The sequence below is a fragment of the Tiliqua scincoides genome, chromosome 4 (assembly GCF_035046505.1).
Source record: "Tiliqua scincoides isolate rTilSci1 chromosome 4, rTilSci1.hap2, whole genome shotgun sequence".
Lineage (NCBI taxonomy): Eukaryota > Metazoa > Chordata > Lepidosauria > Squamata > Scincidae > Tiliqua > Tiliqua scincoides.
Window position 1 is genome coordinate 167,836,842 of NC_089824.1, and position 144,179 is coordinate 167,981,020.

At 44.8% G+C, this 144,179-nt stretch overlaps 5 protein-coding genes across 5 annotated transcripts in view; 2 read left to right on the forward strand and 3 right to left on the reverse strand.

Moving 5' to 3' along the window:
• Positions 1–5,458: 5,458 nt before the first annotated feature.
• On the forward strand, positions 5,459–7,739 carry AMIGO1 (adhesion molecule with Ig like domain 1). Its single transcript, XM_066626427.1, has one exon. It carries the CDS (start codon positions 5,580–5,582, stop codon positions 7,155–7,157), a length of 1,578 nt encoding a protein of 525 aa, XP_066482524.1. The 5' UTR covers positions 5,459–5,579; the 3' UTR covers positions 7,158–7,739.
• A 30,354-nt stretch (positions 7,740–38,093) lies between these two features.
• On the reverse strand, positions 38,094–52,538 carry CYB561D1 (cytochrome b561 family member D1). The gene is made up of 3 exons (XM_066626384.1): positions 52,454–52,538; positions 41,914–41,951; positions 38,094–38,597 (listed from the first exon to the last, which is right to left on the reverse strand). The coding sequence occupies exons 2-3, from the start codon at positions 41,923–41,925 to the stop codon at positions 38,094–38,096; spliced, it is 516 nt and encodes a 171-aa protein (XP_066482481.1). The 5' UTR covers positions 41,926–41,951; positions 52,454–52,538.
• Positions 52,539–57,302: 4,764 nt separating this feature from the next.
• ATXN7L2 (ataxin 7 like 2) lies at positions 57,303–81,893 on the reverse strand. The gene is made up of 11 exons (XM_066625550.1): positions 81,752–81,893; positions 77,266–77,334; positions 74,163–74,267; positions 71,696–71,900; positions 70,181–70,467; positions 69,021–69,103; positions 67,549–67,793; positions 66,758–66,950; positions 65,808–65,929; positions 61,690–62,560; positions 57,303–57,387 (listed from the first exon to the last, which is right to left on the reverse strand). Exons 1-11 carry the CDS (start codon positions 81,891–81,893, stop codon positions 57,373–57,375), a joined length of 2,337 nt encoding a protein of 778 aa, XP_066481647.1. The 3' UTR covers positions 57,303–57,372.
• Positions 81,894–90,269: 8,376 nt separating this feature from the next.
• On the reverse strand, positions 90,270–109,037 carry SYPL2 (synaptophysin like 2). Its single transcript, XM_066625355.1, has 6 exons — positions 108,902–109,037; positions 108,674–108,745; positions 102,686–102,810; positions 93,866–94,070; positions 92,944–93,135; positions 90,270–91,993 (listed from the first exon to the last, which is right to left on the reverse strand). Exons 1-6 carry the CDS (start codon positions 108,965–108,967, stop codon positions 91,865–91,867), a joined length of 789 nt encoding a protein of 262 aa, XP_066481452.1. The 5' UTR covers positions 108,968–109,037; the 3' UTR covers positions 90,270–91,864.
• A 19,955-nt stretch (positions 109,038–128,992) lies between these two features.
• PSMA5 (proteasome 20S subunit alpha 5) overlaps positions 128,993–144,179 on the forward strand; it is a 21,846-nt gene continuing 6,659 nt past the window's right edge. The window contains exons 1-7 of the mRNA XM_066624039.1: positions 128,993–129,177; positions 133,367–133,433; positions 136,269–136,395; positions 137,544–137,611; positions 139,017–139,124; positions 140,197–140,255; positions 143,203–143,305. Of these exons, the coding sequence (XP_066480136.1) occupies positions 129,149–129,177; positions 133,367–133,433; positions 136,269–136,395; positions 137,544–137,611; positions 139,017–139,124; positions 140,197–140,255; positions 143,203–143,305 (561 nt within the window). The 5' untranslated portion in view covers positions 128,993–129,148. The remainder of the gene's footprint in view (positions 129,178–133,366; positions 133,434–136,268; positions 136,396–137,543; positions 137,612–139,016; positions 139,125–140,196; positions 140,256–143,202; positions 143,306–144,179) is intronic.

The following is a 144,179-nucleotide window of genomic DNA, read 5'->3' on the forward strand; positions in this document are numbered from 1 at the left end:
AGGTGTGCCACAATCATGGCAGGTGATAAACCAGGTATTAGAAACATTGGGGAAATGTGAAACCATCCTTTCTGGATACCTGGCACCCAATGGAATCTGAGGTTCCACTAAGTTGATATTTGTGCCTTACCAGTAGGGGTCTCTGCACAACCAACTGTAGTATGAAGCTTACAGAAAAAGAAAAAAAAAACAAAAGCTGAGGCATCCCAGGAAGATTAACAATTGCAAGATTACACAGATTGACTAGAAACAGAGATAGTGGCACAGACACTTCTCAGTGATACATCTAAACATTATTAGACTTTACATTGTTGAGACAATACCTTATGGTTTCCACTACTATTTGTGGTTTGAATACTGAATACAAACGTACTGGCCATTTAATGAACAAAATTAAATTTCAGTAATATTTCATATTTGTTTTTCACATTTTTTTACTGCCCTTTCTCCAAGTTGTTCAGAGTGGTGAGTGAGTGGCCCCATATGTGGAAGAAGGACAAGCTAAGCAGGCCTGTTTGATTAGCTTCTTACTATGTTTGTCACATGGTACAGATGAAGCTTTCACATTCCTTATGATGTGGACATTTGTAGAGAAGTGCAGTCATACGAGACAGGACATCAGCTCTCTGCCTACAAGCATTTGTTCTAAATCCAACACAGATTGTGGCAGTAGAACCATGGCAGGGAAGCCATGCCACTCGCTGGCTAGAGTAGAAACTCCAAGACAAGAGAGAGACAAGACAGAGACCATTGTGCTGAATTTTTTAACACTTCCTGTGTGTGTAAATTAAATAAAAGAAGCATCCTTGACTACACTCCCCGTTAAAGCAGTTCCCTTCTTCTTTCTATACCTTGTTAATAATATTCAGACATGACACATTCCAGACAGCAACTCTTCAAAGTTATTTGTGAAAACTTCCTTCAAAAGGTCCTATATTCTCTTGCCTGATGTAAAATCTTGACACCTCACAACACATTTGCAAGGGATGCTAGGGCAGCAATTTTCAAGTCTTTTTTGTCTCATGGCAAACTGACAAGGCACTAAAATTGTCAAGGCACACCATCGGGTTATTGACAATCGACAAGGCACACCATGCTGCCAGTGGGGGGGGGGCTCCCATCCCCCATTGGCCCTACTAATAAATGACCTTCCTGCAATTTCCTGTGGCACACCTGTGGACCACTTGCAGCACACCAACGTGCCACAGCAAAGCGGTTGAAAATGGCTGTGTGAGGGGCTCTTTCACACATTACATGGCAGGACACTCACTTGGATTACTGTGTGCCTTCACTGTATGCCCCTAGAGGCAAGCGCAGGCTTTATGTGGTTGCATTTGAGTTTTGCCAAATTCCCATTCCAGATTTGGTCTAGAGAACCTCTGCTTAGAGAACTTAAGCTAATTAGTTACCCTCTTCACCCAAAAGAGCCCTAATCCTGCAGAAAGCACTGCAGGACCCCACCACTAGGGTAGCTGTTCAACCTGCAAAGTTCCTCCTTCCTCCACTTTCCCACCAACAGCTTTTCCAGCTGCAGCAGGAACACCTTGGTTCCCAGCACCTCCCAGGCGTGGCAGCCACACACCAGTTTCCAGCAGTCTGCAGTAGTCTCCGTTCATTCAGTCCATTTAGTCAGTCCACCCTCTTTTCTCCAAGCTCCTTCATTCCCGCTCTTTCCAACTTCCTTCAAGTTGGAAAGACTTCCAACTTCCTTCCTTCTACACCCACACCCTTTGCCTTCCTCCAGGTGCTGCTTTTATTCCTGTGGGCCTTTTTACCTCCAAGTGACTGCAGTTGCACAACACTCACTGCAATCTGAGGCCCTGGTGTTAAGCCCATGCTTGTCCATGCTTGACGGAGCAAGGGGCCACTGTTGACACCACACCCTATCTCCTGAGGGATCTTATGCATTTCCATTACAATTTGTTTCACACACATCCCATTTTGTTTACACGTATGTGTTCGCATTTTTAAGGTATATATTAGAAACACAGAATGAGAAGCTGCCCTTAGGATGCCTTTGAGTCTACTACCCAACATATTATGAAGTACTACTGGTTGAAAAGCACAGGTTGAGAATGTATCTAGCCTTTGTTCATTAAAACTAAAGAGCAGGGGACAACCCATTTATACTAAATTCAGGGCCCAATCCTATCCAATTCTCCAGTGCTGGTGCAGCCATGCCAATGGGGTGTGTGCTGAATCCTTTGGTGGGGAGGCAGTCACAGAGATCTCCTCAAGGTAAGGTCATGTTTGTTCCCTTACCTTGGGGTTGTATTGCACCTGCACCAGTGCTGAAAAGTTGGATAGGATTGGGCCCTCAGTTGAGAGAGAGAGAGAGAGAGAGAGAGAGAGAGAGAGAGAGAGTATGGTTCTTCACAAAATAAGGAAAAAAGACAAGGACCTGTCAGTCAAAGTCTGGCAGCAGAAACAAAACAGAGGGAACAGAGAGGCAAGGGATGGATGTGAATGGTCCGAGAGGTGTCAGAAAAAAAAGATGATCACTTCCAGTATCTTTCCAAGTGAGCGCTGCCCCATGGACCACTGAAGTGTCGGCTGTGGCTGTAGGTAGTCCATTGTCCTCTCTCTCTTGTGGTCCAGTGCTTGCTGATAAGAACATAAGAACAGCCCCACTGGACCAGGCCATAGGCCCATCTAGTCCAGCTTCCTGTATCCCACAGTGGCCCACCAAATGCCCCAGGGAGCACACCAGATAACAAGAGACCTCATCCTGGTGCCCTCCCTTGCATCTGACATAGCCCATTTCTAAAATCAGGAGGTTGCACATACACATCATGGCTTGTAACCCGTAATGGATTTTTCCTCCAGAAACTTGTCCAATCCCCTTTTAAAGGCGTCCAGGCCAGACGCCATCACCACATCCTGTGGCAAGGAGTTCCACATGCTGAGTAAAGAAATATTTTCTTTTGTCTGAGCTAACTCTCGTCAGTGAGATGCTTCCCCACGGACCACCAGAGACAGCAGAGAATGGACCCCTGCAACTGGCATTTCCAGTGTCTTGCTGAGCGCTCCCCCCCCCTGCAGTCTAGCAAACTGAATTGTATTAGGGGGTTGCATGTGGTCCACATCAATTCCAATGGTTGCCTCAGTGGTCCGCAGGCTCCTAAAGGTTGGAAACCACTGCTCTAGAGAGACACATTTTATTGTGACTGAGAATGGAGATATTCCAGCCAATGCAGATTTTATATTTGAATTGTAAATGTAAGAAATGCAAATCCAATTTAAGCATCACTTGTGAAAACAGCCTTAACCCTTCCTCTCACCTATTCCCTATGTGTGTCTGTTACCCAGTAACGAAACTCCAGATATGTTGCAAGTTTATTTTAAGTGATCTAGGATAAGTAGGTAAACAACCTTTCGGATGGGATTGCACTGTTCCTGAAAAATCAGGCTCATAGATTTGGGGTGCCCCTAATCATGCTCCTGGATAGCCAGTTGGCAGCTGTGGTTAGGAGTTTCTTTAATTAGCTTTGGCTGGCATGCCCGGCATGCTCTTTTTTGGAGAAAGCAGACCTGGCTTTCATGCTCCAGTCACTTCTGGGTTAGATTACAGTAATGTGCTCTACTCATTGGATCAAAATGTGATCACCACAGTCTTAACCTAATGGCTTGAGCGTACAGTATTTGTTTTGCCAGCCTGAATCAGGCACCACAGACAGAAAGGATCGACCTACAGAAGGTCACTCAGGAAGTCATATCCCATAGGAAGCCCGCGAAGGATTCTGTACAGACACCTTTAAGAGGAGATCAATAAGACAGTTTCAATTTCTGTTTCAACTCTGACACTTTTCCTGGCTGGCCCTTCTCCACATCCTGCATCTCACTCCTTTTTGGGCGAAATCTCCCATTGAGCGGAAAGATCTCCATGCAAAAGATCTCCCATGTTAACTACTAGGGCGGGGGGGCTGCACAGGATTTCCTATAGGTGAAGGAAGCAAGATCAGGGGACATGCCTGCGCTCTTGCATCCTCAGCTACAGCGGAGATGCCGGCAAGTCACAGGTTAAAAACACGCTACGTACACACTTCACTGGTCAGATGACTTCCCCCTCCCGACCCCATGAACTTGCACGTTACTGCCCCGCATCGGCACTCCCTCCTTGCGCACACCCCCCCCCCCAACCACAGCGTTTTCCCAAAACATTAACAAGAGATCGCTGGCTGCTCGCCTGCAGTCTGCGGGAGGAGAGCCGATCTGAGAGCCCAATCCTATCCACACTTACCTGGGAGTAAGACCTACTGACTATAATGGAACTTACTTCTGAGTAGACATGCATAGGATTGGGTTGTCACAGCCCGATCCTATGCATGTCTACTCAGAAGTAAGTTCCATTATAGTCAGTAGGTCTTACTCCCAGGTAAGTGTGGATAGGATTGCGCCTATGAGCCCGATCCTATGCATGTCTACTCAGAACTAAGTCCCATTTTGGTCAATGGAGCTTACTCCTAGGAAAGTGTGGATAGGATTGCATCCTCAGCCCAGCCCGCTCTGAGCGCTCTCCCGCACCATTAACACCTTGCCGGCCCAGCGTGGGCTGGTCTGGGCCATCGGGGCTTGCCTTGCCTGCCAACGCCAAGAGTGGCGCGGGGGGAGCCTCCTGTAGGGGTGCCAGGCGGGCGCCTTTCCAGCAACAGCCTCTCCCGCCCCAGCACCCCGAGTTGCTGCTCCTGGCTGCAAGTCCCCGTCGCCCTGGAGCTGCGTTTGCTCTGTTGCTGCAGCAGGCGCGGTCCGTAGAGACCGGAGGGCTGCAGCAGCAGCAGCTGGAAGCCCCGCAGCCCGCTCCACTGGCGGGCGCCCCAGACCAGCCTGCGCGCCTCCTGCCAGGCGGCGGGTGGGTGTGAGCGCGAGTGTGCCAGGAGCTGGTGTGCAGCAGGAGCCGCGCGCGCTCTCATTGGCCGCGCGCGCAGCCAGCCAGCCTTCCCTCCCTTCTTCCACTCCAGCAGCCTGGAGGAGCCCTTCCTGCTGCTGCTGCTGCACCCGCTTGACTGCCTTCGCCCGCTTTCCCTGCACCGGAAGCCGGTGAGCCTGTGCGAGCTCAGCCCGCGCAGGGGAAGCCCTTCCGATTCATCCCGGGCGGGCCTCGCTCCCTCCGCCCTTCCCGCCGCCTGGAGAACCCCGATCGCGGGACAGCCTCGCCAGCCCCGTCCCGCCTTCTCTGCTGGCCGCCCAGAAGCGACCTCCTGCTTCTCGACCCGCCGGGATGGGCTGAGCAGGAGACCCGGAGCGGGTGAGTGAGCGAGCGAGCGAGCGAGCGAGGGAGCTGCCGCGGGGGGCGGCTGTCGTTGGCGCAATGCAACACCGCGTGGCGGCAGCCCGCGGGGCTCGGCGGACCCGCTGCTGAGCGCCGGCCCCGGCAGGGAGGCGCCCTTTCCTTAGCCGGGCAGCGGCAGCAGGGCTCGGCCTCCGCCTCCCGCGGCAGGTGGATCAATGTGCGCAGCGGGCGAGCTGCCAGCCCCGGCCCGCGCCCTGCAAGCGCTCGGCCCCGCCGCCAGGAGTCCCCCCGCGCCCGCCTGCGCGCTCCTCTATGACAGGGACGTGACCTTCCCTGGCCCAGCCTGACCATGTGGTGGCGGGATGCCTCGGGGTCCCTTCGACGTCTCTGCAGGGCCTCCTGGCTCTTGGCCCCGCTCCTGCTGCTGAGTGTGGGCATTGCTGCCAAGGGGGGGCTGACGCCACATTGCCCCAAGACCTGCTTGTGCGCCAGCAACATCATCAGCTGCTCCAAAGCCAACCTGTCCGTCTTCCCCGCACACCTTCCCCAGTACGTCGCAGTCCTGGATTTCAGTCACAACACACTGACTCACCTGCGGGCGGAATGGACCCCTACCCGGCTCTCTCATCTCCACTCTCTGTTCCTCAACCAGAACGGCCTGGTCTTCATCTCCACCGAGGCCTTCTGCAATGTCCCTCACCTGAAGTATCTGGACCTGTCCTCCAACAAAATTGACTCCCTGGGGGAGAACCTCTTCAGCAGGCTGAAGGAACTCGAGGTGCTTCTCCTCTACAGCAACAAGATCGCTGACATTGATCGCACGGCTTTTGATGAGATGGCTAGCCTCCAGAAGTTATACCTGAGCCATAACGTGATCTCCCGCTTCCCCCTGGAGCTGGTGCAAAAGGAGGATCCCAAGCTTCCTGAGCTTGCCCTGCTGGACCTTTCCTCCAATAAAATCAAGAACCTGGATGTGAAAAAGGTGACGGGGCTCCCGGCCTGGGTGAAGAACGGCCTCTATGTCCACAGCAATCCCCTCAGTTGTAACTGCGACCTCTATGCCCTCTTTGCCCACTGGAAGAAACGGGACCTGAGCTCTGCTGTGGACTTTGAGGAGGAGCTCAGATGCCTTGTGGACTCAGGAAAGACCAAAAGCATAAAAATTTTGAGCCTCAGCAGTTCGGAGGGCATGAACTGCACTGAAATAAAGGAGCAGGTGCTGGAGGTCCACCGTGGGGAAAAAGTCATTATCAACTGTGACACCAGGCAACGCGGGCTGACAATCAGAGAATGGGTGACGCCCAGGGAAGAACGGGTCCCACAGGAGAATAGTAGCTCAGTCACAGTGCTGACCAATGGAAGCCTGAAGATAGAAAACATCAGTGTGGAAGACATGGGCCCATATACTTGTTATGCGGTAAGCCAGGTGTTCAATGAGACCCTCTATGTGCATGTCACAGTCCATAACTTCACCTTGCATGGGATCCCAGATACACTCAATACCGCCTACACCACATTAGTGGGCTGTATCCTGAGTGTCATCCTTGTGCTCATCTATCTTTACCTGACCCCGTGCCGGTGCTGGTGCCGCAACAGTGAGACACAGACCAACCAACAGGAGGACAGTATCAACTCCTCCATGCTTAGCACCACTCCCAATCACAATGCTGAGGTGGCTGGAGGCAAGGAAGGATTACATTGCCACATGGCCCCAAGCAATTCACAAAGCCAGAATGGTAAATGCAAGCCCAACTGCTCTCCCAAACAGGCAGCTAAAGGGGCCCAGAAGACCGAGAGGAAAATGTCAGATCCAGACTCTGTCAGCTCGGTGTTCTCTGATACTCCCATTGTGGGAACCTCCCAGAGCGAAGGAGGGCGCGGATGCAGCAGAGACAAGGCAGGGACTGAATTAGTGGGACTGTTGTGATCTTCTAACTATGGCAAAGAAGAGTGGGAAGAGGGCCACATCCTTAATGCACACGAGGCTTCTCTGGTACTGTTCTCCAATCTGTCACAGTAGGTCATAGAATTGCTATTTTATTCTCCTCTTGTCAAGCCCAGAGCCCAGCCCTAAAAACCTCGTGTTCCCATTTGTTTTTGAAGCACAGCCATTCCTGAGCCCTCCATTTTTGAAATGACCATATTTTTCAACTTGCAACTGCATTGGAACTTTGCAGCTGTCCCACTGAGAAAAGCAGAGGCGCAGGATTAACGGTTCACCCTTGATAGGACTTTGCTCCTAAGCATCAGTCTAGGTATGAATTCCCAAAAAGCAGCCTTTTGAGACTGTTGCAGCAGAGTTCTGCTTCATCTTAAAAGCTAACAGCATTCTTGTGGCAAAAGATTTCAGAGGCAGCAACTTACTTCATCAGAGGCATGAAGTGAGCCTAGGAACAATGTTTTCTAAGCCATCTCTCATGCAGATCTACCATATTCATCTATGCAGATCTACCATATTCACTATATCAGTTCCAGCCACAGCATTAGCCCCATTCAGCTCTACTTTAGATGCCACGATACTATTTATTAAAAAATTTTTAAAGCAACAGCTTAATTATTTTTTAAAGCTTTATTGCTTTAAATAATTAATACATTTTTTGTTTTGTTTTTACAAAAAATTATGACTCCCACCACACCAAGATTCTCAGGACAGACAGATACACACACGAACAACAAACACTGGGCATTTTCTGGCAAACAGTCCTTCCTATTTGAAAAAAACTCTGCCCTTTTCTAAGACTCTGAACGAAATTAAAATGGAAAGTTCAAAAGTGTGGCAGAGGAAGGGGATACTTAGGCAGACTCTCTCCATGGGTGAGCTCTATATACAAACCCAAAGATTGTACTGTAATTGTAATGGCAACAAACAGCAAGAAGGAACCCCAAATCTTGAGAACTGATCAACTGGAGTCCCACATCCCTCTTCCTGTTTGCAGCAGAGAGAAGAGCACGGCATGGCATGATCCAGTCAACTGCTTTCCACCCTTTGCTTGGCAGCTTCACACTCAGATTCCCATCACCACTTGCAGTCATTGTATCATACATCAGGGCAACAGCTCTGTTTCCAGTTCAGCTCTCTATCCTTGCAGGCCTTCAGTAAGTCTGGAGACTGTAGGAGGCTTAGGAGGTTTGGAAAATCCTGAAGCAGTTCAGCAGCCTCATCGTCTTCAACAATGTCTTCTTGCCAGGTCAATTGCTTTAAGAGACCAAGTGTTCTACAAATTCCAGATGCTTGGTAGGGAAAGGGAAGTTAACAACAGAGTCCAGTATGGCCACTTAAGTGAAGGAGCCATGCCAGTTGCCTTTTTGGAAGCCAATGTGCTTGGCTGGAATGTGTTTGCACTGGAATGTACTGCCTTTGGACCCCCTCCCAAGACATACATTCAGGATGAATTTGCCAGAAGTCATTCTCAAGCACATGCAGTGAGAAGGTCCCTTTGCAAGGCAAGTAGCTAGCATCTGTTGTCATCCTCAGGTCCCAACAAGGAAGGACTTTCTGCTGTGTCCAGCTCAGAATATACTATTCAATTTGGCTGGCTTTAAGAAGCTGTGGAGGGAGTCTTCTAAGAAAGAGGCCTTCTACACACTATGATACAACAGTTTCCACTTGATCTGTATTCAGGTGTTAATCCCAGCTGATTTATCTGCTGTTTTCAGAAACATGGGGAGGGGGAACAGGAATATGTAGGTGGTTGAGACATATTAAGCCATAGAAAGTATTGCACAAAGCTGTGAATGGGACCAAGCAGCTTTCATTGCTGAAGAGCAGAGCTCTATATACCACAGCCATACAAACTCTGTCTACAGCCCCAAAGTCTCCTTATCATCAGTGTGTTGGGGAAATGCCCGAGAACTGGTAGAGCCCAAAGTGAGTACAGTACTAAGCCAACTGTAAGAGGCAAATCCAACTGACCAGCCCTGACTAGCTCTGGAGTTTTCAACCAGTTTCTGGGGTGTGTTATTATGAAGCCTGAGTCCTCTAAGAGAAGCATGCAATTCAAGGGAACTATCTGAAAACCACATGAAGGAGATGGAAGTATTGAACCAACTACCACCAGATAAATGAACAGAATTGCACTGGGAATTGTGAAAGCAGGGAGAATGTAGCAAAAGTGGAATAGGATAGCTGATGAATGTGTGTGACTCCATGGTTGAACTCTGGTTCACAGAAAATGTGGGAGGTTGCCCTATTTGGAACCCTTTCCCTATATCCTTTAGTAAACACCCGAAGAGCTCAATCAGAACAATCATAAGTAAGAAAGGACAGATCCAAAGTTGTACTATGCACATTTACTGAATGGGAAATATACCAAGTACAAACAAATCTATGACCATGTATTTATAACAGTGGAGGCTACCAGTGTGTTCATGACAGAGCTTTAAATCAACTTGGTTTGCTGTGAAGCTGCTATTCTTTTCATAGGGGTTAGATAAGGGAGAATGGAAGTGAGGGAGCTCTCTTTACTGCCCCGTGGCTTCATTGCTGCTTACCTCTTTTGCTCTTCTGCAGTAAAGAGCCATGCTGCAGTACACAAAGATAGCACATGCTGCAGTTGTCACAGAAAGCTGTGGGGAGGAGTCATCCTCCCCCAGCCCAGTCTCTTCTATATGGGAAGAATGGAGAAATGTTTGCTACCTGAATGTTCAAAGACCTCAGTTAGCATGAGGTTGAAGTGGCACTCGTACAAAATGCAGCACAGTTACATCTCTGGGCAACCATCTTTGCCTGCACACATTTGCCTCAGATGCATCATTATCAACTCTCTCATGCTTGTGTTCAGTGTGTGGGACATAGGAAGTAGTAGCCTTATAGTGGGGTCGGACAGTTTGTCCACCTGTTAATCTGCTTTGGCTAGCAGCCTTTCTCCAAGGTCTCTGTCCCACTCCTGGTGACTGAGAGGTCCCTTAATTGGACCGATCAATCTTGGGACCTTGCACTCATCAAGCATGTACCCTCAAATAGCAGCTCACTACCACTGGCTACTTTGATGGAGCTCTGTGAGCAGAAAGCAGGCAGAGTTGAAGTGAAGACCTAAACAACCTGTAATTGTTTTGGTATGTGCATGTGCGCAAGAATGAATTTGCATGTGTGGATATCTACCTTTTAAACTCATGCTCAGTACATAGGGCCTCTCCTAGTGCTTAGGTTGTGCTAGTGAAAGGACTATCCTCTTTGATTTTTCTAGGAAAGTAACGTTGCAGTCCTAACCACACTTTCCTGAGAGTAAGTCCCACTGAACAAAATAGACTTACTTCTGAGTAGACCTGGTTAGGATTGTGCCCTAAGTGTGTGAACCAGGAACCTTTGCAAGAATAATTCATTACTTTGATTTAGCAAACCCTTAACATGTTTTAACTTCTCACTGAGTGAGGACTTGACATCATTTACCCTTTAACTAGCCATACTTGCTTATAATTACCATCTTGCTGCCTTCCCAAGGTTCCTCAGTTCACCAAAGAGACTGTGACTACTTATCTAGGAAGCAGGACTCTGGGATTTCCCAAATAACTACACTGAACATGACTCCCCACACGGAAATACCCCAGCAGTGTGAGAGAGCCTGTAACTTAGGCACTAGTATGCATAACACAAGCAGATTTAGCTAGGTCATTGACAAAGTGTCAATTAAACAACCTTGGAAATCTTTCACTCAGCTCACTTGGTGACCCTAGGAGAATGCTGGAAGGCCCACTTAAAGGCCCAAGTTGCTAGACCTGTAGTTCACTGGGACCACATCTGAATTCATTGACAGATGGAGACAAACATAAGAAAGAAAGCAGTTGGCTCATTTGTTTTTTGCCCATTTATAAACAGGTCATGGTGCATGCATGATGTTAGCTAACCCTGCCCCTGCCCATAACTGTAGTTTGGCATTTGTCTGCACCATTAATCCTGCACAGCCCTACTGTACCCAGCATTTGTAATCAGGATATAGTAAGGCATATTCCACCTTGTTCTCTCTCAACTGGGTATGCCAATATGTTGCATTTGCTATGCCAGAAGGGACAAATGTCTGCCGCTGACAAGTAGCTCACCCACACACCCACCCCATTATTAGACCCTTGTGGGACCAGGACATTATAAATTATAAACCCTAAGCATGAAGTTAACCCCATAAAAACCCATAGGATATACAGAGATCCCCCCTAGTTGGTGGAGAATCTGTTCCAGCCCCCAGTGGATATGGAAACCTTGGATACAAGGGACCCTATAAGTACAATGCTCCACTACCCCATGCCCATCACCTTCCGTTTTCTTCACTAACAAGCAGGCATGTTTCTTCCGTTCATGTTCTTACTGTTCCCCTCTAGCATGCAGGCAGGCTGCATGTTGCATTCCTCTCATAGCATTTGTAAAAGCAAGAAACATGCCTGCTTGTTAGTGAAGAAAATGGAAGGTGATGGGCACAGAGGGTGTGGAGAACCTCTGAAAACACAGATATTTGATCCATGGATACAGTAGACTGCCTGTACTTATATGAAAATATGTTTAGGATGGGAATGTTCATGTCAATTATACAATTATTTATCTTCCCCCCTCCCCAGTAATGAACTTTGTCGTTTGGTGCCCCCTCCCCACTACTAAGCTGACTCCCACTAAAATAGTTCTCTATTGCACAGATTTCCTAGTTGTACTATTCTCATGCTAAGCAGGGACTGGTTAGGAACCAAGGTCTTTTGAGTGGAGGAGCCTCATCTCACCATCTTCCCTGTTCTCCTAATCACCCTTTTATCCTTATCGGTCAAAGCAGTGGGCTGAAATAGCTCATGGAAAGATCTCGCTTTCCTTGTCTCTGTCCTGAAGATGGAAACTGTGCCTCATCAATAATTACTAAGGCGACCTTTCATTCTGTCTCAACTCACACAGTCAGAAGGGAAGCCACCCACACCGTTTCCCTGCTGTAAACTGTAGACCAGTGTCCTAAAGGAAGGATCTGCTGGCTCTCCACACAGGGCCAGAGAAACCCAGCTCTCAGAAAACCACCTGCTAGCACCTGCTGTCTGTGTACAGTGTACACAGGGACCCCACCGAGAATCTAAGTATCTTACTGGAAGCAGAAACCATATTAAACTACTAGGAAAGAACTCTCTTCTTTTCCATAGTGGGTACTGCACTCAAATGTATTCGATCAAAGTAAGAATATTCAATTGAGATAAGAATATGAAATACAGCTAGATTGAGGTAAGAGTATGGAATACAGCTAGATACATGGCTGAGGTTGCTCAGATCATTGGCTGGCATTGAGAGTAATGCTCCTGTCCATGCAAGTTCCCTCCAAGAATGGAAAGGACCTCAGGGTTAGCATACTCTGGATGTCACCCATGCCCTGGAAGTAGCCTTTACTTTTTGTTTAACATCAGCTAATGCTGCTGAAATTCCTGACCCCAGAGACTCTGCTTTCTAGGTTTAGGGAGAGAGAATACATGACTGAGCTTTTTCTAAATCCATAGCATTTCATGTGCTGCTGGAAGCAAGCAGGCAACTAATACACTTTGCCCATCAATAGTGACCTTCTGGCTTGCTCATAAATTATTGTTATTTGAAGACTTTGGGTGTAATCCTAACCAAATTTCCAACACTGACATAGTTTTGCCAATGTGCCGTGCACTGCATCCTGCAGTTATTACCTTGAGGCTGCACTGCAGCTGGGTCAGTGCTTGAAAGTTGGTTAGGATTGCGCCCTTTTAAACTCAATATGAACATGTGGTTGTTTAAGAGTGTCATCTACTGAAATGAAGACATGCAATCTAGCAATAAGTTCTATTTGACTCCTCCACAGGGGTGGGGCAACCTGCACATGAGTGTTGGATGAGGGATAAGTGGATGTCTCAAAAGATGGAGCACTCTGCATGCCAATTTGCACTGGTCCGTTGTGCACCTGCCTTGCGCCGTGCACCTGCCTTGAATCTGTCTGCCCTGTTGATGAGGTCAATTATACACACTGAGAGAGTGAAGTCAGGCTGCCTCACACAATTCCCGTTTGAAAAAAAAGGATATGCTCCCCATTCCTGTGCTTTAATCAAAGCATGAACATGATGGAGGCAAAGCAGTTGCAAACACGGCTTAGGGAAGAAAAAAGGAGTCTATAGCCCAGACAGAATTTGAAAGCAGATGGTTCCTTGAGAGATTATCAGAAATCCCCCAAAACTCAAGGGAGGGCAAATCAGGATTAGCATTCTGTGTGCGTGTGTGAGAGTGAGTGAGAGTGCAAAAGGCAGGCATCCTATTCCCATCATTTTACTTTACATCTGTGAGCCAGCCAGCCAGCAAAGCAAAGAGAGCTCCTCTGGCTCCACCAAAAAAAGGTAACCATATGCTTATAGTCCAGCATGGTCCCATGTCCCACTCCCTATTCTGTGGTTAGCAGGTCAGGCAAAATGTTACTCTAACCTGCTGAGGATACATAAACGCTTATCTATTTCAGGCAGAGACAACAATCCCAAAGAGCATCTGGCTGCATTTCTCTGTTGTGTAGTCTGTACTCTCCAGCATAGACATAGATGAAAAATAAATCATGTTTTAAGGATATGCATCTGCAGATCTGTCTGGCTTTTTATTTTCATTGACTCATAGCTCAAGTGTTTTCACAGTAGGTCCAAATTCCCCGCCAGATGTTGATGCAGGTCTTAGCTACACATCTTCACTGGCGTCTCACCAGATACAAGTAACGGTAGCTAAGGTAAGAGGTTTTGGGACATATTATGGGTCATCACAAAAAGTAATATGCAAAATATCCAGACCAGAGATTATCTCTTTTCTCAGCTGAGTCATCTTTTCCCTCCCAATTCATAGTGAAACAGCCTAGTGCAATCAAGACCACAGCCCTGTGGGATGAGGCAAATTTGGAGTTACCAGGTATTCAGCCAGATATGGTTCCTGTTCCCTTAAAAGCTCTGTTGTACCAAAAGACTGTGCAACTGTTGCATCTTCTGCCCACTCCTCTCACCTCCTTGCCTGCCTTTTGTGGACCAAAAGTAGAGTTTTTGCTGCAGAGGCTGCATACTCTTTCTGGGTGAGGATCTGACATCCTTGGAGCATGATAGCAGCCATCTTTACTATCTTCAAGCTTGCATGTAAATCTCACTGTAGTCTTACATATTCCATAAGCACACACACTTTTAACACCCACTGTGAACAACCCAGTAACAAATACCATCCAGAAATACAATTACTTGTGGACCACTTGCTCTATCTTAATAAGGTCATGGTTCAGTTCAGAGCATCCCTAATTAGAAGCCCCCTTAGAGTGAGACTTGGAAAGACCCCTGCATGTGACCCTTCCCAACTCAAAGTCAGTAGTCTTGACAAGAAAGGCCATTGGTAAACCAGCGCTTGTATTCTTGTTTAATGATCTTGTATGCTACAGATGAATCATACATATGAACATGATTGCATGGCAAATAGGTATTACCACCTATTTTTCTGGCCAAAGTTCTGTGCTTTCAACAGGTAGAATTTCAACAGCTGCTGTTTACCCAACATGGTATCCCCATACAGCAACTGTTGAATTTCTACCTGATGAGACACACAACAGTTGCCAACAAATAAAAGATGGCTGCACTATCCTAGAGAGGGGGGGATATGGCTTTGGAAGTGGATATAAGGTAATGTAGAATGTTTTCCTTCATTTGAAGCATGTAATCCTGAGGGAGCAAAAGGCCCATTTGATAAAACATACCTAGTCTAAATTGAGAGCAATGCTCACCCAAGGGGTACGTGCATTAGTTCAAGCATGAAAGCATGTATCACAGGAGAACTTGCCTGGACTTTCCATCACTAAGGTACGAGCAGCCACTAATGAAGTCCCTTCAGAAACAGGCAGTTCCTTTTCTCCGCTCAGCTGACAAAAGAGAATGATGTGAGTGGACAGGAACCCAGCTTGCTGAGTGGGAATTGCACTCATGAATGGAAATTGCCATAGGCTAAGGAGTCTGCACATTATAAGGTATGATTGTTTTCAGGCATTAATATCAAAGAAGGCAGGACAGTGGCAGACAATGTGTGTAGCATGAAAATAACTATATCTGCAGAAAACTAAGCACCACCATTAGAATTCCCTCTTGTAATCTCCCCATTTCCTACATTACACTGGGCTTGTTCTGCTTACCTGGGCATTTGTTGCCTCCTTGCCACCGTACCACTTGATGGCTGGCTGATTTGAAAATCAGAAGTAATGTCTGTTTACTTGTCAGCCTGCAAGTGGTTCTATGAAAATCTGTTTGATAAATACTCTTAATAATAATTAATAATAAATCCACACATTTCCCTTCCATCTCTAAAAGCTGTTTTTGCCAGCACTTCTCAGTTTATTGCCTTGTATAAATGTACCCCTTTAAGCACGATAAGCAATGTGTGCCACACAAGATGTGTGCAAAGCTTCTCTAAGTGTGGGAGAAAGCAACCTTGTTACTTAACACAGATTCTTCATTAGCATGTACCCAAATGATAATCTGAGTAAGGCTGCAATCCTATCCACAATTACCTGGGAGTAAGCCCTGTTGACTATAATGAGACTTCTGAGGAGACAGGCATCGGATTGGGTTCTGAGTGTATAAGAGAGAGAGTTACATAAGGCAGTTATGTTTTCCTTTTCTGATTATTTAGCTAACTTTTGATAGAATACAGATATTTCAACATGTTAATTGTTATCGATATTGATATTTGCTCTTGTTCTATCAATCTCAGCCTTCTAAAGGATATATGACGTTGAAAAAGCAGGGCTGTCCCTTGGGAAACAGTTTTGCAGTCAGGCATTACTCTGCTGTAACCATGGTTTGGTTGATGCTCACATGGGATTCTTCCAACATTCTGTGCAATTCCTCCTTGAGCTCTGTGCCCTTTTTCTGAGCTTTTCAATCTATCCTTTTCAATATATGCATTTGTTTCTTCAGATTACAACCCTAGTAATACCTGTGAAAATCAATGTAACATTTCACACTCAGACACAGTATTACTACTGAGTACCCTACAGAAATTGGCTGTTAATCCCTTAGCTTCTAGTTTGCCTTTGTATGACTTCTTTTGCAGCCATCATCAAGCTGGGAAAATGCAACATTTTCATTATGGCAGGCTAACCCTTAAAAGGAGTTCAACAATACAAGTCAAACTTCAAAACTACCTACATGTCTGTGGTTTGTATACACACACCCATACAAGTGTGTCATGTGTATTCACGGCCTTTGCGATGGAACCAGCAGCGTCCAGTGACATAATGAAAAGGCATCCAAATGAGTGGCAAGGTTATTCAATCAACACAGAAGAGGAGCATCAAGACTTCCTGCGTGTACTCTGATGGAAGACAGGTATTTGCACTCCATCTGAAAAGAATGTACAAAAATTCCCAGCAGGTGGCAAGACTTATGGATAAACAAAGATCTCAGTGGAAGCACAGTACTGCAAGATGTCCAGGAATATGATCCTATCAGTTGTAGGTCATTGCCAACAATTACACATATGTGCTGAATATTGTACTGAACATATTTGTCAAAAACTGGAGGGTATAAGAATTCATCTGTCTACTATGGGCAGCTGGCCTGGGGCAGAGGGGGCACCATGGGAAACTTAGTTTAATATCATACTGGCATTATGCTTTTTCAAGAGTGCAAAGCACTTCAGGTATATTGTCTTGAGATGATCCTTACAACACTGTCATGTAAGTATCATTATCCCTGTATTGCAGCTGGAGGGCTGAGACTAGTAGGGGGTAGCTTGCCTAAAGCCACCTTGTAAGTTCATGACCGAGGAAAGATTTGAACCAGTTCCGGGAATCCGGTTCCGGCTGCTCAGGAGAAAGACCTCATTTTCCTTCCTAGGACTCAGAGCCTGGTAGCAGCTGCTGCTCAGGCTACCAGGCCAATCTAAGGGCCAAGCCAGCTGTGTGTTCACTGCTTTAAAGGATTTGAGTTCCTGCCACAGAAATTCCCTGAGCATATAGGCAGGTATTAGAAAAGCTTTAGATCCATCTCCATATGAATGAGATAATAACATTCAGTTTAAGTATTAAGACCTAATTTATCTTTTCTGAGAGCTTAATGCTGCTGTGCCTGGACTCTAAGACCAGGCAGGTCATGCAGAGGTTCCCTTGTGAATTAGAAACAACATCGACTTCCCAGCCCTCAGCTTGTAAAGGGAAATCAGAAGTTGCCCTTTGGCAGTACATACTAAGAGAGAGAATTGTACCATAAATCAGCCTAGAAGATACAACTGGAGGAGAGACAGGACTGCTTAAGCAGCTGGCAGCTTAAAGACAAACTAAGGTGTCATAAGAATGTTGCCCTGGTGATGACCCCTATCTTTGGCAATACTTTCCAAGTCCCTGTAAAGAATTTTGAATCATATTGGTAGGTTACAAGGGCTATAAAACCAGAACAATCCCTGAAATATCAAGACATCGAGAGGGACGCTGATTTGTGCAATAGCAACGACAGGGACAGATTCCTACTTCATATCAGGTTGCAATTTCTGCTCTGTTCCATCTCTTCCTTTTTAGAAAAAACAATTTCAAAGATTCCAATTCTAAAGGCCTAGTTTATAGCTCACTTTTTCTGCAGAGCGCGGCACAAAATAGCTTACTGCACTAGCATCAAACCCAACCCTCCATGCCCCAGTAAATTGCAGGAACGAAACCATAGATGCAGATGAAGGTGGCAAAACTGGGAATTTCTTCAATTAGGAAATCTAGTTGCAGCTACTCGGTCCATTTCTCCCCTTCACTGGCCAACAATCTCATTTCCTAGAAATTACGGCAGAATCCCTTCTTGCTGCTCAGTTGCCCAACTGCCTCAGCAAGTAGTGCCCACATCTACCAAGGAAAGTGTAGCACTTCCCAGATGTCAGAAGAATGTTGATATCTGACGATGCTTGACACCTTCATTATTTCCAGGATTCCAGGTGTTCATTGTGGATGGAAAACATAAATGAGATACTGTACTGTCTGCATGTGAAACCATAAAATGTAATTCTGGGAGAATATATAGGAAGAAAGCCCTTCCTCGCTGGGCTACAGCACATGCTGCTGTTACCTTGGAAGAACCACCTTGCTGGGTAGACAATGGGATTGGGTGGGTAAGCAGAAAGCAACAACAGCATTTATTTCTATAGCACCATTAAGGCAGATTATGTTTTCCAGAGTAATAAAAAAAGATAGGTCCCTGATGAATGAGCTTAAAATCTAAAACCTGACACAGGATACTATAGTGTAAAAGGAGGAGGCTATAGGAGCCAGTAAATGCAGTATCTGTGTTCAGTTTAATTACATACAGTATGGGCAGGTTCAGCTGGAAATGAAAGCTAAGGGATTGTGCCAGCAGTTTGGGGGGATGGGACATTTTCCCTTTAGCTTTTATAGTTAAAGCTTGGCTTTAACGATTCTTCTTCCAGTGAGCTCAAGACAGTATGTTTGGCTCCCCCCCCCCCGCTTTTTTATCCTGGGAGTGATGTTAGACTGATAATGATAATCTCAAGGGCTTCGTGTGTGCACACTTCTGTCAGCAGAAAAGCCAAAAAGGCAATCATTGATATAAGCTGCTTCACAGGAGTACTTTAGTGCAGCATCAAGGCAAGCTAACTTTCCTGTGGGTGGCACTGCTGCTCCAAAATCCCCTACAGCAATGTATCTTGGTATTGCCAATTGACTGGCGATAAAATTGAGCGAGAAAGTTACCAAGTGGTCTGTCAAGAGAATCACATTTCTACAAAATAGAATAAAGCAAGGTGCAAACTCAGCAACAAGGTGAAGAGCCCACGTCAGCAAACAGACTTGCCTAAAGTTTTCACACTCTACTGAAGGAACAGTCCAAACCTGTCCACCTCCCCTTCCCCCAAACACACACACTGTTTAGGAAGCAGGCTGTCAATAAATGACTCAAACAGGAGTAGATTGCAGAGAGAAGAGCCCCAAACAGCCAAGCACATGTGAATCCTCTCAAGATGAAGCAGTGCAACTCACACCCTCCCAAACAGAAATCAGGGTGTGGGGGTCAACTGAAATTAGACAGATACTCCACAGGCATGGTCTGGAAGATGCAACACTGGGACCTTCAGGCTTCTGCCAATGTGATTGCAACCAATTCAGAGTTGACACAACAGTATGTGGCACTTAACCTGGGCAATTCATCTTGCTAAGGCCCTGTGTCCATTCTCCCATCTGAGACAAACCTACCCCTTATACTGTAATGCCCTTCATACTTGACACAAACCTTTCTGACAAATATCTAACATTTTACAAGCTCTAGTGATATGATTGTTCTGATAGATAGGAGGTAGGATTCTAGTTACTTCCCCCCATGTAAGTTTTCTAAATAAATAGAAGTGTATACTATGCATCCCTGCTGCCCAACAATTGTGCATCTCACAATAATTTGAGTATATGAAGATGTCTTACTGGGGGGGGGGGTCAGACCAATGAACATATAGCTTAGTATTGTCTACTCTGGCAGTGACCTTCAGTAGTCCCAGATCTGCTACCCAAGATTCCTTTTATTGGATACACTGGTGACTGAACCTGCAAAAGCTCATTCTGTAGCATGCAAAAGCATGTGCTCTACCAATGAGCTACAGCCCCTGCCACTAACACTAAATATTACAATATTTAAGTTATGTCCCACATACCTTCCAAGTTCAGAGTGGTGCACATTGTTTCCCCCTTTTATCATCTCAGCAATGTTGTGAGATTGATTAAGGCTGAAAGATAGTGAATGACCCCAGAGTCACCCAAGTGAGCTTCATAACTGGGAGAATTAGAACTTGGGGCTCCACAATCATACTCTGACTATCTAACCACCACACCTCAGTTGCTCTCCTGGTCTGTCCTGCTCATCTCAGAGGCAACTCTTGCCTTCCCTGCTCAACTGACTAATGTGCAACAATAACATACAAAGCTGCTTTGTAAAGACTGCAATCACCAAAGCAATGTGACAAGCATTTTGCCCCATAGGCATCAATGTGAGCAAGAGCTGAGTAATACAGCATCAGGATGGGGGCAATACTTCCCTGGATGCTCTTGTAACAAAAGCTATGGGGTGAGGAAAATGTCCACTTCTCTGATGGGAGGTAGGCATGCTGGCCCAGCCATGGCCCTTGTTGACTGCTGATTGCTTATTCCCCCCACATAATTCAATGAGAGCTGACCTCTTCCATAAGAGAAAGGAAATAGTGTCAGTTCCCCTGCCGCTGGTTTGGCAGTGTTTGCAGTATGCTGATCTGGCAGATGGAGAGGAATCCCTAGAGGAGAGGAGTGCACACATCAAAAGCCCAGTGTGAACACACTTCAGAAGCCAACAACTACAGTCTTAATATTATGTTTTTACCTTGGCCTTTGGGCATGATGGGCAGCCCAATCCTAAGCCTCCCAGCACCCATGGCTCAGTGATAAAATGGCAACCACCAGATCCTGTGGGCACCAGAATAATTCTGGTAGCCTCCTCAGGGGAAGGGAGTATTTGCTCCCTTACCTGGGTAGGCAACAGCTGGTGGCAATGGGTCTCCTCACCTCTGCGCCCATGTTTGAGCAGGTGCAGAGTCAAGACCTATGTTGAGTCACCTGGCTCAGGAGGGGGGTTAGGATGTGGTGGCAGAGGCTGCTGCTGTCTCTCCCCCCCCCCGCCTGATAATCTCCTTCCTCTACCCTCCCTCCCTCCACTCCCCACCTTCCCACAGCCCAAAAAATACTCAACGCTTGCCAGTGCTGGAAGAGCCCTTCCTCTCCAGGTGCCTTACGGCATGTTTGCTACACCCAGCGCCGGCGCTGGAGCTCAGCACTGGCACTAGGACCAGGTAGGATTGGGCCCTTAGATAGCTTCTTTACCCAAAGTTTCAGAATTCAGAATGCTTTTACTTCACTGTCACAACTACTCCTGTTCAGTATGGCACTGTTATTCCCCCCAACTTACAAACAGTAATATACTCAAAGCAACACAAACCCATGGCACATGTAGGATCTGAAGCTATGTGCCCTAAGTCTATACAGGCTAGCTCCCTGAATGAGATATACTATTCGGCTTCTTTTTTAAGATCACAAAAGCACAAGTGAGGGAGCATTAGGGAAAGTTTCCTAACTGAACTCTTTGGAAAGAGAGACATTGAGATAGTCTGGGGCAGAAATTATCTCATTAGGGCAGGGAGGACCTACCCACAGTCTGAAGCCAGGAAACAGTCGACCTGTGTCTAGAGCTCCACTGGAAAGGAGGGCAAAGCCAAGCCTGCAGCAAATGCTCTCCTAGCCTCCCCCCTAATCTGTGGAGGGATGAAAGCAACTCAAAGTTTCCCAGTGAAAGAGTAAATTCCTTCAAGTACCACTTAGGCCTCTATAGGGCTGATGAAAGCCAGCGCACACAAGAGGGAGTGAACGATCACAAACGCAGAGGCCTCCCAAGCCTCACAGCTTTAATTCAAAGTTAAATGGTTGAAAAGAAGCTAATGGGCAAGCACCAGTCACTTATGGGAAAGGCCCTGCTGAGCACCATTGTCTGGCCATCTGTCACTGCATCCACTCAGGGTAGCTTGTCAGCCTGCGCTCAGTTGAATTCCCATCTGACATCACGCTCTGCGAGGCAGCTGTAAGGCCGTCTGAGCTGCCTCACATGGATACTGCAAGGGGGAAGAGAGAGGCTCATTGTTAGTGGGGAGGACAGTAAAAAAGACAGATCCTTGTGAATGAGAGTGAAGAAATGATAATTTTGATATTTAAACATACTAGATTCTGTATAATGTTCACAAGTTTGAAGAACTGTCTGAAAACAAAACTTTACAGCTTTTCCAGAACACCCACTCACCTTCAGGATAAACTTCTCCCTCATAATTCACGAACCAAGGGGCCATGGAGTGATATTGACTGACAGGAGAGCAGAGGATGTACAGGAGAAAAAGAACTGCACAGCCCTTAGCATATGGAAGATATGTTATGGCGCATTAACATATGGAATTTGCTCCCATTTTGCTTATGGATGAAGTGACAGCCACTAGTTTAGATGGCTTTTAAAGAGAATAAGACACATTCATAGAAAAAGGGACTATCTGTGGCTTCCATGTGTGATGGCTATATGGATTTATATGTCCAGAGGGAGTATACCCCTGAATACCACTTGCAGGGTCCATAAGAGGGAGGTGCAGGGGGTAAATTATACGCAGGCCCAGGGTCAAAATGGGTACCCAGGAGCCAAAGAAGGGGTCCAAAAGTTTGCTGGGATCTTACATTTTCCTATCTTACAAGGTCCTATGAGAGGGGTACATCGTACCGGGGTCCAGGGTGAAAAAGAGTGCCTGGATGCTGAAGAAGGGGAGTTAGAAATTTTCTAGGATCTCTGAAATTGCTTGCATATATTATGTGAAGACTAGCATTCACATTTTGCGTAAGTCTACATGGTTTTATATATTGTAATTGGTAGAAATTCTGATCCAATTAATTCGGAAATTATGATCCCTTGGAGAAGTGAAGGGCCCAAAAGAAACTTTGTACCCCCTGGTAAAATTCCTCTCATTGACCCTGCACTTTCCCATCCCCAAGCAGGGCAGTCTTTTACAGGCTCTGTGGGGAAAGAGACCTGGAGACAAGTGGGAGGCCAGCAGCCTGCTCTGGGGTCACTGGCAACAAAGACCAATAGCATCTTTTTTTTTCTCCGCGTGCCAGGCAGGCAGTGAGTCACAGCAAAAGGACTTTGTTGCCAGCAGACTCCATCCGAGCAGGGCTGTGCTGGAGGACCCGCTCCAGGGAGGAAAACTCAAGAGGGGTGGACAGATGCACAAATAACACTGCTGCTCTCCCAGTGCTCAGGTGGCCAGTATATGGGATGGGGAGAGCCTTGCTCCTAGTCCACCCTCCTTGGCCTCTCATGAAAACCTCTGCCAAGATTTCTTATGGGGAAGACCAGGACTGACCAATAACTGTCTTTAATAGGACCTGAATGGGACCAGGACTGACCAATAACTGTCTTTAATAGGAACTTTCCAGCCATTCCTGAGAAATCCACTATAAATAGAGACGTAACTAGGAAAGAATTTTGTGCCTGGCAGCAAACTCCAAGATTCCCCTGCCAGAGGGGAAAAAAAGTGCTTTGAAACTTATGGTCTGAGCAAGGAGAATGACAATTTGTGTAGGAGAGAGGCATGTTAATGAGATTTGTGGGTCTGCTGGGCCTAGCAACTACATTTCCCAGCAGATCCTGCTGTGATCTGGAACGCTGGAACTCTCAAAAGGGGGAGGAGTCCTTGCTATAGGCCTAGAAAAAAGAGGGAATCAGAAAGCCTGAGCCCAGTGAAGAGGGGCAACCTGAGAGCAGGTGTGTGAAGGTCCAGCTAGGACTGGAAGTGGCAGGTTCTTGATTGCGGAGAGAAAGAAACAAAGCTGTGGCTCTGTGGTTGCACAGGCTCCACTAGGGAAGTGCAGAAAAGAATGGCCTCCTGGACTCTCCTGCACCTGTGAAGTCTGGACTCAGTTGGACTGGCAGCCACAGGCGCCTGGTTCAGGGCCTTATGCAGCTCCCTTTGGGTCCTTATTTACCCCACAGTGATTGCCAGCGCCCCTGACTCTCCTGACCCATTAAACCCCCTGTTCTCTTGAGTTAGATCAGCCATTTTCAACCACTGTGCCGTGGCACACTGGTGTGCCACAAATGGTCCACAGGTGTGCCACAGGAATTTGGGGGAAAGTCATTTATTAATAGGGCCAATGGGAGATGTGAGCCCCCACTGGCAGCATAGTTTGCCTTGTCAATTGCCAAAAACCTGGTGGTGTGCCTTGACCATTTCCATGCCTTGTCAGTGTGCCGTGAGATGGAAAAGGTTGACAATCACTGAGTTAGATATCAAGGTGATTGATGAACCCCCCCACCCCACCCCCAATGTCAGTGCAGGGTGGCAAAGCTCCTCTCCCAACCCTCCTCCCAGCCGAGACTATGGCTGCATTCATTGTTAGAAAATAGCCAGAAGTTAGGTCACTAGCATGCTTCTATTGCGATTCTATTTACAAATGACAAAATGGTGTCCAGTCGTTGACCTCAAATGCATGGAGACCACCTTTTTTTACCATAGTGCATGCTATTTTTACACCATTAGAACTCAAAGGCATGGAGGCTGCCATGTTTTCTAGCCTTGAACTTGAAAGAAAAATAGCTAGCTTGGCAAGCGTGCTAGAAGATGAAAAATGAATGCGACCCTAGCATGCTAGAAGGAGGGGGAAAAACAGCTCCCTGGTGCTTCTAGCGTTGAAAGTATCAAAATAAATGAAGCTACCTTCTTTAGAAGATGTTTAACTTCTAGTTCTATCAGAACTAATAGCCAGGGATGGGCAAATCCAGCATGGCTTGACTCCAGTCAAGTCACAAGTCTCAGCCCCCATGACTCAACTCAAAAACGAGTCCTAACAGGTGGACTTTACTAGTCACCCAGAGCATTTTTGCAACTTGAAAGACTCAAGTCACAAGTCTTTCCCTTTAAAAAGCCAGCTGCAGAAAAAAAATAGAGCTGCTGTCCGGGTGTGTTGGAGTTCTCCTTTAAGATTTCCCTGATGTCCCATCCCATCTGTAAACAAAGTGGGAGGGGGTGAGATGGACTGCATGAGAGTGGGGACAAAAGTGACAAGAGGAAGTGATGGAAGGTGGCAGGCAGGATGACCAGGGTGACATAGCATTTGAGTAAAAGCAAAAGCCACACTGCAGAAGTATAGAAAAACACAGAATAGAAGAGGCTGTTTGACTTCATTTAAAGGAAAAATTGTATTCTCACAGAGCTGCTTAGGCATAAACACCTTGGAATACAAACAGATAAAATTGCTAGGTAAAGAGCAGATAGGCCCCAACTTGGCAGTCTTAGCAAGGACAGTCTGCCTGTGTTCGTTTATAATTTTAAATTGTTATTCTTCCATGCTTTCAAAGAAAAGACACATATATGGTAAGTAAAATAGTCTTTGCCCTAAAGTGTAACCAACATATATGGGGACATAGTAGTCATTAGAAGTAAGTTTTAAGCAACCTTTGCTGCTTGACTTTAGAAAAGTCTTAAGAACAGACAAAAGCTTTAACATTGCAGGAAGGCTTCACAGGTGTTTCTATGTTGACATTAGCATAGGAGAAAGGCCTGCAGAGAGAGATAGTACCAGTCGAAGTACATTGTGTCATCTCTCTAATGAGGATGGTATGGAGACCTGTCAAGGAAGTCCCTAATTGGATTGATGGATGCGAGTAAGGGTCAGTACTGGGTCAGTACTGGATAAAATGATATTATAGCATCCCCTGCTGGTTCTTGAAAACTTTGTAATTCAATATGTTTAATTTCACCTTCTTTGGAAACCTGTAACTTGAAACTCACCTATGAGGTGTCTCTGAGATTATCTCTAGCCTATTAAGAGTTAGCTCCATCTATGATGTCAAATCTTCAGTGAATGAGAAGTCTAGAATTGAGGACAAAGGGCTGTAAGAGGTATAAAGGTTAAGGACCAGTTAAGGCCTCCATGCTTTGTGACGTGAGTCCCATGGGCCAGTTGTATACAATTCAAATAAAAGTCTGTGAACCTTCACCCTTGAGTACCTAGTCGTTCTGAGTTGCTTTCTTCAGCCTTGCAACAGAAGGTGGAGAGTCATGAGCAGCAGCTGGGAGGCTTACCAATATGACCCAATCTACAGCTCTACTCAGAAGTAGTCCCATTGCAACCAGTCATTCAATATGGCTTCCTCCTCCCCAGTAACAACGGAGCCCGCAGCAGCCAAGAAGTTGGAAAGGGTGATCACTATGAACCACTTCCCCCACCCCGCTTCCCTGCCTCCTTCTCCTCTTCCCTGGACTTGTCCAGTCAGTTCTAAGGCAAGAACCCCTTTGGGCTCCTCTTTCTGCCCTACCTGATTCAAAGAAAAAAATCAGACTGCCCATCCTTCATCCAATGATCATTGTTCCTGCAAAGAAGGAAAAAAGAGCCTGCTCCCGCCTCCCCCCTTTTGCTCAATGTAAAAGCAAAACATTAACCTTTCCCTGCCTCCTGGCTGGAACTTCCCTGCTGCTCACCCAGTATGAATGATGGCCCCACGAGGTTTTTCACACTGCAAAAACAGTAAGCAAACACAGAAGTCTGCATGTGTGGAGACCAACTGCCGAGACAGTGGCCTCAGACCTGAGTCAGGGCCTGAGACATCAACACGGGTGACTTGAGTGTACATGAGTCAGTAAAAAACATGTGTTTTGGCAACTTGGACTTGAGTCACCTGACTTGAGTTCCCATCCCTGCTAATAGCCTTGAAGTTCCTCTGTGAATCTGCTCCATCTCCCTCCGCAGCCATCACCTCAAATACCATAAAGAAATTCAAGCATTTACATGAAGCAGATATACAAGGTTAAAAAAACTCATATAGGTCTCCTTTCTCTTCCTGGCAGATAGTAGCGCAATGGAATCAAAGTAAACCAAACCCTCTTTGGGAACAGAAATGGCTGCCACTCATTTAGACCAGATAAGGGGGATTTGCATCTTGGGCTTCTCCTGTAACATTCCCAGCCATAGCCTTTTCGCCTCAGTCTGTAGTATACTTATTCCTACCTACTAACCTCCATGGTATTCTCCTTTCCTTCTCTAGGGTTCCTCTGGAAAGCCCAGCTTATGCCTTGTTACATGTGTTTTTAAAAAGCATTGCAGGTAACATAGTGCGGTGGCTGGAGAGGGCAGATACCCACCTGGACAAGCCTCCACTGCAGCAGAAAGTGGTGTCACATTTTTGAAAGTGGGAAAAGTGATGGGGAATGCAATGTATGAAAGCAGCTATACATTGCACAAGGATCTCAGTCCTGGGTATGCTTTCCTGAGAATAACCCCATTGGAAACACTGGGGCTCACTTCTGAGTTTGTGTGCATAGAATTGTGGTGTCAGTTTAGAAGCTGGAATGGAAGGAAAGGATCCTCTGAGCCTCCTTTCAGGAAATGTGGGAATCTTCATTGGAGCTGGAAGCTCCGGAGATGGCAATGCAAAGTTGAGAGGGAATGTGTGTGAGAATGTGTTTTCAAATTTCGCAGTGTTTTGTCCTTTCATGGAAACTGGAATACAGTTAAGAACATAAGAAAATATGAACAGCCCCACTGGATCAGGCCATAGGCCCATCTAGTCCAGCTTCCTGTATCTCACAGCGGCCCACCAAATGCCCCAAATACAGTTCTCTCTTTGGATTGCAGTCATGTCCTAGGCAGGTCCAATGTTGCCAATAGGACATTTCTCCTTTTTCTTTCAGGGTCCAGTTTCATTCAGGGAGATAGCCCTGTATTTCAGCAGTGAAGAATGGGCTCTGCTGAGTCTATGCCAAAGGCTCCTGTATGAAGCTATCATGAAGGAGAATTATGAAAATGTAATATTTGTAGGTAAGTAGGATCATTTGGCCCTGAATTGATAGAGGCCCCAGGGTAGGAACCTCTGCTCCACTGGCTGTTGCCAAGGGGAGTTGGTGGCCAGGCTGCATGACCTGGGCATGGCTGCTGCTATGTCTGATTGACTCCACATCCTCCTTTTCTGGGTATCTTGTTGAGGATAGGAGTCCCAACCTGGGGGCATGGTGCCATAAATGGCCTAACTGATAGAGTGGGGGCAGGTAAGTGATTCCTCTTACAATTAAATGTGTGGCCTTCCTCTAGGCCTCTGGGATCTGAAGTCTCCTGCCCTCAGTGTCCCTTAGGAAGGGACTTGGCTGCTCTTTGGTGCCCATAGGAAGTCCCTTGGCTGCTCTTTGGTAGAGGTGGGCATGTTTTGGAAGACACTTCCCCCAGTGTTTGGGCTGTGTGTCAGAGCCACCTGAGAAACAGCCTAAGTATTCCTGCATCAATAGTGAAGTAGCATTGAGAGCTCATATGGGACAGTAGCAGAGGACAGCTGTCTCTGGGTAATTTGGAATTTCCTCATGTAGAGTGTACAGGGATTGAAAATTTCTATCCTTAAGTGGGAGGTTGGATTATAGACCACAGAAAGAGGAAAGGGGATTGCAGACATGTCAGTGTACTGCTGTGATAGCTCATAGGATTCTAGGAATTGTAGTTTGTGGAAGTCTTTGAGAAGTATCTACAAGGGATGGTGGTTGATTCTTCAATTCAGTGTTGTCTAATGAAACTCAAGCCAGGAGCATGACTTTGACACTGGACTCTGGACATTGGACACTGAGGGCAGGAGACCTCAGATCCCAGAGGCCTAGAGGAAGGCCTCACGTTTAATTGTAAGAAGAATCACTTACCTGCCCCCACTCTATCAGTTAGGTCAGACATTTGGAGGAAACACATTTCATGCCTGACCACATCATGCTTACACAGCACATTTGACCCAGTGAACAAAAGCCACATCCTGGGAGCTTCCTAACTTGGACTGGAGACACGAAAGAACATTTGAAAAACATAAGTGGCCTCTCCAACTTTGTGGCCATATTCAAGCAAAGAGTCCATATTGATGAAGCAACTGGCCTCGAGAATTAGCTACTGCACCCTTGGTAAGATGTGAAACAATACAGTCAGTTCTCTTTATTTGCGAATTCGCTATCCATTAATTTGCTTATCTGCAAGGGACAGAATTGCCACCTATCATTATCTGCAACTCTGTTCTCATTGTCCATGAATATTGTGCCGGTGCCACATCTAATGGGCATTGGTATTGGCCCGTGAAGAATCATCGTACACCTATGTGTCCTCTTCCACTCTTGCCCCACCATTTTGGGCACCATCTTGGGGACTCCAGCTGAACCTTCATAACCCTGGTGATGATCAGAGTCCAATGATGAGGCTCTGGAAGGCTACCTGAGGGCTGGGGCAAGCCCAGGGAAGGAGCCAAGAGACAGAAGGGAGGATGGGTGACCCCTTCCCCACTGCTGAACTCTAAGGCCTTGTTGGGCCAACAACCTTTAATGCCTCGAGGGATATCTAGCACAGAGGAAGAAGCATCAGATTTTGGAGATGTTGATGAGCCCTCACTATTACCCAATCCCTTAGACTTCAATGTAAGATTCAGGTTTATAAAGTTCATAGAGTATATGGTAAAGAGCGTCTCCTGGAACTGAACCTCATTCTTCCCATAGGCTTAGTGATTCAGTACCTGCTAATTCAGTATCCACTAGGTTTTCCAGAAACCTAACCTTAGTAGACAACGAGAACTGACTGTACCAGAACTCATTTAGGGCTAAGGATGGGCCATCAAGCTACAAAACTAGGTTTCTTGATGAGCTAACTCCCTAAAAGTGATGGAGTACTATAAACCCTGGGTGGTTTGCTGAATACCCTGAATCAAACTTTGGATCCTTGTAAGGGCTCATAGGAAGCATGTCCTGTGTTAGCAGGAAAGCTTAGCCCGCCCCTCTCAGCACTGTCAAAGATAAGAGTGTTGGATGTCCCTGTGAAAGCAGGCTCTGTGGTTGGAGAATTGGCACTCGTGGCCCTTAGAAGGTATATAGTACATTCATCTGCCAAAAGCAGTCAGGTGCTAATTGTAGTTTTGCATTACCTCTCAATTGGGCATCCAGAATGTGTCTGATAGTGACCGTGGAATGAACTCCTTATGCAATAGGAGCTTGAAACCATTGGGGTGCATTTTTCAATTAAGTTTCAATCCTTTTCAAGCATGAATTATGGTACAGTTCTGGAGTAGAGATAAGGTAGGTCAAACAAATGATTTTCCACGGTTAGTGAAATTTTAATTGTTGGCTTTTCTGCAGACCTCATTTAGGCCTATGATAGGCTTTGATCCCCCCTTCTCAAGTAGCCCCTAAGGCCTTATAATAGGGGATACCCACTCCCAAGAAGGGGAATTTCTTCATTTTCCTAACTTCAACTTCTCCTCCTCTTGGAGACCCAGGACTCTGCTATACATGGCAACCCTGGAGCAGGAGTTTGGAAAATTTCTGCCTTTAGACTGAAGGGAGTGGAGGTTTGGAAAGACCCTCGAGGCTCCCTTGGTTCTGTCTCCTTAATTGACTCTGCTGAGCCAACTATGGGCTATGCAGGGGGAACTGAAGTGCTGAAGAATAGGAACTATAGTGCCTTATCTTGAACCACAAATTATAGTTATCCCTATCTCCACCCTCCACTGCGGACAGCAACAGATACCTAAAAACGTTCCTCCAGAGAAAGGAAATCTCCTACACCTTCAGGATCAGGAAACAACCCCTTCTTTCTGTCATCTTTCTTCAATATTTGTACTTACATCCCAGTAAGCCACCTGCCTAACAATAGGTTTCCTTGGAGACTCTTGGAGACAATGCTGACTCTTTTGCTGCCACAAGTCCACAGAGCCCTGGGGGCTGGTCTGGGCTAGGAAAGTGGGATAGGATCCTGGTGTGCCCTGCTGCTGCCAAGATTTGCCTTCTTCTGCTCCCTACCCTCCCTGCTCCCACCCCGATCCTCCCCCAAACTGCCTCTCCACCACCTTACCTGCTCCAATGGGGCCTCGGGAGCAGCTAATGTATGCACAGAGACTTTAGTTGTGCAGGCAGCACCATTGCACACAACATCACAGTGGCATTTATGGCAGTGGATCAGGAGATTCACCACTGTACATGCCTAATTGGTCTGGGCTGCATGACAAGTATTTTCCTGATTGCTCTGCTTCTTCTCCACTTCCCTCTTTTTCTTGGTCTGCTGTCTTGTCTTGGGATTCCCCAGCAGACTGTCAATCTTTTCTCTCCTCTCCCTTTGCCATAGCAACTCCAGACTCTTTAGTTAGATTAACCCTTTGTTTTCTTGTTTTTCCATAGGTATGTGTTCATGTGTATGATTAGATGATGATGTCATTTTATATGGACAGGAATAGTTTTATTTACCTAGATCAGTGGTTCCAAAACTGGTGGGGCGCGACCCACCAGCCAGGGAAGCACTCGTCTCTGCCCCTTAAGGGGTGGGGCAGGGGATGGAAATTTCCACCGGACCTTCGCAGGCCTCTCCAAGCCTCAGAATGAGTAAAAATTTGGAGGGCCTTGAGTGCCCTCAGGGTTACAAATCAAATAAACAAGCTAGTTACAAGCAAGTTACAAATCAAACAAATAAAAATAGTGGTTTTTGAATAGTCGTCAAAAACCAGAAGTGGGTCCTAATTGCTATTTTTACTCATTCTGAGACTTTGGGAGCCCTGTGGAGGCATCCAAGGGGCTTCCTGTACCCCATAGGTCGGTGCTGCCAGTAAAGCAAGTTCTAAAAACCCTTCTGTCCCTGGCAGCAATTCAGTCCTGGGCATCACACTGTTGCCACCCTCCTGCTCCAGCAAAGACTTAAGTGGTTCTGAGAAGATGTGTGGGCACCACTGACCTAGAAGGTTTTTGAATAATTGCATTGATACATATAAGCAATGGTTTGTAGTTATTAAGAGCTTTATCATTTTAATCATTTTAATATATGAATTGTATATTTTTCTCTGGGAACAGTGTTACCGCCCCTGTCCTTACACCTGCCAAGCTACCTAGGAAGCTCTGCTACCAGCACCACTACCTCTGTGTACAGGCATTAAGCCCCATGCCGGGACACATAGACAATCAAGTGGTATACTGCTAAAAACCAGTCACTAACCCCACAGGAAGCACTGGAAGCCCAAGTGGGTCATGAGACTCTCTCCCAAGGCCAGGATTCCTGGTTGCTCAGCTGATTAGGGAGATGTTTTATGAGCTAGAAAGGAGGCAGGGCAGCACCTGCCTAAGGGAGACCCTAGTATAAGGGGTATAGTCAGTGCCAGTAATGAGGAGGTAGTGGCAGAAAGCAAGGCTGAGGGCTCTGTCTTCATAGCCATCTGCTGCCTGTTCTGGATCCTTATCCCAGCAAAGAGGGGGATCTTAGGAGGGTGCAGCCACACTTCACAGATTCCCTTTAGACACTCTGCACCCGCCTGACTCAGGATATCACACTTCCCCCAGTTAGCTGCAGTTTCTTTCTTTGATCTCTTACTGTACTTCTTTTCTTATTTCAACAGTATTGGTTTGGGAGTGTGGAATGACCTTCAAGCAAAAAGGTAGTCTTATTAGGCACCAGAGAACTCACACAGGGGAGAAGCCCTATAAGTGCCAGGAGTGTGGAATGACCTTCAATCAAAGTGGTCAGCTTGTAAGCCATCATAGAACCCACACAGGGGAGAAACCCTATAAGTGCCTGGAGTGTGGAATGACCTTCAAGCACAGCGTTAGTCTTAATAGCCATCAGAGATCTCACATAGGAGAGAAACCCTATAAGGGCCAGGAGTGTGGAATGGCCTTTAGTCGGAGTGGTCAGATTGTAAGCCATCATAGAACCCACACAGGGGAGAAACCCTGTAAGTGCTAGGAGTGTGGAATGACCTTCAAGCACAGAGATAGTGTTATTAGGTACCAGAGAGCCCACTCAGGAGAGAAAACCTATACAGCCTAAGAGGGTTAAAACTGGATTTGTGCTTAGTCAGATAACAGGAGTCCTTTGTTTGCATCAAATAATCCTTGAAAAATTCCTGTTACAAGCTGAGCATACTTATCCACAGATTTTATATCATAGCTCTGGATCAGCGTGTGTCCCCTGGCCCCCCGTTGAGCCAGACTTGGCCCAACCTTAATTGTCCAAAGGCAACCGAAGCTGTACTGTTTGGGGGGGGGGGATCAGAATGCCATAAAAGACATTAAAAAAATCACTTCTGGTTTCCCGAGGGAAACTGGAAGTAGCTTTTTTTCTGCTGTAAGGACTATTCTGAAGCCCGCATTCTGTAGGCAGCCTCTGCAGGCTTCAGAAAGGCCCCCCCCCCACACACAAGTGACCAGAGCACAGCTTCAGTCACCTTCAGGGGGTTTAAAGGGGCCAAAACCACTGATTTCTTGGTTTTCAGTATCCATGGGGAGTCTGAAAACAGATTCCCTACAGATACCAAGGCCCCATCTGTATTTCTGCAATGTTTGTTTAAAATGTTGATGAAGTATCTTACTTGTTCCTGTTATTCAAAAATAAAATTTGTCAAAATTGCCCTGTTATTATTTGCTAGAGTCTATGGACTAAGCTTTGTTCATTCATTCATTGGCATCCTTCAGTCTCAGAAGACTATGTATTGTCTAAGTTAGGGTCCAGCACCAATCACTATGATACATTGAACTCTCAATTTAAAATACCTTGATTACCAGACTTCAGAAGTCGATTTCACTGAGTTCAGTAATGAACACTTTGTGCTCCATTGAAAATTAGTTATATACACTTTGCAGATGCACTTCTTCATTGACTTCAGTGCAGTTGGATTTAATGAACTTTCAGTATTGAGGGAATCCCTTCCTGTTATTTCCATTAAATTGAGGATTCATTATACTTATTTCCATCCTTACTGGAAAAAGTGATAACATCCTAATATTTCCCTAATAATTGCATGCCCACATTTTCACTTGGTTTTCACACTCAAAATAACATTAGTTATTTTGAGTGTGAAAACCAAGTGAAAATGTGGGCATGCAATTATTAGGGAAATGTAATGTTAAACTCTGTCGGAAGTTGAGTCATTTGACCCTTTCCTAAACTTACTCAAACACCACCCCTTGCAGGCCAGATTGTACCAGTCCTGTTAATGTCCTTCAAGAAGCACAACAGAAGACATTGACCACAAAGCACTGATGATGAACTGCAGGGCCCATGAGCGGGGGTAAAGGGGGTAACCTGTACCCAGGCGCAGTGTCAAAAAGGGGGCCCAAGAGCCAAGGAAGGGGACCCAAGAATTTCCAGGGATCTTATATTTTCCAGTCTCACCTGGACTCACTACCCACGTGGGATGCTAGGTGCACGGCTACTGCTACTACCGAATGCCGTATGTGCTGGGCCAAGGAATGCATACATGACACTCCTTAACAGCAATGTCAAATCTGGGAGGAAACTGGCCTGCTACTTTAGCTCTTTGGAATGTGGATCCATTTGCCATGAAGGAGTGTATAGGACCTCAGGGACATAGTTGCAGAAATAAATTCTCCAGTGGTTCCAGGCAGGGTCTGTGTGACACGTCTCGGAAGCTCCTCCCTCTCAGGCAGGAGTGTCAGAAGATGAAGATTATGCTGAGGGGGAGGGGCTCCCAGTTGCCCCAGTCTGACCTTGCCTCAATAGGCACTGGCAGATCTGAGTACTGTTCTCCAGCAACAACATGGAGTTCCCCTCACACTTTCATTAACCATTACAAAATAGATTTATTCACTGGGAGGGACAGCAGCCTTTGCCAGATGGGTCCTTCAAAGTGCTGTCCAGCGTGCCTCAGACTAATTCTACCCTTAAGTGGTTACTGCTCTGGTACGTCCCAGACATGCCACACTGACCCTGCCTGGAACTACTGGAAAATGGGAAAGTTTGAGCTTACCTGGGAATTCCCCTTCACACCTAATTATGTCTATAGTCTTGGGATTTTTTTGGATGCCTTAGATCTGGGACCTAGGTTAGTCTGGATCCTTCAGGGCGAGGTGGGGCTAGGGTGTCACCTTTTCCCAAAGTCTTTTTGTCTCTTCAACCAACGCTGACCAACTGCAACTCAGAAGAATGGACACAGGTGAGGGACTGCTGAGGCTTCAGACAGATTGGGGCAGCTGGAAACCCCTCCCCTCTCAGCATAGTCTTCAACATCTGACCTGCCTGCCTGAGAGGGAGGAGCTTCCCAGATCTGCTACACTGACTCTGCTTGGAACCACTGAGAAGGGGAATTCACAGGTCAGCTTAAACCTTTCCATTTTGGTGCAAACAGGTCACTTTTCATTCCAGTGTGAGGCTAAATACAATGATGCTAATTTTCTGCAATGATTTTCTATATTTTAAAGATTTTAGATAGACTTAGGAGTGTATTTGGTTTTCCATATTCTTGTATCTGGCTGCCAGTGCTGTATGGTAAACCTGGGCTCTGCATTGGTAGGCCCAGTAGACGGGCTCAAAAGACCTTTCCAGCTGTAGCCACCCACCCCAACATTGTTTCACTCCCTTCCCACCCCTGCTCTGTTTCATTAACTCCCCCTTCAGGAAGGGGCCCAAAGAAATTTTGTACCTCCTGATAAAATCCCTGCAGCAGCCCTGCAGAGCAGGGGAGTAAAAGCAGTGATGGCTGTTGCTCAGAGGCATCTGTTTGCTCAGTGTATGAAATCTTTGTCTAATTCAGTAGGGCTCTTCTTACACCTTCCTTCTTTAGGCTAAATTCCCAGCAAAAATTTGTCCCAAGTCCGCATAGAAAAATGTATAGTTTTCCAGGATCTCTGAGGGGAAAAATCCTAACTTCATTCCTGCATCTTCTTCTGCCAAACCATGGTAACTCTGAAAAAGGAAGCTTGGCAACATGAAGATTCTACACCAGTGTTTCCCAAACTGTGGGATTGGACCCACCAGTGAGTCACAAGCCAATTTTTGGTGGCTTAAGAAAAGTTTTTGAAACAAAAACTTTGTAAGCACCTGTGGCAGGGATGCTCATGCCACAACAGAGCCAAGCCCAGGTCCTGAAGAGCCCGGCCAACAAGAGAGAGGGTGGCCCTGGAATTGAGGAAATGCTGACCGGGGAAACAGTGAGAGTATCGACAGGTGGGTGAGTCCCACTGTCTTGGAGTCACAATGTGACCCTAGCTGCAAGCCCCTTGGTCAGGGCTACCGGTCCAGGGGTGGCAATGGGGTCGGAATTCTGCCACTCCTGGCTGCGGCCGGCTCCATCTGGGTTCCAGGAAGGTCCAAGATCCTGCGAGATCTTGGAGAGTGGAAGGGGCAGAGTTCCAGACCCTGGCCTCTGTGCTCATAAGGAGCCTGGCTGCCAGGGAGAGCAGTCACTCTTCCTGGGGCACAGGCTTCTTGAGGACAGCTAGGGAACATGCTTGTGGACCCCTTGCCTTCCATTTACCTGATCCTTGCCTTGGAGGGGTGGGAGTCGCCCTTCCCTCAAGGGAAGCAATGCCTCTCCCAGTGGTACTGAGTGGGCTCTCATGGTTGAAATGTGAGAATTAGTTTTGTTGCCAACTCATTTGTTTCAAAGATATCTTCCTTTAAGCAAAACACAAAACACTCACACTTGCAGGCTAAGAAAACAGACATATGAGCACATGATGGAACATCCTTTCCCTAGGAACAGCCAGACAGCCAAGTGAAAGTGTGAAGTGAGAACACCAAGGAAACCATCAGACAAAGACATGTGCAGACCAGAGAGCTATGAAAGAGCTCTTGTTCAGAAGAGCTCTTGTTCAGAAGTATCCTAAGTTCATGGAAAGTTTAATCTTTCTGCACTTGTTCAATTGTCTTCCTCACCAGATGCTAAAAAGGAACATAAAATTATGCTTTCTGCTCTCTTCAGACATCTGGAATCAAATGAGGTACTCCTTTTTCCATTTCCAAAGTTCCATTAGCCTACTACCACTGCACGTCAGAAACTTGCTGCTGATTCAGAAAGGTACAAGTGGAGCCTGTTTATCCGCAGATTTTACATCCACAGATCTGGCTCAATGTGGACCTACTGGACCTGCATTGAGTCAGACTTGGCTCCACCTGAAAAATCCTTGCACCTGAAATATCCTTGCACCAGATGTTCAACCTTAAGAATCTGAACCCTACAGAAGAAATTTATATTTATTGTTCAAGAGTTGATCACATGGTGATCAATATCGTAGCCTTTGGATGTATTGACTACTGTAAATAATTTTCTGCTCCTCCCCACCTCTCTGGCTGAGACTCTCTATTGCAGGTGCATAGGAAACCTGGAATCTGTGCCTGAACATTAGTTCTGAATGTCACCCAATAAATGCTTCTTACTCTTTTATGGTCCAAGGCATATGGGGGTGGAGAGAGAAGTTGAAATGATCCTGCTTTGCCTAGAGCAGGAAGTGCCTAAGCTCTCACATTCCTTACCAATATCCCTAGTTAGCGTCACATATGGTCAAAAGCACTCAAAGATTAAAATAATCCTGTTTAAGAATTGTATTCTGTAGATGCAGTGGCTGCTCTCTCTCAGTGGTTCTGTTTCATAGCTAAGGCCATTGTCCTATAAATCTGTAATTCTTTAACAATTTACAGGTAAACAGTCTCTGGTGAGGGAGTAGCAGGTGTGCAAACCCCAACCCAGCCCAGAGCCATTCAGTAGACCACAAAACCCTACAACTGTGCATGTGCAGGCTTCTCTATACACCTGTCAACTTGGTTTTTGCAGGGTTCTCCATCAGGCACATACAGAGTATGATATATTGCCATGCAGACATAAACACAAGCCCAGCTTGTTGGAACAATACTACTCTGGTTAGATCTGACTGCACATTGTAACAGGTGAAAAGGACACCGATTACCTCAGTTTGGAGATTAAGTTACATGGTAAGAGGGTGTGAGGGACATGGAGAACCAAGGGCAGGAGGACAAGGAACTAAGAAAGGGATAAAGCACCACAGGATGACAGAGAGGCCACAGAAGCTAGGCTAAGGCATCCCAAGCTGTCATGGGATATCCTCTCATGAATTTTCTAGAATGCAGTTGGGTGTAGGTCTACTCATTATAGATGGATATGGGTGATTCCAAGTCTGAAAAGCATTGCTTCAAGTCCTGCAATGCTTCCTTGTCACTCTTCCAGACACAGCAGCAGAGACAAGGTGCTATTGAAAAGACAGTCAGCAAATTGGCAGCCCTATTTTTTGCAGCAAGAAAGCCCAGTCAGTTCGAACAAGGAAACTAGCTCAGGATCTGTGTTTACCTGGTCAATGAACTGGAAAATGAAATCTGCATATTTCTAGAACATTGAAGTACATGAATTAACATGTCCTAGAAATCAAACCAAACAGGGAAATTCTGCTTTAAAAAATCGCTTAAGGAAGCAGACTATTTTACCAACTTGAGACACAGAATGCACACAGTAAAGAACAGAAATAAAGTGTATACAGGAGGTTAAACCTAAATATAATTCAGAGAAGACACAATGGGGAAGAGATCCTAATTCCCAAAGGGAAGGACAAGACCAAAGCTCAAACATGAGGTCTCTTCTTTGACAAGTGAGAGCTGAAAATCTGGGTTGTAATGACCATAGCTGGACAGAAGGGCAGTCCGAGGCAGAAATACCAAGCCACCCCTTTAATCTGGGCCTGAAACCAGTCAGAGCACATGGCCAGCACCACAGTGAAGGTGGCTAGTAGGTAAACCATCAGTCCACACATAGCATGATACAGTCGGAGCTGGCTGACAGGTGAAATCCTCAGCAGCTGTGGGAATTGTAGGCAAAGTCCACACAAGACCTGCCCACAAGTGGCCAGAAATGTTAGGAGGCCCAGTGCACTGTGCCAGGAGACAAAGTGTGGGAGTTCACTCCGATTCTTGCTGGAGACAATGAAAGCCAAGCCCAGTGTTGCAGTCACAAGTACCAGTGTTTGTGCAGTCCAATGCAGTTGAACTTTCACTCTGTGGGAACAGCAGCAGAAGAGAGAGCTGTCTGGTGAGAAAATCAGGATGGCTTCAGTCAGGCAGAGGCAGAACTGAGAACACAGAAAACACATTAGCAACAGGGCAACTGTTTCCTATCAAGCTTGCCTGTCAGATCCCCTTTAGTCCTGCTTCAGACAGTGCCCAAGACTTTGAGCCAGTTATATACTTGGCAGAATCAAATGGCCAAGCTTATTTGTTTGCAATAAGCAACCTTCAATTGACCCCAATTCTAGGGGTCAATTCAGATATTCAGCAGAATCCAGTGGCAAAGGTTTTCCTGCATTGTAACACTTCAAGCTGAAGTTGGGAGATGATCTATTTGAATGCTCTGACATCCAACATAGAACAGCCTGGTAGGAATAAGGAATTTTGAGAAGTTGGCTCCAAAGGTGTGCTCAGGCATGCCCAGTGGAATCTTTGGGCTTTTCCTTTTAACCGACTGATTCATAATCACAAACTGTAAAAGCATTCCACTGGGCAGGCCTGAGCAGATCTTTGGAGCCAAACCAATATAAATATTTATATGCCACTTTTCAACAAGTGTAGAAAAATGAAAAGACAGGTTCAGCCTACCTTCTCATTCACACGTCAGTACAGGGAGTTTTTTTGTGAAAGAGTTTGTAGCACATAACCCCAACTTGCAGGCTAAAATGCTACAGTCTAGTAGTTAAAACTTTACTACTTGATTCTGCTGAATGTTTAAACTGACACAGAGAGTTGAACTGATTGGTGTTGGTTTATGGCAAACACAGGCATTACTGAATCAAGAAGAGTGATGGGTCCAAAGTAGTTAGGACCCAACCTGAGGCTATGCCATTGCTCTGTGTAAGAAAACCACTTCACATGTTATAGGAAAAAAGATTCCATGATTGGCTGAGGCTCCAGGCACAAGTGAGATTGCTGATCAGACATTTTAAAAAAGTTAGTCAACCCAAGCTGGAAACACAAGGGCCAGTTTTTGCTACATGTAAAATGATCTGTAATGACATGAGGACTCTGTCCTCAGGCATAGAAAAAACGGTAGGGGATGAGGAACAGAAGTACATCTGCAATATACAGACTTTTTAATCTACTTTTGTGTCACATAGCTTCCTTGAAGCAACTCTGAGAAATATAGAGAATTTTGTAAGAGTGTGATGTGATCTTCTAAGTAGTTACATTTCTTATCCTTCCTCCAAGAAGCTCAGAGTAGTGCCCGGTCAGAGGAGTGCATACTCCTCTCCCCCCCCCCCCACCATTGTATCCTAAAAATCTTCCAACATAAGCTAGGTTGAGAATGGCTCAGTGAGCTTCATAGCCGAGTAAGGAAATTTTATTATGGCCATATGACTCTGCCTTTAGAGATCCCCCAGTTCCATCAAAGAGCTGTAATCCACTGGATTTATTAAAGATGGGCTCCCATCAGCCTGTGACTAGTCTACAGTTATTACCCTTATCTGTAATCCAAAGAAGTTATTTCTTCCCAGCTAAAATCAGATCATGCCTAGGACAGTTTTGATATAGTGCACTACTTTCTGTCAGTCTCGGCTACAAATAGACATCTTGAAGCCCACAGATATGCTATACCTGCTGAAGCATTTGAAGCAGAACGAAAGGGACCAACCTGAGAATACATCATTTTACAACAAAGGGAAGGTGCCATTTATTGCACAGGTGGGCAATAATCTAATTACTGAAGCTATGAGGTTCCAGTCTGAGGTTTGTTTAGTATTAATATGATTACAAAGACTATCTACTAGTGAGAAAACAGAGGTAATCTTAGCTTATGACAAGAATCCGGGGAATTTGGAGCGGCTTTCTCCTTTGCTTTAGAATGGCACTAAGCATGCCTTGATGTTCTTGCTTGCTACTTTTGTTGGGACATTCCCAAGATGTTGGGACATTCTAGTGCTAGTAAGGGAGACATTTTAAAAATCAAAAGCGGGTAACCTTGAAAGCTTTGCCGTTTTTTTTCTCCTCCTCCTACTTTAAGAAACTGGGTGAGTACCCATCTGCTACGGCAGATACTCATCCTTCACTTAAAAATCAAAACTTCACATATAGGCTAATGGATTCTGAGCTGTCTATGACAGATCAGGAGAGAGATCTTGGGGTGGTGGTGGACAAGTTGATGAAAGTGTCGACCCAATGTGCGGCGGCAGTAAAGAAGGCCAATTTTATGCTGGGGATCATTAGAAAAGGTATTGAGAACAAAATAGCTAATATTATAATGCTGTTGTACAAATCTATGGTAAGGCCACACCTGGAGTATTGTGTCCAGTTCTGGTCGCCACATCTCAAAAAGGACATAGTGGAAATGGAAAAGGTGCAAAAGAGAGCGACTAAGATTATTACTGGGCTAGGGCACCTTCCTTATGAGGAAAGGCTATGGCGTTTGGGCCTCTTCAGCCTAGAAAAGAGACGCCTGAGGGGGAACATGATTGAGACATACAAAATTATGCATGGGAAGGATAAAGTGGATAGAGAAATGCTCTTTACACTCTCACATAACACCAGAACCAGGGGGCATCCACTAAAATTGAGTGTTGGGAGAGTTAGGAAAGACAAAAGAAAATATTTCTTTACTCAGCGTGTGGTTGGTCTGTGGAACTCCTTGCTGCAGGATGTGGTGACAGCATCTAGCCTGGATGCCTTTAAAAGGGGATTAGACAAGTTTCTGAAGGAAAAATCCATTATGGGTTACAAGCCATGATGTGTATGTGCAACCTCCTGATTTTAGAAACGGGCTATGTCAGAATGCCAATGCAAGGGAGGGCACCAGGATGCCAGGTCTCTTGTTATCAGGTGTGCTCCCTGGGGCATTTGGTGGGCTGCTGTGAGATACAGGAAGCTGGACTAGATAGACCATGGCCTGATCCAGTGGGGCTGTTCTTATGTTCTTATACTGAACCAAAAAAGTGTTTTTAATCCTTAGTTTAAAGAAAAGATCTCACCAGGCATGAATGAATTGTAACTGTCATATGTTGGCCATTACCAATGGTGTCTCAAATGTTGCCCCAGAGGTACCTGACATTTTGAAATATGCACATCTGTGCTGCAAATCCAGACTGCTTTGGATTTCAACATGTACTTTCTGGCATACTACAAACAGATTTAACTGCAATAGGAGCATTACAGGAGAATAGTGCATACTGGGTCAGTTGCATTTCCATTTCTCAAGCTAACATTTGTTCTCAGCCTAGTCCTTATACCAGATCATTCTAGGTTTTGGAGCAGGAAAAGGGGGAAGAGATAAAACTGCAAGCTTGTTTGCTACAAAGCAGTGAACCAATAATATGAAACAAAAAGCAGAGTCCTTAAAAATCAAGAAATGCAGACAACATTAATTTCCTGGGATACACGTTACATAAGGAGAGAAAAACTTACAGCTATTGACATGAACAAAGGATGCCAGGAAAATAAACCTGGAAGAAAAAGAGAAAATGCTTAGCCAAGCTGAGCATTATTCAAATCTAAAAATAAGCATTATGGTATCAGTTACTTCAGTAACTGATTTTAGATTGTAGCCCATAAAGAACACTTATTTACAGCAAACCATGGCTACAGTCCAAGGCAGTTCTGTGATAGCAAAGAGAACTTTATTGTGCCCTGTGTATAGGTATGCACTGCTTGACAGGGATATGTACTCCAAAATATGCTGTTAAGCGATTCTCTCACTGTGTGACCTTTGGTGGTTGCAGCCGACAGGAAATGCCTCAGAATGTCTTGTGGCAGCTGGGAGGCATTCCAGAATGCCTGCTGAGACCCACCAAAAATCAGGTTGAAACAGTTTGGGAACAGCAGCTCCTTTTTGGCACCATATATACAGTCAATCGTTGACCTACACATCATTGCACAGCGCATACCTGTACTTTCATAGCATACAGTAGGAGCACCCTGAGTGTGCAGGGCTCTGGAAAATGGGCTGTGCATATGGATTCCCACTCTGATATATTTCCTAGAACAGAAGCTGACGCAATGAAGAATGCTATGGCTTACATATTACTGACAAATGACCTATAGTAAAAACCTTCCAAATGCTTTATAGATAATATACGTATCTGACAGATGCATATGTTTGATATGTGGTAGCGTTCCAATTACAGGAATCGGGGTTCGAGGCATTTGAGTAATTTGGCAAGGCTGAAAATAAGCTATGGAACAAACCAGGTGGTCTTCAAAAAAAGCAAGGCACAGTGCAGAGCTCTCACTTCATCCAACAAGAAATTCCCATTTACCTAAACTGCCTCATCTTTTTTTTTTAGACTTTTAGCAAACCTATATCCCCATGTTGTCAAGATTTTCCCCACAGATAAGATGTGAGAGCTAGCATCTTATTTTTAAAAATAGACAAATAGATGCATTTTCAGAGACCCAAATGCAACAGCGCTGTAAATCTACATTCCAAAATTTGTGGATGGATGTAGACTTGCAGAATTCTGATCTGTATGGTTATATACTTGGAAAGTCATGGAAGATTGTGCCTCTCTCCCATGTACAGAGGTTTCTGATGTAGCCAAGAATTCATAACCCAACACTCAAAGTCTTGAAACGGAATTCAAGAACATATTTCATTCTCTTTCCCGTTTCAGTGCAGTAGAGTAACTAATTTACCTGTGAATAAAACTAAACTACATCTTTGGAGCAACTGAAAAGACAAGGTACAATTTTACATTACTATGTTCCTTCAGTTCCCCTAACTATTCCCTGTAACATTCTCAACATGGGATCACCAAAGGCTAAGTATTCAATATCCACATGATCAATCTGCTTGAGGCCAGATATGTTTCTCTCCCACCTGTATCCAAGCATGCCACATGGAAAGAGGCAACTGAATCTTTGCCACTGCAAATACAAGTTGAATGGTGGGGTGCAAGTTACACCTGATGCTCCTTACCAACTAACTGGATAATGTGGCTGCCTAGCCATCTGTACACATTTAGTTCTGAAGTTCCTCAGTGAACAAGACTCATAAGAGTGAAAGAGCTTTTCTGAAAGACAATGAGCTCTCTACTACTATTTTTCTGACAGAAGCAGATAAAGGGAAGCATAGGTTGTATTCTAGGATGTAGTCAGGAACAAGCTACATTGAGCACCTCATTGGCCTTTGCATATCTGGATTTATTTTTTTTTCTCTTAAGTAGTAGCCATAGGGAGAGAGGCTACACAATGGAACCACAGGATGGAGGAGATGAACTTTAAGCCTTTGTCTCTGTAGAAGTCCCAATCTGGATTCTTAAATGGCTATTTAGAAGGAAAAAACTAAGATACAATTACATGCTTGATGTAATGTGAGGTTTGGGCTAGTTAAAGCCCAGCAGGTATAGCTTGCACCATGTTTCAAATGACTAAGAAGATCACTTGAACAAGAATTGTTTCAGACAAGGGCTAGGAAAAAAGATGGTGAAACACAAAAGTTTGGGAGAGGATTCTTCTTAATAAAGGTGTTTTTCCTTGGTGAAGTAACTAAATCAGCCTATTATTGGCCTATTACTGTGTAGACCACAACTACTTCTTTCTAGTTCTGAATAGCTCTGCATACAGGAAAAGCAGTCCTCATAAAAGAAACCATCAGCCTCTCAGAAGTTGAATTCTTGTGAATTTAAATAGCCTATTGTATTGTATTGGCAACCTTCAGTCTCGAAAGACTATGGTATCGCGCTCTGAAAGGTGGTTCTGGAACAGCGTCTAGTGTGGCTGAAAAGGCCAATCCGGGAGTGACAATCCCTTCCACACCGGGAGCAAGTGCAGTCTGTCCCTGGTCTGTCTCCCTGGCTATGCCTGGTCTGTCTTCCTTCTTTGCCTCTTAGCCTCAGACTGTTGGCAAAGTGTCTCTTCAAACTGGGAAAGGCCATGCTGCACAGCCTGTCTCCAAGCGGGCCGCTCAGAGGCCAGGGTTTCCCACTTGTTGAGGTCCATCCCTAAGGCCTTCAGATCCCTCTTGCAGATGTCCTTGTATCGCAGCTGTGGTCTACCTGTAGGGCGCTTTCCTTGCACGAGTTCTCCATAGAGGAGATCCTTTGGGATCCGGCCATCATCCATTCTCACGACATGACCAAGCCAACGCAGGCGTCCCTGTTTCAGCAGTGAATACATGCTAGGGATTCCAGCACGTTCCAGGACTGTGTTGTTTGGAACTTTGTCCTGCCAGGTGATGCCGAGGATGCGTCGGAGGCAGCGCATGTGGAAAGCGCTCAGTTTCCTCTCCTGTTGTGAGCGAAGAGTCCATGACTCGCTGCAGTACAGAAGTGTACTCAGGACACAAGCTCTGTAGACCTGGATCTTGGTATGTTCCGTCAGCTTCTTGTTGGACCAGACTCTCTTTGTGAGTCTGGAAAACGTGGTAGCTGCTTTACCGATGCGCTTGTTTAGCTCGGTATCGAGAGAAAGAGTGTCGGAGTTCGTTGAGCCAAGGTACACAAAGTCATGGACAACCTCCAGTTCATGCTCAGAGATTGTAATGCAGGGAGGTGAGTCCACATCCTGAACCATGACCTGTGTTTTCTTCAGGCTGATTGTCAGTCCAAAATCTTGGCAGGCCTTGCTAAAACGATCCATGAGCTGCTGGAGATCTTTGGCAGAGTGGGTAGTGACAGCTGCATCGTCGGCAAAGAGGAAGTCACGCAGACATTTCAGCTGGACTTTGGATTTTGCTCTCAGTCTGGAAAGGTTGAAGAGCTTTCCGTCTGATCTGGTCCGGAGATAGATGCCTTCTGTTGCAGTTCCAAAGGCCTGCTTCAGCAGGACAGCGAAGAAAATCCCAAACAAGGTTAGTGCAAGAACACAGCCCTGCTTCACTCCGCTTCGGATGTCAAAAGGGTCTGATGTGGAGCCATCGAAGACAACAGTGCCCTTCATGTCCTTTTGGAAAGATCTGATGATGCTGAGGAGCCTGGGTGGACATCCAATCTTGGGGAGAATCTTGAAGAGGCCGTCTCTGCTGACCAGGTCGAAAGCCTTTGCGAGATCTATGAAGGCTATAAAGAGTGGCTGTCGTTCCCTGCATTTCTCCTGCAGTTGTCTAAGGGAGAATACCATATCAGTGGTGGACCTGTTGGCTTGGAATCCACACTGCGATTCTGGATAGATGCTCTCTGCAAGTACCTGGAGCCTCTTTAGTACAACTCGGGCAAACAGCTTTCCTACAACGCTAAGGAGAGAGATGCCGCGGTAGTTGTTGCAGTCACCCCTGTCACCTTTGTTCTTGTACAGCGTGATGATGTTTGCATCCCTCATGTCTTGAGGTACTCCACCTTCTCTCCAGCAGAGACAGAGGATTTCATGCAGCTCAGTGACGATGATCTCTTTGCAGCATTTTAGGACTTCAGCAGGGATGCTGTCTTTTCCAGGTGCCTTGCCAAAGGCAAGGGAGTCCAGGGCCACGTGAAGTTCTTCTAGGGTTGGTTCACTGTCAAGCTCTTCCAGCACAGGCAGGCACTCAATGTTGTTCAGCGCTTCTTCGGTGACTACATTTTCTCTGGAATATAGCTCAGAGTAGTGCTGCACCCAGCGTTCCATCTGCTGCGCCCGATCCTGGATGACCTCGCCTGTGGCAGACTTCAGAGGGGCAATTTTCCTCTGTGTTGGACCTAGGGCCTGCTTGATACCATCATACATCCCCTTGATGTTGCCCGTGTCAGCTGCTATCTGTATCTCGGAACAGAGCTGGAGCCAGTAGTCGTTAGCACATCTCCTGGCAGTCTGTTGGACTTTGCTGCGAGCAGTTCGGAGGACCTGCAGGTTGCGCTCACTGGGACAGGCCTTGTATGCTGCTTGAGCTCTCCTCTTTTCCTCAATGACTGGTGTCAACTCCTCAGAGTGGGCTTCAAACCAGTCTGCCGCCTTGTTGGTCTTCTTGCCGAATATGGACAAGGCGGTGTTGTAAACGGTATTCTTGAAATGTTCCCATCTGTTGGATGCGTTTGCGTCGGCCGGGCCTGGAAGAGATTCCTCAAGCGCTTGTGCAAATTCCTCCACTTTTCTCTGATCCCGGGTCTTGCTGGTATCAATGCGAGGTCTTCCTTCCTTTTTCGTGTGATACAGTCGCTTTGTTTGCAGTTTCACTCTGCTGCACACCAGGGAGTGGTCAGTGCCGCAGGCAGCACCATGATAACTGCATGTGATCTTGATGCTGGGAAGGCTGGAGCGTCTGGTGAGGATCAGGTCGAGCTGGTGCCAGTGCTTTGATCTTGGATGTCTCCAAGAGACTCTATGTTGGGGCTTTGTGTTGAAGAACGTGTTGCTGACACAGAGACCGTGATGACAGCAAAACTCTAGCAGGCGTTGGCCATTTTCGTTCATCCTCCCAGTGCCAAACTGACCTAAGCAAGTGGGCCATGAACTGTTATCAGCACCAACTCTAGCATTGAAATCGCTGAGGATGAACAATGGCTCTTTTACAGGGATTTTCTTGACAGTGGTGGCCAGGTCATCATAGAATTTGTCTTTGGCTTCTGCTGGAGACGACAGAGTCGGTGCATAAGCACTGATGAGAGTGACAGGTCCTGCTGATGACTGGAGCTGCAGGGACAAAATTCTTTCACTTCCCACAGTAGGTGGGATGATGGATTTCAGCAGGGTATTTCTGACTGCAAAGCCAACGCCATGTTCCCTGGTTTCGTTTGGTGGTTTTCCCTGCCAGAAAAATGAGAAATTTCTCTCCTTGACAGATCCTGAATCTGGCAGCCTAGTCTCTTGAAGGGCGATGATGTCCATCTGCAGCCTGCTCAGCTCCATGTCGATGACAGCTGTTTTGCGTGCGTCGTCTATTTCTTGCAGGTCATCAGAGAAGCCAGGTGTCATTGTCCTAACATTCCAGGTGCCCAGCTTTAGGGCAGTAGTTTTCTGTTTTCTGTTGCATGGTGCAGAGTTGTCAATCCGCTTGTCGGTTTTCACCCTAAACCCCACGCACCCCATGAGGTTAACGGACCGTGGCGAGGCAACACCTTACTGGCTGGGGACTGCCCAGCTTAAGGCGGGCGGTAGCTGCCCAATGAGATGCAATGACCTCTCCCACCGTCGGAAGCAGCCCCTGGCGTCATGCTCTACGCCAATCGAGCAAAGACTTATAACCGGTAAACTGCTGCTTCCCGTGTTGTGCCGACGCCGTATGGCGAAGTTGGAGTGTCCTCTCCAGTGTGCGAAGCCTGGGTAAAGAAGGTATGGAGGATAGGCTGTTACCCATGCAGCAAATCCCCCCTCTCCACGTCACTGGAATGGTCTAATGGAAAGGCAGAAGCCAATACGGTTGGTTCCAGCGGCGTCGCAGGAGTTGCCAGAACGTGACTGTGTTCAGCCATGAACTGCCTAAGGGACTCCGGCTCCTGATTTTGCCTCGAGGTTGACTCCTGAAGCCTTTTCCACAACTGGATGTAGCCACAAGGCAGTGGAGGTTTGAGGTCAGAGTTTCCTTCTCTTAGATGAGCTGCCTTCCTAGGCTGACGAGTCCCATCTACCCGGTTTATCATTATCATTTATCATTTATCATAATGTTTATCATTATGGCCTTCTACTTATTGCCACAATATGCTCCTGGGATTGGTGCTGAAGGTAATGGGCAGGGACCAGAGGAACAGCAGTTCACTTCCCTGCATCTCTGAGGGGAGGGGTAATTCCTTAAAAGACCTTTGGGTAGCATCCCAGAGGCTAGCTCATGGGTTCTCTCACCTCCGACAGTCGGTATGAGGTTTAATCAATAGCCTATTAATTGAAAATCAAATACACAGAGCACATCCCAGCCATGGGTAAGCAAATGTTAAGCCCCATAGATTTCTATGAAACAGTTAAGCGCATGCTTAAATCCTCTCCCACTGAAAAATGCTCTGACTGAGACTGAATCACACCCTTTTTTAAAAAAGGCACAAAAAGCTGTGATACTAGAAGCACTGAAAAGCAGTACCAAACAATGCAATACATGCAGACACAATAGGATTGCCAGATCAAAATTTCAGAAGTAAGAGACTCTGCAAAGACTTGGTGTCTGCCCTATAAAGTTCATTGAAGCTGTTGGATTCTGAAATAAGGAACATCTATTATGTACTATAGAGCTGTCATGTTCTAAAATAAGACTTCCAGCAGCCGTAACGGAAGATAAAAAGCCATTCTAGACTTTGCTAGAAGACACACGCACAACACACCCCCACATTGGCTATTAATAAATTATAAGAGGCAAGTCTAGTGTTTAAATTATTGCAGAAAGCTAGGCAGAGAATGCTGTGTTAAAGTACATGGAAATAAATTTCAGTATTGCACAGTGCAAATGTGCTTAGCAGACCAGAACACTTGAAATTACCCTCCCCAATGTCTTAGTTTCTCATCCCCACTTGTTTCAATGGGAAGTTAACAGTACATTATGGGTTATTCCATGGCAAACCAACAACATATGTCACATGGAGGTTACATCAGTCATGATCTTGTTTACATTTAGCAGGAGGATTGCACATGTTGAAAGGTATCTGTAACAAAAATTAACACAAGTTATCACTAGAGACAGGGCTACAACCCTCCCAAATTTTGTTGGTCATCAAATTTCTCATAAAATATCTGCTTCGTTTTTTGCCATAAACTAAAATGTACACGGTATATAAATGTATAAATGTAAAGCAGTATATAAATACTGTTAATAATAATAATAATAATAATACACGACTGACAATGGTCACTGAGAGCTTGTTTTGAAGCTAAGGTTATCTTTCATTTCTTTCAAACATGTAAAGTTAGAAGAAATATGGCAGCAGTTGAGTATAGGAAATTTCCATGCTTATTTCCTGCATATAAGTAGGCTAGTGTGGTACCCATGCTTCACTACAGTATTAGGGGGGCCCCTGTATCCACGGATTCAGTTATCTGTGGATCAAGTCCACGACTGATAAAAATAGGGAAACTGCTCCCTTTGCCTCCGGAGGGTCTTCTGAGTCCAGCAGAGGTCACACACTTCCATCCACAGCCTCTGACAGCTCAGACTGTCTCCTCCTGTGAAGGGAGCTACACTGCACCACACAATTCTTGAACCCATGTCCCTCCTAACTCTCCTCTCACTGGAACACATGGATAAGCATAGCAAGGGTCGATGATAGCGCACGTTCTCAGGACAAAGGCTTGTCAAAATCTTGGGGTAGCAGAACTTTGCATTGAGCCAAAAACACACTTCATTTTACTGTTCAGAGTAAACACTAAAATGACTATTATTTTTCTGTTAATAACCGTTGCCATAAAAAGGGTTAAGTTAAAAGGGCTGGCCGGCTCTCAGTTGCCATGCAGGCCTCTCTCCGGCAGTAGCACAGGGGGAAAAGCTAGCCAGACTTAAGTAATAGGAAGGGTTCTATAATTCACCCCTGAATTTAGATGCAACCCTTTAGGGTTGATTAGGGCAAAATCCTGAATTATGTTTTTAAGCATTTGTATGGGTAACCTTTGTAAACAAAATCAAGCCTCACAAATCAAGCCTCAAAAATGTCTAATCGGGCCTAAGAGGTATTAAGGAATCTGTGAACACATTTTACCTCTTTTTATTCCCTTAGGGGTCGAATTTCTAAAAATCCCTTCTTAGAGAGAGATCTAGGAATGACTTATGTTCACTCTCCTACTAGTGATCAGCTCATCCAGCACAGGATGCTTTAGGCTGCCAAGTTTCTGAAAAATACAAATGTTTGCCACTTTTGCTCCTTCCAGTCAACATGGGTATGAGGTACTATAATGTTCAAGATGTGCATGTTTGCTAGTTTACAATGTACATGTACCATACTTAACAGCTTTAAGGAAAATTATCTTGACATTCCAGTTAATTGGGTTGTGTCTCAAGTCATAACAAATCCCATTGAAATTAATGTGACAAGGTAGCAATGACCAAATTCCATTAATGTCAACAGGATAAAGACATGATGCATTCTTCATCTGCCACTAGAGACACACCCAATATTATATACATTTTGGTAATGCTCCTTGAGTTCCTTTCCCCCATCGCTGATTCTGTGCGGCTTAACAGTTTCTCTGCGCCATCATTTGTCTCAGTGCAGCTCACCTGTCTGCGCTGTTATGTCAGATCTATTCTTTGCCCTGAAAGCAACTTTGGAATGACACATTTTGCATGTTCCAATGCTTAGTTTGGGTCCTACTATAATCTGGAGGGAGAGGCTCAAGCAATGCTTCACTGTACCTCAGCCAGGGCTGGCCTATGAAACTAACTGGAGTAGTCACCTCAGGCAGCAGATTAGTGCGAGGCATTCATCACCTAACTGCCACCACTGCTCCTCCTCCTCCTCCCACTTGGATTGGAAAAGGGACAAAGAAGAAGAGAGGTGATGCTGAGCTAGAACATTGAGAGAGGAGCAGAGGCTGGTACTAGGTAAGGGGGAGCAGCATTTCACATGTTGCAACAGAAGAGCTTTGGCTGGCCCCGTTTGACTAGATTACCCTTAGGTAATTTTCAGACAGGAGACATACTCAAAATCATTTAACACAGTGTAGTCACCATGTAACATCCTTGTGGTGTTAATTATTCCAGAAAAGCTGCCTACACTAGTCCTGTACCCAATAACTGAATAGGATTAGAATCCTTGCCACTCATATGTATATGTTGGACAGGTGGGAGAAATCCTTTGAGAAGAGAACAAAGAAGTGCTTAAACAGCATCCCAGATAATTAAGTGCCACATGAACTTGAGAATGTGCTATTCTTGCAGTCAGAGAGAAGTGAGAGTGTGCCAGAAGTGTGGAGTATCAGTTTTTTTTAACTGAGTTCCCCACCCAAGATCACATAGTACATGTATCTATGTAAATGGATATAGCCTTTCTAAATCAATATGGATACAAACACCTGTACATCAGCTCCAAGAATGCCTTCTTGCCATCCTTACATTATGGTTTGCTTATAGCATTTTAAAAAATGTCACTATCCAGATAAAGAGAGAAGCTGCCTTACAATCCCAGTGTGGGGGTAGGGTATGGTACACTGTTGCATAGAATTCTCTGTTCTTTGCAGCTATTTGCATGATCTACACTGTGCTACTATTCATTCAAACCTCATTTTGTCAAGAGTAAAGAGAGAAAAGGGAGGGGGAAAATATAATTAGAATCAAAGTCAAGGGACGAGGAATGAAACACAAAAGAAAAAATTACAGGGATGCCTACTTTTGGGGCCAAGCAACTGCAATTGGTTCTGCTTTGCAACAGAAAAAAATGCTCCCAGCTCTACTTTCTCCAGGATTTCATCTCCAGCCTGCTTCACATGCAACTACAGACAAACTTCTCCAATTGCCCTAGAGCAGAGGTTCTCAAACTTTTAGGACCAGGACCCATTTTTTAGAATGAGAATCTGTCAGGACACACCCAAAGTTATGTCATGACCAGAAGTGACATCATCAAACATGAAAATTTTTAACAATCCTAGGCTGCAATCCTACCCACATTTACCCAGGAGTAAGTCCCATTCACTATCATTGTTTAAAGCATTTACAGAGTAGCCTGTTAAAAATACAGATGTGTCACATACCATGGGAGCATCAAGTCCAATATATATTTTTTAAAACTAAAATGAACGGGGACCCACCTCAAATGGGCTCCCGACTCACCTAGTGGGTCCTGACTCACAGTTTGAGAAACACTGCCCTAGAGCTTTCCCGGTACCTTTGCTTGATAAGGCCAGGTACCAGGAGGGTGACGCTTTCCCTCCAGTGCAATAATAACGAGAGGCCCTTTCTTGGCTTCATCTAGCTCTGGTTTATGGCTGGCAGTGATGATAATGAGGACATGCAAGACAAGGGCAGCCTTGTTCAGGTAAGCTGCCCATAAACGCTGCACTGCCTGGCACACTCCACTTCCTGGGGTGCCCACAATGTGTATGGGCCCTGGGGCCACCCCCCTCCATCATGAGAGGGAGGAGCCCTCCCTCGGCACCCTCCTCCCTCCCCGAGGACAGGAGGGTCACTCACTGGTGCCAGGCCTGCAGAGCAGCAGCAGGAAGCCCGTCAAGCCCAGGCCCGCGAGGTGAGCCAGCACCTCACCGCCGCGGCGCAGCCAGCGGAGCTCCCGGGGCCGCGCTCCTTCCCGGAGGGCCGGCAGCGGCATAGTCAGCGCGCCCTTCCTCTGCGGCTCTAGACTGGGCGGGGCTCGAGCCGGCTGCCACCCGCACCTGTCGGGGAGGGCGGTGCCGGGGCGGGTCTCGCGCTGCGCGCTGCAGGAGGGCAGATCTTCCATGCGGCGCAGGTGGGCGCTTCTGCTCCGCCCGGGGGGCGGCTGCCGGACTGGCTTCAGTGGTGCTCAAGGGGGCTTCAGTCCCGGCCAGGCTCCGAGGCAGGATCAAGGTGTGCTTGTGCAGAGGGTCACCTGGCCGTGGGGCTGTCGAGGGAGGGATCACCGAGCAGGCTCGAAGCCCCCCCACCTCTCTTGGTCGAAGTGTAAGCAGGAGGGTGATGCTTCCACAGATGCCCCCCTAGGGAGGCCAAGGGACACATCCGGCACTTGCAATTCCCTTCAATTCCTCGCAATCCTAGGCATGTTTACTTGGAAGTAAGCTCCCACTGTGTCCAATGGGGCTTACTCCTAGGTAAATCTGGAGGATTGGTGCTTAGGCACTATCCGCACTTTCCTGGGAGTAAGCCCCATTGTAATGGGACTTACTTCTGAGTAGACATGCCTAGTATTGGGCTCTAAGGCTGCAATCCTATCCACACTTACCTGGGAGTAAGGCCCATTGATCATCATTGTACTTATGTCTGAGTAGTCAGGCATAGGCATATTGGGCTCTAAGGCTGCAATCCTATCCACACTTACCTGGGAGTAAGGCCCGTTGATCATCATTGTACTTATGTCTGAGTAGTCAGGCATAGGATTGGGCTCTAAGTTCCATTGAACTTGAAGGATCCTACATCTCTATAAACCATACATTTTCAACCAGTGTGCCACAAATGGTTTGCAGGTGTGCCTCAGGAGTGGGGGGGGGGTCATTTATTAGTAGGGCCATTGGGGTATGTGAGCCCCCTACCAACAGCATGGTGTGCCTTGTCAACTTTCAACAAGCTGATGGTGTGCCTTGACAATTTTAGCATCTTGAGAATGCCCCCGAGATGGAAAAAGGTTGAAAATCGATGCTGTATACATATATTTGCTGCAATCTGCCCTATACGCATTCTTAGGTATATGTCCCATATACTCATATGCTCATTTCAGAGCACATGCACATAGGATATTGACCTGTTAAAGCGATGTGTATTTTACAATTTCTAACCTTTCCAATTCTCGTATGCAAATAATTGTATTTACACCAGTGTTGCGAAAGTTGTGTGGGAGCCATGCAAGTAGGTGTGCAGTTGGGCTGAACTTGTAACATGAAATAGTCTCTGCATGCAGTTGCGTTTCAGGCAACCATCCCAATATTTGTCCTTTCAGCTTGCTCTGTGAAGCTAGCCTCACTGCCCCCATTTTAAAACCCCAAAGAGGTTGAGTTGTCCAAAGTCATCCAAGAAGGGCTAGTTCATATTTTCCTGTGTAAACTGGGATACAAAAGGCACCAGGGTTTAAATGGCAACATACACCTGCAGTACCATCAGTTGTGAACGGGGTCTGCAGATTTCAGCAGATGGGTTTCATTAACAAAAAGTACAGAACAAAGGTCGGATTCTTTGCAAGTCACAATTCCTATATTTATTACAGGGACCTCAGCCATTTTAAACACTTGTGCTCTTTGCAACTGACAGCACCACACAATTTTTGCTGTTTAAACACATAGTGTACCAGAGGTCAAAATACAATGTGTTAATGAGCCCTAAGATCCCTACCAGGAAGGGTCTTTATGCAGGGTGAGAGGATGAATTTGTGCAACCAGATGGGAGTACAGTGTAGTTCTGGGCAGTTTGGTAAGGGATGAACCCTGGAAGGAATCTAAGCAGAATGAAATGGAAGAACCTGCACAGTCCATTGAAATAATTATTTCTGAGTAAATGTGCATTACCTCGTTGGAATAATCTTACCATATTCTCACCATGTTCAACCCACACTCTGCAGCTTTATGGGGAGTCTGTAGATAACTATTTCCCAAGTGGTAGCTGACCATGATGTGCACATAGCTGCTTGGTAAGCTGGTCACCTGTATTGTCCTGCCAACTGGGAGAATTGTACCACACTTCTGCGCCTGATCATTCTGAACAGAGTTCTTTCTCTATAGAATTCTGCTCACCAGTTGGTGCACATTACAGATGACTGGCTTATCTGAAGGTTATCTGCAGTGCATGCTTTGGTAAATGGTAATCTGTACTGACCTGCAATTGCATTGCAAGAATGTAAATTCAAACACTGCTTGCTTGTGATCAACTTACATTCCCCAGTGCAGTCTTGTTAAATTCTTATTTTGGAGGGCTTGATAAAATGTTGCACTGTAACTCCCTCCTGTAGCTGCATCAGATCCTTGGGGACAGGCAGTTTTTCTGTACCCCCCCCCCCAAGACTCTATATTTTAGCATTTGTTAAACTCCCATCCACCATTCCCAGCATCTACTTGCCTATATCCTTCCCCCCCCCACCCCAGAAGAAATGCCTCTCTTGGTGGTAGCATGTAGAACAGTTTCAGACACCAGTGAAGTCCTTCTTCATACTGTTCTTCCTGCAAAAACTCTTTACTAGAAAGTCCTAAATTTGTACACAGGTTGCTGAAGTCCAATACTATTAGCCCTTGTCCCCACTGTCTAGTTGGGTCTTCTTTTCCAGCTGCTAGGCTAAGGCCACCTTCAGCCTTTCCCTATCCCCACTTCCATCCTAACCCTTCCCAAACTGTCATGTCTCCTTTAGTGAGAATTGCACCTGGCCTTTCTCTACCACAATTGTTCTCAACTAGTGATACATGTACAGTGGTACATGTCTGGTGGTACTCACAAGACCCCTTTGACACCTGCTGTCCAGAAGCAAGACCAGAAACACGACACAACAGTTCAGCAGGCAGAGGTAAGAGGCTCAGCAGGCGGAGCTCCAAAGCATGCTTTTCCATGCTTGAAAAAGCCCTCCTGTCCACCTTGAACCTTTTACTGGTGTTTGTTGTGTCGCATCTGACCTCCCAACCTAGAAGTAAGGTGATGTCATTACCAGTTATTTCCAATGGTACTTTGAATAGGTGGACCATGTGAAGTGGTACAGTGGAGGACAAACATTGAGAAGAGCTGCTCTAACCCTAAGGATGCAATCCTAACCAATTTTCCAGCACTGACATAAAGGCAATGCAACTTCAAGGTAAAGGAACAAACATTGCCTTACCTTGAGGAAGTCTCTGTGACTGCCCCCCAACTGCAGGATGCAGCACATGCTCCACTGGCACAGCTATGCCAGTGCTAGAAAGTAGGTTAGGATTGCGCCCTAAGAGAGAGAAAGCTGCAGGAGGTCTGGTCTAGAGGGTAGAGCCTCCGTCTGCCTGAAGATAACATCCACAAGGTTGCCAGTTCGAGGCCACCGGCACCGTGCGACCTTGGAGCAGCTGACAAGCTGAAGCCGAGCTATTCCATCTGCTCTGAGCGTGGGAGGATGGAGGCCAGAATGTGAAGCCAGATCGGAATGAAACACCTTGAATGTAGTCGTTCTTGAAAGAAAGAACCTTCTTTGAAATTGCAAAAATCCCTGTTTAAATAGGGATTTAGATAAAGCCTGCCTATGTAAACCGCCTCGAATAAAGTCTTGAATAAAGACCAAGAAAGGCGGTATAAAAATACCTGTTGTTATTATTATTATTATTTATAGCTGCCATTTCAACCTCAACTACAATTAGGTGTTTGGCAGCCCTATCTTGAGCTTCCAGCACCCCTTGAGCAGTGGTGCCAACGTTGCTACCGCTGTATCTAGCAAGTGCAAGGAAGCAGCTGGAGGTTTCCTCAGGGGAAGGGGACTTTCATCCCATTTCAGTGGGGAAAGCACCAAGCCCTGCAAGGGGGCTTCTCAAGAGACTTGAGAGTCTCCATGTCAGGGCTTCCAGCCTAACACAAAGTTCAGTTCAAATCCCACTCCTCCTCCTGCCCTGGTTCCTCCCTCCACCCCTCAAGAGGCTGCACCACCACCTAGTGGTTGCACTTACCACTGGTAGTGGCATGTCCTCTTCCTGCTGGCACTGGGTCCGGTGCCTAACTGGTGCCAGCCCAGCCCCATTGCTCCTTATTCACTGGGTGCTGTAAACATGCTTTATGGCACGTTGACAGCACCCAGTGCCAGTGGTAGGGCTCAGCACTGGTGCTGGCTGAGTTTTGGATTGGGCCCTTATATAGTTCAGTACTAGGGAGGCTGCAACTCAGGTTTTTCTCTCTCTCTTTGAGGCTTCAGAGCAAGACACACTATTGTTAGAAGAGAAGAAAGTGAATCACTGTGCAGAGTCCTCACCATGGCAGGGTGGCAGAGGACAAGCAGCGCAGGTAAGTGAGTGGAAGAGGGAGTAGGCAACCCTTTCTCAGTCTGGTTTGCAAAACTGTCTTAATGACAGCCTCAAGCAGATGCAGATATTGGCTTTGCCTTGTTCATGTCATGCAACATGAGCTATCCCTTTTCTGAACAAACAAAATGCAGAAAACACTTGTCCAGTTTCACTCTAGGCTGCTTCTAGTCACTCCACCCACATCCAAATTCTCAAACTGTGGACTGAATGCATTTGGCTCTATCCATTTTCCTTGTATGCATTTCTCACCCAGAGGACCCCTCCCTTAAAAAAAAAAAAAAAAAAAAAAGGGCAGGAAAAGAACAGTAGGAGACTTGAGGTATTTTAGATGATTTTTTTTCTTTAAAAAAATACTATGAAGTTATAAAAAGCAGGAGGCTTTGAATTGAATCCAGGTGCTCCGTAGTCCTCAGACTGTTGGCGCCTTCTGCAAAATGCAGGCACTTGCTGTTAATGCGCTTTCGACTGCAGAGAGAAAGAGAGAACAAGGTGTCAATGAAGAGGGTGACAGTTTATGTATCACCAGCCCCATTCACTGAGAAGTGTCTGTGCCAGCCAGAGCTTCAGCCAGCACCTATTTCAAATGACAAAAGCCCTGTTTGCACCTTAGGAAGGAGGAGGAGAAGAATGATGACATTGGAGCCTTTTAATCACCCATAATGGACTTTGGCACCATGTAAGCAAGGATCTGAAAGTTAGACCTGCCACATTTCTACCTGAAAAGTATACCCCCACTTTGCATAATATTAAATGAACATGATACCATCCTAGTTGTTCTTCCTTAGAGCAGAGGTGGGCAAACTTTCAACTTTAGGGATCCTGGACCTTTAACACTTGTATAGAAGAGGGAATTTCAGGAGGTGCAGCTTGTCATCTTACAAATGACAGGCTGTACCTGCTGAAATTCTCTTTCCTGCACAATTGTTAAAGGTCCAGGATTCCTAAAGTTGAGTTTCCCCATTCCTGCCTTAGAGGCACAGAGTGATTTACAGCAGAGTCCCTCCCTAAGTTACAGGTGTGGCACATGAGCTATCTTCATACAAGTAAGACTTGAAAGCTAGAACCGTGTGAGTGGTAGTCCTAAGTCTTTTCTACTCGACCATTGCTGAGCCAGGAGGAAGGCAACAAGCAAATCCAACATTCAAATGTTACCGCAGTGCTAAGAGAAAGTAACCCATGGATCCAAAGTCAGTAAGAAACTTGAAATTAGCTTCATTTTTGTAGAAAGGACAAGTTGTCCTGATTTGACAACTTCTGAACTCCTCCAATGTTATTATCCATCCAAAGTAAGGATTCACAGCTGAAACTCCCCAACCTGGAAATGCCTGGAACTGAATCAAAGATGGCCTTCCCCTAAAGTCAAGGAAGATGGGTCTTTTAGCAGCTACTAGGCGAGAGAGCTAAATGAACCTTCCTTGTTCAGAGACACTATTAAACTAATGACCAGATATTATGGACAAAGAACAAGGGACACTATCTTCTTCATGCCCCAATTGTGAGCTTCCCAAAAATACTTAGTATTACCATGTGTGTCCTTGGAGTCCAGTGGGCTCCCTACACTCCTCCAGAGGACATAAAAGCTGACTTTTCTGTGCAGGGTATAGATGGGGGGTGATGATCAGCAGCAGTGGTAGGCTTATTTTGCCAGGACTCTTCAGTTGTCATGTTTGGTTTTGTATTTGGCTGCTTTTTTAAAATAGTGGTAGTTTTCCTGTATTTTGATTGTTGTTTCTCCTTGTGAGTATTTGGTTTTACCTTCTTGTGTTTTTGTGATGAAAACAGGAAGAGGGTTGTTTTTTTAAAAAACTTTTTACAGAAGTCTGGAGACTTGGGGAGTGTTGCAAAGGGTTGTGCTGGCTTTCCGGACTCCCCGGGAGGCTGGAACTGGCTATAGGTAGGAAGAAAAAACCCCTCCCCCCCCTTGTCCGTGGCAGCAGCATGATCCTAGGGATCCTTTTGCTGCTTTCCCCCCTGCTCTCGCAACAACTTATCTTGGCTCTCAAACTCCCTGAGAGTCTGAGAACCACTGCCCTGTGGGTTACCCTAATAGGCAAGCAACAGGATGGAAACATTTTGAAATAAAACGTTACTTACTGAATCTCATCTCAAAAGAGAAAAAGTAATCAAAATAGCACTGAAGCAATGATTGGTAGCTAGTACAGTGTTTCCCAATCTTTTTAGCACCCACTTCATCTGCTGCATTGGATTGGGTAGCACCCCAGAATGCCTTGCAGCACCACAGGAGGTGCTGACTCCAACTTTCTTTTTAGCTCCACAACCCACTTTGTTGGCCAGAGCAGTTGGGTAGTGCCCCAGCAGTGCCATAGATGGCACCATCTGCAATCCACCAAAAATTGGTTTGCGACTCACTGGTGGATTGCAACCCAGTTTGGGAACCACTAAGTTACATAGGTATAAACCAGTTAGGTTATAAGAGCATCTCTCAACAGGAGGCAGCTCCCTCTTCCACACAGCAATGACCACTTTATATTGCAATGCTAGCTTATAAACATTTCATAATCAGCACATTAAATACACACCACTCCCACTAACAACTATTAGAGCACAAAATACAATAGAGCCTCCCTAAAGTATAAAATATCACACACTGCTGTTGACAAGCTTTTATCCAGGTCTGTGTACCTAAGCTCTGCCTACAAACTACTGAAACCTGGTCTTACCTGTTTGCAGAAGGGTCTTGAGACACCTGACTGATATTGGAGAAAGAAATATATTCTATCATCATGCCAGGGTTTGTTTGTGATCTAACTGTGTACAGCTTTGTCGCCCACTGCTTTATTGAGGCTGATTTGTGAAAACTGCTCTTTCTGAGCAAAGTCTGCCTACCTCATAGCAGCCTGTACTTAAAAACTTTTCTGCTCTTTGGTCTTAAAGAGCACTTAGCCAGAATTGTCACTCCTCCTTTACCTCCCACCCACCTAGAAGAGCCCTTTTTAATAAGAAAATACTCTACAGGTGAAGATTTTTCCCAACTTTGCTAAGGTAAAAAAGGATAGTGAGACTGGCACTGGTTGATTGTTCAAAGCTAAAGGAGCAAAACAAAAAGGAAGGTGACAATGCTGACATATATTTTTTTCTCTCAACATGCAAGGATAAAGAAGTGTTCTGTGCAGTTTGCAACATGCTTCCATTGTTTTAAATATTAGCTCAATAAAGGCATCCTGCTTATCCTGTAATTTTCACTGCGTAATACCTTAGTCACCCCATTCCTAAGGTTTTGATAAAAAGTGGGGCTGTCTACAGAAAAAAGAATTTTTGACTGATAATCTGACTTCGAAATAATTGCAAATGTATTTTAACTAGATTGCCAAAATCTTAATATACCAGTAAGTGCATTTTTAACCCATTTCTGCCCAGCCCGCAGGTGTACATGTTTGATTCCTGTTACATATATGAAATGTTGGGCAGAAATGGCTTGTTAATGAAAGAAACACATGATACTGTGTAGAAATCTTCGGTATGGAGCAGAAGAGAATTTAATAACTTTTGTAATAATAAATACTAATTTAATAATCTAAACCCACCACTCATTGCTAGGAGAGACTGTTTTTGTCTTTTTCCATTCCCAGTTATGACACCAGAACCAGAGCCAAATCATATTAATATACATCCATCTCTTCCCTACCACGCTTATATAGTTATGTATGTGTGCTGTTCCTTTTTAAAAATTGTATGCAAATTTTTTTTATTTTTTCTGTTTTTAATAAAAATATAGTTTAAAAAAAAAACCCACCTCAGAAAACATAAAAGTATGCCTTTTATTTTTCAGAGCCACAGATGAAAATTGGCCCCCAATAAATTAATTCAAGGCTTACTTGATTAATCTAGTCTACTGAATGGGAGTTTGCCACTGTAACAAAAAGTATGCTACTTTAGATATGGTGACCAGTGACAATTAAGGATGACATCTCCCTGGAGTTACTGTTTTCATAGCACTAGTAGGCAAATATGTTGTGAAAGCAAGCACATGTGAAAGAAAAACACCACAGCTGAACATTTATTCTCCAATACATTGTTAAATGTTGTCTCCTGAATATAGTTTGTATGAGGAAATGGGCAGCCTGATCCACTGCTGCCTTAGCGCTCATTCTGTGGCCCCAGCGGCCACCCAGGGCGTAAATAGCTCCAGCAGGGAGGCCTGCACTGCCCTGTCAATGCTGCAGCAGGAGCCCCAGCTGCTGGTGGAGTGCAGGTAAGCGGCACAAAGGCATGGGGAAGGTGTTCCTGGGTGGAGGGTGAGGCCCAGGAGGGGGTGGGACCAGCAGGCACTTCCTCCTATCCCCCACGTTGGGCTCAGAAGTCCGACATGGGACTTCTCGCATCTGCGCCAGCAAAACAGCCGGTGCAAACTCAAGAAGCCCAACTGAGCAGGCTGGGGCTTTACCCTGCCCCTCAGCAGACCTCCAGCCTGCTCAATTCCAGTACAGGATGCAGCAGTAGCTGTTTGAAGCTGCTGCTCCTGTGCTGTATAGGATTGAGCTGTGAGAGTACAACGGAGGTGAAGTGATGAGTGTGCATCTGTAGATATACAACATTTTAACTGAAAATGTCTTGGCTTTTTTTTTTGGTAATATACAAAGCATTACAGAAGGTTGTGATTATCTATTTAAAGGAATTTAAATGTCCTCGCCTTTCCTCTCACAATGTGGAGTGCCCAGAGTGGCTATTATGAAGAACTCAGTCTTGTGCTGAAGGAGAAGAAAACGGTTAGTCAACACATTCCATATGTACAGGGTGACAACTTACCTTCATCGTGTTCTGTTTCTCCTCAAAGCCTAAGGAGACAACTGGCTTCTTCCTTCTGACAGAACCACCTAAGTCAGACGAGGAAGGGGAAGGCAAGGGAGAGGGGGAGTGCTTGGCCTTCACTGGCCTACAATAGGTGGCTGTGTTCTTGCGTCTCTTGGCATCCTCATCAGAGATGCAGTTGGCCTGCAATGCTTTGGGCCCATTCAATGAGGAGCCCTGGTTCTCCAGCTGCGAGGCTTTGACTGCGAGGCTGGAAGCTCTGCAGTCCAGATGGCTGACCCTCTTGATTCTGGCACCTGCAGAAACTGTTCCATTGAGGGAGAGAGCAGAGGAAGAGATCATGGATGGCTTGGCCTTAGCAGAGGCATGGGAGACTTGGCAGCCAGCTGCCTTGCTCTTACTCAGATCCAGGAAACAGGTCTGTTTGTATGGTGGGCTAGCAGGGGCACTAGGAGACTGCTTGCGCTTCCGGGCCAACGCTTCTGGCTCCATGCCACCAGCCAGCTCCTTGGCTTTGGAGGACTTGCTGGCCTTGGTCAAAGGCAACTTGCTGAATGATGGCGATGGTGTGTTGGCTGGGAGCGGGGAAGTGATGGACTGGCTCCCACCCATGCAGTCTGCCTGGCTGCAGGTGGCTGCAGCATGGGGTGAGCCCACTGCATAGTTCATACTGTGGTGACTACGGTTGTCCTTGGATGCCACTGTTGCTGAAGTTGCAGATGACACTGAGATCCTGCCAGGGATGCTATGAGGAAGGCTGCAAACCAGAGAAGAATTGCAATTCTGGGAAGTGCCAGATGTGGAGAAACCCAGAAGCACAGGTGATGGTGTGGGAAGCATCTGCTGATCAGCTGCTGGAGGGATCCTTCTGATTGGATCAAGAAAAAAAGACATTAAGGAAGACAGAATCCAACCTCTTTAAGTGGAAAAATAATCCCTCAGTGTTTATTTCTTCTGCCCCAATGCCATTCAGGTCCCCTTGGTTTTTCAAATTGCCAAATAATATGGATCCTCCTGGCCCCTTAACGGTCAGATCAAAAGTCATCCTCCTTCCTGCAGTTTATCAAAAGCCAATTTGGATCAGAGCTGTGGTTTGGGAAAAGTGCCTAACTCTCCCTCTCCACCAATTAGGGAATTGGCAATTGACATAACCACCTCCCCCCCCCCCCCAGCTGCTATTAGCCTAAGAGGGGAAAACTCATGGGCTCAAATGGCCACTCCTCCCTCCCCCACAACTGTTTGAAAGAGAGGCCAGAATTCCAGTCCCCACATCACATCTCACCCAGGGCTGGGGTGTTCTTTTCCCCTTGACTCAGATGTGTGTGCCTGTCCACCAATAAACTCTGTAGTCCAGTGCCACCTACTGGAGAAAGTGGGACTGAAAATTCCTACCAGCAGCAGGAGCAAAAAAGGTTGACTAGAGGAATAAAATGTTGGCAATGAAAAGGTTTGGAGTGACTGATAACAAAGCTGGGGAATGAGAATATACTTCGCTTCTATTCAAGCACTTAGTAAATGTTAATGTATCTATATCAAATCTATATCAACACACATTTTATATGCATTTGTGCAGATTCTTACAATACATATATGCAATGTATTGACTTGGGCTCCGGGCCTTTGCACAATGAGTTTGGGGGAAGTCTCACTGAACTCAGTAGGACCTACATGTGAGTAAACATGCACAAGATCTGGCGACTGGAGCCTTGCCAGATTTTTCCCCCCTGCATAATAAAATGTGCAGTTGTTCCTCACTTGTAAAGTATCCAGATGTTTCTTCTGAAAATACCACTTCTGTTGAAGAGACATTGAATCTTCTCCTTGCATAAAAATACATCAATTTTATCACTTCCATCGCTCTAGTGAGTCCCGTGTGGAATGCAGTTGAGGGAATGATGAACTGTCACCACTGGTGAAGAAACACACAATTCCCTTCCCAGTTCCACACATTCCACTCATCATCACAAATGCACTCACTGACCCTGCACTGCCTGAATCCCCCCACCACATGCCACCTCTTTGTACACACATGCCCACTAATCGGGTGTGAGCATACTACCATCCTCCCTTCCCTTTACTTACAAAGATGGTGGCATGCTCCATGCTGCTTTTCTTTGAAATGAATTGGAATCCAGCATCTCTGGTTCATTGCAAACAGAAGAGCATGAAGCTTGGGGGGGGGGGGCTCTGTGCACACTGTACTTGATGTGACTAAAGGAAAGGAAGGCACCAAAAAGGCAAGGAGAGGTGATATGGAGTTTTGTTTTTATACAAAAACTTTAAAAAGCTTATTTGGGGCAGAGTACCTTCCTGCCGTACACAGAAGTGCTCATACAGCAAATTTTGGGGGAGGAGTCAAATGGAGGCATACCATGGTGTATCACTACAAAAAAAGGAGCCCCAAGTTTCAGTAGTGATGTGTCAGGCTGTTCCATAACAGCAACTTAATTATATTTAGCTCTGTCATCAAATAACAAGAACACCGTTGGTTTTTATTATTAAAAAAATACTGTCTGGGTTAAAACTAAATTAATAAGTTTACAGTGCCATCCTCAACTTGCTTACTCACATCCCACCTGAATTCAATGCAGTTTACTTTCAGGAAAGCGAGCAGAGGCTTGCAGTCTTAATAATGTTCATTGCATGTCTACCCTCATGGTAAAACTCCAAACTAGTCCTCAGGAAAAAAAAAAAGAGAAATTCTCCTAGACGTGCTCACATGATGTCTTTGTGGCATTTCTCCCAGGATGGTTACCATCTGTTTCCACTTTGACAGTTTCACTGTGAGCACAAGCCTAGGCATGTCTACTCAGAAGTAAGTCCCACTGAGTTCAATGGGACTTACCCCCAGGTAAGTGTGTATTGCAGCCTAAATAATGTTACTGGTTGATTCCTCCCCCACACACCCAGTCTCTCATGTCACCCACCACTGGTTAAAGGCAGGCATGCAGCTTCTGAGAGCAAAAGTAGGGCTGAGTGAAGGCATGTGCATTTAGTAAACATTCTCACACCTAGCACTCTCATTTGGGACAGACTGAAAACGAGACAATAGTGTTTGCAATGTAGACACCATCCCCCTTATGCTATTTCAGAAGAAGGACATTGCCTTCTTTCTGAACCAGCTTTGTAAGATGTCAGATAACCAAATCGGATTGGCTTTCAGGGAGCCTTAATATCATCATTGTGACATGATTCCTGATGGGCTGGGATCACACTGAGACAAAGAGACATGAAAAGGATGTCATTTGGGCTTCTTCAGGAAACATTTCAAGCTTCTCCCTTTTGGGCTGAAATGGCTACTTTGCCAATTTTAGGCACAATCCTAATAAAAAGCAGCCATTGCCTTTTGGGACAGAAACCAATGGTATAACCTAATTATCCACGGATTTTTTTACTTGCAGTTTTATCTCAATGTGATGAGAAGGGCCCTTTAAATTAAAGGGGAAAAGTCATTTAACAATAACCTCGTTAATGCGAGAGAGGGCAGCCGGCAGACAATCCATCAGTCATTCTTTCTCCAGGCGCTTAGAACAGCTTCACTTCAAGGCAAGTGACCCCCTCCCTTCCCTCTGAGCACATGAAAGAAAGATAATCACTTTGCTCTGGGTGAAGGGAGGGGTTGCTGGCTCGGAGTGAAGCCTTTCTAAGCACCTGGAGAGAGATTGATGGATTGTCGGCCTAATGATTCTGTCTTACATCGCAAAGGTCAGCAACGCTGTTTTTAAATCACTGAGCAAAGGGACATTGTTTTTTAAATGGATTTGCTCTAATTCGATTTTTGCCATCCATGTGGATTCTGGGAACAAAATCCTTGCGAATAACGAGACTGAACCTGTATATGCATAAGCCCTTAATGTTCTGGAGTTCACTTCCCCTCTTTGGCAAACTGCAAGCTACAGCCAAGAATAGGACTAGGTGCTATAAAATCATGATCGGTTTCAACATGTAACTGAGACTGCACAATAGTGTAGTCTTGGAAAGACTTCTTCATACACACAGATATGCTCTGGAAGATTCCAGTATTACACACTTGTATGCAAGCAACTATGTCTAATGGCATTAACCTCACTCAGTTTCTCACAGAATTGACTCTGCTTTCCCCTAAGATGACTTACTTCCACATGTGTGAGCTGAGATGTCGCTCCAGCATGGAACTTAGTGCTGAGCAGAACCGATCCAGCCGTCGGCTGAACACATAACACCCGGGGCTCATCAACCTGCTTCCAAAGGTGCAGAACTGTTGAGTGGGGAGGACAGAAAGCAGAAAGGATGAGATACACAAAACAATACAAACAGTATGCCCCTGAAGCCTTAGGGGGGAGGGGTGGGATGCTGCCAATACTGAGGAAGTTGTCATTCGACTCAGGTTATCTCCCCAGCTTCTGAGCCACAAAAGTTATCAAAGCAGAGGACAAAGGGCAGGGAGAGGGCCTATAATTCAGTAGCAGAGTACAAGCTTTACACTCATATGGCCCCAAGGGAATACATGGCATCTTCAATTAAATGGCTCTCAGGTAGTCAGACTGGGAAAGACCTGCCTCACTTGCTGCCAGAGTGGTTGGATAGGTGAACAATCAGACTCAGTATACAGCAGCCACTGAGGTACTGGGGGGGTGTCAGGGGGGCAAATGCCCCAGGATGCCACCTGGCAGGGGTGCCACCGCAACCCTTCCCCTGTTTTTTTTTTCCTTGACAGGTCCTTAGAAGGACATTTACTGGGCCACAGAAGAATTTCTGAGGACTGGGAAGGCTGCAGGCAGCCTTTCCAGTCAACATAAGGCAAAAAAAAAATCACTTCCAGCTTTCAGTGAAAACCAGAAGTGACATTTTTTGGTCTCAAAACATAACTGGTAGGGATGGGCCACATGGGACAGTCGCATTTTGCAGTCCTGGCCCCAGGCGGCACAGGGGCCAGGATTGCAAGTGACTGCAACTTCATACATTCAAGGGTCTGGCATTCCATTCCCCCTGCAGTATTTATTTGCAATATGTGGGCAAACATCTGCCCTCAAGGGCACCAAGAAGTACGAATGTAGAGTAATGCTGCTTTTGGTCAGGAACTTACCGCCTGGGGACGTGGCGACCGTGTTGCATAATGGCAGTCTATTTTACGGGAATCTTCCCCTGCCTCATCCTCGCTCTCCTCACTTGAAACCCGGCCTGTGCCCTTGGGCACTGAGAAAGGGTAGAGACCATGGTCAACTTCACTAGAGGTGGTTGGTAGATCTTCAGGGTCACTTTCTGAGGAAACCCTCAGCCTAAAAGAAAAAATGGGAAGAATAATGGGGGGGTAGCCTTACAAAGGAATCCATTTCCTGAATCTGCGGTAGCAATGTCTTTGGCTCCACTACTAGGAAATATACACTATATTGAAAAAACCCACAATCCAAAGCAGGACAATGCCTTTTTGGGGACCAACCAAAAAGTGACAAGGTATCAAACAACAAACTCTAAAATCTTATAGGATTATTAACCAGGCACTAGATGGTAAGGAAAAGAAGGGTGAAGGAGAACAGAGGGAACATGTTGTAAGTTCCCCAGCAGTATGCACTTTGTAAAATCAGGTGATGGCGCTCAAGAGGTTTACTTGCAGACTTGAATCAGCCTTTGAGGGGTGTGAGATAGCTTTAATACACACTGCTTAGACAAAAGAAGTAAAACATGGTTGACCCCCCCCCCCCCATATATTATTTATGGATTAAACCCAAAGTTATCAAATAAGAACCACCCATCTTACAGGTCTTGCTCACTTTGATAGCAGAGTTATGGAGCTCCCTTAATTCAAAGATGCAGGCAACTTCACATGGTCAACCTTCCCCCCCATGCTTTACCTGGGATGATAATCAGCTTCTGTACCTGGAAAGTGCACAGTGAGAGTAGGACTGCTTTATTCGGCAGGGAGAAGTGTTGGGCAGGACCAGCAACGACGGTGAGAGCAAAGAGGGATCCTGCAACAGTCGTTCAGAAGCAGCCTCCTTCCTCACTGGGCTCTTATCCTTGGAAGACTCTCCTTTCTTGGCACTGGCCTTCAACTCAGCCACCAAGACATCAAAGTCCTTTGCACGCCCCTGCACCTCACGGCGCTGATGCACAGAATGGATCTGGGACACAGACAGGAAGGACTGATTAGATGCACCGGTTGACAAATGCTTCTACTGCCATTTTTCACAAGATTTTACAAAGCCTGCTCTATGTGACAGAGGGGGGAGGGCAATGCTCTCTCAGAAATCTCATTTTCAAGCCTTCTTAATGAGACGATCTGATGGTAAATGTGATTTTTTTACATGGAGCTGTTTCCAAGTGAGGAATTCCCCCCATGAAAACTCAAATGGCAAAGCCTCATGAGAAGACTGTACCACCCCCAACCAGTGAATGTCTGGATTTCTCAAGCGGCTGGTTCTCCAGGTGGTGCTGGATGGACAGGTCCTATTACTGTAGGCGAAAACAACTACTTATCTCAGTACTAAACAGGGTCTTAAACTACCTCAACCACAATAAAATGTATAATTGTGGAAAGAGAGGTTATCAAAAAGGCTGCTTTATTTACCATAGTTGCAGCCAAGATATATTGTGAAAGCAGAGTATTGTCAACAGGGAGAAGTTCATACTTGGTGTTTGTCTGGTCTTGATTGTGATGTTTCTGCATTCCAGATCTTACCAACATTTCATTATGGTCTGTATCCATAAATAAGTGGCCCATCTTCCTTCAATACCCAGTTGCCTATGATGAGAGTATCTTGAATGTCTGGAATAGAGACCCCCCAATTCCCATTTTTCACTGGTATTCAGGCTGCATAGCTGCCTGCAAAACATAAAACTGCCTACACGGAGCCCTCCAAGCCACCTCCTCAAAGAGCTCAACTTGAAACTTCATATCTTTAATAGTTTGCAAGCTGATGCCCCATTCCTATTCAGATTTCAGGTCCACCATTTACAGCAAAGACTTGTTCTTCTGTGAACTTTATTGGGGAGGTGCTTGAAGCATTACAAGGCAGGGCTGCGACTTCTTAACTGGCCCTGTTCTTAAGCCTTTAACCACCAACCAGACTCACAGCTGTTGAGCAGGTGAAGCATTTCCCGGCATGAAGGTAAGCGGTGGGCAAAACCTCACCTCTTCAAATTCTGCAAGCCAGGTGCTGCAATTAAAGGCAGAGAAGCAGGGCCAGGCCTTTTTTTTTTTTTTTTTGCTTGTTTTAAATGGCAACTTTATTGCCAGGGCTGTGTAGGTCAATGTGGACAAGGACTTTTCACCATACTGCACTTGCATTTTTCCCCACACCACGCCTCTCCAATTTCTTCAGGAGGCAGGGCCACATTCATTGTCATACCTTGCAGGTCAGCAACCGTGTGCAAATCTTCTTGGTTTCAGGATTCACCACCCCACACTGCCTGTTGAGGTCACATTCTTTCCCTGTGAGAGCAATACCAGATTCAGCACACATGTTTGCCATGTTCCCCTATGCCTGATGACACCCTATCCCTCCCAGTACCTCAGCTTTCTTGCTGTCTTTCACTAAAATCCTTTACATTATTAGCAACACCAACCTTTTCTGTCAGAATAGTGCATGTATGCAACTGATCTGAACAATTTCATTTTGTAAATAAGTAATTAATTCCTCATTGAATTATGTGTTAAGAGTATCCTTTACAGAGTTCTGTCATTATAGACTATAAATTTAGGTAGCACTGTTCTTCTGGCTGGAACTGCAGCTACGATAGAGTTCATTGTGCTGAGAAGAAAATATTTTAGATGGGAAAGAGCAAAGGAGATGTCAGACATTCTATTTCTGCCAACCCAGTTGAGTGAGTCTGATCCCTCCCACTCACAGACTGCACCAATGGGTTCTCCAAATTCATTCACAGTGCACTCAAATTCCACTGCTTTGCCAGCCAAGGGTAGCGCAAACATGCTGTAAAGCAGGTTTGCAACACCGTGTGACTAGGCAGTAACAGCAGGGAAGCCTGTGCTGCCTCCACAGGGTTGGCCACTGGCGGAGGCAAGTACACCACCAAGCAGCACAGGGGTGGGAGAAGGGTGGCAGGGAGGGGGCATTTCTGGTTGGAGACGGGTGGGTGGATTGGGCCCAGGAGGAGGGGAAAATCAATGGAGCAGGCCTTGTGGTATTACATGGGCTTCCTGGATTTGTGCTCACTAAATAGCTGGCAGTGATCTGAGTAGTCCCATAGTGCAGGCTGGGGGGGGGGTGTTACCTGGCTAAGGGGAAAGTATCTCCTTATGCCAAATAGACCTTCAGACTCCTAACCTGTGCTGTATACGGCATAGGCCATGCAACCTGGCTGTACCAGTGCAGGTTAGGACACTCTCTTTTCTGAGGAATGAGATTATGCTGTGTGCAGATATGCTACACAATCAAGCTTCATCGTCATGGCATCAGAAGCTAGCAACCAGCCCCTAACATTGCCTACATGCTACACTGCCTCCAGCCACCACAAAATATAGAGTAAATTATATCACATGAGAACTCACTTGGCATCTTCTTCAGAGACTTCCCAGCAGCAGGCTCCTTCTCTCCCAAGTTCTCTAGCTTTCTGCCCAAGCCATCTGCAGGAATGACGGAGCTGCCACCTGCCTTGGCTGGCAACAGAGGGTCTCTTGGTGTGGCCAGTAAGGATGACTTGCCCAGGACCTCTTTTGTGCTGGCAGAATGTCTGGGGATGACCAAATCAGTAGGCTTTGGTGGGCCCTTGATCTCATCTCCATCTGGTTTTGGAAGGCTGGAGATCTTCTCTAGATTCACAACAGGCACAAACAAGCTGGGGGAGGGAAGTGAGCCATAAATTAAAAATGTTGTAAGGTTTTGCCACCGTCCACCTCACCTGACCAAATGTCATACTCTTGCCTCTCCTCTGTAATGGGTTCTATTGAATTCAAATTCCCAGAGGACAACACTGGTCAGAAACCAACATTGCAGTTTGGTTTTCAAGTCAGAAATGACCTAGACAGCTCGGTGAGCATAATTTGCCTGCTCCCACAGTAGCTATGTCCACAGCTAGGGAAAAAAATGGGTTATAGTTTCAAATTGGACCAATTATACCCTCCAAGGTCTCAAAAGACAGCTGCAACAGCATGACAGACAAGGAAAGAGAGAAAGAGGTACAGCTCCCAGAAGTGGCAGAATAGGAATCACAGAAACGTGGAAGGCAAAAGTGGCCATATTAGAACTGATCTGTAATTTCTTGGAGTAGTTAAACTAAGCTTTCGTCATGAAAGTGGCCCCTAACTACATGATACTCAACCAAATTAGTCCACTTTAATTTATTTAAATTATAACATTTTGTTCTACTCTACAGTATTGAGAGCCAAAGTGACTCGCATAAAAAGTTCACAGACCCAACCAAATACATAATAATAGGAGCAGATTGCACTGCTTATCTATTCCTGTGTTTAGGATTGTTTCAAATTATGAATTACTTTGTTATTTATGTGGGTTTTAACTGAAGTCATAATCTTCCTTGAAGGTTTTTATAGTGGAAAGTCAGTGTAGATATTTTTTTTCCAAAAAAAATGATGAAAGACATCAAATGCGAATGTTAAAAAATCCAAAAACAACAGCCCAAGAAACTCATAGTTACAGGATCTACAGGTACTCAGATTCATCCATGCCAATTAAGACTGTACAACAACACCTTCTTACAAATTACTTTCAGTCACTGCTTAAAATACAGACTTGTAGCAATCAGAAGGTAATTTTACCTACTATTTTTCTGAACAGAAACCAGAGAGTAACATACAACATACGCACAATTCCCTAGAACTGCATGAATATTTCCAACCCCATCCTATGCAGTGGTGGATTATACATGGTTATACTCCAGTCCTGAAAGGCAGTCCCATTCTCCCCACTCCTGTTAGCATAGAGTTGGAATGCTTCCCCCAAAAGAGTGGGGGAATAAGATTCTTTCCAGTCCAAGAAGGATTGTTTGAGCTGTTCCTATAACCTAGAAAGATCAAGGAGATCTGTTGCCCACCAACCCTTCTTACCAGAGGTTGTCCTTCGGCATTTTGTCTGGCCTCTCAGGTGGGTGCTGGGCTTGACTGAAGGAACTCTGGGATTTCTCCCGCCATGACTTGCTGGACCCATGACTGCCACTTGCAAGGGACCGTCCATTGACTGCATGGCACTTTTGAAAATTTGAAGAGGTCTGCACCCGAGCATAGAGTTTGCTGAGAGGTCCATGTCGTCTCTCTAAGTGGGAATAAAAGTTGCTGTTACACTCAAACGCTTGTCATAGGCTAACCGGTGTAGAAAACTGTACGACAGCGATCATTCTGCCAAGAGCAGGAAACATCATTGAGGACAGAGCTGGGGTGCTCCAGCAACACTCCAGTAATCAGGAAGTGGTGTTTCTCTTTTAAGTGTACTTCCCGTTCTGCGTCCAGCACTTGTCATTCTGTTTCTGCATGCCTGTGTCCTGTCAGTGCTAATCCTCAATCTCCAGTCATGGTCAAAACATTGTTAAAAAACAGAAAAAAACTGTTCGGGGACAAAAAAATATGACCGCAACAACATTCTGCAACCCTCCTCCAAAACAAGCCTGTATTTCTGCCAGCCAAATCAAATCAGTTTACAAAAGAGTCAGTTTACAAATCTGCACATTTTAGGCCCAAATCCCAATCAACTTTCCAGCACTGGCATAGCTGTGCCAATGGGGCATGTGCTGCATCCTGCAGCTATCCTGCATCCTCAAGGTAAGGGAATGTTTGTTTCCTTACCTCAAAGCTGCATTGCCTGCCCTTACCTTGCTGGGAAGTTGGTTGGGATTGTGCCCTTAATCTAATCAAGAATCTGGGAGTTTACTCTAGATCCCCCTCCCACACTGCACTTCATGTGTAATGATTCAGCAGCTTACAGTGTTCGTACACACACTTCTTCCTCACTTTTCCATGCAAGCCCAGCTTGGCCAAAGTTCAGAATAAAACCGTGTCCACAGGGACAGTCTAAACAAATGGATTTACCCAAATAGAGACCCTTCCTCTTCCACAAGGTTTTTAACTGGGCTCTGCTTGAGCAGCTGTTTGGTCTGCATGTGGAGCTTTATGCTGATTTTTATTGTAATGTTTATGCCCTTTTGGTTTTTATCATTGTTGGATCCCCTAAGAGGTCACAGTCCTAAAGGGCAAGCAAGCAGGCTGTATTATTTGGAACTATTTTAGTCCACAGCACGGTCTCAAAAATGCGTCCTCTGAGACTTATCCCAAAAACTTGGACTGGAGTTAACAGACAGCAGAGTAGTCACTCTCTGCCTCTCATGCCCAATCTTTTCTCAGAATGGCCACAACATGCGTATGGCTAGTCAAAAGGGCACAAGGCCCACCGAAGCAGTCAGGTCCGGTTGGAATCTGTGTGCTCTTCGCTGCTGCCACCAGCTACATGCGTGCACAGCCTCCATCTTCTGTTAAAGGCAAAATTCATAAAAGCCCAAAGGCAACCTTATAGATAGGTGAGACACAAATTATGTCAACCTATTCACCTGTTCACACCTGTGTGTCAGAAGGCGGCTTCAGCAGCTGGTTTGGCAAGTAACTGTCCTGGAGGAAAGAGTGGCTAGCCCAGGGCAAGCTGTTAAAGCTGTGCCAACACAGCTCCTCCACTTCTCTCATTTCTGATCAACAAGCCCTTCTGATGTCATCACTTTGGTAAAACAACTACTATCCCTCCCAAGGGCACCAGACCATAAGAAAACATTTGGATGGGGATAAGTTCTTCACAAATGGTTGCTAAAGGATGCTTCCCACATTAGAGTTCCCTAGTTGCATATCGAGAATGCAGGTGGATAACCTGCTGGGAAATGACCAAATGCAGACATGGCTACAAGATCCAAATGGAGTAGCAGCATAAGTACACCAGCAAATCCTGCCCATGTTACACTCCCAAAAGACCCACATTCCTGCCTTCTCCATGTGCACAGGCAAATGCTGTTCATGGGAAGAAGAATCACCAGTTCACTGCCAATTCAGTGTTTGTAATCACAGGAAGGATTCCTCTCCATGGACAATATTTGCCTGTGCAGACAAACACTATCCATGGAAAGGCTTCAGGAGCATGATAGCAGGGGCAGGGCTTTTAAGTGCACTCATTCACACACTCATGTTTCCTGTTTGCACTGAGGTAACATCTGAAGAAACTGCAGGCAGGCTGCTTTGGCCATTTTCCAGCTGCTTCCTTGCTTTCAATCGCAACATGTAGCATCAGATGCAGCCCTGGCAAATTACGCTCATGTTCTTTATCTCACAGGTTGCTGCCTCTCAGCAGCCTTCTCACACACTGGGAAGCAATTCAAGTTTTGAAACCCTTCCCCTGAATTTCAGGATGAAACACAACAAACCTGGGCCTCTCATGTAGGCACCACCCGCTGGCCGGTGCCTGAGGCAGTGGCAAGCAGTCCTCATCACAGCTTGCCCCGAAAGGCCACAAAAATTCAATTGGCAAGTTGGCTGTCTAGCTTACCGCAGTGTTTCTGAAAGGCTTGAGGTTTAACCACTTGGCCACAGTGGTTACACACCACCAGGTAGAACTCATCATGAGCTGGACAGTGACCAAAGATAGACATGTCTGAAAGGACAAGAGATGCGAGTAATAAGAGCAGAAGCTGGAAGTCTTGTGCAGCTTGGCAAGTGCCTCCAGCTAAGAAACATTTCAGCCACACTCATTTATTAGGACCCATGAGAACTCTAGCCTATGCTGGCTGCACAACTTAAAAGGACAGAGGATGGCACAGTGAACTGAGAAAGGGGGACATGTCTAGGGAGACATATGATGACTCCCTTTCACATATTTAGCCTTGGCTTTCCCAATCGTAAGCTGGAAATATTACCACCAAACAGTCTGCCTTGCAGGGGTCCAAAATCAGGAAGGGAGTGGTTGCAAAGAATGCTGTTCATTTATGCAGTTGATATACAGTGTTGGTTACACCGAGTTCATGCTGCAACTGTCTGACTGACGACCCAAGATCTTCAGCCAGAGGCTAGGCCTTGAATTGGAAACCTATATAGTACACAGAAAGCATGTGCTCTGCTACTGATCTTAGACTGTAGCTGGATCTGAATGGGAGTGACAATCCAACACCCCAAGACTGAGTGATACCCTTAAAGACTAACATAACATTTCATGCTATGAAAGTCAAGACATCCTCACAAATATCCCCCGGGTTTAGAAAGGAGCTACTGGATGATGTTGCATCCCCCCCCCCACCTCCAAAGCTCCAGTTCAGAAACAGACCATTTCTGTCAAGACATGAACTGTCACTAAAACAAACAAAAAGGTACCAAACAATGGGTTGTCCTTTGGTGATGGCACAGTCACCCTCTGTCTTAAGCTGCCTAACTTTGGCAGCAGGCAGTCCCACATCCTAGCACAGCTGGGACGGCAAAAAAGAGGGGGGGAACAAGACATTATGGGAAGTGATTAAAAGGCCGAGGCAGCAGGGCACAAGAGGAGAACTGCTGAAGAGAAAGGAGGGACAAGGCTCCACTAACTGCAGACTGTCAGAGGGTCTGGCTGATCAGGAGGGAATGAAGAAGTAGGACAACAGCACAGCAGAAGCTCATTGGAAAGCTCTGCCCTGCGAGCTGCAAATTAGTGAGAAGAGCAGGCAGCAGATCACATTTCCAAATCTTCTGCTAACGAAGCAGATGGGAGAGGAGCCACATGAAGAGTTGAGAATGACTGACTTGACTTAGGAAAAATCCACACTACCTTCAAGGCATCCACAAAAGACTCCAATTCATCATATGCTTGCAGAACCCAACACTTCATACCTTCCAGCACAAGCAGAACTCCCATCTGCATTCTCGAGTCCCACCAAGAATGGGACAGGAAATAGAAGAGGGAGATCTTTGGATGCCTTGATTCAGTTGCGACCAGATGGTAACCCAGGGCCTATATCCCTAACCATTAACCCTGAGAGAGACTGGAGCAGGGAGAGCAAGTACAACGTTATCCTTTCACATTTTCATCTTGGAGTTGCACTCATGTTTATTTTTGATCATTTAATCAACACATTTTGCCTGTGTGGCAAGGAGCTGACTAATCATTAGATAAGAATTCCTCCAGTACACAATGGACAGCAACAATATCTCACCCTTCCCTGCAGCATATACTGTGTTTCCCCGAAAATAGGACACTGTTTTATATTTTTTTTTGGCTCAAAAAAAACTCACTAGGTCTTATTTTCGAGGTAGGTCTTATTTTCAGGGAAACACTACCGTGTTAATGGGACTTACTCCCTGGAAGCTGTGGAGAGGGTGTCCCCTCAGTGCCCTGGAGGATGCTTGCCTGCCTGCCTACTCAGAAGTCAGTCCCTTTATAGTTAATGGGACTTACTCCCTGCAAAGTGTGGAGAGCCTCAGAGCCTGGAAGACAGGGTTGCCTTGTTTGCTGCTTCCCGCCTCAGCTCCTCCTCAGTGTCCTCTGCCCAAGGCAGCACAGCAGGCGCTTTCTAGGTGGTGTGCGCGGGAGTGCAGTGTTCCTGGTCACGTTGTCCACCCGCCCCAGCCCAAGGATCTCTTCCGCCCCGTCCCGGATCACAACTAGGTCTTATTTTCAGGGTAGGTCTTATATTTCAGCAATTCTCAAAAAACACACTCGGTCTTATTTTTGGGGTAGGTCTTATTTTCGGGAAAACACAGTAGCTCTTGTTCTTTAAGTCTGACTTGCACTGAACATGGTCTCCTGGCTCAAGATCCACTGGAGTCCGGATTACATATATCAGAGGTTGTGGGAAAATAAAATTTGGGCTGATTGAGGTGGTTCATCAGTAACAGGAGACTGTTTAAAGTAAATGAAACTTGGGACATGCAGTTTGCACAGCTCTTAGCTACCTCAAATTGATTTGTTAGATCCTCTTAACTAAATGTCTGATTTGTGGAATGACTATAGAGGACCATGTTTTGGATTCAGAGCAGAGCTTCCAAGCCCATTTGTCATTAAAGATAGAGTCAAAGCTGAGCTTGACAACATACTGACTTCCTAAGGCATTGTGGAAGCCTTCTTGAATTGTACTGCAAAGCCTCCTCCTGGGTAAGGATTAGCCAGACTACGTTCTAGTTCTTCTAAAACTGTCAAAACTTCCATATCCGCTGAGATGCAGGAATGCACCAATTAGAAGGGTGACACCTACCCTGACTACAAGCCACTGTGTATTAAAGAAGAGGACCCATGACAACATTATCCTAGTATTTGTTCCAGACAGCCCAATTCTAGGCTAATCTCACAGCGTGGGGAAAGCATAACTGGGCATCATAATCCAGTAAATTGCTTGATGACAATCACTCAGCTCAGCATCACTACGGCCAGCTCACTGTTGCACTGGTGAAGGGAGAAGATCTCACGTCTTCAGTGGAAATGAAAAGTCTGTATGGTCTCACCTAAAAGTCACCTGCTTGAGCAATAATCCACTGAATGCCATTTGGGGTAGGTGACTGTGACAGCTGCCCCTGTGCTTCCTCTTCTGCAGAGCACTCACAAATGCAGAGCAGTCAATTCAAAACAACTTAAATCTCCACTGAAATCAAAGCGTTGCCTTTGGTAAAAGCTCAGTCCAAGTTCTTACCTTCTTTAATGAGAGTCATTGCATCCAGCTTCTTGCTCCCATTCTTATTGTTCTCTTCTAGCTCAGATCCTAATAGATAAAAATGGTTCTCATCAGCAACACTAATGACCCATCAACCACCAAAGCTGCTGAGAACTCAAGATGTTCAGATATACTGATTAGTTTTCCCCCTTATAGCATGATCCTAAGCAAGGATCTTGGATGTACTTTACTTAGACATAATTTCTACTGAGTGTAATGAGACTTAGGGCACGATCCTATACATGTCTACTTAGAAACAAATCCTATTGTGCTCAATGGGGCTTACTCTCAGGAAAGTGTACATAGGCAGTACACAAGTGCAGCCTTACTCCTTAGGAAGTGTGTTTAAGACTGCAACTTTAATACATTTAAATATTATTAAAAAGAGAGATAAGTGGCATCTAACCTGTTAGCAAATGCACACATTCCCCAAATGGGCAATGGCAGAGCTATGTCCAGTATACCATTATACCATATGGCCATTATCCAGAACTCCAAAGAATCATCCATAAACCAGTGGTTCCCAAACTGTGAGCTGTGGCTCCCTGGGGAGCCATGGAAACCAACCAGGAGAGCCACAGAATCCTCGTGAAAAACCCACCACCCTATTACAATGCATAGGACTGTAACCCTAATGGGGAGCCATAGCCAATGGCCTGGTAGGTAGAGGGAGCCACCAATCAAAAAGTTTGGGAACCACAAGAGAAAGAGCCAAGGAAATCTGTAGAATCAGGTTCTGTTTTTTCCCTTGGAACCCCTAAAACACATGTGGAATCTGTGAAACTGACCTCTTAATTAAAACTAATTACAACTACTACTAAATTCTGCCCTTCCTCCAAAGGAGCTTGAGGAGATGCATGGGGGAAGCCTCCCCCACAACCACCCTGTGAAGTAGGTTAGGCCCAGTGAAAATGACTGATCCAAGGTCACCCAGCAGGCTCATAGACAAGCAAGAAGTAGATTAAAAGCAATCATTTCTATAGCACAGAATGGCAGTTCTTAGAAGTTGCCAAGCGAAAGAGGACGCCTAAGAATCACCTCTTCTAATATGGCAGATGCTTCAGAGCTCCTGCAAATACACAGAAGTGGACTTGCTGAATCTCAAGCTCCACTGCCTGCTGCTTCTGCAGAATGGTCTGCCAATCTGTATCAATCAAGAGGTGTTTGGAAGACAATGACAGGCATGCAGCACCATCCACGGACTGCCTTGCAAATTATAACAGCCTGGCCACACAGTAGAAATGTGGCTGGCTCAAATCCTGTTGGGAGAAACCAAAAACTCCTCTTTTCATTTCAAAAAGGTTGTACTCAAATAGCCAAGGTCTGAGAGAATTCTGTGTGTGCATATCTGTATAAGCACGCACAAAAGAACATTGCATAGCAGGCAATAAGACAGTAGTTTCTGCTCCATCCACCTTTTGCTCAAGCTTCTCTGGTCCGCACACCGAGAACACAAAGATTCTCAAACAGATGCCCCAAGATGGACTTTAAAATAGAATTCCCACATGCTGATTAAAGAGGCCACTGGATTTCAGCTCCTGAAATCAAACCTATGCTGATGCCAAATTATTGCCAATGTCATAATCTAAACCAGAACAGCATGCCCTGGAAATATGTTAATATTTATAAGCTTTTCATTACAGCAGGAACCCTTTCCTTATTATGCTAGGTGTGCAAGCAAATGTCTAGAATAATGTGGCCTGTAACTCAATCCTAACATGTACATAAGAAATCAAACACATCAGTTTGAGAGCTAGAGCACATTATCTTCCCATCTGGGCATCTCCTGGCACCACACAGACATTCATGAAATGCCCACAAGCTCCTTGCAGTGCAGGTCAGATGCTACAGAAGGGGAACATATAAGGTATGAAGGGATAGTTGCCTCCACATTAACTGTGAATGAGTAGCCAAGCTGATCTCTGAAGTCCTAACTTCCCTGTTTTAAACAATGACACAATACTGCCTTGTATCAAATAGATATCACATCACATGATGCCCTCACAAAGGCAGGATGTACCTGTTACTTACAATACATCAGTTGTTTCAGCATCAAAACGCAGCAGAAAACCAGTTTATTTTTTTACAGTTTTCACACTGAGACCAATAATGAGAGCATTAATTTTTCAAAACCCTAACAGAATTAAAAAAGAAAAAAAATCCCACATTGCAACCTGTCGGGAGGGGTTGGGGAAAGACAGAAACTAAGTGAGCTTCCCCATCTCTGATATCCTTAGCATTTCCATATCTATAAGCAAACAATAAATAAAGCAACCCATTTAGGCTGCCATAGGAAGCTGTTTGCAAAAGAAAATTTACAATCTGCTTCTAAACCTCTGAAAATACAGGAGTCATTATGCAAACTCTGCTGGAGATATAAGTACATCAGGAAACATAAGAAGCACTAACTATATCAAGTGCAAAGGGAAGATAATGGAGGAGGAAGGGAGAAGCTCAACAATATAAAAAGCATCAGCAGGGACAGCTCCTTGAGTCTCACCACCCCTTCTGGAGTCTGCTGTCAGGCTGCTCTTGAGAAAGTGACACCTCCTAGGGAGGTGCTCCAGACTGATTTCTGGGATTCTAAGGGCAGCAGTCACAAGGGAGCAATAGCTCCATCCACCATCTTCACACAAACACACATGCATGCATCCCACAAGGCAAATTAGAAAAAGAGGGCAATCAGAGCAAGGAAGGAGCATGGAGGTGCTGAATCAGGAAGCAGGTGATGATGAGATGCTGCATTGTTGGAGAAAATGGGAAACCCACCCAAGTGGAGAATTCAGTGGCCAGGTCAACAGCTGCATGTTGGTACAGAAGAAAGAAGGTGAGGAACACAAAGCAGATGCATGAGTGGGGACCAGTTTGACAGCCCAAGCCTATGCATGTTTACTCAGAAGTAGGTCCCACTGCAGTCAATGGGGCCTACTCTCAGGAAAGTGAGCATAGGATTGCAGCCTCAGTGGCCTAGGCAAAGATCCTAATGGAAACAGAACAACTTCAAGAAGAGGCAGAAATTCAGCTGAGAAGCATGGGTGGGGGAAGGGGCAGCACAGAAAAATGTAGATTGCTGGAAACCCTTCCAGAGAAACTGGTTTCAAAAACTATGACTGGATTTAAAGATCAAAGCCAACTGGAAGGTAGGGATGATTAGCGTTCAAAGGGCAAATGCTGGAATTTGGAGGGGAGTGAAAAGAAATGTTGGCCAAGGATCATCTGGACAAAGATCATCAAGAAGGGCCAGACATCCAGGGAATCAAGAAGATCAGGAAGGCTAGTGGTCTACAAGTGTCACAGTTGCATCTCAAAGGATGGAGCACAACATGCATTATTTAGAGCAGGGGTCTCCAAACCCCGGCCTGGGGGCCAGATGCAGCCCATGCAAGCCTTTTATCCCCTGAAAGCCTCTGGCCCACTCAACTGAACACAACTCTGGTCGTGTCTGCAGGATGTTCTGAGGGCCAGAGAGGTTGAATGAATGAGCCCATTCATTCATTTATTCACTCATCTAAGTTCCATCTCTAATTTATTTATTTAAGTTTTATATTTAAAAAAATTTTCTGGCCCTCCACACCATGCCAGATATTTGATGCAGCCCTCTGGCCAAAAAGTTTGGAGACCCCTTATTTTGAGGAAATGGGGAAAAAGTGACTATGTGAATATCAGAAAGAGAGGGGAACGGTTCAGGACAGGTGAAATGGAGGTAGACAACATGAATTCAAGGATCCCATAAAGTCACGACACAGATGTTGGGTCAGATCAATCATACAACGTTTAGGTAGCATATATTTGAGGAGAACATTGTAGACTCCTGATAAAAAATAAATAAACCAAAAGGCAGGGTAATCCTGTGACTGTGAGTCCAAGCCTATGCACGTCTACTCAGAAGCAAGTTTCATTATAATCAATGGGACTTACTCCCAGGAAAGTGTGGATAGGACTGCAGCCTCAAAGCCCAATCCTATGCATAACTACTCAGAAATAAGTCCCATTAGAGTCAATGGGACTTACTCCCAGGAAAGTGTGGATAGGACTGCAGCCTCAAAGCCCAATCCTATGCATAACTACTCAGAAGTAAGGCCCATTACAGTCAATGGGGCTTACTCCCAGGAAACTGTGGCTAGGACAAGGCTGTGCTGACAGGTGACGCTCAGGTGACAAGGGACGCAAGCATAGGAGAGCCACAGGACCGCGCTGGTCCCCGGCTGGGTTCAGGGTGCTGCCAGTGGCAAGATCCGGCGCGGGACGAGGGACCCACTGGGGCTGCGAGGGAGCCTGGATGGCAGCGGAGTCCACCAGGCGCAGGGCGGCGCTAGGACCCGGCGGCTCCTTTGTTTGGGGCGGGCGGGCGAGGGAGGGAGCTCGGCGGCGGCGGCGGCGCGGCGGCGGCAGCAGAAGCGGGACGGAGCGTCCCTCGCTCCCCCCGCCGGCTCCGGCTGCCGTCGAGCGGGGCAGGCGCGCTCACCTGTCTCGGCTGCGGGCGGCCCGGCCCTCTCCACCCAGGCACTCCAGCTCTGCCCGGCGAAGTCATCGAGGTTCGGCAGCCGCCGCTCCACAGCAGCCATTGCTGCTGCCGCTATCGCCGCCGCGCGTCCACGCACCGCCATCACCACACGAGCACGCGCAGCCCTCCCCGCTGGCGGCGGCCTTCTACGCAGGCGCGCCGGGCCCCGTGCACCATGGGAGATATAGTTCTCCGGAGCGGCGGATGCTCCGTGGTGCGCACGGCGCCAGAGTGGTCCCCGCCCCTCTCCTCTGGGTCGCCTTGGCTGCCCTTCTCTGCACGTTGCCAGGTCCCAGGCCTCTTGGGGGAGGAAAGGCGGCTCAGACTGTCGCTGTCCCAAAGGGGGCCACACCACAGATGTGCATAAAGAGATGGTGAGGACAGTTCCAGTGGGGGATGCTTTGCAGCCACTGCCACCTCCCAGCCTGCTGGCTCACCCTCTCCTTGCGTGCCAGCCCATAGGAGGGTGGCAGGAGGCAACTCCACTGCCATCCAGCTCTGCCACCCCTTTATTTCATGGCCAGTGGTGGTACTGAATATTTGCACATGAGAGGAGGATGCAGGCATGCATGCATCTCCCCAGTGCGCACCCTCAACGGTGCATGATTGGGGATGTACTGTATGCACACATTGGGTATGGTGCACACATAGGGGGTGCACACGTGTGTGCTGGAGGGGGTTAGGGATGGGTGGGCAGTGCACTTTGGGAGACAGCTGAATTAGGGAGTCCAGACCTGCATTCACCCAATTTAGAGAGAGCCCTTTAGTTTGCTGGGGGTTTCACCACCCTGCATAATTTGGGGTCATCCACAAATTTTGCTACGTGCTCAGCCCCAGCTCCAACCCATTTACGAACAGGACGTGCTGGTCCCAACACAGATCCTTGACCAACTCTACTCCTCATTTCCTCCTATTGCAAGAACTTTGCCTTCTGTTCTCTAATCCAGTGGTTCGCACACATTTAGCATCGGGACTCACTTTTTAGAATGAGAATCTGTCAGGACCCACTGGAACTGATGGATGACCGGAGGTGATATCATCAAGCAGGAAAATCTTAGGCTGCAATTCTACCCAGGATTAAGTCCCATTTACTATCATTGTTAAAAGAATATACTTAGTAGCTTGTTAAAAGTACAGGTCTGTAACAGTTCCCCAAATGCAGTCACTTATCATGGTAGCATCAAGTCTAACATATTAAAAATAAAATACTGAAATGAATAGGGACCCACCTGAAATTGGCTCGTGACCCCCTAGTGGGTCCCGACCCACAGTTTGAGAAACACTGCTCTAATCCATATGATGACCAGTCCCCATGCCAAAATTGGTACACTTACTCAGACTCCTTGACAACAACACATCATGAGTAGAGAGAGAGAGATTCACCCACATCATGAGTCACCCAAGAGAGCAGGTGAGATTGGAGGAGGGCAGACTGCCATGGGGCAAAGGTACATGTCTGACTAGAGAACATGAAACTCTTCCATCAAGGCTGTCACCACCACTTTTAGGTAGTTTAGGAACTGTTGCACTCTTTCTCTTTCTACAGAGCCCACCAGCAGGAGGAAGAAAGGGGCATTGGCTGGTGACTGAAGGCAGAGAGTGATGGAGACCAAAAGCAGGCTCCACCATTTATTTAAGAGAACCTCCCATAACCAAAGTAATTTCTTACATTTCTCTGTGCCCAAGAAAAAGAAGATATTCACAACATACAAGTATACCTTATATACTTAGAATTCTCTCCTCTGCTCAGCTTACATACATACCATTTTCTGCTGCCATCTGAGCTACACAATGACTGTTCATGTAAAAGTCAGTGTACATAGTAAGGCAATACTCACAGAACAGGCAGGCTGTGTGGCATCTGTTGCTGGAAACTTGAACAGCTGTGTACAAAACTTCAACACCCTGGCATAAAGGCACTGCTTAAAATCCCAACCCTAAATACATTTGCTTCAAAGTAAGTCCCATCTGTTTAAACAGAACTTACATCAACATTGAGTAGTCTGTTAGATAGCCATGTGCCAGAATCACTGTCCTTCCTCACCCAATGCTTGGAGGAAGTTGTGGAGAAATCACCCAGCTGTTCCTGAGAGCGATAGGCCAACTCAGCTGGTCTGGAGCATCTCCTGTCACAGTGACAGAAGGCTCCCTTGGGTTTTGAAAGAACTGCAAGCCAGGGGGCCTGCTTTATCTTTGTAAGCCTGTTCTTGCTGCTCAACATACCCCTCCTCCACATATAGATCAATATCTGGCATGCCAGCCAGCATCCTCCTGTCCAGCCTACACAATGAACTCATCCATCACTTGGCTCTTTTCCTAATGAATATTTTCTCCCCTGTAAGGGCTGCTGCTAAAGTCTCCAAACGGTAATATTTCTCCTGCACTGTGTCACTCCACTTAGCAGCCTGGTAGAGTTTAATAACAGTGTTGCTTCCTAGCTCCACTTAGCGAAAGCTTCCTCTCCCAAACCCATCTTACTTCCACCCCCTTCACTGCCCTTCCCAAGTGATTATTTATTGTATATAGAAATCCATTCAACCTGCTAGATTTTTCACCAGGTAGGAGTTCTGAATCAAGATGAACATCCAAACAATGTGAAACACCAGCAGCACATGAAAGGAGTTCTTGCTTTACATGATCGAGTTGGGTTATCTATCAAGAGCTGGCCTATTAATAAGCCCAACTAAGGTTGCTGGCTCAGGTGACACACTGCTGCTCATCTCTGCTGCCCCTTTTTCTCCTACTCCCTGAATTTGAAAAGGATGAAGGGAAAGGGGAAAAAGTGTAGAAGAGAGTGGTGAGCCACTTCCCCTTTCCCTGGATTTGAAAAGAGAAGAACAGAGCAGAAGAGGGAAGTGGGGAGGAGAGTGGTGGGCTCTTCTGCTCTGTTCTTCTCTTCCTTTTCAAATCCAGGAAGGTGGAAGATGATGAGGAACATTGCCTTTTCAGAGAGGTATTGAAATGATGATTTTTGGATCTTCCCTTGGAATAGATTCTGCCACTCTCCTTACCCCTGCTCTCCTAGATCACACAAGGAATTGGTGTGGACACTGAGTAACTTGGGTACAGAGGTAAAGTGCCCAATACCTCTTTTTCTTCCTGGTTCCTCAATGATAGGAGAGTGGTCATAATATTTTCAAATGCAAGTGTCTCTCACTGTTCATGTTATATAAAAACCATAAGTGAAAAAAATGAATACCAGGTACCATTTAAAGTGAGATAGTCAAAAACCAAGAGTGATATCATATAGTGCTTACCATGACTTAGGTGATTTAAAAAAAAAAATGCATTGGTCACATTTGTATCTCACACTTCCTCCAAAGAGCTCATGCTGACAGTAATATCAATGAATATTCTGTGGCAAACAAGGACATGAAAACATATTCAACCCTTTAAAGGAGGGGTCCTCAATGGCCCATGAATGGGCTTTAGTCAATCCAGGATCCAGGTGCAAAACCAATTTTGCATTTATGTGCCTTTTCCTGGGGAAGAGTTCCATAGCTTTCATAAGCTTCACATAACCATCTATGGCCCAAAAAAGGTTAAGAACTGCTGCTTTAAAACAAGAATGTTTCCTTAAACACAACAACACAACATTTGAATACGAGGCCCTTTATTTGGCTTCCAGTTTCGGAGTGCGGCCTGCAAGGGAGTACTATTGCCAAGACTTTTTTTACAGGCTTAAAGTCTATACATTTTTTGTTAAATATTTTTTTTTTAAACCCCACCCACACTCATATTCTCATGTTTATAACAAATGTTTAGGGTGAGAAATATTGCCTCCTTGGTAAGTTGTGTTAACACCGAAAAGTCTTGGGATCGTGGTGAGGGGTAGAGGACAGACGAATGCACACTTTGCAAAGTAGATACCACCCCAAAACTCAGTCCTGTATTCACAAAATGGTGGTGTAATAATACCCATAAATTCAATGAAGTCAGTTCTTCTTAATACAGTATAGTTTATCCATATATACCTACATACAATTGAAACTGAAAAAACCTATCACATTGATAAAAAATTCAAAATATGAAGAGGCTGTTTCCATTTCTTTCAGAAAAGCTCTCATGCTTTAGGTTCCAGTATCTAAAACTGCATGAGAACAGCAAAAAAAATTTCTGCAGCTGAAGAAATGAATATACATGGAAGAAGTAAATTGGAGTCCTGGGTACTATACAATAGCTGAATATCAAGACACATTCAGCATTTCTTCCTGAACCAAGTAGATTTTCAAGACTAAATTTAGGGTTGTTGGTTTTTTAAATTATTACTGCAACAACTGTTTATAGTTGGACTTTTTTCCTTAATAGGATTTATGATTTCAGCTGTATGTTTGCTTATGATAATACATTAAAGCGAGCTGGTCAGACTGAATGTGCGAGTATTATCAGTTCAACCTTTTGAGTGTACAAGTTATAAGTGGACCCATTTCTAACAATGATGCTGCTCTGAAGCAGTGTGGTTTATTACGCTGAACATAAAACTTGAGCAGCAAAGTGTAGGCATGTCCCAGTTCCATTGTGACTGTAACTGAATAGACTAGCATTAGTTCCCAAACAGAATAGAGCTGACCCATTATGGTCAATATCAAAATACTGTATCTACGTGCCAGTGAGACTCCAAGTACACTCTCAATTCAACAACAGCCAACTCCCTTGCTGCTGCTCCTGGCATCACCAAACCAGAATTAGCCTGGACAGGGAAGATTTTTAGATTTCTCTTGAAAGCAATAGAAAGTAGAGAATGCTACAGGACACAATACATCTGAAACATATTGCAGGAAGGCAGATAATAGGCATTATGCCTGTTCATGCCACAAGCAAGGGAATCTACTGTAGCATCTGTAAAGTCCTTAAATATCTTGGATGCTTTTTTTTGGAAAAATAAGCAAATTTCTAGTCCTAAACATACAGAATTACTTAAGAAGATTGTGGAATCTTCTGGCAATTCAGGAACAAGAGAAACTACTAGACAAATCTCCCTGCAGATTTTACTTCTCCGATCTACAAATGATCCTGTCTCTCTTCATGGACTCCTGGTCATATACCTTCATTGCTCTCCAGTAGATCAATCCTCACTATCCCCTTCCTTGTTCTACATTCTACAAGGAAAACAAAGCAAAAATAAATTGAGCCTATTTATTTAATAAGCAAAAATTTTAATATCTGGAGGGGTTTGATCAGCTTAGTTTTTTTTTTTTTTGCAAAGTTCCAGAAAATAAGTGAAGTGTACCAGATAGTGTGTGGCACTTGGACTACAAAGACCTGAGTTCAAATCTCCCACTCGGTCATGAAACTCACTGGGTGACTTGTGACTAGGCTCTTCTGCCACCTGCCTAGTTTACCTCACAGTGTTTTTGGAAAGATAACATAATTTATGGCAATTGTGTATGGCAGCTGTATCGAGAAAGGGTAGGATACAAAACAATGAATCTCCTGTTGTTTTATTTCAGATGAAATTCTAGGGATTTTATAAGCATACCTTAAGACAGGGATGCTCAATAGGTGGATCGCGATCTACCGGTAGATCGCAAGGCAAAATGAGTAGATCATGGAGCCCTGTCTCTCCAAACTGTTAATATGTCAGTTTCGTCTAGTGACTAGACGAAACTGACATATTTAGCTAAACTGACACTGAAACTGACACTTTAGCTGCTCTTCAGGCATGTAGCAACAAAACTGACTAGACTCCAGCAGGGGCTCCATACATTAAAGGGGGTGTCTGTCAGACGCTTCCTTCCCCCCTGGTAGATCTCCGGGCCTTGCTGGGTTTCAAAGTAGCTCTCGAGCCAAAAAAGTGTGAGCACCCCTGCCTTAAGACGTACCTGAATTTGGTTACTGTTATTATCCAAACACAACTATCCATACCAAAAGAAACCTTACAGTGCAAACCTATGCACCATACTTAGTATAGTACTCAGAGGTAAGTCTCATTGTGTCTAATGGGTCTTGATCCCAGGTAAATGTGCATTGAAATGCACTGTTAAGCTGAAAACAGACAACTGGGGGGGGGGGCAGAGGCTGCTCTGCCTTACCACAATGATTTTACTTACCTTGATCCAGCATGGATAACTACACTAAAATGTAAGTACACTAGAAAAACAGTCCCATTACAAGTCAGTGGAACAGCAAAAGTGACTAAAAAAAACTGCAGCCAATTTCTAGTGTACTGTACTCAGTTCACAGTTTCTTTTAAAAATTGAATTTCTTTTCCTCCTAAAAGGAATATGTCCCCATTTTCCCTCACATACCAAAAATGTTTGAACTTAAAAAAAAAATGTTCAAGTGCTCTGGACATTGGGGGGGGGGGGGAAGAGAACAGAGAATTGTTACTTATCATGAACTCTATTCAATAGGCATCCCTGCCAGTCACACCAAAGTGCTCACATCTGTTGCAGAAATGCTGGTCATTCACACTTCTGGGGGGTTTGTCATCTGTGAGCTTTTCCACTACAGAGCCAAAAGTTCTACACCAACTGCTTGACCAGAAACCACGGGAGGAAACAGAAAGAGAATGTATGTATCATGATCAATACTATAGTCCATCACCTGCTCTGTACAGAGCCTTAGAAACTCAGAGCTTACCCCCAAGAGAGGTGTCAAATTTCAGTCCAAGTGTGTGCTTATGTTTAGGACAGTATGCCAACTGTGGGTGGTACAGGTAGATAAAAGGATACAAAACACCACACCAGCTGATGCCATGATGGAGACAGTCAGTATAATAGTAAAATCCTTGAGAAGATATCTGTGATTAATGAATTGGACTGGATAACTATAACAGTAGAAAAGTGGGCAAGTGCAAAGAAAGCCTGCCCAAAGCAGCTCTCCTAATGGAGAGAACTCTTGAGATACTTTATTAGAGGTATACTAAAAAGCACCAGAAAAAGAAACAACATGCAACATACTGTCTGAGATAGTAGACAGAGCTGACACACCAGACCCAGTAGTAGTCAGTATTGAGCTTCTCCTCTTTCAGTAAAAACTGGTGTTTTGGAGACATAACAGGTTGATTTTCTGGGTACTTCCTGTTTGTGCACCAGTAACCACACAGATCCCCATACTAATTAGTTGAACAGATGCCAGCTCTGGACCATTCTCTCACCCTCATTCAAAAGAACACAAAATATTAGAACAACTTCCAGGCCTACAGGAAAATGCAAACACAAATACAAGCTGAGGTTGGCCCTTGCTCCTCAAGTTCTGCTGGTTCCCAGCCATCTGTTTTAAGTCAGTATCTTGTGGGGCTCCCACTTCATAGGAGGCTTGTGGCAATAACAGCATTGCCTTCATGCCTAATAAGCAATTCTGAGTTAGTCATGCAGGATGACTGTGGCTTTATTGCAGTGGGAATACTCAAGAAGCCAAAAAACCCACAGAACTATGAGACATCCTGCACCTGCTGCCTGTTCAGCTGCTCCCAACAGTCTTCTCCTGTGCTGTACACAGGGGCAGTGCCAACCTTAAAGCTCTTATGCCAAACTATATACTATTATCTCATTTCAAATAAATCACTCAAACTTATAGGAACTTGCACCATGTGGAAAGTAATTTGGAGACCTTGCAACACGGTCAGTGGTATGCAATTACCACTTCTTTTTTCAAGAACCATTGCTGCTGGTTGGACAACAAAAACACCCATACGCCCATTTATTCCCATTTCTAGCACCAGTTTACAAAGAGGTTTGAAGCAGCTTGTTCAGTCTGTGCCCACAGCTTAAGCACAGAAGTCAGATCTTAAGCTGACATAAAGTGGCAGCACTCAGTACTGTGACAATGATTTATATTAGCTGAGGAGCTTGAACACATTTAAGAAATGAACGCATATCCCACAGAAGAAAGGATCGGGCATGTATATGAGATGAAAGATTCATGTCTCCAAATATGAGAAACACAAACAGTTGATTTACTTTCTCAGGTTTCTGTTCTCTCTGCACTACATAGTGTTTCAGAGAAAGATTCTAGGATTCCCTATAAAGGGCAAACACATGGGAAGCCTCTTCCTGATCTGAAGAGTAGTTTGTGGCCAGAAACATAGGGCCCTCCCTTTTTTTTTTTTTTAAATCCTGGAAAAATTTTCCTAAAAGACAGTTGGCCTGGAAAGTGTGAGGGAACCCCACCATACTACTAACTGGTCAGTTTTCCTGTGTTGTATTCAGCCCTTATGTTGCAGGAAATTGGATACTGCAGCCATCTCAGGGATGACCATATGCTTCTGTGGTTTCACTACAGAGATGCCATAGGATTCTGTAAAGGCTGCTGTTCCATGATAGAGAGGTAGGAGTGATTGTAATAGTCAAGCAAGGCAAGAAAAGGGAAATACTGTATACAAAAAATATATATATAAAGGGGCTATTTGCTTAACACAGCGGTCCCACAGCTAATAAAGCACCATTATTTCTCTTTCTATAAGAGAGAATTCTCTCCCAGCATGGAAAGAAGGAAGAGGGAAATAAGAGAAAGACCAAGACCAGACAAGGTCTGATGTGAAAGGTTTAATTCAGCAGAGAAAGGATTGATACCCCATCCTCCACCTCCCCAAGTTATTTTTTTCCATCCAAGATCAGACAGCGGAAGCACAGGGATTTAAGGACTTTGGGGTGTGTTAGAAGCTTCTTCATTTACTCAAGTTGGTTTCAGAAATTGGGCAACAAGAGGAGTTAGGAACAGACTCAGGATCAGGCTCTATCTCCTTGTTTGTGTCAATGGCATGATCAGTAGAAGGAAGAGAAAAGCCCCTTCTCCAAATAACCTACTTTATAAATGTGATAGCAAGTTGCTTCTGTGATCTATAAGGCACAGGAGAAGAGGACAGATTTAATATTGTCCACACCTGTGTGCTCTGGTGGACCCACTGTCCACCAGAGGACATCCAGGAATTCTGAAACTTCCTTCAAAAAGTCCCATATTTATTTAGAAGCCAAAGAAGCTTCTACTGCCACCACAGAATTGAAGGGGATGATGGCAGATGACACACCAGTGGCAAACAACTCACACCATAAAATATAGGGCTGTGTTACCAGTGGATTCAAGGGCCAGTCTCAAGGTCACTAGTCATAAAGATTATTAATAATGTAACAAGTTGCATAGAATTCGATCTCACCTCTGCACCTTTGTCAACTAGAAAATGAATGCCCGAGGCCTCTTAGGACCAAGCTAACTATCCTTGGTGCTTAGAAAGACCATTGGTTGTGCTGTAGTGTATTTAAAAGAAAAACAAAAACTCAGGAAGACTACAATGAAACAGGTGTCTAGGGTTTTCATCAAGGGAGTGACAAATCCACCAGTGCTACTTCTATATAGTGGAAGGTTTGCATCTGCTATATGCATGAAAAGATATAGCATAGAGAAAGAGAGGCCAGCAGTTGCTAAACAGATCACAATCACAGTAGTGAATGACCAGAGATGAAAGAAAGGGGCTATCAGTTCTTTGCTGTGCAAGGGTGAACCAGCATTCTCAGACATTAATCAAACTGAATTTAAGGGAAGGATGAAGATGTTTAGTACACACAAACTCCACAATGTGACAGAAAGAAACACAGCACCTTCCTTTAAGTGCATCAAAAATAAAAATAAAAATATTCCCTTATATATTTTCTCCCTTCCTTTGCTGCTAAGTCAGGTGGCATTTTGCTGTTTCTAATTTTATTCTGGCTGTGGAGCAGGTGTATTTCTCAAAAGATGCCAGATGCCCTAGAGGTTCTGTGGCACAATCTTAGTTCCCACTATGCTCTTATCCCACCTACCAGTTCATTTTCTTTTAACGGGCCAAAAGTAACTGTAAAGAAACAAATACCACACAGCCCAGAATCAGCAACCAAAGTTACAACGTACAACATATGTTATTAAAAAAATACAATCCATATATGTAGGACCACAAAAGGATCTCCAAATTTCAGTCAGAGGGAGGCATCCCATATCAGTCACAGAAGGAGGCTGGTATGACTAGCAGATAGCAGAAAAGATGGCCAAGGAAGCATATTTCCTATGCTGCTGTGAAATGGGATGAGTATGTGAGACAAGCACTTTCTGTTCTTGCTGTGGGGAAGAGAAGACTTCAGGAGTGTGGGGGGAGCTTCCTTATTGCTTATCAACAGCTCCTTGTTCAGCAGAGCTTTCCTTGTTGGTGGCCTTTGCATGCCATGGGGTCTCTTTAAAAACAAACCAGCAGTTTCCAGCCCACAGTATAAAGTTGACAAAACCAAATAGCTGAGAAAGAAAGAGAGAAGTGCACAGTTAATACAAAATTATTTATAACCAAGATCTCTCAGCAGAGAATGCATGCACTCAAAAGTTCTTCCTTAATGTCCTTTTACTACTCTTTTTTCTAGCTAACTATGTAGTTAAAGAACAGTAAAAGGCTAAATTTCTATCAGTTTTACAAAGTATATATTTGTGTGCAGTGATGAATCTCATCCATATGCAATTGTGAGGACTTAACTGAGGTTGACTGATATTCTAAAACAATTCATCCATAATAAGCCCTGTTCTGCTTGCCTACTCCCCAGTTGCAGAAGCTTGTAGCCTGGTCACCACTAGGTGGCATTGAGTATATTATAGGAGGTGTTACACTCCCTTATGCAATTTAAACCCTCCAGTTACCAGCTAATAGTACATATGAAGTTACAAATTTGTTAGATTGGCACTGACTCTAGAAAATTGAAATATCCATGTAATGGAAAGAATCACAGTCTCCCCTCTCAATATCAGTGGACGGACTGTTTTTCATTTTCGAATAAATAGAAAAGAAGAGGACATTTTAAAAGGTGCTCTTCAGCAGTGCAGCGAATGTTGGTTTTCTACTGTTAGCAGTTGTTTGTGATGGCAAGTGAAACTGTTTCACTGAAGAGATGACAATGTCTTCATTACTACATTTAGGGCACAATCCTAACCAGGTCTACTCAGAAGTAAGTCCTATTTTGTTCAATGGGACTTACTCACAGAAAAGTGTGGTTAGGATTACACCCTTAATTTTATAATTTCAAGATTACTTCAGAACTTCTCACTCTACCTCTATTAAAAGCTTGCATACATCTTTGGCATCAAACTGGCCCAGCTCTATTAATGTTAGGTAGAGCTATACCACATCAGGAACACAGTTGATGTTCCACCATATTCTCCTCAGAGCTATGCCGTCTTGCTCTGCAGACAACTCTTACCACAGAGATGTTGGCCAGTCCCATGGATGGCGTGGCCCCAGCATTGCACACAGCGGTTTTGAGCTGACAAACCGACATGGAGGCAATGAGACTAGAAGGTCGAGTAGCCCCTTTCACATCTGACAGGCCCTTGCCCCAAGCTGAAAATGCCACTAGCCAGAAAAAGGTAAATGAGACGGTCACACAGAAGTCCTGAGGGAGGAACAGAAATAAATAAAATCACAATGATTCCATCTCAAAGTATAACAGCCCTTCCTCCCTTGCAATCTATCCCAAAATAAAGGACATTGAGGGCTGTGGTCACTGACCTAACTTCAGTTATAGACCAAAGTGCCACAACTTTCCACCTCTTCTCTCTGGCCCTTTAAGAGCAGTGTCTTAACTGCTCCATGTCTAGTTTCCCACAGTCCTCTAATATGCTTTGAAAGTACCTACAAACTCATTTGTTTGAGATCATCACAAGGAAAGAGACTACACACACAGCCCTACAAGCCACATGACTTTAGCATGCAGTGTTTAGCTACAACTAGCCTTTGCTGCCTAAAACAAAGCACTCCTCCTTGTACTGAAGCCCAAAGGTTACACTCAAGATGACAGGTAGAGAGTATACCTTTCAATAGTTGTGCAGAAGTGAGAATTTCACCTGGCATAGTTTGTCATGCCAATGCTTCAGGGTAAGACTCATCATATGTCAAACAGAGGCAAAATCCACACAGCACATCATTTAGATGTGCAAGTTGGTCTTCAGTGCAATACGTGCCCCAAAGACATATATAAGAGGTAGAGGCTGTAGGAGGTAAAGTTATGGGTGCATTTCCCATTTGGACAAATAATTTTCTTCAGTTTTCAGAAGCACTTTATCAATGGTTCCTTGACATTTAGGTTCTTCATTAAAGAACTGATAACTAAATTGAGGCCTTACCGTAAAAGGTAGCTTCTTATTTTCTTTATAGAGGGAGTGAAATCGTAGATAGAGTGCAAGAGCTGCCATGGTATACAAGAAAGAAAAGACACCCAAGGTCACAAAGAACTCCGCAGGTGCTGAAAAGTCTCCCATGAGATGCAGCGTCCTTTTATCAGTAGATCCTGGAGCACAGTCTGGCATATCAAATGGAACCTTATACAACCTGGTCAAAATGAATAGGAGAAGGAGGCAAACAACATTATAAGCAGAGGTTAAATACAGGTGTCCTCCTGTATCTGTGGGTGACACAATCCTGGTGCTACTGTGGATACTGAAATTGTGGATAGTAGCAAAAGCTACTCAAATTTCTCCCGTCATGCTCATGATTCACCTCTCTTCATTTGCAAACTCTTTTCTTCCTTTTACTTTGGAACATTTTGGAAAAAGAAGCAAACGGCAAGAACTCAAGACTCTTAGTTGCCAGAGGAACACTAGAGGCGGCAACAGTGAGAACACCAACAGGAAGCAGACAGCAGAGGGAGCAGACAAGACAGTGAGAACACACGCTTCCCATTAGTGTTTGCACCGTGACTTCTCCTACTGGTCCTCTAGCCTAGGTTTTGGCTGTTTGCTTTCTTTTCCAAAGTGTTCCAAAGCAAAAGAAAAAGCTTCAGTTTGCAAAGCATTTGCAAATGAAGAGAAAAGAGTAATTGGCATGAAGGGGGGTGAGCAGATGTGAAGCCACAGATATGGAGGGTGTCCACATACAGCACAGGTGAACCAGGCCACAAATCATTTTCAACAAATGGGAACAAGATTAGAGAGATAATAGCTTAGCTTAGTTGTCAGCTGTTTGAGAGTGGCATTGCTTCCTGCAGTATACACATACACCTTTCTTTGTCCCACTTTCGCTGTGGGTCAAAAATGTTTAGGACAGCACTGCCCCCAGCAAAATCCATTTACCAGAAATAGAAGTGGATGAGCATACAACCCAAGCAGCAAGCTCTTTTCTAACTGCACACAACTAGCATTGGCCTAAGACTTAGTGGCACCTGAGGCAGCATCCTAAATGTCACTTTGGTAGTGCCAAAGCTCACCAAGTTGATTGGTGATGTGCCAACTTCTGTTACTCCTGCATCCTGGATTTAAACAAAGTATAGAATGGAGCAGAAGATGAAGGGTAGAGGAAAGTGATAGGGTCCCCTTCACTAACCTGTTGCCTGAGACAACTGTCTCCGTTGGCCTTGTGGATGGGTCAGCCCTGCCTTCAACTCTATGAAAAACTACTATTTTATGTCTCCAGTCTTTATGAGGTGGACTCCTGTCACACACTACCCACTGAAAGTATCACATCTGGGTCTCTGTTTAGCACCAACACCACACATACAAAGCTCAGAGGCTGGTGACAGGTTGAGCCTTTGTTGTCCATCCTGCTATGATAGCGTATTTCACTCTTACCCTCAAGGGCCAACTCTCTTGGCACCTGGATTATTTTCAAAAGATGCATGTGTGGAACAAGTGCTTAAGTATGTCTTGCATTAGCCCCTTCTGTGAAACAGAGCAAAGAAGCATGTCCTTTTGAAGGTCAGACACTTCAGCTTTGGAACACTGGTAGGCTAGTTTTCTTTAGGACTTGCTATTGTTGTGGTATTTGACCAACGCTCTACCAAGATTGCCAGCAGGTAGAATAGTTTATTTCACACATTTTTCTGGCAACTGACTGAGATTAGTCGGACAGCTACCACATTTTAGGATCAGGGTTTTTTCCATCTTAAATTGCCAGCTACTCAAAGCAATGGTTATGCTGTTGCACACAATTGCCGCTTTCATATTGCCACTTGGTCTAGAGCCACAGACCAAGAAGAACAACAAAAATGGAAGAATTTATCTGCAAAAAGGAATGCACTGAAAAAAGTGGATGACAGAAACTGAAGGATATGTTCACTGTATGATCATAATTTCTGATCACCTTGAAGAGTTATCACAGCTCTCCACCTAGCTGCTATCAGGTTGTATAACACCAATGGTTCTTTTTATATAAATAGCCCTCAGTCACTTCCCATCTGTGCTATTTGAACAAGGCTGATATTACAGTTAGAAGTTCTGCAGCTTGAACCCCAGCAACAGCTTCCAACATAAAACTGCATTTACTGAAATTAAAGTCAGGAGGTTTCCCTCCTCTTGCAGTCAATAAGTCTCTCCAGCACACAGGTTTATAAGCCAATCTACCTAGGTGTACCAGATCAAATCTGGATTTTTATCAAACCAAGTGCAATAAAAATCATCTGAGAATTTATGAGGCAAATCAGACAGGATATGTTTCCGTTGCAAGTTCCAAATATTGATATGGTTTAAACACACCCTATTCAAATTGCTTCCACTCTATGAACAGCCCCCTAGAAAAACTGTAAAGATGGGGTTTCTTTAGGGTTATAAGTCACTGTTTAAGATAAGAATCTGAGGGTTTGTCCAGACAGTAATTTAACCATTATCACTAGGCTACTGGATTCTCTGTAAGGAAGTATGGCCAGCAGGGTGCAGTGATTTGCCAAAGCACACATCATATGTAGATGACCTTTCAACATCTAGAAGTCAAGTACCAGGAAAGGCTAGAAAGGACAGGAACAAAGATCTATTCCATCTAAAGTACTTGAAAAACCCATCCAGTTATTATTTCAAGAGAATATTTACCAGGCATTTTGTTCTGTGCTGCTTGTGCCAGCACCACAACTACCCCCTCCCAATTTGTTCTCCTTCTTCTCAAAGGCATTTCAATAGACTTCACAGACATGCCTCTATTTATAGCTATCAGATGTTGGCAGGGAGGCAAAGATGCACAGAGATATAGCCATGTTCACATCTTTCATACACTGAGCACTGGATTGATTTCAGGCTAAGCCTAGTCTTTTTTCTACTCATCCAACAAATCATATGGGGATTCCTAACAGACAAGTTTTTACTAGACAGCAAGTATGCAACAACAGTAAGAGAATCTTTTCCTGATCAGTCACTGAAGTCTTAAGAATACCACAGACACACACAAATTAATCCAGTATTTTGCTTTCAGCAGTACCAAGTGCCAAAACCTACAAATGTGTATTTGTTTGCAGTACATTGTAATTGTTTGAAGGCCGATTGCTATCTGAACTATGACTATCTGAACACAGAAAATAAATGGGAGGTTGGGAAGAACAAAAAAAGAAGAGAACAACAAGAATGCTCTTATAATGTATCAAACCTGTTTATATGGCTCACAACTGATGACAGATATGCCAGGTCAGCTGCTGCTTTTAAGTTTGCTATGAAGAACAGTACCTCCTCCTTTTCCTCTTAGCAGCATTCAGAATTCACAGGGTTACTGTCAAGACAGAAGCTACCACCTACATGCACTATTTGGCACTGCAGAACTGATCTGAAAAGGGAATGCCAACTACTTTGTAGATTCTGTGTTATCATCACTATTGGATAACTGCAGATAGCACAGTCTGGCCAGACTCTGGTCTGCCATTCTGACTAGCAGTGATCAGTATAGGAACTGCTTTGATTATGCCATTAAAGGTTGTTGAAATTGAGGAACTGCTTTCTATGTCAGATGTACTGAACTCCCCACTGGAAGTGGTCTTGAAAAATTTGTTATTGTTTTAATTACATTAAATGTATATTTTTAACACACCTTCAATCAATCAATCAATCAACAGTATTTATATACCGCTTTTCAACTTAAAGTTCACAAAGCGGTTTACAGAGAAAAATCAAATAACTAAATGGCTCCCTGTCCCAAAAGGGCTCACAATCTAAAAAGATGCAAATGAATACCAGCAGACAGCCACTAGAACAGACACTGCTGGGGTGAGATGGGCCAGTTACTCTCCCCCTGCTAAAAAAAAGGAGCACCCACTTGAAAAAGTGCCTCTTACCCAATTAGCAGGGGTTAATTGGGTAAGAGGCACCTTTCAGCCCTAAATGAATTCCTTCATTCATTTACAGGAGAATCATTCAAAACACAACATGTTCAAACCAAAAGAAAATAATTGAACTCAATCCAAACACTAACAGCTAGGACTTCTAGTGGAAACAAAAATTGAAGGCAGATGGAATCACCCAGGAGGTGCTGTTGTGTTGGAAGCAGCCCCTAGCTGGCAATAGCACCCTAATTCCTTCAGGCTGCTGGCACTGCTGCAGCAAAGCTGTCTGGAATCCCAAGCACCTCTCATTTCAAATGGCCACACCTGGACAAGCTGAAGAGATACCGATAATTTAAGTGTTTCCTTAAAAAGGCTCCTGGTAGAGCAAAAAACCCTGGGGCAGACAGAATCCTTTGGGAGGCTCTGGGGGGGGGGGGGAGAGGGGAGCGGAGAGAGAAGAGGGGTTGCTAGCTGGCAAAGAAAACTGAAGAGATATGTCCATTAAATCAAAGAAAGCAAATATATACTGTATCACAGTACTAAAAACTGAAGCTCTAATTAAGAAAATGAAACATTTCTGAAAATATGCGAAAGACTTGCCAGACTTCCAAGAATATTAGGAATGTCTCCCTGACCTCAACGGAGCATATCTTATTCCGAATGCTTTATAAATCTGAATTCAGTGAGGCTTACTCCCAAGTAAGAATTCAACAAGACTTATCTCAGAATATTAGAAATGTTCCCCCACCTTAATTTGCTATATGAAGTTCAAATTTCATGTTTTTCTCATGAAATCCTCTTGACATCGCTTAGAAGCTACTCTACTGCTGCTCCTCTGTCTAGTTATCCTAAATAACCAATTTTTAAATGCCTGCCTTCAAACTTGCAAGGAACTAATTTCGGTGTGCACTGCATTCTGCATACATTTACCAAATGACTGTTTACTCACTCATTATGAATCCAATGGTCATTTTTTTCTGACTTTGAACACTTAGTTTTTTTGCAGTTCATCTTAAGACAGACATTAATAGGTGTTAGGCAGCCCAATCCTGTGCTCCCATGGCACGCGGCTGCAGCAGCACTGAAAACAGCTGCCGCCGCATCCAACACACCCATGGTAGCTGCAGGTGGCACCTCTGGAAAGTCCTCTTCTACTGGGTAAGGGAACTAGCCCCGCAATGGGGCTACTCAATTCACCGCCGACCAAACAGTGAGGGAGAGTGTTCATGTCAGGCGCCAAGCCTTGCACGAACACTCTGGATCTCTTCAAATTGGGTGAATGCGCAACAAAATAGCTAATGTGGTTTAATATGAGCAAGTGCAAAGTAATAAGGTTGGGGCAAAACCTCTACTTTCTTATACACACTGATGGGCCTGAGCAGGCTGTGACTAACCAGGAGAGGTCTTTAGATTGTGGTGAATAGCTCAGTGAAAACATCCATGAAAAAGGTAAATTCCATGGTAGAGGTCACTAGGAAACAGATCAAAAATAAAACTACCAGTGACATGATGTCTGATACAAATCTACAGCGAGACCAAACACTCGCTGTATACAGTGTGGTTCATCTGTATACAGTGTGCACACTCTTTCTCTCCGAGCTAAATAAACGCATCGGTAAAGCAGCTACCATGTTTTCCAGACTCACAAAGAGAGTCTGGTCCAACAAGAAGCTGACGGAACATACCAAGATCCAGGTCTACAGAGCTTGCGTCCTGAGTACACTTCTGTACTGCAGCGAGTCATGGACTCTTCGCTCACAACAGGAGAGGAAACTGAACGCTTTCCACATGCGCTGCCTCCGACGCATTCTCGGCATCACCTGGCAGGACAAAGTTCCAAACAACACAGTCCTGGAACATGCTGGAATTCCTAGCATGTATGCACTGCTGAAACAGAGACGCCTGCGTTGGCTCGGTCATGTCGTGAGAATGGATGATGGCCGGTTCCCAAAGGATCTCCTCTATAGAGAACTTGTGCAAGGAAAGCGCCCTACAGGTAGACCACAGCTGCGATACAAGGACATCTGCAAGAGGGATCTGAAGGCCTTAGGAGTGGACCTCAACAAGTGGGAAACCCTGGCCTCTGAACAGCCCACTTGGAGGCAGGCTGTGCAGCATGGCCTTTCCCAGTTTGAAGAGACACTTGGCCAACAGTCTGAAGCAAAGAGGCAAAGAAGGAAGGCCCATAGCCAGGGAGACAGACCAGGGACAGACTGCACTTGCTCCCGGTGTGGAAGGGATTGTCACTCCCGAATTGGCCTTTTCAGCCACACTAGACGCTGTTCCAGAACCACCATTCAGAGCGCAATACCATAGTCTTTTGAGACTGAAGGTTGCCAACTGCTACACTGTATACAGAATACAGAATAATACAGAATAATACAGAATACTGTATACAGTGTGGATCATCATATCTGGAAAAGGATGTCATTGAACCAGTAAAAATGCAGAATTGGACAACCAAAATGACCAGGAGGCTTAAATACCTTCCCTACAAGGATACAGTATTTAAGGTATTTTAATTTAGAAAGAAGAGTGGGGATAGGTGACATGACAGACATTAAAAAAATTATGGAGGGTTTGGAGAAAGTGGAATCGTTTTTCTTCCTGTCCCATGTACTCCAGGGATATCCAATGAGACTCACTAGGAAGAGATTTCGGACAGACAAAAGGAAATACTTCACATAGCACATAATTTAGCCAAGGGGATTAGACAAATTTTCAGTCTATCAACAACTACTCATCAACAAGGCTATATGAAACTTCTAGGATCACAGGCTCTGGGAAGCAACAGCAGAAGGCAATTGACCCACGTTTTACTTCTGTGTATCTGGTTGACCACTGGTCTGGTTGAGAACTGAATCTTTGGTTTAATCCAGCAGCGTTTTTCTTACCTTCTCACATACAGGGCAGTCCTATAGAAGTGTCCTTCAAAAAAGGACTCCAGTTACAAGCACCTCAAGTTTACTAGTATAATCACTGAAAGTATCTCGTTCTAAGGAAACCTTGTTCAACTGACTGATGGACCAATCCTATAGGGTTGTCCCAGCAGCAGTTGACACTTTATGGCATTGTAACAGGCGCTCCAGAAGCATCCGGAACTGTGTGCTTCTGGACTGCCATTGCAAATGATAGGGAGCTTCCTGGGTGCAGTGGTGGCAAAGAGAAGCCCCACCAATGTTGGTAAGTCAGTGGGATGGGCAGATTGGTGGGAGAATCAGGGACAAGTAAGAGAGAGGCAGGCAGGGGTACCACCCAATTTGAGCAACTTGCACTAGATGCTATCCCCTCCAGAACCACTCAGTCCACCCTCTGTCTCCTCAGACTTATGACAGCTAAACAGCTGGTACAGGTCCAAGAAAACCCATTGGTAGTTGAGGGGCTTACTGAGAGGTAAGTGAAAATGTTTTCCCTTTCCCCTCCCAAGTCTCTTGATTGCCGCCACCCCCAGAATGCAGTGCAGCCTGTTTTGGGGTGGCTGCATGCAATGGCTGATAATGAATTAAAATCAGAACAGTGATCATATTCTCTGCTAAATCAAGAGAGATGAGCTACACTCTCTAGCCCTCCACACAGAGGCGACACTAGGGGGGTGCGGGCCGCACCGGGTGACACACAAGGGGGGTGACGCGCAAGGGGGGTGATGCGCTAAACTCGCGGTGGTTAGGAGTAACACCATTGTGTTATATACCGTTGGATGCGGAATTTCCAGCAGAATGCAATGCAAAAAACGGGAATGAAAAATCTCCTTTCTAACAAACGTTATTGGCAAAAAACCGAAAAACAAAAATGCATGGAGCCCAATGGAAAGTGAAACCGAGTCGTATCGTGCACTTACTCAGGTGTAGGCTAACATGCCTTAGTCCGTCTGAAAGGGCAGGCTGAGAGGAATCCAACAACACCAGAATGGTCCTGATCCAATGAATGTAGCCCAAAAAAAAACACCCGAGAAGGAGGTCCCTCCCTCCAAGTTGGCGAATGTATTGATCCCTATGGAAAGCGAAACTAAGCCACATGGTCGCGTTTACTTGCAAGTACGTGCCTTGGCTCCTGGGCAGTTCAGGCAAAGGGAAATGTGAGGCCACCAGAAAGGTCCTGATCTGATGCAAATGGAGCTCAACAAATGCTCCAGAAGGCAGCCCCCCCCCCTAAAAAGAATGAAACAGAGGCTTAACAGGATAAGGTGAATCTTTTTGTTTTAGGCTGCAATCCTATCCACACTTTCCTGGGAGTAAGCCCCACTGACTATAATGGGACTTACTTCTGAGTAGACAGGCATAGGATTGGGCTCTCAGACTTGTAAAGCCAGGTGGTTACTGATAGTGATATGCTTGAAATATAAGAACTTAAATTGAACTGGTTACTGGGTAGAGGTGAAAATCTTACTGATTCTTTGGGGGGGGGGTGTTATTGCAGGGAGGCTACAGAGAAAATTCACTTGGTGGAACAGGGTTGGCTTTCCCTTATTTATTTATTTTACTTTAATTTATTTATAATTATTTATTTTAATTTGCTTAATGATGGGTCATGGACAGATTGTCATTCTAAAAAGTGGGTCCCAGTGCTAAAAGTTTGAGAACTGCTCCAATAAGGTGTTAGTAAGTTGACACCCTGGGGGGAGGTGACACCACTAGTGACCAAAATCACAGTTTGGAGGAATAATACCATCATGTTATATATCAATCAATGTGTAATTCCATGCAGAATGCGATGAAACAAACTGCGTTGAAATATCTTTATTCTATCAAAAGGTATAGCCAAAAAAACCAGTGGGGGCGGGGTGATGGTAGATCACCATGCCCACCACCTGGGGCGTTGCCCCCCCCCCACTGCATGGGGGTGATGCGCTGGCCTCCCGCGCCGGGTGACACGAACCCTGGTGACACCACTGCCTCCACAATATATCCTAACACTCAGTGAGACTTCCATTTACCTGAAAGGATATCCAAACTGCACAGTGAGAGCAGTTGTCTCTTTGGGGTCATCATTGCATTTCACAGTAGCCCCTGTTTCTGCACTGAAAGAACCACAGGCTCCAAAAGCAAAAATGGCAAACAGCTGGAGAAAAAAAAAGCAAAGGTGTTTAGAACCAAATACTAGTTATTGCTAGTCAAACAGCACCAACATTTCATGCAAGACAATATATTCAGGTCCATCAACATATGAACTGTTCAGGCCAAGCTCAGAAACAACAGGCAGTAACCTAGATAAGCCCAGGGTTATCTTGGAAATCATGGTTCAAGATCACTTTCAGGTTGCATGCAAGACAAGTTACTGGTGTCACAATACAACCAACATCAGTGTCCAGACATGTACAAATCATTCAGCAGACTAAGTCCAGAAAACAAAGCAGCTGACAAATCACTCTTCTTAAAGTATTTTAACACATAATGCATTTCCAAAAGAATGAAAAACAGAAAAGAGAAGCTTTGTCATCTAAGGTTTTCTAAGTATAAAAGCCAACCTTCACAAACATAAGCTCCAGTACTGACTACCAAACAGTCTTTTTGGTCCTTGTGCTGCTTGAAGCTACATATAACTAATCAATGTTCAAAAGCTACTGTCATCCAAATAAATGTTTGAAACTTTCAGTATCCCCAAATCAGGGTTGTTCCAATTTAGCACATGATGCTATGCCTGCACTTGAAATCAGAGACACCCAGCAAAAACCACAAGCACTCAAGAATTTTACATACATAACAGCAGGTGGTAGCAGAAAACCAGTCCAGTCTTACAGTACAATTCTAGGCATGTCTACTCAAAAGTTCAGTTGTGTTCAATGTGGCTCACTCTCAGGAAAATGTGAATAGGATTGCAGCCATAAGAACATAAGAACAGCCCCACTGGATCAGGCCATAGGCCCATCTAGTCCAGCTTCCTGTATCTCACAGCAGCCCACCAAATGCCCCAGGGAGCACACCAGATAACAAGAGACCTCATCCTGGTGCCCTCCCTTGCATCTGGCATTCTGACATAACCCATTTCTAAAGCCATAGCGTGGTAGGTATTATCACTACTATAGTACATAAACTATGCTTACATTATCTGATTTTGTACATTATGAATAAAAAAAATACTGTACAGACAAATTTGACAATCAAAAAAGGTACTTAATGGCAGTGAAAGAATCAGATGTGTGTGCTGTCTGAAAATCCTCAAATCAGATTCAACCAACAAAAACTTAGAACAGGTATCAGGATAACAGTGTGTCAGCAGGTAACAAAAACACACAGATGGAGTGTGCCATGTTAGAAGAAATCAGAATTGTTCACTGTTCTTTTAGGCCCAACTCTAGCATCTACACAAAAAAGCCACTTTAACGACATGGAATGTGCAGTCCTGAGATCAGGCTGTCTAAACAGATGCAGCATTATGAGTGACACAGTAACACATAGGAATCTAGTCCTGGCCCAGGTGCTTGCTGCAGCACGCTACACAAATGCACTTGGGTGATACCAGTGGGCAGCAATGACAGCACTAACAGCTCAGCAGTACCCTAGTGTCCTATCATCTGTTAGGGTCAAAAGGTGATGCATTACTGCATGACAGTTAAATGATCAACTGTGAAAGGCTATACTGTACTGGCAGGCAAGGCATGCATCATCATTTACCCCATAACAGTTGAAAAATTTCAAGTTGTCCAGATATAAGTGCTGTGGTGAAAATCAAATGGTCCCCAATTTTTTCCACCTGTTCGGGGTCTTCTAGAGCCTCAAAGGCTTCTGTGATGCTTAAGCATCCCAATGGTGGCAGCTGTGACATCCAGATGCTGCAGCCATTGTTCCTTTATTGTTGTTGACCTCTTCCTTCTATCCAACTGACTAGTAAATTAAAAAAAAAAAACCACACACACACACTTTGAGCCAAGTCACTGAACCATGAATTCCCATGAGCAGGAAATTCACTGACTGAACACACTGTTCATGAACAGGAAATTAAAATGGTTCAGTGATACCCCCCCATACCTAATTTCACAGATAAATTAGGGTTAACTAACAGATTATAAAAAGCACGGTCTCACACACTCACACCCTTTGCACATTTGCCAACATCAGATGTCAGGAGCATTCAATGCTCCCCACAGGGCTGCAAAAGTGTGGGTGCAAAGACCAGGAACCTGAAAAAAGTGAGTTGGATAAGGAAAATACGCAGACAAATCGCATCAGGTTTTTGTTTAATCTGCCACTTGCATTTTAACATTCTTGCCAACCTTCGCCACATTTCCTTTTTAAAATTTATCACCATTTTCTTTTGTTTCTTATCCTTGTGTTTTCTCTCCATAGTTTGATATATATTTTCCAATCTTTTAATTAATTTCCTGTAGTTTTATTGTTTGACCTGTTTGGCCTCAGTTCACTAAGGATGGAGCGGATTGCCACTTCTACCAGACTGCCCATGTTCCACTACTGTTTTATTTGAAGGGGACTTCCTTATACAGGGGCTCCATGTTAATACGGTAGGGAGGTTTTTTCCAAGGAGTCTCCTTTTGTCTGGGTTCTCTAGCTTTGGATGGTGGCAACAAGAACTACCTTTTCTCAGTTCATTCCTAATCTCGGTGGTGAACTGGTGGATCAGGGAGGTGGGTGCTGGTCACTAATCATTAGGAATTGTGGCAGTTTCTCTGTTATACCAGTAGTTCCCAAACTTTTTTGACTGGGAGCTTCCCTGACATATTGGGCCATTGGCCGCAGCTCCCCATTAGGGCTACAAATCTATACATTGTATAGGGTGGCAGGCTTTTCATGAGAATTCCACAGCTTCCCTGGCGGGTCTCTGTGGCTTCCTACGGAGCTATGGCTCACAGTTTGGGAACTACTGCCTTATATAGTGAATGCAGTGCACTGGAGTACCTGGGAGAGTTGGGAGGGGGAATGCCCCAGGGTCACTGTTTAGTTTTGTTTTACAGGTCTGAAAGACCTTTAGAGGATCAGGGAGACTGCCCACAGCCTCCCTGGCCCCCAGAAGGGCCTCTGAGGAGGGCCTTCTGAGGCTTTTGGAAGGCCTACAAAGATTTTTACTCTCAGATGTCCACCTCAGAAGGCCTCAGGGTCTTCTGGGGGCTGGGGAGGAAGCGAGCAGCATCTCCTGCACTCAGAACATGCCTGATGGGGGTGGGGCAGCTTGGGGGGGGGACCATTTTGTGGTCCTGGCCCCAGCAGCACAGGGGCCAGGATTGCAACTGATACAGAGAAAGAACAGCTACAAGATTTGCACATACTGTGCCAATGAAGCAGGTGTGATGCCTTTAACTGGTTATAAAGTATCATATCTCAGTCCACAACAGACTTAAAAAAATTGCTACAGGATGCTAATGCACACAACTAGTGCACAAGAGAGCAGCTATTTTGCAGGATTATAACCTCTGCTTTCAACAAAGGTCTTACTTGTTCCTATCCCCTGACTAGGCAACAGCCCTGATCTAGTGAGCCTTGTCTAGCTAGAGACAATAACAAACAGCCAACTGTTTGCCACCCTACATAGCTGGCAGAAATGGAACAGAGCATCATGCCAAAATCTTCTTCCTACTGTCTTTTCATTAGCCAGCAATGTCACCTGACCCCACCCGTGTGAGCTATATGATCCTCTCTACACTCCAGAAGTTTTGCATTCATTTAGTAGCTAATGATAGCACCATAGTTCCCATTGAAGCATTAACTATCTGAAGATGGGGAGAGTGAAGAAGAAGAACCAACAGCAAATGACACTAACTGAGCTTTAATAAATAAAAATTTAGGAGCAACAGTTGAAATTCTGACCTGGTACAGATATATATTTGAACTATGCAAATCTAGGGCCAGATCTTTTGGCAAAGGGAAATGGGGTCTGGAAAGCAAAACCATTTAGAAATATATATTCTGTTCTACGTATTAGAGACCCTGGCATTCATTTTCCGAATGCAGAAAATGCCAGTACAGCCAAGAGAAAGCTTTTAAACATGCCAGAAAATTGCTGCGTTAGAGCAAAATACTATCAATAAGTAATCCACCCAAGCCATGCACCAGAACAAATGCTTCTAGGGCCATAAAAAGAACATGCATTAAACAGTCCTAATATGGTACAGAAGAATGGAAACAACTTCTTTTACCATGCCTATTCAACTTTTACTAATATTTAAGCCCTGTCATTGATTTTGTTAAAAGTGTGCTTTGTATATGCCACACAAAGAGCTCAAAAACTATTTCAAGAACCAATAGTTATGGGGGTTTAATGGTTTCCATATTTTTTGTTAAAAAGATGTACCAATGAACAGTGTGCGCTCTCTCTCTCGCTCTCGCTCTCTCTCTCTCTCTCTCAGATGAATATATAAATTTTTGGTGTACACCAGAAACAAAAACCCATTGGGTTGATTCATACAACCCAATGTCACCATGCAGCTAGGTCAAAAATCCAAAGCAATCTGACATTTCTTGAGAAACTAGAGAACTAAGGGCCCAATCCTATCCAATTTTCCAAGGCCAGTGTAGCTGTGCCAATGGAGTGTGAACTACATCCTTTGGTGGGAAGGCAGTCACAGAGTCCTCCTCAAGATATGGGAATATTTTTTCCTTGACCTCAGGGCTGCATTGTGGCTGCACCGCTGCTGGAAAGTTGGATAGGGCTGGATTCTAAGTAAATAGCAACAGTGCCATGGAAAATTTAGACATAAAAAACAATACGCACAAAATTGCAGGTGGAGGAAAGAATAATCAAAGAGACTGTAATATTGCATTTTCTAATCTGACAAAGCTTCACAAAAGGCTAATGCAATTATCATAGAAGTCATTAGTCTTTTACACTGCATTTTTGCTGTGATTTGCTACTCACAGCCACTCAATCCACTCAGAAGTGGATTCCTATGACCCACAGGTGTGTTTTGATGCATCTGTACAGAAATCACCACCCTAAATTAATGCACCATGCAGTCAAATGCTAAAGAATACTAGGGACTGAGTATGCATTATCCTATACTACTATGCATTTTTAATATTTCCACAATGAAGCCTAAACCTGTCCAAGACTCTGGCACAACTATACCACACACACACTTCTTCAGATTCTGTCTACACTGTGCAACTATACAACTCAAAGTCACCAGCTACACGTTCCTCAAGGGATGCCATCTGACTTAGTCAAAATTTATCCCTCTCACAAGGGCTGTCACACCTTGTAAATTGTGCCAACATCATGCCACAATTTACTTTTCCTAAAAGCAATGTAAATATTACCAGGGTGATGCAAGATTAATATCCCTGTACAGATCCTAAGCCCTTTTCTGTAACAAGGGCATGGCCTTGTTCCCCGCTTACCAATCATGGTGTAAATGCAAGTGCAATAAAACTCACTAAGTTTTCCTTCTTGCAATAAATATTGCTTTCACCATCCTTATGATGGGAAGAATTTGGGTAGTCTCATTGCGACTATCCATCAATTTAAGGAAACAGAAAGAAAGATCAGCCCTTCTACACTCAGGCTCTGAGCTGGGGACTAAATAAGTCCAGGGCTTCGAATCTCCCCTTGGGAAGCCTGAGAAGAGTGAGAATTCGTGAGCTCAGGGACAAGTTAAGGCGCGGTATGTGCAGGATCAGAGCTCCAGAAAGGTTAAACCCGCCAGAGTGAAATGTGAGCACTGCTAACGCCAGCTCGCACACATACCCCAGTCCCAAACCCAGACTCCTTGCACATAGAAGGGCTTCCTTAGAGGGCACCCTCTCGCAGCTAGCTCCACTTCCCCAGCCAGAAGGAACCCACTCCCCTGTGGTCCCCTCCTGTACTTTCTGCAGCGGGCCCAGGGCAGCACCAGTACATGGCTGACCCCAGGGCAGCACCAGTGCATGGCTGAGCAGAAGTGCAGTGCCCTGCCAGCCCTCCCCACTCACCCCCTTCCCCACACAGTCCTGAAATAGAAAGTGCCCGAAAGTGGCAGGAGCTGATGGCAACTTACCCACTCCAGCACCTTAATGAATCCCAGGGGCTCCTCCAGGCGGCCCCAACGCAGCCCCGAGAGCAGCTGGGCCTGGCGAGGGAAGCAAAAGGGGGGAGAGAAACAAGGGCAGGGAGTTCAGGTCAGCCAGGAGGGAGAGCAAGAGGAGGGGTGGCAGAGAGAACAATGCAGGGGCTGGGCTGGGCTGGGCTGGGCTGGGCAGGGAGGCTGGCGAGGAGGGGGCCATACCGCCGGGCTGCGGGTCTCCTTGCTGCTGGTGGCTCCCGCCGTCGTCTGGCCGCCGGGCTCGGACATGCTCGCAGGGGGACCGGGCGCGGTGTGGGTGGCCGGGCGGCGCGCAGCAGCTGTGCCACTGCGCCCAGGCGTGGAGGGAGGGCTGGTCCAGGCGAGGGGCGGGCGAGGCGGCGGCGACCGGGCGGGCTGCTCCCTCCTGCGCGGAGCTGCGGCGAAAAAAGCCCCGTCGAAACTCCTGTCAAACTTGCGAGGGGCAGCGAGCGCGTCACGTGGCGGCGGGCAGGCGCGCGGCGTCTGCCAGTGCCTGGCCCCACCTTGCCCTCCCGGGGGCGGGGGCGTCCCCCTACAGGGGAAGGGGCAGCCCTGGGACAGCCCACACCGCCTGCTGCCTGCAGTCTCCCGCTTGCAAACCGCATAGGTTGCAGCCCCCTGCGAAATCTCCCCGCACTGTAGGTGGAAGGAGCAGTGCCCTCTCAGGCTGCAGTCCTTTCCTGGGACTGAACACAATGGGACTGACTTCTGAGTAGACATGCATAGGACTGGGCTGCAAAGCAACCCCTTTCAACCACTGTGCCATGGCACACTGGTCTGCCGCCAGTGGTCCACAGGTGTGCCACAGAAATTTGGGGGGGAGGTCATTTATCAGTAGGGCCAACGGGGGATGTGAGCCCCCCACTGGCAGCATGGTGTGCCTGGTCAGGGTCCAGTCTTATCCCATTTTCCAGCACCCCGAAAATGTTTGCTTACCTTGCGGATGCCTCTGTGACTGCCTCCCCACCGCAGGTTGCAGTGCTCTCTCCACTGGCATGGCTGCACCAGCACTAGAAAATTGGATAGGATTGGGCCCTCAATTCTCAAAAACCTAATAGTGTGTCTTGACCATTTTAGGGCCTTGTCAGTTTGCCAAGAGATGAAAAAGTTTGAAAATCGCTGCTCTAAAGGGTCTCTTAAACAGGGGGCCTGTGGGTGGGAGGCACGATATCCAAAAATGAAATGCATACAGAAATGAAGACTGAAGGCAACACACTTTTGGGGGATGCTTCAGAAGTTCTTTGCTAGATGTCTGAAAGGAAAAAATATGGAAACAGGTCCTTTCCAAGTGGTTCACTCATCTTGTTTGCTTCCTTACTGGCCAGTACCAGGAACGTTTGTTCATGCTAATGGAAAGCAAACGTGTATTTTTCCTCTATCAGAAGTTGGGGGGGGGGGGAGAGGTATACAGTGTATTGTGCTCCTGTTATTCCACTCTCCCATGTGAGATGTAAAGGCTGGACATGGGAAGGTTTCACATTCTTGTCCAGCTCACTAACAACCATACATGCCTTCATTGTCAGGAAGGCAATAAATCCCTTCTCTCCCTTATGGATTTCCATCACTTACTTTCCTCTCTCTCCTCTTTCACTCCCTACTCCACAATTAGCTGTGGGACTAAGGGTCCAGTCCTAGCCAACTTTCCCACACTGATGCAGCTGTGCCAACTGAGAGCCCAATCCTAAACTTATTGCAGCAGCATACCATTGGTGCTGGGTGTTGCAAATGTGCTGTAAGGCACACCTGTGACACTTGGCAGTGAGTCAGTGCTGGTGCTGGGCCAGAGCCAGCTGCATGCCACCCAGAGCAAAGGAAGAGCTCTGGGCAGCAGTGAGGTTCGTCAGGGCAGGGGGAATGATGGTGCAGGGGGAGGAAGCAGGGCAGGAGGGGGTTGGGACCAGTGGAGCTCTGCTCTGCTGGATCCAAAACTCTGTGTCAGGCCTTCTGGTTGGACACAGAAGGCACAATCCTAACCCCTTATGTCAGTGCTTTCCAGCACTGGCATAGTGGTGCCAATGGGGCATGTGCTGCATCCTGCAGTTGGGTGTCACTCACAGAGGCCTCCTCAAAGTAAGGGAATGTTTGTTCCCTTACCTCAGAGCTCCAGTGCCCTTATGTCAGTGCTGGAAAGCACTGACATAAGGGGTTAGAATTGCGCCCAGAGTCTCTCAACTCTGCACCAGTAAAATAGGCAGCGCAGACTTAAGAAACCCCATTTTGGGGCTTTCCCCTGGTGGAAGGGACAAAAGTCCCCTTCCCCAAAGGAGACCTCCAGCTGCTTCCCAGCACCCACTGGATGCATTGGTAGTCATTTTGGTACTGCTGCTGCAGCGGGTGCTGGGTAGGATTGGGCTATGATTCAGCTGTGCATCTTGTGGTGGAGGGGCAGTCACAGAGGTCTCTTCAGGGTAAAGGAGTATTTGTTCCCTTACCTCAGGGTTGCATTGCAGCTACATCGGCACTGCAAAGTTGGATAGGACTGGGCACTAATGAAGATACATCTTTTAGTGAGACTGTTCCAGTACATGACACCACTGAAGGTCAGCATTAACTCTTTAAAAACAATCAGGTATGACTTTTCATTGAACCATTCACAAAACCAGTTGCAACCTCCCTTTCAAAATGATTGTAAAATCATTGCCTTGGGTTTTTTAAAATGTGAATCCTCTCTCAGTCATATAAAACAGAACGGAACAAACCAACATGCAATAGGGTCTGTCACATGATCTTCCCCAGGCAGCTGAAAAAAAGTCACTCAGTATGCAAGAAAATAATGTTATGTGTCTATTCTCAGTTCATTGTCTGTCAAATAGAAGTTATAATAATCCCTCAAGAGAATAAACCAGAATACAGTATCCCTTTACAATTTTGTTCCAAGTGATCTCCACTGACCAAGAACACACTCTATGAAACAAACTCATCCCAATAATCAAATGATGGGAATGAGAAACACTCATAAGAATTACCAGAACACATATGATTAACATGCCAAAGCTGCTTGGTTACAGTACTTGAGTTGCTGGATAAAAGTATTATTATTATAGCATATTAATATCACCCTTTTAAAAAGGAGGGCAGCAATTAAATCAATCTGATATTGCAGTGGTTCTCAAACTTTTAGTACCAGGACCCACCAGAAGTGCTGTCATGACTGGAAGTGACTTAATGGAGCAGGAAAATTTTTAACAATCCTAGGATGCAATCCTACCCAGAAGTAAGCCCCATTGACTATCATTGTTAAAAGCATATACAGGCTGAGACAAATTATTTGAGTGGGTTCCAAGCACTCAAGTGGATGGCAAAAAACACACTATTAGCAAATCAATTTAAAAAAACAAAGTTTCTTTGCTCAGTGATTTAAAAACAGCCTTGCTGACCTTTTGACTCCAAGAATCACTAAGAAGACAATCCATCAATCAGTCATCCTCCAAGGGGGCTTCACTCAGACCTCCCTTCACCAATGCAAAGGGATCATCTTTTGGATCACCCTTCTTTCACTTGCTCAGAGGGAAGGAAGGGGCCGCTTGAGAGAGAAACATTGATGGATTGTCAGCCAGCTGCCCCCCCCTCATTAAGAAGGCTGTTGTCAAAGGACTGTTCAGTTTTTTTAACTGATTTTAAAGGGATGCATTTTTCCCCTTGTCCAGGGATCAGCACATTCCTTCTCATTTGCATGTATAATACAGAAGCATACAGGCAAGGGTGGCACAACCCAGAACACTGCCTGTTGCCATCTCAGGTCTGCCACCTCTGTGCAACAAAACAAAACCCTCATCATGCTCCTTGTGTGCTGTTGTCAAACCCAGAAGTCAGGCATGAGAAGTTTGATGATAGTGAATCTCTTTAAGAAAAGGCAGACCTCCACCTGTCTTACATGAGACCTATGTCTGAATTACTGCAATGCAATGCACTGCATGGGGGGGGGGGATACTACTGGGAAACTTCAGTTCATGTAAAATTTTTAAGCATAATTCAGTTCTTAACCTTTTGAGACCTCATTGGCTGTTAGTATTTGAAGAACCATCTTCTTTCATACCTACCTGCCTGGATACTGAGATCCTCAAGGCTTCTTGGTGTTAGTAGGTGTTAGTAGAAAGGCAATCAGGCATCTTAGTGATAGCACCCATTTAAGGAACACCTTTTTCCAAAAAGGTTGATCTACTCTTGTTCTTACTAAGCTTTAGGTATCAGGTTAAGACCTTTTTTTTTTGGCCTGTGTCTTTAATGTATTCCATTTTCAGTTAACAATGAACTTGTTTTTATTCTGTTGATAATCTTAGTAGATTTTATCTGTCACCATATTCATTTCCTGCTGTTGCCGCTATTGTTTCTGATTGCTCCTATTGCTTTCATTTTCTTTGTTGTTCTCTTTATATTGTAAAATGGGGTTTTACTGTTCTTGTTGTTAGGCATTGGGCATTTGTTTTAAATACTGGAAAGCAGAGTACACCTTCTTAAAATATAAACAAAGTAGATTTTGCCAATAAAATTAAATTCTGAAAATATTTGAAGAGTGAGACATTGCCTGATAAAATGCACAACTTATGACAGCACAGACAAAACCCACTTCTGAGTAAACATACCTAGGATCACACTGTAAAGGCATACTCCTAACCAAGTCTACTCAGAAGTAAGTCCTATTGTGTTCAATGGGACTTACTCCCAGGAAAGTGGGATTAGGATTGCAGCCTGAGTCTCTTTGTGTTCAATAGGTTTACTCCCTGATTCCTACGCATACATGATTGCAGCCACAATGTATGATAGTGAAGCTACCAGGGCTGCCTTGTCATCTAGCAGGAGCCATCCAGGCTGCCAATCTGGTCTTCTTCCAAGTGGAGTTAATTATTTTCTCCCTGGTACCAGCACATGTCATTCTATTAATAAGACAGCAACTTCCAGCCAGGATTCAGTTGGTCAGCTTCTTTGGGTCTCCTTTTCTATTAAGCTGATCTTAAAGGGAGCTACGGATGGACCTTATAAAAGTGAAATCCTAGTTTTCAAATTGTGCCCTTAAATTAAGGCATCTGAACTTTGATTACTTAATATTGCTATTTAGAATCCAAGAGCACCCATGCCGCAGATGTAGAAAATGGTGGCATATCATCTTGCTGTGCCAGAGAAACAGGCAAGGCACTAAGTCAAGGGGACATAAGGAAAGAGCAAGACTAGCAAGTGTCATTATGTCTGTAGCTAGCTTTGAGCAAAGGAATGAAACAGGAATGAAGTTGCTATCAATTTGCCATGGCTTTTAAATGAAAGTTTAAAACAGACTTTAAAAAAGGCTTTTAAACTTTAAATGAAAGTTTAAAACAGATCTGATATCAAGGCAATCACAGAGAAGAAATTAGGAGAGGGGCTGCAGCTCAGTGGCAGAGCAAATGCTATGTATGCAGAAGATGCCCAGTTCACTCTCCAGGTAGGGCAGAGAAAAATTCTTGTCTGAAACCCTGGAGAGCCACTGCCAGTCAATGTTGACAGGATTGACCTAGAAGGGCCAATGGTCTGATTGAAGGACCAATGGTCTGAGGAAGCTGATAAGGCAGCTTCCTCTGTAAATCTTTGGTAGGGAGTCAAATAAGAATACTGTAATTCTAATAATAGGTGTTATTATTCCTTAATTTTACTATGCCAAAACTGAGCAAAGATGGATTGAATGCATACTGTGAAGAAGGTATGTTCAGGCTTTTCCACACAGTATCATTTAGGCCATGTGTCACAATATCATTTAGGCCAGGGGTGTCAATCATAAGGCCTGGGGGCCTGATGTGACCTGTGGAAGCTTTTAATCTGGCCCTCAGGCTCTCAGCTGCTGAGCAGTGCTGAGGTGTTACTGCTATAAGGACAGCCCACATAAAAATTGGGCTCTCCAATATCTTGAAATATGATCAAGATTTGCAAATTTTCTTTTGTCGTTTGCAGTGAATGAGTTCCTAAGTGAGAAAAAGTGCTTATTTTTGGTTATGACCTGTTTAATGACATCACTTTCTCCCTAATGGCATCACTTCTGGCCCTCAGCAGGCATCATGAATGCTATTTGGCCCTCGGTATGAAACGTTTGACACCCCTGATTGAGGCCTTCTTCACCCACTTCACGTATACATAAACCTTCATTCGTTTTCATAGTGAAGCTGAGATAATTTTTCTGTTTAAATCAACTGCTCTGAAATCCGCAAACATCCTTTTCTAAGCAGAGTTCATGATAAACATTTTAGGAAGCCCACATCAGTCAGAAGCACCTGCTTAGCTACAGGCCCATGTAACCGTTCTTGCCCATGAACTCACAGACTCAATTCAGATCTCATGACAAATAACAAAAAGCAAGAGTGAGCCTGGGAAAGCATTTAGAAGCTTCCATTTCTAGGTTGTGGCAAATCATGGCTTGCCATTTCTTCAAAAAGCAGCAAAATGATGTTTGCAGGAACTAGAGATTGTTCTCAAACCATGATCGCATACCACAGGGCTCCTAATTTCCTCTCCTCAGCAGCAAAGGAGGGAGAGGAGAGAGCATGTGAGCTTCCCTTAGTTTTGGCCAGGGCTTGTGTAAAGTAAGTGAATTAAGCAGGCATCAAAAAACCTTCAACAAGGTGTAGCAGTGGAAGGAATGGGGCTTGCACCATTGCTTTGAGAATATGGTTGTTAAAAGCATCTCCCTATTTTCATCAGTGAAACATTGAAGGGTATGCAAATACATAGAATAGCTATTGTATGATGAGGTTTTATGTGGATCTTGCCACACCTCCAACAAAACCATTTCCAAGTCCTTCCTAACATAACTCTTGCACCACACTAACACACAATATTTCCATTTGTCTCATAATTTCAACTTCCAGTTCTCCTTATTTCCACATAGTGCTATTCTCAAAATTTTCTTACCAATCCTTATAAACTCACATTTTGTCTCTTCTGGGGTGGCCTGTTCATTCCAAGAGGTAAAAGTAATAGCCCCTGGCCCTTGTCCTATCAAGGCACCACTATCACCTTGGGGGGATCCACAGGCTGTCAACAAGCCTACTCTTTCTTTAAAAAGATGCTCCATCTGGGCAAAGACTCCTCACATCCAAACAGCCTTTTCAGAATTAAGACCAATATCATCCCCAGAAGCCAGATGTAACCCAGATGCAGATTTAGGTCCAAATAAAACCCACATGAAGCCCAAAAGAGTTTACTGTGTCATCATACAGCATAGACTGAGTTTTGAATAGGCCTTCCTGAATGGGAGGAGCTCCCTGGGGGAGGTCTTTTTACCAAATATGGAATGATGTTCCTACCATAATCAGAGGAGGAGGAGGCTCAGAGGAGGCTCAGTGTTTTTTGTTTTAAAAAAACAGAAATAAATTAAGGAACTGTCTCTCCCCCAGCTCAATGAGTATCATTTCAATAGAAAAGTAGTGTATAAATCTTTAAAAAAAAAATACAGCCTTTCAAGGCTTGATCTCTGGCTAGACAGGGCTTTCTCACAGTTGGCACCTAATCTTTGAGACTCTTTCCTTGGGGATATCAAGCACCTCCCCTGCTCTTTCTGCTTTAAGTGGGCAATGAAAACTTCTCTTTCAAATTACTTTTTTAATTGCTGGTTTTAGCTAGCATTTTAATTGACTGCCATTTTTTCAATTTTAATATATTATAATTATTTGTTTGTGTGGGTTTTTTGTGATTGTTGATCTTGCCCCACCCTCCTGGGCCTGATCTGCCCCCTTTTCTGTTGTCTCCCTGCCCAAAAATATTCCCTCCCTGTTTCCATTCCACCCTCCCCTCACCCCTGTGCCTCTTGGGACAAAGCTTACCTACTCCATCAGCCACAGGTCTGGATCTGGCATTGCCAGGATGGCATGGGCCTTCCCACTGGCACAGATTACTCCCAAGAATCACAAATGTGCTCTATGGCATGTTCGCAACACCAATGTGCTAGCAGAATGCAAGGTTGGGATTGAGCTTGAAAACCTATAATGCTGTCCCTGGACCTACTTAGTGTTCAAGGGAATTACAAAACAAAATAAAGCATTATTACAGATCAGACTGAATACAAGAGAAATGATTCAAGTATCTTACAAAATGGGCAAATCTGTGGTTGATAAAGCAAAGACTATACCCCTGATAATCTCTGTTTTAGAATGGATGAGAGTCATCAGCCCTTAATATCTTTGAACTGTATCTTTCAATTCAAAGGATATGCTAAGGATCAGAAAATCTAGACAGTACCAGGGTACAAAGTAAACTGGAATTTTGCAGTCTTGTTATAGGTTCTCAAATCTACTGTAATGTAATATATAGCCAAAGGTCAGAAACAGTGAATCCACAGAAGTCAAAGAGTAAATATGCAAGAGTAAATATGCAAGAGAGCAGTATATTAAATCCTCATGAAAAATAAATGCTTGAAGCTGGACTGTATAAAAAGAAGAAGGAAAACGGTATTTTACATAGTATATTTGTGAATTGAGAAAGACTAGATGGGCATATGGCCTGATCCAGTGGGGCTGTTCTTATGTTCTTAAGAGGAGCTGTGCTAGGCTTATTGCAGCCAATGTTCAGAGCCTGAGGGTCCAATCCTATCCAATTTTCAAGTGCTAGTGTAACTGCACCAATGGGCCATGTGCTGCATCCTGTGGTGGTGGGGGGCAATCACAGAGGCCTCCTCAAGGTATGGAAACTATTGTTCTTTTATCTCAAGGCTGCATTGCGGCTGCACCAGTGCTGGAAAGTCGGATAGGACTGGGCCCTGATACAGTAATCAGAGTACTGGACTAGGAAACCAATGGCTCAAATTCATACTTAACCATGAAGTTCACAGGGTGATGGACTAGTCAAAATCTCTCAGCCTAACCTACCTTACAGGGTTGTTGTGAGGATAAAATGGGGCAGGGAGAGGGATCATGCATGTGGCCCTGAACTGTTTGGAGGAAGGGTGGGATATAATATATAATCACTTACTCATTTATTTGGGGATCTGGGGCCCATCTGGAAGAAAAGCAGGATAAAAATTGAATGTATAAATAAATAATAAATAAAATATTGTGGAGTGTGTGTGTTTTAAACAGCACAGTAGGTATAATGGAATCAATTTAGGCTTGTACCATTAATCTGACCAGTTGCTCAGCTGCTATACCTGTACATTTTTGTCTGTGTTTCCTTCCCTCAAAAGAATGATAACTTCACTGAGTTACAATTTACTCAGGAAGAAATGGAAAGCTTTTGGTTTTCCATTTTTGAGCTAGTTAAGCAGTTGCTTGCTAGAAGCCTCAGCACATTTAACAGAATGACAGGCCAAAACCTTAGATTCTATTCCCTGATGGGCTCATTTCTTGTTTTATTTATCTGTAATATGAGGAAATCACAACTGTGAAAAATAATGAGGAAATGCAATTCAAACTTGCATCCTTCTGTATACCAAAATTCTTGGGGAGGGGGAATATAAAGTGATTCTGTCTAGAGCTATTTTTAGGTCACTTGCTACATGGCCTCAGGACTGAGAGGTGTGCTTCGATTTCGATTAATTTCCGGGAAGCGTGGCAGCCCTCACCTAATGTTAGTCAAGCAAAATCAGCGTAAGACACAGAAAGTCAGCTACAGACATTAATCTCCACTGCCCTTTTCCCAGGACTTCTGCTTTTTGTACAAAAGCAGCTGAAGTGTTTGGTAACTTCTTCATACAGTAAATTAAATGTTTAGCAGATGCAATAAGTAGCAGAGGGTTTTATTATAGGCCTGTATGTAATGCAACCTGAAACCCACTTGTGAGCCTCCTTCTCTTGAATCGCTATTTAAGCCTTGGAGTTGACACCTCCAGCATATTTCCTTATGCGATAGAAGAGAGTCCTCCTGCCCTACTCCACTTATGGCTGGCTCAGCATTCCACCTATATTTAGGGAACATGGGCCATGAAATTAATGCTTGGCATAAAAATAGTATTTTTTTTTTTTTAAACATTTTTAAATAGTCAAGTTATTCTAAATCTAATTCTTTTACAAGATGACAAATGCAAAAAATGACCCTGTTAATGGTGTCCTGAGCCTTGCTTTCTAGACATACTGGTACTACAAAGAAAATCTAGGTACACTGTAAATCTGAGCTTGACGATAGTAGTTGAGTTTCAAGAGAGTGTTATTACTGGAAAGGGGCAGAGCAGAAAATCTATTTCCTGGCGGTCTGACTCCATGCAGAGAAGAGAGTAGCCTATGACTACAATGCTGTGCCAATTGACTTGGAGAAAAAGGCTGAAATCTTATTCATACTTACTTGGGAGTAAGCCCAATTGATAATAATGAAACTTACTTTTGAGTAGACATGCCTAGGGTAGGGCTCTTAACAGCCCAATTCTGAGCTGCCCATTTTGGTGGGACAGCTATGGTGCTGAAACGGCTACCACAGCATCCCACACACAATAGGGAAGCTGCCAGCGGCTCCTCAGGGGGTCTTCCCCTGGGTAAGGCAAGTAGCCCCACACTGGGGCTACTTGATTCTGTGGTAATCCTTGGGCTTGGTAATCCTTGGGCAACAGGGAGGTTCTGGATGCGGAGGAGTGGAGCTCTTCCGGTCTCACCTCCCTCCCGCCCCGCCCCACCCCGACACCCCCCCCAGAACACCTCCTCCCTGCCTCCACCCCACCCCACAACCCCATACCTCTCCACCACCTGGCAGTGTCGGGAGCCGCAGGACACCAGAGTAGCAGAGTGGCGGAGGTCCACCGGCACATTTTTACAAGATGTTTGGTCGGAAGTCAAGGGGATGGACAGAGTGGATAGGGAGATGCTCTTTACACTCTCACATAATACCAGAACCAGGGGACATTCACTAAAATTGAGTGTTGGGTGGGTTAGGACAGACAAAAGAAAATATTTCTTTACTCAGCGTGTGGTCGGTCTGTGGAACTCATTGCCACAGGATGTGGTGCTGGCGTCTAGCCTAGACGCCTTTAAAAGGGGATTGGATAAGTTTCTGGAGGAAAAATCCATTATGGGGTACAAGCCATGATGTGTATGCGCAACCTCCTGATTTTAGAAATGGGTTATGTCAGAATGCCAGATGCAAGGGAGGGCACCAGGATGAGGTCTCTTGTTATAGAGAGAGTATTAGTAGTATCTTAATAGTATTATTATTACTTAATAGTATTAATATTAAATTATAAATAGTATTAAACTATAAATAATTATAGTTATAGTTATAGTATATATATATACTTTAGTATATAGTATACAGTATACTTTATAGTATACAAGTAGTATAGTATATAGTTATAGTATATAGTATTAAACTATAAACTATAAATAGTATTAGTATTAATAGTATTAATAGTATTATTACTTGATACTTAATAGTATTATAAAAGTGGTAGTATCTTAATAGTATTAAGATGCTTTTAATATTGATTAATAGCTGCTGAAATATTTAGTAGATAACCCAAGACAGTACATGTTGAGACTAATTATTCGCATGGGTTCTGTTCCAAGCAATCACATGGATGGCAAAAAACACCACTATAGCAAATTAATTTAAAAAACAAAGTTTCTTTGCTTTATTGATTTAAAAACAGCCTTGCTGACCTTTGTGATGTAAGATAAGAGTCATTAAGAAGACAATCCATCAATCAGTCTTCCTCCAAGGGCTTACAAAGGCCTTCACTCAGCCCCTCCCTTCACCAGTGCAAAGTGATCACCTTTCTGCTCAGGGGGAAGGGAGGAGCTTGAGAGAGGAGGATTGATGGATTGTCAGCCAGCTGCCCTCTCTCTCTCTCATTAAGGAGGCTATTGTTAAAGGACTGTTCAGTTTTTTAAACTGATTTTAAAGGGGTGCATTTTCTCCTCCAGGGATCAGCATATTCCTTCTCATTTGCAAGGGCCATTCCTGTTGAGTCAAATCCCTGTATAAATAGGCTGGACTTGTATTCTGATTCAGTAGTTCCCTAACTGGTAGGTTGTGACTCACCAGCCTGGGAAGCACTGGACAATGCCCCTTTAAAGGGCAGGGAGGGGGGGGAAGGCAACAATGCAATCCCCAAGATTGCACTGCTGCTGGGGTCAGGAGGGGGTTTTCTACTTCCTTGCAGCCCTGGGGGTCTGGAGAGCCCTCCACAGGACTCCCTGTGCCTAGAGATGTAAAATTTCTGGAAATTTTGAAGCTCAGAAAAAACCCCAGTTTTTTTCTGGTTTTTTTGAAAAAACAAATGTTTGGAAAAATGGAAAAAAATGCTACATTAGCACTTTTTTTCTTTTCCAGATTGAAAGTCAATCGGTTACTTTAGGAACATAAAATATGACTATGGACAATGTGACTTGGCATAAAATTACAACTAGCATATTAAAAATATAGTGTATCCAAACAATTATTACAAACAGAATTTACTTTTTTAATCATATTTATTTGTAATCGTAACAAATGGAGCAACAATCTCCTGAACTGTTTACTAGTTTATGTGGAACAGACAAAAAATCCTCCACAAAACAATTTTTAAAAATCCAGATGTAACAATTATTCATATTTCCTCTCCACAGTATTAAATTTAAAAAAAAAACCCATTCTGATAAAAAGAATTGAAGAGGGGGGAAGTGTATAGAAGGGAATGGGACTAAGTTTCAATGAATGGGCATGAAATTTAATCAGAATCATTTTCTGAGCTGTAATTATCAGTATCGGTTTCAGTCTCTGCTTCTGCAGCTATCTGTTGTATCTGTCATTATCACAGTTATTATGGACTTTGGCAAGGCACCTGGAAAAGACAGCATCCCTGCTGAAGTCCTAAAATGCTGCAAAGAGATCATCGTCACTGAGCTGCATGAAATCCTCTGTTTCTGCTGGAGAGAAGGTGGAGTACCTCAAGACATGAGGGATGCAAACATCATCACGCTGTACAAGAACAAAGGTGACAGGGGTGACTGCAACAACTACCGCGGCATCTCTCTCCTTAGCGTTGTAGGAAAGCTGTTTGCCCGAGTTGTACTAAAGAGGCTCCAGGTACTTGCAGAGAGCGTCTATCCAGAATCGCAGTGTGGATTCCGAGCCAACAGGTCCACCACTGATATGGTATTCTCCCTTAGACAACTGCAGGAGAAATGCAGGGAACAACGACAGCCACTCTTTATAGCCTTCATAGATCTCACAAAGGCTTTCGACCTGGTCAGCAGAGACGGCCTCTTCAAGATTCTCCCCAAGATTGGATGTCCACCCAGGCTCCTCAGCATCATCAGATCTTTCCACAAGGACATGAAGGGCACTGTTGTCTTCGATGGCTCCACATCAGACCCTTTTGACATCCGAAGCGGAGTGAAGCAGGGCTGTGTTCTTGCACCAACCTTGTTTGGGATTTTCTTCGCTGTCCTGCTGAAGCAGGCCTTTGGAACTGCAACAGAAGGCATCTATCTCCGGACCAGATCAGATGGAAAGCTCTTCAACCTCTCCAGACTGAGAGTAAAATCCAAAGTCCAGCTGAAATGTCTGCGTGACTTCCTCTTTGCCGACAATGCAGCTGTCACTACCCACTCTGCCAAAGATCTCCAGCAGCTCATGGATCATTTTAGCAAGGCCTGCCAAGATTTTGGACTGACAATCAGCCTGAAGAAAACACAGGTCATGGTTCAGGATGTGGACTCACCTCCCTGCATTACAATCTCTGAGCATGAACTGGAGGTTGTCCATGACTTTGTGTACCTTGGCTCAACGATCTCCGACACTCATTCTCTCGATACCGAGCTAAACAAGCGCATCGGTAAAGCAGCTACCACGTTTTCCAGACTCACAAAGAGAGTCTGGTCCAACAAGAAGCTGACGGAACATACCAAGATCCAGGTCTACAGAGCTTGCGTCCTGAGTACACTTCTGTACTGCAGCGAGTCATGGACTCCTCGCTTACAACAGGAGAGGAAACTGAGCACTTTCCACATGCGCTGCCTCCGACGCATCCTCGGCATCACCTGGCAGGACAAAGTTCCAAACAACACAGTCCTGGAACGTGCTGGAATCCCTAGCATGTATTCACTGCTGAAACAGAGATGCCTGCGTTGGCTTGGTCATGTCGTGAGAATGGATGATGGCCGGATCCCAAAGGATCTCCTCTATGGAGAACTCGTGCAAGGAAAGCGCCCTACAGGTAGACCACAGCTGCGATACAAGGACATCTGCAAGAGGGATCTGAAGGCCTTAGGGATGGACCTCAACAAGTGGGAAACCCTGACCTCTGAGCGGCCCGCTTGGAGGCAGGCTGTGCAGCATGGCCTTTCCCAGTTTGAAGAGACACTTGGCCAACAGTCTGAGGCTAAGAGGCAAAGAAGGAAGGCCCATAGCCAGGGAGACAGACCAGGGACAGACTGCACTTGCTCCCGGTGTGGAAGGGATTGTCACTCCCGGATTGGCCTTTTCAGCCACACTAGACGCTGTGCCAGAACCACCTTTCAGAGCGCGATACCATAGTCTTTCGAGACTGAAGGTTGCCAATACAATAATATGGACTTCTAAAAACTGAAGTTTTGCCCAAATTGAAACAAGCTTCTTTACCCTTTCACATGTCAGAACTTGTTCTCATAGTGATTTACATAGTAGAGCAGGGGTGCTCACACTTTTTTGGCTCGAGAGCTACTTTGAAACCCAGCAAGGCCCGGAGATCTACCAGAGTTTTTTTTTACAATGTTCGCGCCATCATAACATATAACATTTATGTGTACAATGTATGTTGGTGTACCTTGAGCCCCACTGAGTATAACAGGACTTACTCCTGAGTAGACATGCCTAGGATTAGGCTGTGAGGCTGCAATCCTAGCCACACTTACCTGGGAGTAAGCCCCATTGAGTACAATGGGCCTTACTCCCGGCATTTCCTCCCAGAGGCACCTGAAGGGGGGGGTCAGCACTCCGCGATCTACTCATTTTGCCTCGCGATCCACCTATTGAGCACCCCTGTAGTAGAGGGTCTCATGATTGAAAAACTTGGTCCCAAATATTCAGTTTCTGAAAGAAAAAGAACGATGTATTTCACATGGGCAGAGCAATCCTAACTCCCCCTTGAGCCAGCACAAGTCCTTTGCGCTGGCTCCCAAGTGTCATGAACATGCCATAAAGCACGATCATGGCAACTCAGGAGAATGCTAGGTGAGCGCACAGACAGGTTTGGAGAGGGTAAGTTTGTGCCGAACTGGGCAGACAGGCATAAAGGGCTGGATAGGGTGATGAGAGGGCATGTTAGAGGCTGGGAGGGGTGTTTTGGGGCAGGGGAAGGGCAGCCTAGGGGCAGATTGGGCCTGGAAAAGGGTGGACCTGGCTGCGGCAGTGCAGGCCAGATCCTAACCCCTGGCCCCGGCCCAACCAGCATTACATGAGCCACTCTGATTTGCATCAGTGAATTCACTGGCATAAATCCGAGTTGCCTCATAGGGCGGGCTGGCACATGACATGGGGTTAGGAGAATAAAATTTCCTTACTCTGAGTTGCTCTCCCACCTGCACCAACCTTGTGCTGGATACAGCACAGGCCTGTTCCAGCACAAGTTAGGTCTGAAGCCCCAATGCTTCCATTCTAAACATGAAGTCCACAAGGAATTGTTCTTCATCCACATTACACACACACACACACACACACACACACACAGAGAGAGAGAGAGAGAGAGAGAGAGAGAGAGAGAGAGAGAGATATTATGGGAAAAGTGCCATTCTTTCAGTTTCTGTTCAGAAATGGATTTGCTCACAGGAGGAATACAAGCTACTTGACTGAGGGGCACCTGCCCATTTGCCACCTTCTGGCAATGATTAATACACAGAATTCTGATTTAAATATTTATATTAAGAGAATGGATGGTACATGAAACATAGTACTAATGGGGCTAGTCAGGCACAGTGGATTTCAAAACTGACACTGGCACTTACTCTCTGAACCGCCACAACAGCTGATCTGAGAAGGGAAATGCAGGTATTTTAATCCTGCAGCAAGACACTGCATCTGGAGACTGAGAAATAGATCTGCTAAATTGAATGGCCTATGATACTGTAATGATACTGCTGCCCTCTGTATATAACTCCCTGGACCCCTCCATGTCTCCTTTCTGAGCAAGATCCTGTGAATGTTTCAGCAAGTATCACTCTGCTCCAGGTCAGGACCCTGAAACGTCATGCCCTTGGGATTTCCCAGTGTGGCCCACAGCACCCCTATAGAAAACTGAACCATGTTCCATCTTCCTGACTGAGGCTGCAATACTATCCACAGTTTTCTGGAGTAAGTCCCATTGACTATAATGTGACTTACTTCTATATAGACATGCATAGGATTGTGCCCTAAGACCAGGGTGACCGGATACAATAGAGGACAGAGTGCCTATCCCATTAACCATTATATAGAAGAGGGAATTTGGGCAGGTGCAGCTCAACATGAAAGGGTTTGGAAAGCTTCACCTGCAGAAATTCCCTTTTCTATACAATGGATAAAGGGATAGGCACTCTATCCTCCATTGTATCTGGTCACCCTGCCTCAGAAGCCATGTTTTTAGTACAGGGGTCTCCAAACATTTTGGCCCCAGGGCTACATCATATATCTTAACATGGTGTCAATGGTTGGATGTGGCCTGCAGGCCAGGGTTTGGAGACCCCTGTTTTAGTAGAACTGACTTAACAATGGCTGTTAAGTTTCAACAATGTTGAATGTTTCAACATCAGCATATCTCCCTTATTAGTTGGCAACCTTCAGTCTCAAAAGACTATGGTATCGCGCTCTGAATGGTGGTTCTGGAACAGCGTCTAGTGTGGCTGAAAAGGCCGATTCAGGAGTGACAATCCCTTCCACACTGGGAGCAAGTGCAGTTTGTCCCTGGTCTGTCTCCCTGGCTATGGGCCTTCCTTCTTTGCCTCAGTCTGTTGGCCAAGTGTCTCTTCAAACTGGGAAAGGCCATGCTGCACAGCCTGCCTCCAAGCGGGCCACTCAGAGGCCAGGGTTTCCTACCTGTTGAGGTCCATTCCTAAGGCCTTCAGATCCCTCTTGCAGATGTCCTTGTATCGCAGCTGTGGTCTACCTGTAGAGCGCTTTCCTTGCACAAGTTCTCCATAATAATAGTTCTCCCTTAATAATTTAAATTATTAGCACACAGGTGTCAAGGAACTCAAGGTGTCAAGGAAAATGTATAGTTTCCCAAGGATACATGGATTTTAGGAATGTTTTGAAACTGTGAGGAGGGAAGCCTTTTGAGAAATGTGGGGATTTTAAAAGGCAAGCAGTGGTATTTGGGAGGGGAGAAACATATGGGACTGCCTTATACAGAATCAGATCATTAGGCTGCAATCCTAACCACACTTTCCTGAAAGTAAGCTCCATTGAACAAAATAGGACTTACTTCTGAGTAGACCTGGTTAGGATTGTGCCCTTAGTCAATCGGGACTACGCACTGACTTGCAATGGTCCTGTTGGGAGCTTTGCCAGCCCTACCTTGAAATGCTAGGGATTGAACCTAGGACCTTTGCATACAAGGCGCATAAACTACCACCTGGTTATGTCCCTAGTCCTGCTGCCATACACCAGGGACTGTTTGAGACTGAGCAGCCATGGTGCGGGTGAAGGAAGGCATACAGGGATAGGATGTTGATGGATATTTTTAAATATCAGCTATTTGTTCTACTGTTCCCCCCTGCCCTATCAAACCTGGTGGGTGGGTGTGTTTTCCTAGTGAACAACAATGCAAATAGCACAGTGAGCCCTGCTCAAAGCATCTTGCTGTACCTTCCCTGATTTCCAAGTATCTGTTCTGCCTGGCTCTTTCAGCCCTCCCTTCTTCCAGCTATTTTTGGCTTGCCTTTCCACAGACTCATCCTAAAAACTCTGCCGACCACAGCCTCCCTCTCTGCAATGACTGCTGCCTGCAATCGGGCTTTTAACTTGATATATGCAGACCTATGGCAGAGGAGGAGGACCCTTGCATCGCAGCTTCTGAATCACGTGCTGCAAAGCAAGATGACTGTGAGTACTGTATGCTGTTGTAGTTGGGCAGGTGTGTGTGGGAAGGAGGCATCCCTAGGGCTACAGACCCGTCAAAGCTCAGTAACAAAGAGACTGAGCTGCAATCCTATCCACAGTTACCTGGAAGTAAGTCCCACTGACTATAATGGGACTGACTTCTGAGTAAGCATGCATAGAATTCAGCTGTGAGGCTGCAATACTATATTATTATTATTATTATTATTATTAACAGTATTTATATACTGCTTTTCAACTAAAAGTTCACAAAGCGGTTTACAGAGAAAAATCAAATAACTAAATGACTCCCTGTCCCAAAAGGGCTCACAATCTAAAAAATGCAAATGAATACCAGCAGACAGCCACTAGAACAGACACTATACACAGTTACCTGGAAGTAAGCCCCATTGACTATAATGGGACTGACTTCTGAGTAAGCATGCATAGAATTGGGCTGTGAGGCTGCAATCCTATAAACACTTTCCTGGGAGTAAGCCCCACTGAACACAATGGAACTTACTTCTGAGTAGACATGCATAGGATTGTGCTTACCACAGAGAAAAACGTATCAGGTCTCAGCTTGTCTTTTGGCATCTCCATTTCAAAGATCTTCAGCAACAGAACTGGGACAGGCAGACTTCTGGCTCGGAATTTTTAGCCCAAGCCTATGAATGTCTAATCAGAAGCAAGTCCTATTATGATTAATGGGGCTTACTCCCAGATAAGTGCGGATAGGATTGCAGCCTTAGAGAACCACCATTGCTTGACTTGGAACGCTCAGTCCAAAGAAAAGTGAATGTCTATTGATCTATCTGGGAGCCCACTCCTGTGCATCTTTACTCAGAAGTAAGCCCCATTAGAGTCAATGGGGCTTACTCCTAGGAAAGTGTGGCTAGCAGTGGCGTCACTAGGGTTCACGTCACCTGGTGCAGGATGCCAGCCGTCACCTCCCCATGCAGTGGGTGGGGCAACACCCCAGGTGGTGGGCGTGGTGATGTACCATCACTCCGCCCCCACTGGTTTTTTGGTTGTACATTTTGATAGAACAAAGATAGAACACATTCTGCATGACTGATTGATATATAACATGCTGATATTCTTCCAAATTGTGATTTTGGTCACTAGTGGTGTCACACACCCACAGGGTGTCAACTTACTAACACCTTATTGCAGCAGTTCTCAAACTTTTAGCACTGGGACCCGCTTTTTAGAATAACAATCTGTCCAAGACCCACCAGAAGTGATGTCATGGTGGAAGTGACATCATTAGGCAAATTAAAATAAGTATTAATAATTAAAGTAAAACAAATAAAAAAAGCAGAAGCCAGCCCTGTTCCACCAAGTGAATTTCCTCTGTAGCCTGCCTGCAATAACACCCCCTCCAAAACCAGTAACGTTTTCAGCCCTGCCCAGTTCAATTTAAGAACTTCTGTTTAAACCAGATCACTGTCAGGATCCACCTGACATTGCAAGTCTCAAAAAACTTCACCTTATGAACTGAAGTCTCTGTTTTGATCCTTTTTGTGGGGGGGGGGGGCTGCCTTCTGGAGCATTTGTTGAGCTCCAGTTCCATCAGATCAGGACCATTCTGGTGGCTTTACATTCTCCTTTGCCTGGCCTGACCACCAGCCCAGGTATGTTTGCTTACTCGCCAATAAACACGACCTTGAGGCTTAGTTTCGCTTTCCATAGAGCTCAATACGTTCCTGTGCTTGGAGGGAGGGACTTCCTTCTCAGGTGTTTTTGGGGGCTGCATTCATTGGATCAGGACCATTCCTCTCAGCCTGCCCTTTCCAACGGACAAAGGCAACGGACTACTTCCAACGGAGTAAACGCGCGATACGGCTCACTTTCCCTTTCCCTAGAGAGCGATGCATTTTTTGTTCTCCAGTTTTTTGGCCATACCTTTTGATAGAAAGGAGATATTTCGCTCTGGTTTTTTGCACTGCATTCTGCTGGAAATTCCGCATCCAACGGTATATAACATGATGGGGTTACGCCTAACCACTGCGATTTTAGCGTGTCACCCCCAGCGACGCCACTGGATAGGATGGGCTGTGAGTCAGTGCAAGGCATGAGAGGGAGATGCCTTGAATGTAACCAGGAGGGAGGCAGTCCTTTGGGCAACCCAGCACTGCCCTCCTCGCTCGCTCCTGCTGCCCGCAATTCCTTACACTGAGGCTGGCTCCCCTATGCGCTCTAAAGGAAGGGCGGGCCTCGCTGTCTCCTGGGAGCCATGGCAACCGCCAGCCAACCGGTACTGGGTACGAGTGTCGCCGGGACCAATCACACGGTCGCATCGTGCGGTCCCGCTCCGGAGCCCTATTGGCCCTGGCGAGGCGATGGCGGCGTTCCGCGCATGCGCGATGCGCGCGAGTTCTGTGAGCGACCGGTGCTGCGCTGACAGGGCCGCAGCCATCCCTGCCTAGAGTGCGGCTCGAAGTGGGACTGACGGCTGCCGCGGCCCGCGTGCGCTGCGTTTTTTGATCGGTGCTTCAGGAGCCTCCGCCGCCAAGCATGTTCCTGACGCGGTCCGAGTACGACAGGTCAGTGGGGGCGGTGCGGAAGGGCGCGCGGCCTGGTCGGTCCTGGGCTGGGGCTGAGTCACTGCGGGCGGCCTGCTTGCCTGCGGGGTGGGGTGGTGATACTCCCCCCCCGGGGCCTTCCCGGCCTTCCTCCCAGTCCTTGGCTGAAGCTCCCACCAGCCGTGGCTCCGAGGGGGACCCCGTGGAGGGGGTGTGGGCTCCCCTGCTCCTCCCCCCCCCCGGGCCTTGCTTTCTGTGTAGGTGTCTGAGAGCCCAAGCCTCTGCATGTCTACTCAGAAGTCAGTTCTATTAGAGTTAGTGGGGCTTACTCCCAGGTAAGTGTGGATAGGATTGCAGCCTCAGAGCCCAAGCCTCTGAGAAGTCAGAGTCCCATTAGAGTCCCACTCAGAAGTCAGTCCCATTAGAGTCATTGGGGCTTACTCCCAGGTAAGTGTGGATAGGATTGCAGCCTCAGAGCCCAATCCTGTGCATGTCTACTCAGAAGTCAGTCCCATTAGAGTCAGTAGGACTTACTCCCAGGTAAGTGTGGATAGGATTGTGACCTGAGAAACTTCCAATAATCTCTGTTGTGTGAAGCTGTGATGACTGGAGGTGGTTTAAACTGATGCTTTCCACCTTTTGATAAATGTATTCCATAGGATGCAAGTCCAGGCATAGTCCAGGTGAACTCAGCTTCCAGGTAGGTAAGGTCAGAGGCGAGGTGCTCCTCTTGCGCTCTGCAGAAGCCCATCACAGGCTGAGAGAGGTGCACAAGCATCAGACCTACTTTTGAGTTTCTCTTTAGTGCCTTTTCTCAGCCCAGTGGAAAAAAGTCAAAGTCAGCCTAAACTGCAGACATGTCAAATATCCCTTTCCAGTGGCTCTGCAAAAGTTGCCAATTATTTTTGCTTTTGTTATAGCTTGGTTATAATAAATCTGCTCTTCATCTTTATGGAATGTGTGACTATTTCTTGAACTCCAAGTTTGTCCAATTGAACTCTGTTTTTGGGAGAACATGTGAATGGCAGTGGAAGGCTTTCTTGTTCTTTAGAAGCTAATAAATGAGGCACCTAATAGTTATCAATACTGTAGCTTAGTTGCTGGCACAGATTCACATTTTACTTTGACCATGGGAGATAGGGCCTAACTATTGTGAAGCAGTAATGCAGTCCAGTGATTTTTCAATCTTTTTCATGGCACACTGACAAGGCACTAAAAATGTTAAGGTACACCATCAGTTTTTTGACAATTGACAAGGCACACCATGCTGCCAGTGTGGGGCCCACATCCCCCATTGGCCCTACTAATGAATGACCTTCCCCCAAATTTCTGTAGCACACCTGTGGACCACTTGTGGCACACCAATGTGCCATGGCACAGTGATTGAAAATGGTTGCTGTAGTCTTATGTGAGCTATTGTGTAGGCAAGGCCTCAGTCACTTTCCTTAGTCATAGTGATTAGCCTTCCAGGTTTCACTTTTGTTTTCAGTTGTGCTGAATTGGACAGAGCTAATGCATGATTCATCACACTCCACCAGCTCAACCTAATAACATTGTTCAGTATGCCAGTCTAGAACCGTTTGGCTCAGAAGGTGATAACTATATAAGAACATAAGAGCAGCCCCGCTGGATCAGGCCATAGGCCCATCTAGTCCAGCTTCCTGTATCTCACAGCGGCCCACCAAATGCCCCAGGGAGCACACCAGATAACAAGAGACTTCATCCTGGTGCCCTCCCTTGCATCTGGCATTCTGACATAACCCATTTCTAAAATCAGGAGGTTGCGCATACACATCATGGCTTGTACCCCATAATGGATTTTTCCTCCAGAAACTTGTCCAATCCCCTTTTAAAGGCGTCTAGGCTAGACGCCAGCACCACATCCTGTGGCAAGGAGTTCCACAGACCGACCACGCGCTGAGTAAAGAAATATTTTCTTTTGTCTGTCCTAACCCACCCAACACTCAATTTTAGTGGATGTCCCCTGGTTCTGGTATTATGTGAGAGTGTAAAGAGCATCTCCCTATCCACTCTGTCCATCCCCTGCATAATTTTGTATGTTTCAATCATGTCCCCCCTCAGACGTCTCTTTTCTAGGCTGAAGAGGCCCAAACGCCATAGCCTTTCCTCATAAGGAAGGTGTCCCAGCCCCGTAATCATCTTAGTCGCTCTCTTTTGCACCTTTTCCATTTCCACTATGTCCTTTTTGAGATGTGGCAACCAGAACTGGACACAATACTCCAGGTGTGGCCTTACCATAGATTTGTACAACGGCATTATAATACTAGCCGTTTTGTTCTCAATACCCTTCCTAATGATCCCAAGCATAGAATTGGCCTTCTTCATTGCCGCCGCACATTGGGTCGACACTTTCATCGACCTGTCCACCACCACCCCAAGAGCTCTCTCCTGATCTGTCACAGACAGCTCAGAACCCATCAGCCTATATCTAAAGTTTTGATTTTTTGCCCCAATGTGCATGACTTTACACTTACTGACATTGAAGCGCATCTGCCATTTTGCTGCCCATTCTGCCAGTCTGGAGAGATCCTTCCGGAGCTCCTCACAATCACTTCTGGTCTTCACCACTCGGAAAAGTTTGGTGTCGTCTGCAAACTTAGCCACTTCACTGCTCAACCCTGTCTCCAGGTCATTTATGAAGAGGTTGAAAAGCACAGGTCTCAGGACAGATCCTTGGGGCACACCGCTTTTCACCTCTCTCCATTGTGAAAATTGCCCATTGACAACCACTCTCTGCTTCCTGGCCTCCAACCAGTTCTCAATCCATGAGAGGACCTGCCCTCTAATTCCCTGACTGTGGAGTTTTTTCAGTAGCCTTTGGTGAAGGACTGTGTCAAACGCCTTCTGAAAGTCCAGATATATAATGTCCACGGGTTCTCCCACATCCACATGCCTGTTGACCTTTTCAAAGAATTCTATAAGGTTCGTGAGGCAAGACTTACCCTTACAGAAGCCATGCTGACTTTCCCTCAGCAAGGCCTGTTCATCTATGTGTTTTGAGATCCTATCTTTGATGAGGCATTCCACCATCTTACCCGGTAGGTAAATGGAATTGCTCTTGCAAAAGCTGTCACGTTTGTACTGTCTTTAGTCAGTTAGCAAAAACTTGTGCCATTAATGCAGTAGTTACCAAATAAATACTAAGTATTTTGGGGGAGAAGATATTGGACTATTGAGAGGCACATTTTCCACATTCATGATTTAATTTTGGTTCATATTTTGTTATATACCACAGCTCTCCACTGCTAAGTGCTAACCCAAAATAAATTTGATTTTGATTAGTTGGTTTGCATTGCTTTTGGAAAATGCTTGGAATCTGACAATTTTCCCAAAGACATAAGTTTCATAGTTGTGGAGCAACCACTTGCTAATACTTTGTTGCACGAGGGTTCTTGAGTATTCATGGAGAATATTGAGGCAGTGGTTTCTTATTCTTGGTATGAAATTGCAAGATTAGATCTGATGGGATCTAATCTAATTAGATCTGATGGGACAGTTTTGTAACTACAAAGTACAGTATTGAATTCAGAACTTGTGGTTCAATTGGTAGGACTCATATTGCCATTAGGTCTTCGTGTCTTGGGGGAAGTGAGAGAGTGGTGTCTGGACCAGGGGGGTTGACAGCCTAAGGCCCGTAAGCCGGTTCTGGCCTGCCAATGAAAATAATCTGACCCACAGTCTTGAGGCCGTCATCGACCAATGGGTATTTTTACCAAGGAAGCAGTGATACGGGATGCCCCGTTACTGGGCAGGCAGCTCTGCCATTGCTTGTCTGGTGTGCAGCAAATCAGGCTGCAGGCTTGGCTCCCTTAGCCAAGCTCAGCATAGCACGGAGATCATCACCCCAGATGTTTGGCAATGACCTGATGTTCTATGGACGAAAAGGTTGCTAACCCGTGCTCTAAGACATTGTTGTGGATTTGTATACTATAGTGCAAACACCAACACACAGAGTACATTATTTGACGAACAAAGTTAGATTTCAATGGAATGTAAATTTGTATTAGTGCTGAGGAATAGATATACAGATATATAGACTTGTTCATTCACTAAAAGAAACACGCTCAGTTCTTGCATAAGTTTTGTTAGGATAAATTTTCTAAATCCCTATTTTGTAGGCTGTAATTCTGGGATAACTTACTTCTGAGGAAATGTCTAATGGGTTTACCTTTTTATGTTTCAATTGTAGGGGTGTGAACACCTTTTCTCCAGAGGGAAGATTATTCCAGGTGGAATATGCCATTGAAGCTATTAAGGTACTACACGTATTTTAAACTATTATGTAAGCAGAACACCTCAAGCTGTTTCACAAGGCTGAAAAGATTGGTGAGAATTAGGGTTCAAAATTTAACTCTGCTATGAACACACTACGTGGCTTCAAGCAAACTGATCCCGCTGAGCCATAGTTTCCCAGTTACAATATGGGGATGATAATACTTGCCTCTCAGGGTTATTTTAAGGATTACATCGAGATAATGCATGTGAAGCACTTTGCACGTTCAGAATATCCTACAAATACTTATTATTGGAATGGGAGATGTCAAATCAGTGGATTCAGATTCATATGTAAAGTTTGAACAGTGTTATCCAAAATTTGTGCTGTTTGGTTTGGAGCAGAGAATCTGAGAGAGCACAGTCTATGAACAGCCCTGATCCTACTGGTTTTTCCAGTTGGGATTGACCTGATATCAGATTAGTGCTTTATCTAACCCTATTGCATACAAATGCAATTTTTGTAAAAGCTAAACTCGGATCATGGAGTGATTCAGTGCATGTTTACACTGTGTGCATTGGGATTTGCTCCTAGGTAAGTGTGCATAGAATTGCAAGTCTTAAGTCAGACAATGTCTGTACCTCCTGATGTAATCACATCTATTAATAATGCTCCTAAATTAACTCATTATCCAGTATTTTTTCTCCACCACACTCTGCTTCCAACATTTTCTTTATGTGGAATTGATGTAACTAGGTGAAATGCACTAGCTATCCTGGATCTATCCCCATGGTGGTGGACTATGAGTTTTATGCTTTGGGCCTTGGAGCTAGTATGCTATTTATTTCTGGTTTTGTGAGCTAATGTTGGAATGGAGGTGCTGCAGTTGTGCTTTCACTAGGTTACCAGCTATCCCAGTTTTAATAGGGAGAAAAGTCACATTTTCTCTATGATCAAGGGGAAATGCTTAAAAAGTGGTGATGCTTTCTGTGTCTAGAGATGGCCACCTGCCTTTCCTACAGACACATTCCAAATTCTTCTTTACAATTACATAGTAGTATTCCCTGCTTCTTATTACAATATGCTGTTTTGCAAGTAGGACAGAAAAAACAACTTGCCACATCTGAAAGAATCAGATAGTATTTCCTAACCTGAAATCCAACATATCTGCAAGTAATTTGTATACTTATAATTATCCGTTCCAAAGCATTAGAGTTGGGCTAGCCAAACTCTGGCCTACAGGCCAGATCCAGCATTCACCCATATTATTATTAACAACAACAGCATCTACCGTTTTTCAACAAAAAGTTCACAAATCCCTCCCCTCTGTGAGCAGCTCTTACTGTTCTGCTGCTCTGCTACTTCATTCTTCAGCAATGTGGCCATAGGGATGCTCTGAGCCATTGCTGCTATGACCCATTGTCCCAGCAGGCTTTGCATCAGGATGTCCAGGCCATAGACACGACTGCCCAGAGTGTTCCTATGTCCACATGGCTGAAGAACGAAGCAGTGGAGCAGCTTAGGAGACCAATTGTAAAATTAAGGATTGTTGTTTGGTGCTCCCCATACGCATGCAGGCACATGCCTAACTCCCCTTGCCTCTGGAGGCTTTTCTGAGCCCTGCAGAGGATGCTTGCATTCACCTGTGGCCTCTGTGGTGTTCAGAATGGCCATTTCGGCCAAAAAAAAATATGTTGGCAGAAACTTCTGTTTTCCGGAGGTAAACCAAAAGTGATGATTTTATGCCCTATAAGGCATTCTGAACCCTGCAGAGGCTGCAGGCAGACATGTGGGGCCTCTTCAGGGCTCAGAAAGGCTCTGGAAGCAAAGGAACCTCTGCTCTCCTCATCTCCAAAGGGGGCACGCGCAGGATGGGGCACAAGGTAGGATCTGCAGATCCGATTCGTGGTTAACTGAAACCACGGATACGGGTGCTTCCCTGAATTTAGTCTCTAACAGGCAAGTAAGTGATCTCAGAATGCCTTATAAGGCATAAAAATGTCACTTCTGCAAAAAAGTTGCTCTTATTGTCATCAAAATTGCCATTCTGAGCCCCGCAGAGGCTGTGGGCAGACACACACGGCCTCTGGGGGGCTCAGAAAAACCTTCAGAGGTGAGGCGAGCAGAGCTGCCCTTGCCTCTGGAGTGTGGGGGCGTTCCTGTGTATCCATGGTTTCAGTTAACTGTGCAAGGTTCTGGAACAGATACTGGGGTATGCCTTTAGTTGTAATTTATACAATAATATATGGTTTATTTTATATTTATAATGCTTGATCTCAGAACCTTTTGCCCTTATATGGTTTACTTAGAAAAAATCTCTTTAACTCCATATGAGTGGGTCAAGGATTGAGCTTTAAGAGGTGATGGATGGACATGTTAATATATTTTCTTGTATTACTTTCAGATATTTTAAATTGGATTTTTTAAAGGGACAATTTTATATAAATGGTGTGTGTGTAATGGTGAACTTATAACAATTTTTTAAAGTTCACCTTGGAAGAAAACTGAAATGTGCTGCTGTGAAATGAATCATCATCTCATGTCTTTGTGAGTCATGGAAGAACATTTAAAATGTTTAAACCATTTTGTGCAGCATCGTAGTAAGGTGTTAAAGTCATAAACTTGGGGAAGAAAGTATATCTGACAAGGGGGATTGCTTCAGAAACATGAAAGGTATGGTTTAATGTTCAGGCTTCTATTAACTGTTGCAGTGTGGTTTACTTTTTGTACCTTCTGTAAGTAAAGCATGTACATAGTAGTGTTCTGTTATTTTGGGTCTGGTCAGATGAATATCTGAGTATGTATACAAAGTTCTGCGAAAATATCAACAGTGGTTTACTAGTACTGATCTTTCTCTCTGTTTTTTTAAAACAAAAAGCTTGGTTCCACAGCAATTGGAATTCAGACTTCTGAAGGGGTTTGCCTGGCTGTGGAGAAGAGGATCACTTCTCCACTTATGGAACCCAGCAGTATTGAGAAAATTGTAGAAATAGATTCTCACATAGGTAAGAGTAATGAACATGTATTAATTTCTACAGTAATTGTACTGTATATGAATGTAAATATTCCTCTGCAGATTGTTTAATGACAAGTTCATTCTGAAATGTCTGCAAGCTCTGTGCAGGCTTTTAAATTTTTATTTGGTGAGGGGTTAATAGTTATTGGTAATGGTCACTGGTTTTCCAGGCTCTAAGCCAGCAGGACATAGTTGCAGGAGTAGGAAGCAGCAGCTGTAACTTGCTTCTACTTGACCTCACTAGTGAAAGCTTGTCCCCAAATTTAGAAGTCGGAGGGCAGGGAATTGCAATGTAAACGCTTGATCTACAGCCAGCTTCTGTACTGGAAGCTTACCGATTGGACCACTAATGTTAGCCTGTCCTCTATGCTCAAGACCATTTCTTGCACTTTGGCACGCACACACCCCCAGCGAACACAGCTGATGAAACCTGAAGCTTGCATCTGAGACTATATTCTCTGTGTCTATTCCTTTTCCTGTTTTTAATATTATTCCTGTCTTTCTAATCCTGATTATTTTTCTTAGAGTGGTTTTACTTTTACCTGGACACTGTAATGAGTAGAAACATCTTTTAGGCTAATTCGTGTTTAATCACCTCTAAACAGATAACCTTGATACTTCCTTGTTCCTTTAAGGCATAAAGGAGACCAACAGACTACTTTGTACAGTATTTTTATATGTGAACTTATAGTGTGTGCTTTGGAACTGCTGAGCTTCTTTACTTAATTCCAGATTTAGGAAGAAGACAAATTCCCTACCATCTCAAATCTCTTACTTTGCCACTACCTTTCCAGAAAAATAAACAATACTAATTAAGAGGAAAATGAATATATCCTACCCAGCAGTTTCTAGGCCTTGTCCAGATTTCATTCCCCTGTGCTTCTGAACAGACAAGAGTTCTTTGAACTAGGATAGAGGAAGAGATGCAGACTAGTTTATTTGCTGCTTTGCTCTGTGATGATTTGTTGCATTCATAGCAGAAAGGTTTAGCTGTTTACATGATAATGCTTCACTTATTTGGCTGCCACCTTTTGAAACATAGCGTGTGTGATGTAAGGGCACTCTAACTCACCGGAAGTTGAAGCTTAATGGGCTGAAAGTGGATTAATGACTAACATTATCTCCATCTTTCTCTAGGCTGTGCAATGAGTGGTTTAATAGCTGATGCAAAGACCTTAATTGACAAAGCAAGAGTTGAGACGCAGGTAAATACTTCAGTGCTGATCTATAGTGAGTCTCTATTCCTGCCTTTTAATAACATGTTTTTTTATTTGTGTCTAATAAACAATAGAACTGAATACAGGACAGCCTGATGCTCTGTCCATGTGTTAAATATTAGGTGCTTCATGGAAAATAATGAAAATGCTCTTTTCTATAAAAATATATAAAAAGTTGCTTTGTAGAGATTAGAATGAGGTACCATATTGTGTGCCTTATATTGTTAGCAGCATATCTCTTATTGCCTTGGCTCAGTATCCATTTATTACCTTGCCTGAACATTTTAAAATCTTCAAAAGAGCATGGGTTGGGAAGTGTGCACAGGAAAGATCAGGAGGCAGCCACACCTGGAAAAGCCTCTCTATTGCTGCAGGGACAACTGTGGGTCAAACCATCTCTTTCTGTTTACAGCTGTAGTCTTCAGGGGCATTGGTCCTCAGAAAGTATTACTTGCAAACAACACGAAGTTCAAAAGCCTGGTATAGTGAATCAAGTCTCAAGTCAAATTGTTGTGGCTAGACATTCACAGTGTTGGTTAAGTAGGAGTGGGGCCACCTAGTGGTCCATAGATCTTAGTAATCTCCTGTCTCAATTCCTTACGACTGCTTTGCAGTACCACATTGAAATTGGCAAGCAAATACCTTGAGTGGTGGTTCCTCTTTGCCAGTCCGTCTCTCTACATTGAAGTGTTCTCTTATTTGCTCTGCAAGGGATTTCTGTCAGGTCAGAGAGCATGCTATGGGCTGACATTCTTCCTGATTGGGAAGAGTTGGGAGAAGCTTTTCCCCCGGCCTTCTAATGTCGTATAAGGCATTAAAAACTTCACTTCCAGTTTCTCTGTGAAACCGGAAGTCGCATGCTTTGAGTCTGAAGCTCAGTCTGAGCCCAGCAGAGGCTGGGGATGGACCTCCTTGGCCTCTGCTGAGCTCAGAAGCCTCTACCAGGGGCAGCCCCCCGGACTGTGGGAACAGGTGTTCGCCCATATCTGCAGTTTCGGCTATTTGCGGGGGGTTCAGGAATAGAATCCCTGCGGAATATGGGGCACTCCTGTATATCAGGTAATGTGCTAGTTTTGTTTTGGTAGAGGTCTCTAGCGGCACCAAATGAGAATATCGCCCATAGCATCTTGGGGCATCCTCTCTGTTTACACTAGGATAGTACCTAGGGTTTTTACCCATGGGGTCTGGACTATGCTTAGGCTACTTGTATAGACACAGCTGGTAACATTATGACTGGAAAGGGTTTGGCCTCGCAGTACTGAAGACATTAGCTGATGCTGATCTGAAGGGTTGTTTTGTCAGATCCTCGGCTCAGGTGTGCTCTCTGCTCTGTGTGTGTGTGTTTAAAAATGACTTGTGTAAAGGGATATATTAAGCTCTTATCTTGTCTCAGAATCACTGGTTTACATACAATGAAATCATGACTGTCGAGAGTGTGACACAGGCAGTGTCCAACTTAGCATTACAGTTTGGAGAAGAAGATGCTGATCCAGGTGCTATGGTGAGTAGGTGCTTGTGCAAATTATATTTTGAATAAATATCCAGTTATTCAACTCTTAAGAGCTAGTGCAGTGACTGAGGGCCAAATCCTATCCAATTTTCCAGTGCCGGTGCAGCTGTGCCAATGGGGCATGCACTGCATCCTGTGGTGGGGAAGCAGTCACAGAGGCTTCCTCAAGGTATGGGAACATTTGTTCCCTTACCTCAGGGCTACATACCTCAGGGCTACACCGATGCTGGAAAGTTGCATAGGATTGGGTCCTGAGGCCCAAACAAAATATGCAGTTATTCTATGAGAAAATACTTCCGTGGGTTTAACCTCATGTGGGCTTTGAAACCATGTGTTTTTTACAATTCTTGTGTTCACTTCATGGCTTTCTTGAATGCAAAAGCTGTGCTATTCCCTCCTCCAGCTCTGGCCAGTCATTCTTCAGCAGACTTCTTGTCTGCATATACCTCAGTAACAGTTGCCAGCCAAAAGGGGTAGGAGAAAGTGGGAGAAAAGGGGTAGGAGAATAATTAGAATGTGAGCTGTACTGAAGGAGGGTTCTTCTGGAAGCCAGTCTAGGGTGCCATCTCACCTCCTCCAAGGACTCCAAAGTCACAAATCTCAAGCTGCATAAGTTTTGTAACCATACTTCAAAAAGCCATGTGGAAGACCCCAATTTCATGGATTAAGAGTTGAAGAAGTAGGAGACAGGTACTTGGATTTCTGTGACAAAAAACTCATGCATGTCTCATGGATAAGGAACCGCATGTGGGTTTCCAATCTAAAAGTGTGCTCATTTTGTGCCCATTTCCATGTGACTTTTTGCACGTTTGGTTTGGGTTCAAGAGACTTCACTTCAAATTGGAACTTCACTGACTTGAATCTTGCCTGTGCCATGACTTTTCAGTAGGTGGCCTTAGACGAGTTGCTGCCTTTTCAACTCCCCAGGTGCAATATGGAAATAGTACGTACCTTATAGGGTTGTTGTAAGGACAACATCAATAAAATACATGTGAATCATTTTGCACACTTAAAAAGCACTACACAGATGCTTATTATTCATCCTTCTATGATTTTGTTCTAGTCAAGGCCATTTGGTGTGGCGTTACTCTTCGGAGGAGTTGATGAAAAGGGACCACAGCTGTAAGTTTGATAGTTGCTGCTTTCGTTTGTTTCATGTTGTTCAAGGGCAGAATAATCTGCTTAAACTACTGCCACTTGGTCAGGACATGGGGCACCTTAGAATTCTGTGCAAGTCAAAGGGACGTGTTGACAGATCCTTAGAACTCTGTTTAAGCAAGTGAGGGGAGATTGAATTGGTGACATGAGGTGATTCAGAACATTGAAGCAGCAACTAGACCCAGTTGTGCCAGTCACTGTTGCCTTCACTGAAGGTGGGGTAGAGGCAAACTGCAAAGCTGTTATCTGGCATGGAAATAAATGGAAGTAATACTGGAGGCCACTTGCCTGTAAGTAAATTTAATGGTTGCTCAGTGACTGTAAAGTCATCTATGATGGTGCAAAACTTATGATACTGATAATTAGCAATAACATACTATGGCATTTCAATGAACAGGCAGCATAGCATGATGTATTTTACTTCAGTGGATGCCTTCATAGCTACATTGCTGTGGGCTATAATGTTCCAATGCAGCTATGGCTTTCTATAAGATTGGGGTGCAAGGCTGGCAGCTTGTATAAAAACATGTGCTCAGTTGTTGAGTGACGTATTGTCACATCAAATGTAACACTTGCATGAATCTCAAATGTTTGAATAGGTCAGAGTAACGAAGAGGAGGGTACAAATGTTCCTTAGTCTTTTCAAAAGGACTAGCAGAGCTACTAGTAATATAATATCTATAGTATGTTATAACATTTCTTAGGTGGGGTTGGGAGAGCAGTTGTAACCAGAAGCTCTATGTATTTCAGAGTTCTAAACTCTCTCTAAGGGAGCAAGCCTTTCTGAATTTTGTAAGAGAGACTGCTTAGTTTGAGTGAGGAGTTTGCAGCTTGCCACATTCAAGGACAAAAAACAAAGGGATACACTGATTAAGAAAGGGGGGGGGAGAACAAAACAGACCAAGGATTCCCTCCCTGCCGAAAACACACTCCGATCAAATTTTTCAACTTTGTTTCTAATAATCCAACGTGTTTCTTAACGTTTGTCTCCTGCTATACCACTTCACATGGTCCACCTATTGGAAATACCACCAGAAGTAACTGGTGATGAAGTTACTTCCAAATTGGGAGACCAGAGAGGTTTGGAGCAGGTGGGAGGGCTTTTTTGAGCTAGTGAAAAATACACGCTGGAGCTCTGTGCACTTGAGCCAAGCCTCCTACTGCTGATTGTTGCTTTTATTGCTGGTCTCTCTGTCAACATCACCTCAGGTACTTGAGAAACACTGATCTAACATGTAACTATCTTCAAGTGTGTATTCTCCTTCAGGAATAGTTGCATATATTAGGCAATACCTTACACTTTTTCGCTCACACTAAAAAAAACCCTGGTCTCATGAACTTCGGACAATCCTCTCAAGCTGTTTGAATACTTCCAGAATGTTTAATTTCTTTGACGTGTCAGTTTTTAATTTAATTACAGTTTGGAAGGACTGTAGGGTGTGATTGTGTGGATGTGTTACATGCACTCTCCCCTTTCTTGTCCCATTTCATTAAACGTTGTTTAGCACTGATCTTGACACTGGAAGCAAGTGGCACGTGTTCATTCTTGGGTGTCTAGATGCCATTTGCTTCAAAATAAGACATAGACTTTGCTGCACCTTAAGACTTATTTTTCTAAAGCAGTGTTTCTCAAACTGTGTGTTGGGACCCACTAGATGGGTCATGAGCCAATTTCAGGTGGGTCCCCATTCATTTCAATATTTTATTTTTAATATATTAGACTTGATGCTACCATGGTATGTGACTGCATTTGGGGAACTGTTCCAGACCTGTACATTGAACAGGCTACTCTGTATATGTTTTAACAATGATAGTAAATGGGACTTACTCCTGGGTAAGTGTGGGTAGGATTGCAGCCTAGGATTGTTAAAAATTTTCCTGCTTGATGTTGTCACTTCCAGTCATGACATTACTTCTAGTGGGTCCTGATAGATTCTCATTCTAAAAAAGTGGGTCCCGGTGCTAAAAGTGTGAGAACTACTGTTCGAAAGGATTAACCTTCGTAGTCTGACACATGTTGTTTGAATTGTGACAAGAATTTTCTCAGTTGAATCTTCATCTTAAAAGTATTACACTTTTATTTCTTTCATTGGGTTTTTAAAGAAGGAATGTGTAGTCCCTGCTGACAGTCAGTTCTTATTTGTACAGTACATATTTGTACTCTGGCTTTCAATACATGTGTTTTTAGGATAACTTACAAAATCAGAATAAAACTGTAACACCAATAGTTAAAACAAAGGAAGATAACACCATAAAATGTCATAGGAGTTGAAAGCTAAGTGCCTGAGAAAATAAAAAAGGCACGTAGTGGACATAATGGTGGATGCCAGTTGAGCCTTCCTGGGAAAAGCATTTTGGAGCAGAGCACTGTGACCAAAAAGCCCCTTCCCCCAGTTATGTCCACAGCAGAGTTCTTTGGAGAAGGGCCTCCAGAAATGGCCTCAATTCATTGGAAAGTTGGTGTGGAAGCAAGAGTTCATTCCATGTCCCAAGTTATGTAGAGTTTTAAAGGTAAGCATCAGTACTTTGAATCATGACTGTAAATGAACCAGGAGTCAGCGTAGTTGTTTAACCACTAATGAAACATGTTACTGTCTGGTCCCATGTAGCAGCCTAATGACTGCATTTTGAACTAAGTGCAGTTTCCAAGCAATTTTCTCTAGAAATATCTGAACCAACTCTAATAGCCTTGCCATGATGTTAGAGGTAACTCTCTGATTGCCATGCACGTGTTGTATTTCTGCCACAAGAAGCAGGCTTGAAGGTCCCCATTCCTGTTTAGCCCCATATTGAGCTTTTGCTTACCTTGTTACCATCTTTAATTCATTGAGTATACTGCATTATTCCTTTTCTGGAGAACTACTTGCCATAAGAATCTCTTAGTCATTCTCTTGTCATCTCGCTTGATTAGATTTCACATGGACCCATCTGGAACATTTGTACAGTGTGATGCAAGAGCAATTGGATCAGCTTCAGAAGGTGCACAGAGCTCCCTGCAAGAGGTTTATCACAAGGTAATATGCGGTCTGGATAGCATGTCTGGCCTGTTGGTTTAGTCCCATAAAACACATTTTGTTTTGTAGATCCCTGGTAGGAGGAAAGGAGTAAGTGGACAAGAATGGCATTCTAGTATTATCCACAATAAGAATTTTACTATGATTGGCACTATCCTTGTCCCTAATAATTTGTTACTGGAAATATAGTAAAATAGTTGTCTCCTGATGAATTTCTCTGGGGATAACGTGTTATCTACCTGCTTATCAAATACATGCCACATGAAACAAACTAGGTTAGTGTTAATTGGTTAGCATAAGCATTATAGAACTAATGATCAACCTATTATTTTCTTAAAAATGGTGGATCAAATGTTTATGATATGATTTGCATCTTTCTGACACTTGGATATTTTGTATTGTAATTTTTATTTGTAATCTACCCTGAATCCTTGAAGATGGGGGGAGGGTTATAAATGTTTAAAATAATAATTTCTTTGAATTGTGTGTACTTAAGCTTAGTTACAGTGGGAGTAGAGGGAGGTGTAAGGGATTGTGCAGAGACTTCTCAGAAAAAGTGGATTTTTAAAAGGCCTTTGAGCTGAACCCACTTTTCCAAAAGTTCAAGGCAGCTTACAATACTTGACAGATAAAATACAAAATAAAATTCAAAGAATTAAACATTTAAAATCTAAAACATAATTTAAAAGCTAGTGTAGCAAATAGTAATAACAATTCTAAAAACCCATAGGTGGTGGTAGGTCACAACCATATTGTTTAAAAATATGAACCTATCTGGGTCATGTTGTATAAACAGATAGCAAGTAGAAGACTTTAGATGCTTACCTTCTCTGTAAATGCCCTTCTGTGATTACCGGTGAGCTAGGAGCAGACT

Bases quoted from the DNA above. Each gene is read 5' to 3' on its own strand.
- AMIGO1 (XM_066626427.1), top strand. From the start codon at position 5,580: ATGTGGTGGCGGGATGCCTCGGGGTCCCTTCGACGTCTCTGCAGGGCC.
- ATXN7L2 (XM_066625550.1), bottom strand. From the start codon at position 81,893: ATGGCGGTGCGTGGACGCGCGGCGGCGATAGCGGCAGCAGCAATGGCT. The intron at 77,335-81,751 runs GTGAGCGCGCCT...TTTATCTATTAG, and splicing joins GCCGCCCGCAGCCGAGACAG to GATCTGAGCTAGAAGAGAAC. The intron at 66,951-67,548 runs GTACAGAAGCTG...TTTTTCTTTTAG, and splicing joins TCTCACTGTGCACTTTCCAG to GCTGAGGGTTTCCTCAGAAA.
- SYPL2 (XM_066625355.1), bottom strand. From the start codon at position 108,967: ATGTCCGAGCCCGGCGGCCAGACGACGGCGGGAGCCACCAGCAGCAAG. The intron at 108,746-108,901 runs GTATGGCCCCCT...TTCCCTCGCCAG, and splicing joins AGGAGACCCGCAGCCCGGCG to GCCCAGCTGCTCTCGGGGCT. The intron at 102,811-108,673 runs GTAAGTTGCCAT...TTTTTTCTCCAG, and splicing joins TCATTAAGGTGCTGGAGTGG to CTGTTTGCCATTTTTGCTTT.